Source organism: Botryllus schlosseri, chromosome 2, assembly GCF_051294905.1.
Source record: "Botryllus schlosseri isolate E-star chromosome 2, Bs_hap1, whole genome shotgun sequence".
Lineage (NCBI taxonomy): Eukaryota > Metazoa > Chordata > Ascidiacea > Stolidobranchia > Styelidae > Botryllus > Botryllus schlosseri.
Window position 1 is genome coordinate 21,392,207 of NC_137237.1, and position 144,179 is coordinate 21,536,385.

The following is a 144,179-nucleotide window of genomic DNA, read 5'->3' on the forward strand; positions in this document are numbered from 1 at the left end:
ATATGCTGCGTGCAGCCAATCGAGGTTTCAAAGGCTTGCACAATGTGAAATAGTGTAATGTGCCCTAACTTTCCAGTTGAACGAGGAGTACCTATAGATATAGGTATAGATATAGGTATTGACAGGACCGTAACTGCCGCACCCCAAGCCCCCCAATTAGGGGGAGCGATCTCGAAGGGGGCCCAAAATTATTTAGTGAATTAGCATAAATGATAGAGTATTTTATGAAATTATGAAATTTTATGCAACTTTTTCAAATTTTGTTCGCGCATGGCGCGATTTCAAGTTTCCAAGTGCCTTAATTATTGGGTACTCTTTCACCAATATCTAATACGCAAAATTTATCGAAGTGGTCATATCGGCGCTGGCCATGACCGCGCCACGACGCACGAAGACTTATAAAGTTTTAGGCCATGTAACATGCGACTTCAAGAAGTGTGCCAGAACGATCGACAGCGAGAAAACCTTGGCCGAAAAGGACTGCCCTTACTCGGACCGAACACTACGTTATGTATATACAAAATACATATATGTATTATTGACCATAGGCGCCTAAATGACTGGCGCCGAATGTTCCTGTCTTGGCAATCTGAAGGTCACGAGACAAATAGGCTACCATCCCGCAGGGAAGAATTATATGCCAGTGAAGAAATACCAATTTGAAATCGTGTGCATCTTTTAGTTTAGTAAGTTTGGGCGATTCTACATTTTTTGATATAGCAGACTGGAGGTCATGAAATAACATCATGTAACGAAGTCGTACCAACGGGTCCGCCCGTCCGAATATGTTTAATTATTATTTACGGACCCTACAGTTTCCAAGACACTGCACCCAACTTTACCGATAAATGTGATTACGTGAGCAGAGAGGACAAGTAATTGATAGTAATATATATGCAATTCCCGATGTTATTGATCTATTTTATTTTGAATTATCGAACGTTTTCTCGCTCCACGCCGGCTCACTAAACGCTGATTCTGATTTCGTGGCAGAAGCGAACAACGGGCCGGGGGGTCGGTTTATCAATCTATGGGAGCTCAAGAACTAAGTTTTTTGGGAGCCTGACGAAGTGCTGTTTCGTTCCTGCCAACGGGTATACGCTCGACGATGTCTAATTATTATTGAGTGTTCCTACCTTTTCAAACACAACTCACTCGGCTCAACCTGTCAATCTGCTTACGTGAGCAGAGAGGGGATGAAAATTGATACCAATATATATGCAATTCCCGATTATATTGACCGATTCAATACTGAAATATAAAAAATTCTCGCGCTTGGCGCGATTAGTCGAGCGAAGCTGCCTTGAACGGACACCCAATTCAGATGATAAATAGCGGTTAACTGCCATCTAGCCTGAGGGGAGCCTGGGGGCTTCGAATTTCGGTTTATCACCCTATAGGGGCCCAAGAGCAACTTTTATTCTTTTTTTGGGGGGGGGGGGGGGAGCTGACGAAGTGCTGTTACGGCCCTGGGTATTGATAACTAATTTACGGATAGATGTGCAACAAGTGACTCACGATTGAATACGCCGTGATGCGTACTGCTTAGCCGAAAAAAGGCAACATAGTTGGTAGTCCTATAGCTCGCGACCCAAGCGTCCGAATAATTTGATATGTCGGTGTTTATAGAAAGCAAGTGTCGCACTGATTCCAAAAATACGAATTGAAATCTCGCCAGGGCAATAAAACTACTCCGAAATAGGCAGCAAAGGTTGATTCTTCTGAAAAACGGGAGCGCGGCAACACAATGGCCAACGGCGTCAAGCGAATGATCGGACTAATACAAATTTTCATATTTTGGTGACTATTTTGGGCTCCTTTCATTGCCCTTGTATTCGTGCGGCCCAGACCGTGCTCTGAAATTCTAAATTTGGCCCTGCCGCCGAAAAAGGTTGGGAACCACTGATCTAAAGCTACCGCTATTCCGCTCGTGGTTCTGGAAATTCCTAAAATCGACCTCGAATGTTGCATTGTAACGGAGTTTAGTATTGTGACGCAACATTGCCATCTGAGCAGCTCAGGAGCAGGTGCGCACGAGAGTGAGAGTGTGAATGCTCAATCGGTTGCGCAACAATGGCCAATACGCTTTCGGTTTGCGCTGCTCCTCTCCTGCGTAATTCTGAAAGCTCTAGTACCGGCTAAGAAAACTGGTTGATTTGAAAATTTTTCTTCCAGAACTTCTGTGTTGACTAAAAAAAGTCTCGACTCCCAAGAAACCCGCCAACCCGCCAGTGTTGACTAAAAATGGTCGTCATTTTGATCGACTCCCGCATTACCCACTTTTCTCCAATTCTGCTTACCAATTCTGCCTGGAAGTCGACTTTTACATGCCATTTTAATACTTCTTCTGAAAAAAGAGGATAAATTCTCAAAAACGGGGACATTTAGGCGTCCTTCCTCCGAGGACACTTTCAATTTTGTGAAAAAAGAGGACAAATTCTCTTGACCCGACCCTCCACTCGTACACTACATGCGTACAACCAATCAAGGTTTCAAAGGCTTGTAGTGTTGTTCTCTGTGGTATTATCATGGTGTTTGTCGACTACTATAAGGTCATTTACACCAGGCCTGAGGCCGATATTCCTTATTTTTGATTCCACGTCTGCATGGCCCACATCTAGTTTTTTTGTAAGACACCGCTTACGCGGATAAGAGGGCGAGCAGGAGCCTAGATAAATCTCCAACACTATAGAAATTATGGAGTCGACCTCGGTCGGCCTGGAACCCACAACCCATTGGTGTTGTAGCTGTGGATTATACCACCACTACGCTATTTCGCCACAGTGTAAAATAGTGTCGAAACTATAATTTTAGTTGACAAATTCTAGTACCTGTAATAAGCGTTTCATTTCAGTGCTGTACTCGAAAAAATCATCTTTCACTACTCGGCTTGAATCACTAGAACCAATGCTCAATTCGATTTGAGTAGGCACTCGATTCATGGTGCCAAGTCCTAAACGTGACTTTCATCGCTCTTACATACTTGTTGGTCAGAAAATAGGGGGGGGGCAGAACACAAGTTGGAGCAGCGTATAATAAACTGGCGAGCTCTCCTCTGCCCACTCTTTTTGATGGTTCTGAACCTGAAAGCTTATTTTCGCAAGCTCTCAGGCAGAAGCATAAAACTAAGATATGGATTTTGTAACACTTCGATGAACATGACGCCTCCGGGACCTTTGTGTCATAGCCTAACTCTTAAACACGATTTATGCTAGCAAGCATTTTTCACCAGCGGAAAGGTGCTTTATATTTTGTATAGATCTTTCGGTATAACAGTTTTCGGTTGGTTCGTGCGGATGAAATATTATTTGAAAAAAAGTGCGGATGGTTCCTAAAAATGGTTGAATAGCACTACTGTCTCATGTGAACAAAGTAGCTTAAACGAACACAACTTGTGTTGGCGCGTACTCAGGGCATGTGCCTTATCATGGTTAAGTCATAAGAATATATACAACCATAATGACGTGATTTTATTCCACGCCTGCGTGCTCAAGTGCTCATGTGTCGCACACTTCTTGAAATCTTTACGGCAGTTGAAAGCCGGTGCTCATTTAATTCGTTTTCTGGTGATACTAAAAATCGTCTCGGGCAGCGCAAGGGAAAACTCCCAAGTTCAATAAACCTGTCCTGAAAATTCTCTTAATACTATTCTAGAAAACTTTTATTGGCTCCATAATAAACAATATCTTGCCATATTTGTCATAGTTACACAACTACACCAATATATCACAGACCTGATGCAGTCGTGTTCTGGGCCTGTATTGCAAGGCGAAATTCTGCGTACCATCGAAGAATCACAAACTCGAAACGATTCTGAACGAAATTGGGTCAGTTGCTATTGAAAGAGACAGGCTAGTATGCCCTATATTACCAATACCGTGTCTTCTCTCTAACAAATTCATTTGAACTGCGGGTTGTGTAGCAACGAACCCGTACTTACGCGCGATACGAGTACGCGGATGGAATCTCAACATGATTTTAGATGATTATAGGATCCCCGAATCCCAATTTTTGAGGCACCGCGAGCCCTCACCGTATGCGAAATAGGAATTAAGATCATTGAATTTGATCACATTCGGGTCGCGCGTATAACGCCCGAAAACTTACTGATCTTGCATGACGTCGCAATCAATTTGAAAATGAAATGTCATGAAGAGGTTGCGCAAGCGCGACAATGCCATGTCATGAAATGAACGAAAACGTACATGGCGAAAGAAATCACTAAATAGATGCATTAGGCCTGCTTCATGGAAATTATTCATTCGAAATACATTCAGTTTGTTTCTAAGCTACGAAGAGCGGCAGCAGATGCGTGAAATAGTCGTATACGGCTTGTGAGTCACGGGTTGCCGACTCCGAGTCTAGACGAATTGACATTGCACGACGTCCGATTACGATAATTATACTGCATAGTACTGAAGTAACAGTGACAAAACAATAACACATAGCTCTTCAGTTTTCAATGATGAATTAGGTATTGTATAGCCTACCTATATTCTGTAGCGATCTCGCTTTGCGATGATTCATTTGCCATAACTGAGAGTCTGTCAACAAGTGTGAGACCAAAAGTCCATAAATATAATGATCTCCATTTTCCACTCGGGATAATTTCTTCATTCTTTCACACAATTAGTCTTTCGCACATGGCTGAATATGAGCCTGCACATGGGGCATCTCCTAGTCCGACTCTCCCTCCTTTAGTCTGAAGCCAAACCATGCAACCCTCCCTTAATCCCATGTTCGGCTCTCCACTCACCCAGGCTGCGATATCATTCGTATCTATCACTACGGAATCCTGGAAGATCCACGAGTTTTCGATGATGGCGTCTGACGCACCGACGTAGTAAACCGTACCGTCAGGAATCTTCATAGCAGATTTGTCGAAACTGACAGATTGAAGACGAGTGTCAGGCAGAGGTGATCAAAGTAGTCAAGAAGTAGAAGTAGCGACGAAAAAATCTACTCAAGTACGAGTAGAAGTACGTCTCACATAAGCATCCTAAATCTATTTGAAGTAAAAGTAGAATTGACTGACTGTAAATCTACTCAAGTAAGTACGTAAGTAGTTGTGAAAACGATCGTAATTCGTTCGCATGGACTGTCAAAAGCTGCAAATGGAGCTATACGAACGGTGTAGAGAGCTTGATTCATATTGATGCATCCCAGGAGGTGTTAATTTGTGACAGAATAAGCAGTTGTCCTCATCATGGGATGTAATTGATAGTATTGATTGGAGAATACGATTTTTTGTTGATAATTCTCGGATTATCCTTGATCCGGGGATTATCAACGAAAAACTCAAAAAGTTCCGCTTCTACAAGTCGGAATTGACTCAAATTTGTTTTGCATCGTCTTTGAAGACAGTGCAATTTTTTGGAATTAAAAACATAAAACCTACTTTTGAAAATTGCTGAATAAAACCATAAGCTGGATAAACTGAGCTGGAACGGAAATTGATTTACTTTGAAACCTGCTCAATAATATATCAGGATTACATAGCCTACGTCCCTCCCAAGCTTGTATGCGTAATGTAGATTTAAAATCAAGTCAACAATTTCATGGGGTTGACAGAAAAATTTGGGAATTTTTATTTTTTTATTTTTAATATTAATTTAAAAATTTCAATTCAAGATTGCACGGCCGTTACTGGTTGGAATTGAGTCAACTTTGGTGTGCATCGTTTTCTTAGACAACCTGACGATTTAGTCATTAGGCGAGTCAGATTTGGAAAAAAAAAGTTTTTTTGAACAACTCTACTGAACAATGAACACTCGGGAACAAGGAAGAGATATTATACCAGGTTAGTGATAGCACAGACGTCTGATTTTCAAATGCCACTGCTCATTATTACGTCAGAAGTATTTGCTTTGCTCGTCATTGCGTAAGAAGTATCCACCCACCCCACACGCATTGAATATATATTTGATGTAGGCCTACATTGTAGTGTGATTGTACGAAGGCCTGCCATGCTGTACATCCGGTTATCAATACACTCCAGACGCCACTACCTGGCAGCAGGATAATATAATCACCGCACTCTGCCTAGTTTCAAATAGTAACTTATGTGTTTCTGTTTAGTTTTACTTAGTTAAAATTAGTTTGACCGTTGCTGCTTGGCGAGCAGTAGGCCTATGTACGTACGGAGTACACCAGACAAGAATTTGAAATTTTGTATTCGTAAACGAAACATTACGATTTCCACAACGAAGGATTATAAATCAACATCCGCTGATATATATCACAACCAAGCCGTTCTTTGCCGTTTCTCTTAACGGCAGCTTGCGGTACCTGTATTAAGTGAAAAGCAGAATTTTATGTTCACTTTATCTTATCCTCATATGGCTCTACTTGAAACGGGGGCCAATCGCAGTTCGTCACTCGACATTTGGACCTTCTGCCAGACCCACACCATGTTAGCGAGGGTTGTAGCCAGAATCGGGACCAAAACAGAATTTCATTCCCCATTTCAAACGTTGGTCTTGGGCCCCCATATCGCTGTCGTTTTTCAAGTTGATGACTGAATTTCGTCAATAGTATTGATAATTGCATTATATTGCTATTCATGTTTGATCCTCTCCGAGCCCGGATGGTCAGATTCACCAGTAGAGCTGGGGGCACGTAATTCATAATTAAAATATCTGGTATGTTAATTGTTATAATTACTTTATTGTATGTTGTTAATTCGTGACCACCAGTCTGTTATATAATCAAAAATATGGTAGTCGTCCAAACCAGAGATGGAAGTCGGGCCGGGCTTTTCGGGTTCGGGCCGGGTTCGGGCCGGGTTCGGGCCGGGTTCGGGCCCAAAGTTATAAAAATTATCGGGCTTGAATCGGGCCGAATAGTCACTACGAAAAGCATTGACTTCATATACAAATTTGATTTGCAATTTTGTTCGAAAGTGGCACAACTACATATAAGATACACCAATACCGTATCACGTAAGTATGGCAATATCTGTGAATAAACTTTATACGAAGTACGAACCCAGATAAACTTCATTATAAGACGGCCCGAAGACTATGATTGTAATGAAACAATGTCAGCTAAATAGTAAACAAGCGTCCCAAATACGCCAGACATTGATCGTTGTTCAGGCAACATTGTGACGAAAACATGAATTACGGATGGATGGATAACCATGCTGGAGCCTGGATTACTACCAATTTAGTTTTATTTTCGATGAGGCATGCTGAACTGAACAGCTAGAAGCAGGTGATGAGACGACGGCTTCCGTTGTGGCACAGCAGGATTGATCGATAGATGTGTTAAGGCGGTGTTAATATTTATTAAAAAAGCTTTTAGATGCGCCATAGTCAGGGGCGTAGCCAGCCGAGATAAAAAGGGGGTAGAACTGAATAAAGGGGGCAGAATGAGCCTCTATGCGTCATACCTTTAGCGATAGCGACTTCTGTATTCCGTACGCTTTTGAAAGCGTAACTAATTGGCGGATCTAATTACTGAAAGCGAGTTAGCAATCAACAGCTTGCACGGGATCGTGTTAGCAATCAACAACTTGCACGGGGATCATGTTACGATGCGCATGCGCTCATCCCGTGACAGTGCAGGAGATCTTATGGGTCAAGTGTAGAATACGGCCACCTCGAGAAAGTGATCCCCATGACCATCACCGATTAGTGTTGCACATGAACGTGTCGGAATTCATAGTGCTTCACGTAATTACCGACTGTGCTCCCCACAAAACCCTATAAATCAGGGGTTCTCAACCCGCGGGCCGCATGCGGCCCGCGACATCTTTCAATATAATCACAAAACCCTATAAATCGAGTCGGGGTTCCATATTATATCATATTATTGCCTCTTATAAACAACTCATCTTGAATTCACAGATACACATGCCGGTGATGAGCAAGATTACATTTTACATCGCTCGCTCGCATGCCAGATGAAGAACTTGTACAAGAAAACGAAGGAAAAGGGCAAGGAAGCGACTTACTCCGATCTCTTCACCACATTATGTATTGTGTATCGCATTTTATCGAAAATTTAAAAAATACAACGCTCTTAGCGCCCACAACACTCATGTACAGACACTGACATAATAGGGTGTGATAATAGGTGCGGGGGAGATAACGTAATGGTAACGATAAGCGCCCACTAATTTGGCGGACCCGGTTCGATTCTCGTCGGACGTTTATCCCCCGCTGTTGCCATTCTTGCAGTGACAAAAAAGCCCAGAAAATACCATGAAAAGAACTGGACATCAGGCACTCTAGGCGGCCAAGATACTCATGAAGGTACTCTCCAATAATAGGGCATGATACCAAGTGTACTTTGCGGCCAAGATACTCATGTAGGTACTCTCTCACAATAGAGCATGATACCAAGTGTACTTTGCGGCCAAGATACTCATGTAGGTACTCTCTCACAATAGGGCATGATACCAAGTGTACTTTTCAGCCACCAAAGTTATGTACAGACACTCGCGTAGTCGGGTATGATACCAAGTGTACTTTTCAGCCACAAGACTTATGTGAAGACACTCGCATAGTCGGGTATGATACCAAGTGTACTTTTCAGCCACCATAGGTATGTACAGACACTCGCGTAGTCGGGTATGATACCAAGTGTACTTTGCGGCCAAGATACTCATGTAGGTAGCCTACTCTCTCACAATAGGGCATGATACCAAGTGTACTTTTCAGCCACCATAGTTATGTACAGACACTCGCGTAGTCGGGTATGATACCAAGTGTACTTTTCAGCCACAAGACTTATGTGAAGACACTCGCATAGTCGGGTATGATACCAAGTGTACTTTTCAGCCACCATAGGTATGTACAGACACTCGCGTAGTCGGGTATGATACCAAGTGTACTTTTCAGCCACCATAGGTATGTACAGACACTCGCATAGTCGGGTATGATATGAAGTGTACTTTTTGTAATATGTTTCAATGTATTTAAAAACGTACCAGTAAAAACCGCACAACCAGTCCTCTCGCCCTCGAGCCCGTTCTGTCTATCGCGTGACAGGAGCGTCGGGAGCACACACATAATAATTACGTTAATCACAATCACACTTCTTCTTGATCTAAAGATTACAAAGGAACCAAACACATAACGCAACGATGTAACTTCAAACGTGAAATCAAGTAAACAATTCTAAAAGTGTATATATGAAACGGCAAACTTCCCCTTGGTCTGAAGATCGCACGGGAAGCCAAGTCAACGTGGTAAGTGTGGAACGAAAACACTAATACGTACTGTACACATATCGATAGGCTACATCACACTGCAAGAAAATTTGACATATATGGTTGTGATTTATTGACGGGGAAGGGGAATCGTTTATTGGTCTATCATTTATTGGTCTTCCTACCCCAGTGATCAATTGATCACTTAACCAAATTCAAAGCTTTCGAGTGTAACCCCACAGTGTATCGTATATAAGACTGTCTGGGCTAATTGTGAATAAATAGCACGAGTCGATTGATATTAGAAGCACACAAAGTGAAGCCCAAAACTAAAACATACTGGCGTACAATAAAACAAACAACTGCGGTGTAGGTGTGACTCAAACGATGCACGAAAGCGATGATGACTGGAATTTGCCGCATACAGAATTCGCACTTGAAGGCTAAAACTTGTAAGGTACATGGAATCACCACAAGGCATGCCTTACATAAGCATTACGCACGAACAAAACAAATGTAAAAGATCACTACAGATAATATAACCAAAATCTAGCCTACATAAAAATCAGCCAGCTATTGTGGCGGCGCTCGATCCCGATTTGGTCGCGATTCATCCCGTCAACCTCGACCACCACGTCGGCAACAACTCTATTCCATGTAGTAGTACATCGAACATTTGGTGGCTTCACGAACACTACATCGCCGACTTGGTATGGATTGGAACGATTTTGTCGGTCCCATCTCTTTCGGCTTGCGCGGATCATTGAAGATGGCAAACCAGATTCATAGCGGAACACCTTATCCGCAGGTACAATATCTTCTGAATTCGGGGTGTGATTGTACCAATACACCATTCGTTCAACACTACCTCCAGATCTCGCAGCCATTCTTTTGATAGTTCTGTGATTCCGCTCCACAATACCATTTCCAGAATACCGGTACGCGCAACTGAACACATGTTCCACCCCACAACTGTTCAGAAACTGGCACATTTTCTGGCTAGTTTTTTTTCGGGCTGTTTTCTCACAAATGATTTGACCGCAACCGAAGCAATCGAAGTTTACGTTGTCGTAAACTAGTATAGTAAAGTAATTGAATAGCAAAATGTATATTACTGTTCTCTGTTCTTACCCTAACCAAACCTATTGTTTTATTGGAATTGAATTCAAATAAATAGTTTATTATAGTCTTGAAACATTGGCGCAGGCTGGAATTGTATCATATCAATTTGTAAATGGATAATGTATTGCATCTTATCAATTTGTTTCTCTTTTCTCTATTTTGGCTGGTAACTATAAACTAGGCTTACCATATTTTGGAAATCAAAAATGAGGACACTTTTTCAGAAATTTGCAACTTGCAAAACCGGAGTAAAATTCTGAAAAACCGGTTAATTCTTCCCACTTTGTGATCGGTTGACTCAAAAAAAAAAAGGTCATCACTTCCGCTCAGAGCTGAGAATATCTCCCCTTTGCCAGGTGGATGACTAAAAAAAAGGGCATCTTTTCGCTCAGAGCTAAAATCACCGTTTTTCACGCCGAAATCCCCGCCGGAGCTTCACTTCTGTGCTAATATGCGGCATATCACTCGCAATTTGCTCTAAATCTGCCTAAACTTTCAAAAAAGAGGACAAAATCTCAAAAAAGAGGACAAAAGGGCGTCCTCCGAGGACACTTTCAAAAAAGTCAAAAAAGAGGACAAATCCTCTTAAAAGAGGACGTATGGTAAGCCTACTATAAACTGAGGCTATGCAATTACTCACGTAGATTAGCAATTCTACGTATATGTGAGCGATACAGCGCATTCTTGCGCGTATATTTAACTCTATATTCGTTCATCGGCTCAAAATCAATGACCATTCAATTTGTATATCAGACACCTATCAAAATACAATGAAGTAATCATGCCTCATACTTCCAAAAGACAACTTGACTTGAATTGTGACTTGACTCGTGACTTGACTTGACTCGACTCGACTTGACTCGAGTCATCTCCAAAAATCTAGTGACTTGACTTGACTCGAGTCACTTTCGAAAATCGATTGACTTGACTTGACTCGAGTCAAAATGTGCAATGACTCGAAATGACTCGTGACTCGAAGGTAGTGACTTGATCCCAACACTGGTGTCTTCACATAAGTCTTGTGGCTGAAAAGTACACTTCATATCATACCCGACTATACGCGAGTGTCTGTACATACCTATGGTGGCTGAAAAGTACACTTGGTATCATACCCGACTATGCGAGTGTCTTCACATAAGTATTGTGGCTTGAAAGTACACTTGATAACATACCCGACTACGCGAGTGTCTGTACATACCTATGGCGGCTGAAAAGTACACTTGGTTAACATACCCGACTATGCGAGTGTCTTCACATAAGTCTTGTAGCTGAAAAGTACACTTGGTATCATACCCGACTACGCGAGTGTCTGTACATACCTATGGTGGCTGAAAAGTACACTTGGTATCATACCCGACTATGCGAGTGTCTTCACATAAGTCTTGTGGCTGAAAAGTACACTTGGTATCATACCCGACTATGCGAGTGTCTTCACATAAGTATTGTGGCTGGAAAGTACACTTCATATCATACCCGACTATGCGAGTGTCTGTGCATAACTATTGTGGCTGTAAAGTACACTTGGTATGATATGATACGCGACTATGCGAGTGTCTTCACATAAGTCTTATGGCCGAAAAGTACACTTATTATCATACCCGACTATGCGAGTGTCTTCACATAAGTCTTGTGGCTGAAAAGTACACTTGGTATCATACCCGACTACGCGAGTGTCTGTACATACCTATGGTGGCTGAAAAGTACACTTGGTATCATGCCCTATTGTGAGAGAGTACCTACATGAGTATTTTGGCCGCAAAGTACACTTGGTATCATGCCCTATTATTGGAGAGTACCTACATGAGTATCTTGGCCGCAAAGTACACTTGGTATCATGCCCTATTGTGAGAGAGTACCTACATGAGTATCTTGGCTGCAAAGTACACTTGGTATCATGCCCTATTCTTGGAGAGTACCTACATGAGTATCTTGGCCGCAAAGTACACTTGGTATCATGCCCTATTATTGGAGAGTACCTACATGAGTATCTTGGCCGCCTGGAGTGCCTGATGTCCAGTTCTTTTCATGGTATTTTCCGGGCTTTTTTTGTCACTGCAAGAATGGCAACAGCGGGGGATAAACGTCCGACGAGAATCGAATTGGGTTCGCCAAATTTGTGGGCGCTTATCGTTACCATTACGTTATCTCCCCCTCACCTATTATCACACCCTATTATGTCAGTGTCTGTACATGAGTGTAGTGGGCGCTAAGTACGTTGTATTTTTTAAATTTTCGATAAAATGCGATACACAATACATAATGTGGTGAAGAGATCGGAGTAAGTCGCTTCCTTGCCCTTTTCCTTCGTTTTCTTGTACAAGTTCTTCATCTGGCATGCGAGCGAGCGATGTAAAATGTAATCTTGCTCATCACCGGCATGTGTATCTGTGAATTCAAGATGAGTTGTTTATAAGAGGCAATAATATGATATAATATGGAACCCCGACTTGATTTATAGGGTTTTGTGATTATATGGAAAGATGTCGCGGGCCGCATGCGGCCCGCGGGTTGAGAACCTCTGATTTATAGGGTTTTGTGGGGAGCACAGTCGGTAATTACGTGAAGCACTATGAATTCCGACACGTTCATGTGCAACACTAACCGGTGATGGTCATGGGGATCACTTTCTCGAGGTGGCCGTATTCTACACTTGACCCGATCTTATTTGTATTCAAATAAGTAATCGACCTTGAAACAATACCAGAACAACATTTCACGACGAACAATCTATACAGCGCAGAATCTGTTATATCTTCATGAATTTTGACATGACCCAATTCGCGTGTAAGAGTAACGTCTTCTCGGCGTTTTGATTCCATTCATTTCGAACATGGCGCATATACTAATTGTACCGGCGTGTGAATAATGACTTATTCGCAAAGCGAGGGAATCTCAAACAAGTTTCGGCGCGGCTATTGAAGGCTGAATGCGTCCTGGTGGGATACCGATCACGAAAGGCATAATCTAGTATGACGTATACATGGTCATTGAGGTCAAGACAAGGCACAACAATGGCGTCAAAAATATAATGCGAATCGAATGTATTGTGTCTTCACGCTGTTTTGGGGAACAGGCTTGAGTTCGGCAAAGCACGAATCAGATGCGATTGCTTCAAAACATGATTTCATTCAGTTATAAGTTGTTATTTTCATGTTATCAATGTTCGTTATCGTTTACAATTTTTCATCGTGCGGTCTGACCTTGTCCCAGAGACGAACCCGACTGTCTCCAGTAACTGTTGAGGCTATTGAAATAATCAATTCTTCGTATAACGTGTGAATGCAACGCCCTTTGTATGGATGAAAGTTGAATTGTATTTTGAACACACTATTTTTTCTCATCTTGGCCAATTTCATTCCTTTATTTCTTTAATTTAGTTTGGTATTGAACCATTTAACCCCTTTGAAGTCTGCGTCTATAAATAGACATGGATCTCAAGCCCAAGCGTCGGTAGCAAATTTCTCCGTGTGTATACGTGCTAGTTGGCCAAGGTTAGTTTTTATTGAAAGTCAGCAGTCTTCTGATTTAATTATCATAATATTTCCAATGCGTAGAGGCCGGCCAATTTATGTTGTTTTCAGTATAAACAATGGCCGCAAGTAGCTTATAGATAGAGAGTGCCATTAGAGTGGATGTTGTTTTGTCTGACAATGGTCTCACAATGTCTAACAATGCTTTCTGTTCTATCACCAAAAAGTCTAATTTGATTCTTGACTTGAACACGAATCCTGTTGTTATGAACATTTCATATTGTGAGCGTCATGTATGTACATAGTTTTTAGGCAATTCATTCAAATTTTGTTCATATCTGTTATATGATTTGTGTCCAATGACTGTATCGTTGCAGGCAAGGTAGCTACAAGCCGTCGACATTGCGTAGGCATCGCGTAATCACTATTTCAAGAAGTGTTCACTCAGCCGTGATTACTCGGCATCGCATCGAGATATCAGGCCTACCGAAATTCTGTAAACCGAGGTCATAATTCCACACACTATTTCGAGACGAATAACGGTAAAGAAATCATTGATGTTTTGTTGAGAAGAGAAGATCATTATCTTTTCAAATAGCAACATGTTTGATGCCGCAGAACAGTTTATCAGGGTTCATCAGCAGTTATAAAAACAGAATTGTTGAGGAAAACTTAATATTTTCGCTTTCAACAGCCAATAGCCCTATGATACACCTTGCGGATAGCTTTTTCGATGGCATAATACTGTAGAGGGCGATCTCCTTGTTTCTATGATACCAAAGACGCCACGATCGAGCATGCAGATGCGACTAAATCTCAATTATAGTGAACCGACTAAAATTCAGGGTAAAGTTGCAGACTAAGTTAACAGTGGGGCTGTTTTCAGCGTATTCTCATTCAGATATATTAAGCTCTCTTGCCATATGCAAGATTGCTATCGCAAGAAAACAAAGTTAGAGCATTGAAAGCGTTGAAATGCTCGAAATTTGAATCGTATATCAGCTTATTTGCTCGCAACAGTTGAAAATTGCTATTTGAACTTGGTTTCGGGCCGAAACGGGCACAAAACTCAACCGTCGGGTTCGGGCCGGGTTCGGGCTGAACTTGTCGGGTTCGGGCCGGGTTCGGGTCCGGCTCACCCGGCCCGCTTCCATCTCTGGTCCAAACGTAGCAGACTAAAAGAGAAACTTTCGTGAGACGCACACACACATTGTCATGTATTGCTTTCACAACTATACATTCATTGCAGTAAAGAATTTATTACCTCGAAGACTTTTCGTGTGCCCCTTATCGAGAGTTAACGGCACAATAATAAGCATACAGAGAGAGATTCAAACGAAAACCAAATTCATTTCTCTGTGGGTGCCCCGGGTGACATTTGTATTGTGGAGCTCATATTGGAAGGAGAGGACTATTCGCTATAGCTCGCTCCCAACTAGGGTTGCATTTGAAATAAAAATCAATTTAAAACAAACATGTTTAAATCGAGGCCCGTCTTTAAAACATGTTTTTTAAAGCCATGCCGTCACGAATATTCAATTGTGACGCCATAGTGGATTGACATTGACAATTGAAAATATAGGGTAAATATAGCTCCTTTGACAAAATATGCGTACTATTGCTGTTAAACCGACTACTTTGATGGTTCCAACCATCCCATATCGATATACGTTGGCTATATCGGGTGCTAATTGTCCGTAGGCTCATACAACATGATTTTTTGAAAGTATTTACACAATTATGGCATAATTTTACAACTAAAAAAAAACAATTTTCTAAAGGCCTTCGTTTAAAACACTGTTTAAAACATGTTTGTTTTAAATACAGCCATACTGCCAACCCTATTGGTGAGTTTAGGTGCGGTAGTTCCGGACCTGGCAAGAGTGTAAGCCGTTGGGTGCGATAAATCGTCCCCTATAAAGTTGGGAAATGGATATATTATGACGTAACAAGAAAAAGACCTATCATTTATAAAGAAAGATGTTATCTCATTGGGCCTTTTCATCTCAATCCTTACATTGTTTTCCCATATATCTTCTAAGATTAGTTATGAGAGGCAAAATAAGTGTAAATGTGAGTAATCGTGATTACTTTTCCAATCTAATCGTAATCATAATTGCAATCGACTATTTTCTGATTTGGCTGTAATCGTAATCACGTGATTCAGAAGTAATCGTAATCGCAATCGATTACATTCATGAAGTAATTACCCCATGTCTGTTATTACCTGCGATCTCGAAGAGTAGAGTAAGACGATATGATTGACCAGATCAGTCCGTAGTTCACCGGTACCTGATCGTATCTTTCGAGAATATAGCGTAATCTACTTGGTTCGGTCTAGATATAGTATGTGCTAGGTTTTTTGGAATGGTATGCATATAAAGGTGATTGTCGAAGTATCACGTCTCAGAAAATGAGCTTACTTCAACCTGGGAGGTTTTATCGATCCCCATATGGGGTCCAAGACCAACGTTAGGGAGGTATAGGGGTGAGTGGGGGGGCGCTGACCAAGAGCTATTTCAGTCCTGCCCATACAAATGTTACTGGGATTGATTGTATATAGGTTACCACCATCGCTGTCCGCCGGAAACGAAAATATGTATCGAACTTTGTTGGTTTTGTGGTTCTTAGGGTGTTTTTCCAATAGCTTGTGGTCCGACAGTGTTGACGTGAAACTACCTTCTTGGTTTATCGTTAATTGGTCTACTTTATGAGCTCTGTTGTGGGCAACTCGAAAGAATTTTCTAAATGTGCACATTTAAGCTGATGAAAATGTAAAAAATTATTTGAATCCAGCGTTACGCTACCTTGGAAAATCTATTTAGAAATGATACGGATGATGATGCTCACGAATTGCGACGACAAACGCTGTCGTACGAGTATTTTATGCCTGAATACGGCCCCACCCTGTTTGGGGCGTTATGCCAACACACTTAAAAACTTCAGTGCGAAAAATATTTTAAAAGAAGACAGTGATGGTACAGACTCCACAAGGGCTCTCTGCGATGAGAAGTCTCCAGTAGCCATTTTAACATGTATACTTCGCGCCTGGATAGTCCGCTGGGATACAGCCGTACGCTATGAGTAATTGAAATTCAGTCGTGAATAGCAAAAAGGTTGGCCACCTCTTATATATATATCGAGTTTCCTAGAATGAGGTTTGAAGTCATAAACTGCCTTGCAACGAAACTAGTAAATGCATACCAAAAACAACCATGAGAGACAACGTCAGCCTACCCTTATAGCAGCAGGGTTGAATCCAATTCACGGAAGATTACCATATTTTGGAAATAAGAATAGAGGACACTTTTTCAAAATTCGCAGACTTGCAAAACCGGAGGAAAATCCTGTGAAAATGGTAAATTATTTTCATTTCGTGGTCGGTTGACTAAAAAAATATTACTTTTTCCTTTCATATTATCAGTTGGTTGACTGAAAAAAGGTCAACTTTTCAACTTTGCGGCCCAGCTCCCGAAATACCGGCAGGAGCGTTCCTTCAGTGCTGATTTAATGTATCACAGTCAAATTTTGCTCTATATTTAACCAAAATTCTCAAAAAAAGAGGACATTTGGGCGTCCTCCGAGGACACTTTCAAAAAGTCAAAAAAGAGGACAAATCCTTTTAAAGAAGTCGTATGGTAACCCCAAAGTCACAAGGATCCGAGTCAAAAGTCAATCTCACTTTCATAGTTTTGACTCGAGTCAGGTCGAGTCATTTTCAATTCACCGCCGAGTCAAGTCCGAGTCCAAGTCAGCGAGCAGAGGGTCGAGTCCGAGTCATGGTAGTATGACTCGAGTTCGAGTCCAAGTCCTTGTGGTGACCAGAGTTGGATCAAGTGTAATTTGTAATTGAGCTGAATGTAAAAAATTACATTTTTCAATGTAATTGTAATGTAATTGTAATTGAAGCATTTTTATTTTGTGTATTTGTAATTGTAATTGTAATTTGACAAAAATTTTGCTCAATTACAATTTCAATTACATCAAATTGCTATTGAGGCCTGACAAGCACAACATAAAATAATTGACTTATAATGCATTCTCTTTAAATGTCGACAAGGAATTTGGTGGATCCATTCGCGAAAACCCTTGCTGCGCCCTTGCTGGCGAAGTTTTTTTTATTTTTACCGCTATGCTGGCCTCGGCTGCCATTGTATACAATTTTTTGATTACTACCCAACGGATGGATTCGCAACACGTGACTCGCGATTGAATACGCCGAGAAGCGAACTGCTGACCCGTCTAAAAGCAGCAGAATTGATAGTCCCATAGCTGGCGATCCAAGTGTCGAAATTTGATATATATGGTCCTAATCGAAAGCTAGTGTCGCACTGATTCCGCAATAAAAGTATATTTCCAGGCAATGGTACTATCCCAGAATAGTCGTGAAAGTCTGGGAATCGGAATTGTTCTGAACAATCGCTGGGCGTAATTGGCCATTGTTGTGGTCATGCTGCTGCGGCGGTCTCACTATTCAGAACAGTCGGCCTTAAACGGCTATTTTGGAGCAGTTACATTGCCCTGACGAGATATTGATTTGTATTTTCGGAATTAGTGCATCAATAGCTTACGATAAAGACCAGATGCATCAAATTTGGACGCTTGGATCGCCAGCACTAGGACTGCAAAGTTTGCTGCTTTTAGCCGGCTCTGCAGTACGTTTGTCGGTGCATTCATCCGTGACTCACATCTTGCGCATCTATCCGTAGGGTGGCTATCTACAATACGATTTCAGATCACGATGCTGCATCGTTATTTCGTCTGGCTAGAACTAACCAGACCACTGGATATTATATAACGTCTTATCTGACAAAGCACGCTTTTGTTTTTACTCCTCATCCTAATTCCCACGTCCCTCGATTAAAATAATATTATTTCTTTATTTATATACTATATACGCAAATCCAACACGTGCATATATTATAATACTTTTTTCAACGACATGCTGCACCCTATCCTTAATCCTAACCCATAGGAAATTACGGAAATAACATTTTACATTTCCAATTACGTGAGACATAATTACCGAGCATACAAAACACGCTTATATTACGTCGCAATGACATCTTACTATGTACGCACATAAACGCATTTATTACTACACAATCTGAACTAGACTTGAATTGTTGTTAAATACGACGCTACGGTTGTCAAGGAGCACGGTTGAATTTATGATTATTCAATGACATGTTCAACAGCAGCAATTGTAATTGTAATTGTAATGTAATTGAAGCATGCCAGGAGTAATTGTAATTGTAATTTGATATTTTTAGCATGGAGTAATTGTAATTGTAATGTAATTGAAACATTCATGAAAGTAATTGTAATTGTAATTGTAATTGAACTAAGATAATGTAATTGATGCAACTCTGGTGCTGATGGCTCAGTTTCGAGTTAAAGTCTCGTTAAACCCAGTTTTTATAACTATGTTTGGTGATATTGAGTGGTTCGCATTTATAATATACTAATTTTCCTCACTTTTAGCAGTTTCTGGTCGCATTTTCAAGTACCAGTACCAACAGACGAAATCCCACTAGTGTGGTTACTTTACTATTCTTAGAAATTACAATGAAATGTCAGTCTTGGTCGTCTGAGTCTCTAGTCATATGACTTGGTTCGAGTCATGCGCAATGACTCGAGTCCAAGTCGAGTCAATACACAGATTGACTCGACTTGAGTCGAGTCATTTCCGTATTTTGAGAAAATGACTCGAGTCTGTCAAGTCGAGTCATCAGAAAATCGTGACACGAGTCGAGTGAGTCATTACAACCCTGTAGCAGGGTTAGAAATCGGTCCGAATTTACTGAGGAAATCCCTCAAGTCAACAGTATTGAAACGGACTTGACTTGAGCCAAGCACGGGCCGTGTTATTTTTGGCATTTCGACAACCAAATGCCAAAACTGCCAACGATAAGAAAAAAGCTAAAAACAAGGCTTTTTGAAAATATCGATTTTTATAATCGTTTTAGACAGTGGCGGCTCGTGACAATATCGGGTAGTGGGCAATGTTCCCTCTAATTTTTCGCGAGAGTAGTAGTATAGATCGGTCAACCGGTGGCAGGGGTTCTTATGGGCGGGGTGGTGAGCGGCTGGGAAACCGGGGGTGGTGAGCGGCTCTTATTTCTTATGGCGGGGGTGGTGAGCGGCTATTGCGTCTTATGGCGGGGGGTGGTGAGCGGCTCTTATTTCTTATGGTGGGGGTCGTGAGCGGCTAGAAAACCGGGGGTGGTGAGCGGCTTTTATGTCTTATGGCGGGGGTCGTGAGCGGCTATTGTGTCTTGTGGTCGAACGGTAACCCTTTTCAGTATAGGGATAGCTCGCACGCGGCTTCGTTGTTAGCATGTCGTACTTCGTGTTGAATATGTATCAAGTAAATAGTCATGTGATTGGTCCTTAGGTAACGTGTATATTCCAAATTACGGCGAGTACGACATTGATATATCGTTATTCTTATGGATGCGGCGATGATTCGTACTTTCAGGCATCTCGCGACCGGTAACCCTTTTCGGTATATGAATCGCTCAACCGGTGCTAGTATAGCCATCTCTCGACCGGTAACCCTTTTCGGTATATGAATCGCTCAACCGGTGTCGCGGTGGTAATTCATACTTTCGGGTATATGCATCTCTCGACCGGTGTTGAATATGTATCAAGTAAATAGTCACGTGAATGAATCTTTGTTAATGTGTATATCGTGAAAACTCGCGGTCGTGACTCGCCTTTTTTGCTATAGGTGATCGCCGTTGTTTCTTATGGGTGCGCTCGCATGTCGCACTTTCAGGTATAGGCATCTCTCGCACATCGCAGACTCGCCATGTGTTCTTATGGGTGCCGCCGTGAATCGCCCTTTCGGTATAGACATCTCTCGCACGTCGTACTTTCGGGTATAGGCATCACTAAACAGGAAATTCACTAATCCGCAGTGCATTGTGCGATTTTGAAAACCAGACGTTGGCGGTTGTATTTTGGACCTGTGTGACCCACTAAATACGTCCGTTTTGGAAATTCGGAGCGCGCACTATCGTATCGATTATTCCACTAATCCAGTCGGTGCTATTACGTTCGGCAGTATTCAGTATTCAGCAGCGTCACGAAAAGCGAGCAACAAATAACCGCGCTCGTAAATTGACACTTCAAAAAGTGTAAAATAGATTGCAAATCCCGCGATCACTAACAAGATAATGTCTCGAACATAACCATTTTTAGTGACTTGGTGTTAAAGACATACCGATCGCTCACAAGGTAATATTTCCGCAATAAGTTTGTCACAGAGCCGGCGCAGACGGTGATTCGTAAACCAACAATTTGACACTTTCTGGTGGTCGCTATATGTTTTGACACTTCGAACAGTGGCTGACTTTAGTTGCGCGATAAGAATTATGAGAATATTCAATCAATGTATCAATTTGCCAACTCGAAATGAAACTTACTACACAGCTCAAGTTGATTCGTATCTGAATGTGTTAATTCGGTACAATTCTAATTATTTCGAGAAATCTTTTCGTGATCTTTTGATTCGACCGTAACTCGAATATTACTGACACCGACTTTCAGCCACATTGAATTATTCGCACACCAGCGCCGCTGTTTTCACAACTATAACTCTACAAGAATCAAGAATCACAAGTATGTGCATTATACAGTTATTGTCTTTATCAACACGAAATCAAACTCTTAACAAAAACACGCATCTTATCACTCGTCAACTCTATCATGAAAATCCTCGAGTCCTTATCATCAAAAATGTTATAGCGCGGCGTCGGAATCCATTCGTGGGATGTACTAAAGGTAAATCCAAATAATCCAGAATGAAATATTTGGACTTTGACATTGTGTGAATTGAAATATGTTTGACAAACATGACTACCAACTTTCACCCAGTCACATTTCGAGATTATACGCACATTGATTTGAAACAAGTAATGAAACATTACAACTCTATTCGCGACCTGTCTTTACGTTTGTCAAAGAGAGTTTCAGAAATATTATCACTATGACATCTCAACATTTTAACATCTTGCCACCAACAAAAGAGTAAAATACAAAAAACCTTGTCAAGTCAATCCGTTTGTAACTCACCGAACCAAAGCAAAAAGTGTCCACACGAAAAGTAGACAAGACTACGCAAGTAATCACTACAACCCACAAACATATCAAGTTCGGTTTTAGGTATATACCACCAACTCGTCTTTTTTGTTCAACTGTAAAAGTCGTTACTATACCGCAAGACTAAGAAATTACTATGCGGTATATTTTGTAAGACAAAAGTAATTAGTTCTCGGTGTCGGCGACTTGAGGTTAACATAATATATTTGAGTATACGACATTTGAAAGTATGACCATCGTAGTTTCTTACAATCGAACGCAGGTGTTATATCGAAAATTATCGTGATGTAAACATAAGGATTGTCACATCGATTTAACATATGAGATTTTGTAATGGTCTATCATGACTTGATTATTAAATTATTCGCGTTAATTAGACCCGGCGTTGTGGTAAAGGTTATTAGGACAGCAACAAACTTTTCAGTACCGTTGTTCTTAACATATTGAGTTGTAAAACTATGCGTGTCTGAAATGTTCTTGAATGGAAAATTATTCCACCTTGGTACATATCACCCTGCGTATCGCAGATATCACTAACCAAGACTAAAGATGAAACAACAATTTCCTTTGTTAAACAATAACCGGTACAATACTTTATCATCGTAATCAGCAGTGAGAATTGAAACACTTTCGCACATTATCCGGCGTCAAGATATCACACTAGGTGAATTGACATATCGCCGCTTGAATAATACCTAATCCGTTCGAACCATTTCACATACTTTGATCATTACAAAAGTAAATTGTGATATGTTTGTTAGATGCATCCAATTCAGTTAGAAGTGTCTAGTGCCCAACACTCGTAATATCAAAAAAGTACTTGCTACACTGTTATTTGCTAAACGTGTTTTGCATTGTTGTTCATTTGTAGTATTGATTGAAATTGTTCTTGAACCCTCAAATAATAATTCCCGACATGAAACCAAGCCGCTGAAAGTCGTTACCATCACGAAGATACAATGTGCACGATGTTTGTCAAATGTGTCCTACCTGGCCAACAGAAAACAATTTTCACTCACTCGAAATGAAACCAATGTGATGGTCTCCATTCGATATTTTGTTTGTGTCAAATACTTTGCATTGAACACATTTGCGTGGTTGAGCTTTACATCATCAAGCTGTTATTTGTAAATCAAGATTTCGGTAAACTTGTAAATGTATCGTTTAACTAACCGACATTTAGTGATTGGGAAACATACCAGACGATACACATCCATCTCCGAAATACTGCATTGATCTTAATTTCCATCATCGTGATAATCGAAGTACATTTCTTCCGAATTCGTAACAACCGACTATGACATGATAAATTTTTGACAAGTTATGCTTAAAAGATTGGTTGCATATCGCGAAAAAATAATATACCACTCATATTGATACTGTTACTCCATTGATCGATATTTTCAAACGAGTAAAATTTATTACTTGAGTTTCCCCGCTTAATGTAAATGAAAACTCAGCCGTCTTTTAACATCACAAAGACATTGATAAAAAGTAGGCAATCAAACACACTCTACGTGGTTAACATTCTCGTCGATTCTATTGTGATTAATGTATACTTCATGTGATCTGGATTCATTTCGATATGGTTAAACATTCAACCTCGACGGATACGAATTGTCACACACTCAAGTAATATCATACCAAATAGTTATTTACAACAACCGAGACACAGAAAATTTGTTTTGGCCATTTCGATTTTATTACTGGAGATACTCATCACTTTGCTTAATACAATCTAGATTTAAACTCCATCGAACCTTTGGTGCCTATCGTTTTGTTGGATACGAATTATGCTAGTCTAAGAGTACACAATTTTCACTATCTTGGGTTATGAACTCAGTGTGTTAGCGAGCATTCAATATTTTGTAGTATCAACTAGTTACTTCGTAATATACGAATGATCATCCTCACAACTCTTACAAAAGTACGAAGGATATTTACATCACACAAAGTAATCGACTTTACTCAATATCCTCACACTACGAAACTGAATGGTTTGTTTGACTCTACAAACTGTTCTGATGTCACAAGAACTTTTTCATACGCATGGTTACGTATCTAAATATTCAAATAATCCAACACACAACTATAGTACTTACAGAAATATCATAGTTCTTGTAACAAAGTTGTATAAGTATAATGTTTATCGTAAGTCCTACATAGCCATGATATCCGTCCGAGTTTGACTTTTAGAAAACATTATACCGACATCGCGACATCTTTCAAAATTAAAACCACAGTGACTGCTTCAGAGACCTACCAATGATATCACAGTAATACAGTTACTTCCACAAAAGAGTATGTATTCGACTTACTTACCACAAATCTAACGCACAAAACAATTTACTTTGCTAACGAGAAGCGCCGAGCCTCACATCAAAACAACTAGAGGGTGGAACTATATTAAAAAACGTCGCTAACCTTTGTGCACCAGCTGTAAATCACACAAGCAACATGTTTCAAGATTCTGGTTATTGAAAAACGTTAAAGTGTTTCTCCTGCGCCAAGTCGTTATGTTGACAAAAGCATATATTGTAATATCATGATCGATTTGCATTCGTTGGTCCCAAACTGTCACTACTCCAAATAATTATTTTTCACCCAAACACAAAAGCATACTTGTCACCATTCGTTTTCATCAAGCACGAGTTCAAGAAACTTACTTACTACGACATGAATTTTTATTTTTATGTTGTGTAAATAGGTAATAATTAATTCAAGTAACACTATATCAACATCATCGAGTTGTGCTAATAGATTTACATGTGGTCTTGTGGTTTTCGTCGGGACATACAGCACGAACTAACTGTAGACTACTCTCTGTTGTACAGCTACTCGGTAATCGAAATGCATTAACATGTAAACAACGATCTTGTATCGTCACACCAAAAATATGTTCACTGTCGCGATACTCCGCACAAGACGTGCATAGCCTTTTCACACTCGTAATAGTATACCAACGTCAAGCGATAACGTTTAACAAGACCAACGACACTGAACCCACGACGTTTACCTATGTAAAATTACCACTTTCACTTGCCAGTCCATCGTTTACCTGACTAAACATATTATTTTCCTTTGGAGATCTGACGTTTACCCAGAGTAAGAAACCATTTTCACTTGTAAATATTTTTTTTCCTCGGCTAACAAACCTTTTTTCACTTGGAAATATATTTTTTCTCTGGGTAACAAACCTTTTTCACTTGGAAATATATTTTTTCTCTGGTCAACAAACCTTTTTCACTTGGAAATATATTTTTTCTCTGGTTAACAAACCTTTTTCACTTGGAAATATATTTTTTCTCTGGGTAACAAACCTTTTTCACTTGGAAATATATTTTTTCCCCGGATAACAAACCTTTTTCCCTGAGCAACAAACCATTTTCACTTGGTGGTCCGTCGTTTACCCGAGTAAAAATATCATTTGCCTTTGGAGATCCGGCGTTTACCCAGTGTAACAATACATTTTCACTTGGAAAAATACTTTTACCTAGAGTAACTAATCATTTTCTTCTGGGTAACAAACCCTTTTCGTCTGGAAACTATCATTTAACTGAGTACCAACACCGTTTTCACTTGGAAATACATTTTCTCCCGGGTAACAAACCCTTTTCGTCTGGAAACTATCATTTAACTGAGTACCAACACCGTTTTCACTTGGAAATACATTTTTTCCCTGGGTAACAATACCATTTTCGTTTTGAAAACTGACAACCACACCGGCCAATTTGATATTTTTGTATATTGTTACAACGGACAGCGACAAAATATACACCAACAACGACTCCGATACATTTGTGTAATCGCATACTCACTTGCTCTGGCGCATCCCATCAAAATCGACGGTTAGCCACACACACACACACACACAAACACAATAACAATGCGCTATTTCGATATGACTGCGATGTCCGGGTTCGTGCTTTAGATTTTCCAGAACCAATCCGTCTAAAGTTGTAATCCCCCACCTTTGTTAACTGGTTGATACACGGATAACAATCTTCGGAAAATGTAGGAACGCATACTACCCATCGTGCTAACGATTCCGGGTTACTTGTGATTAATTTCCTTGCTCACCCTATACAGATTATACGTACAGCGATATGTAGCGGTAATCGGTTTGGTCAATACACATTGCCCCATTCAGTATGGAATTACAAACCCAATACAGGTCACTTCATAACCGGATCCGGATATTCAATGCAAAGCGATAAAGCAGAACCAATGACCAAATGTAATTAAACATGTAGATTTACAACCCTTGATTTTTTTTTCGTGAAAAATGACAATACATATCGAATATATATTTTACGATGGTTCAACCCTACCAAGTATTCACGTAAATGTGGTTTATGACATTACATACAATGTATCAGTGTATCAATGTTGGGTGTTTATGCACACATCGGTATGACCCATAGACAACATCATCATACCCTCCAGGACTTCGTTATTGCATCGTGAGGTCAATAAAATCAATCGGTGGTATAGACGACAGAAGGCTTGGAGATCCAATGTAAAATTGAGACAAACAAACGGATATATTTGTCCATCTTGGTTATTCACTCAACTACCATTGGTGCTCTCGATACAGCGAACGGTACAGTATGCAACGCATATCATTAGAGTGATATATCCACAGGTAAATATGGGACCTGCCCACAATAATTGTATCGAGATTTAACCCAGATTACTATCCGTTCACTGATTCACTCGATGGTTTTAGCAACTTGTAACAACACAAGATAGATACGACTGGAATTACTAATATTCATAATGTTTATGATAAGTGTCGTTACCGATCGTTCACTAAGTCGATATGAATATTCGAAAAATCGGATATCACTACTCTCAACACCAGTGATTCGGTTTAAGTTTAAAATCGATTTGATAATGTAATCCAAGGTGTGTTTCTGTGGGATCTGCTAACCTTTACGAGAGACTGCTGTCTCTTCGATACAGGAAACAATTATTATCAACCACACCTTGCGTGCATCGATTTGTCGGCGTCGTACAATTATTGTGGGCAGGCCCCATATTTACCTGTGGATATATCACTCTAATGATATGCATTGCATACTGTACCGTTCGCTGTATCGAGAGCACCAATGGTAGTTGAGTGAATAACCAAGATGGACAAATATATCCGTTTGTTTGTCTCAATTTTACATTGGATCTCCAAGCCTTCTGTCGTCTATACCACCGATTGATTTTATTGACCTCACGATGCAATAACGAAGTCCTGGAGGGTATGATGATGTTGTCTATGGGTCATACCGATGTGTGCATAAACACTTAACATTGATACACTGATACATTGTATGTAATGTCATAAACCACATTTACGTGAATACTTGGTAGGGTTGAACCATCGTAAAATATATATTCGATATGTATTGTCATTTTTCACGAAAAAAAAATCAAGGGTTGTAAATCTACATGTTTAATTACATTTGGTCATTGGTTCTGCTTTATCGCTTTGCATTGAATATCCGGATCCGGTTATGAAGTGACCTGTATTGGGTTTGTAATTCCATACTGAATGGGGCAATGTGTATTGACCAAACCGATTACCGCTACATATCGCTGTACGTATAATCTGTATAGGGTGAGCAAGGAAATTAATCACAAGTAACCCGGAATCGTTAGCACGATGGGTAGTATGCGTTCCTACATTTTCCGAAGATTGTTATCCGTGTATCAACCAGTTAACAAAGGTGGGGGATTACAACTTTAGACGGATTGGTTCTGGAAAATCTAAAGCACGAACCCGGACATCGCAGTCATATCGAAATAGCGCATTGTTATTGTGTTTGTGTGTGTGTGTGTGTGTGGCTAACCGTCGATTTTGATGGGATGCGCCAGAGCAAGTGAGTATGCGATTACACAAATGTATCGGAGTCGTTGTTGGTGTATATTTTGTCGCTGTCCGTTGTAACAATATACAAAAATATCAAATTGGCCGGTGTGGTTGTCAGTTTTCAAAACGAAAATGGTATTGTTACCCAGGGAAAAAATGTATTTCCAAGTGAAAACGGTGTTGGTACTCAGTTAAATGATAGTTTCCAGACGAAAAGGGTTTGTTACCCGGGAGAAAATGTATTTCCAAGTGAAAACGGTGTTGGTACTCAGTTAAATGATAGTTTCCAGACGAAAAGGGTTTGTTACCCAGAAGAAAATGATTAGTTACTCTAGGTAAAAGTATTTTTCCAAGTGAAAATGTATTGTTACACTGGGTAAACGCCGGATCTCCAAAGGCAAATGATATTTTTACTCGGGTAAACGACGGACCACCAAGTGAAAATGGTTTGTTGCTCAGGGAAAAAGGTTTGTTATCCGGGGAAAAAATATATTTCCAAGTGAAAAAGGTTTGTTACCCAGAGAAAAAATATATTTCCAAGTGAAAAAGGTTTGTTAACCAGAGAAAAAATATATTTCCAAGTGAAAAAGGTTTGTTGACCAGAGAAAAAATATATTTCCAAGTGAAAAAGGTTTGTTACCCAGAGAAAAAATATATTTCCAAGTGAAAAAAGGTTTGTTAGCCGAGGAAAAAAAATATTTACAAGTGAAAATGGTTTCTTACTCTGGGTAAACGTCAGATCTCCAAAGGAAAATAATATGTTTAGTCAGGTAAACGATGGACTGGCAAGTGAAAGTGGTAATTTTACATAGGTAAACGTCGTGGGTTCAGTGTCGTTGGTCTTGTTAAACGTTATCGCTTGACGTTGGTATACTATTACGAGTGTGAAAAGGCTATGCACGTCTTGTGCGGAGTATCGCGACAGTGAACATATTTTTGGTGTGACGATACAAGATCGTTGTTTACATGTTAATGCATTTCGATTACCGAGTAGCTGTACAACAGAGAGTAGTCTACAGTTAGTTCGTGCTGTATGTCCCGACGAAAACCACAAGACCACATGTAAATCTATTAGCACAACTCGATGATGTTGATATAGTGTTACTTGAATTAATTATTACCTATTTACACAACATAAAAATAAAAATTCATGTCGTAGTAAGTAAGTTTCTTGAACTCGTGCTTGATGAAAACGAATGGTGACAAGTATGCTTTTGTGTTTGGGTGAAAAATAATTATTTGGAGTAGTGACAGTTTGGGACCAACGAATGCAAATCGATCATGATATTACAATATATGCTTTTGTCAACATAACGACTTGGCGCAGGAGAAACACTTTAACGTTTTTCAATAACCAGAATCTTGAAACATGTTGCTTGTGTGATTTACAGCTGGTGCACAAAGGTTAGCGACGTTTTTTAATATAGTTCCACCCTCTAGTTGTTTTGATGTGAGGCTCGGCGCTTCTCGTTAGCAAAGTAAATTGTTTTGTGCGTTAGATTTGTGGTAAGTAAGTCGAATACATACTCTTTTGTGGAAGTAACTGTATTACTGTGATATCATTGGTAGGTCTCTGAAGCAGTCACTGTGGTTTTAATTTTGAAAGATGTCGCGATGTCGGTATAATGTTTTCTAAAAGTCAAACTCGGACGGATATCATGGCTATGTAGGACTTACGATAAACATTATACTTATACAACTTTGTTACAAGAACTATGATATTTCTGTAAGTACTATAGTTGTGTGTTGGATTATTTGAATATTTAGATACGTAACCATGCGTATGAAAAAGTTCTTGTGACATCAGAACAGTTTGTAGAGTCAAACAAACCATTCAGTTTCGTAGTGTGAGGATATTGAGTAAAGTCGATTACTTTGTGTGATGTAAATATCCTTCGTACTTTTGTAAGAGTTGTGAGGATGATCATTCGTATATTACGAAGTAACTAGTTGATACTACAAAATATTGAATGCTCGCTAACACACTGAGTTCATAACCCAAGATAGTGAAAATTGTGTACTCTTAGACTAGCATAATTCGTATCCAACAAAACGATAGGCACCAAAGGTTCGATGGAGTTTAAATCTAGATTGTATTAAGCAAAGTGATGAGTATCTCCAGTAATAAAATCGAAATGGCCAAAACAAATTTTCTGTGTCTCGGTTGTTGTAAATAACTATTTGGTATGATATTACTTGAGTGTGTGACAATTCGTATCCGTCGAGGTTGAATGTTTAACCATATCGAAATGAATCCAGATCACATGAAGTATACATTAATCACAATAGAATCGACGAGAATGTTAACCACGTAGAGTGTGTTTGATTGCCTACTTTTTATCAATGTCTTTGTGATGTTAAAAGACGGCTGAGTTTTCATTTACATTAAGCGGGGAAACTCAAGTAATAAATTTTACTCGTTTGAAAATATCGATCAATGGAGTAACAGTATCAATATGAGTGGTATATTATTTTTTCGCGATATGCAACCAATCTTTTAAGCATAACTTGTCAAAAATTTATCATGTCATAGTCGGTTGTTACGAATTCGGAAGAAATGTACTTCGATTATCACGATGATGGAAATTAAGATCAATGCAGTATTTCGGAGATGGATGTGTATCGTCTGGTATGTTTCCCAATCACTAAATGTCGGTTAGTTAAACGATACATTTACAAGTTTACCGAAATCTTGATTTACAAATAACAGCTTGATGATGTAAAGCTCAACCACGCAAATGTGTTCAATGCAAAGTATTTGACACAAACAAAATATCGAATGGAGACCATCACATTGGTTTCATTTCGAGTGAGTGAAAATTGTTTTCTGTTGGCCAGGTAGGACACATTTGACAAACATCGTGCACATTGTATCTTCGTGATGGTAACGACTTTCAGCGGCTTGGTTTCATGTCGGGAATTATTATTTGAGGGTTCAAGAACAATTTCAATCAATACTACAAATGAACAACAATGCAAAACACGTTTAGCAAATAACAGTGTAGCAAGTACTTTTTTGATATTACGAGTGTTGGGCACTAGACACTTCTAACTGAATTGGATGCATCTAACAAACATATCACAATTTACTTTTGTAATGATCAAAGTATGTGAAATGGTTCGAACGGATTAGGTATTATTCAAGCGGCGATATGTCAATTCACCTAGTGTGATATCTTGACGCCGGATAATGTGCGAAAGTGTTTCAATTCTCACTGCTGATTACGATGATAAAGTATTGTACCGGTTATTGTTTAACAAAGGAAATTGTTGTTTCATCTTTAGTCTTGGTTAGTGATATCTGCGATACGCAGGGTGATATGTACCAAGGTGGAATAATTTTCCATTCAAGAACATTTCAGACACGCATAGTTTTACAACTCAATATGTTAAGAACAACGGTACTGAAAAGTTTGTTGCTGTCCTAATAACCTTTACCACAACGCCGGGTCTAATTAACGCGAATAATTTAATAATCAAGTCATGATAGACCATTACAAAATCTCATATGTTAAATCGATGTGACAATCCTTATGTTTACATCACGATAATTTTCGATATAACACCTGCGTTCGATTGTAAGAAACTACGATGGTCATACTTTCAAATGTCGTATACTCAAATATATTATGTTAACCTCAAGTCGCCGACACCGAGAACTAATTACTTTTGTCTTACAAAATATACCGCATAGTAATTTCTTAGTCTTGCGGTATAGTAACGACTTTTACAGTTGAACAAAAAAGACGAGTTGGTGGTATATACCTAAAACCGAACTTGATATGTTTGTGGGTTGTAGTGATTACTTGCGTAGTCTTGTCTACTTTTCGTGTGGACACTTTTTGCTTTGGTTCGGTGAGTTACAAACGGATTGACTTGACAAGGTTTTTTGTATTTTACTCTTTTGTTGGTGGCAAGATGTTAAAATGTTGAGATGTCATAGTGATAATATTTCTGAAACTCTCTTTGACAAACGTAAAGACAGGTCGCGAATAGAGTTGTAATGTTTCATTACTTGTTTCAAATCAATGTGCGTATAATCTCGAAATGTGACTGGGTGAAAGTTGGTAGTCATGTTTGTCAAACATATTTCAATTCACACAATGTCAAAGTCCAAATATTTCATTCTGGATTATTTGGATTTACCTTTAGTACATCCCACGAATGGATTCCGACGCCGCGCTATAACATTTTTGATGATAAGGACTCGAGGATTTTCATGATAGAGTTGACGAGTGATAAGATGCGTGTTTTTGTTAAGAGTTTGATTTCGTGTTGATAAAGACAATAACTGTATAATGCACATACTTGTGATTCTTGATTCTTGTAGAGTTATAGTTGTGAAAACAGCGGCGCTGGTGTGCGAATAATTCAATGTGGCTGAAAGTCGGTGTCAGTAATATTCGAGTTACGGTCGAATCAAAAGATCACGAAAAGATTTCTCGAAATAATTAGAATTGTACCGAATTAACACATTCAGATACGAATCAACTTGAGCTGTGTAGTAAGTTTCATTTCGAGTTGGCAAATTGATACATTGATTGAATATTCTCATAATTCTTATCGCGCAACTAAAGTCAGCCACTGTTCGAAGTGTCAAAACATATAGCGACCACCAGAAAGTGTCAAATTGTTGGTTTACGAATCACCGTCTGCGCCGGCTCTGTGACAAACTTATTGCGGAAATATTACCTTGTGAGCGATCGGTATGTCTTTAACACCAAGTCACTAAAAATGGTTATGTTCGAGACATTATCTTGTTAGTGATCGCGGGATTTGCAATCTATTTTACACTTTTTGAAGTGTCAATTTACGAGCGCGGTTATTTGTTGCTCGCTTTTCGTGACGCTGCTGAATACTGAATACTGCCGAACGTAATAGCACCGACTGGATTAGTGGAATAATCGATACGATAGTGCGCGCTCCGAATTTCCAAAACGGACGTATTTAGTGGGTCACACAGGTCCAAAATACAACCGCCAACGTCTGGTTTTCAAAATCGCACAATGCACTGCGGATTAGTGAATTTCCTGTTTAGTGATGCCTATACCCGAAAGTACGACGTGCGAGAGATGTCTATACCGAAAGGGCGATTCACGGCGGCACCCATAAGAACACATGGCGAGTCTGCGATGTGCGAGAGATGCCTATACCTGAAAGTGCGACATGCGAGCGCACCCATAAGAAACAACGGCGATCACCTATAGCAAAAAAGGCGAGTCACGACCGCGAGTTTTCACGATATACACATTAACAAAGATTCATTCACGTGACTATTTACTTGATACATATTCAACACCGGTCGAGAGATGCATATACCCGAAAGTATGAATTACCACCGCGACACCGGTTGAGCGATTCATATACCGAAAAGGGTTACCGGTCGAGAGATGGCTATACTAGCACCGGTTGAGCGATTCATATACCGAAAAGGGTTACCGGTCGCGAGATGCCTGAAAGTACGAATCATCGCCGCATCCATAAGAATAACGATATATCAATGTCGTACTCGCCGTAATTTGGAATATACACGTTACCTAAGGACCAATCACATGACTATTTACTTGATACATATTCAACACGAAGTACGACATGCTAACAACGAAGCCGCGTGCGAGCTATCCCTATACTGAAAAGGGTTACCGTTCGACCACAAGACACAATAGCCGCTCACGACCCCCGCCATAAGACATAAAAGCCGCTCACCACCCCCGGTTTTCTAGCCGCTCACGACCCCCACCATAAGAAATAAGAGCCGCTCACCACCCCCCGCCATAAGACGCAATAGCCGCTCACCACCCCCGCCATAAGAAATAAGAGCCGCTCACCACCCCCGGTTTCCCAGCCGCTCACCACCCCGCCCATAAGAACCCCTGCCACCGGTTGACCGATCTATATAACTACTCGCGAGTCTGCGCAAACATGCCAACTCACTGCGCAGGCCCTTGGACAACAGTGCGCAACCAGGCCCCCCATATTGTGATAAGCAAAACCCCAGACCCCCTGTTGTATGTTTGGTGTCTAATTGGTGCCGACTTCAGTTTTGTTGTGATTACCTTTCTGTGTTAAAGATCATTCGTCGTAATGTACTGGCGTGGACTGTAATGATTGCAGACTGTCTGCCTGTTTCGCGTACTGAGAACCGTTCTTCATTTATGTTGCTGTTGTCTTAACTGTTGGTATTGCGAGTATCGTAGTCAAGGTATTAGTTCATTTAAGCCGAAGTAATAAACTGCTTACGAATATTGTTTCGTGCTCACAACAATTAAATTAACTAAAGTTCTTGACGATACAATGTCTGAAGCACTGAAGCCGTTGAAACCGAAGGTATTGGAAATTGAACCCAATAGCCCGGCGTCAGAGAAAGAGTGGAAGCATTGGCGAAGAATTTTCGAGAATTATCTTGCGGCCTTCGAGACAGGAAGTGCCAGAATAGAAAAACTCAAGATTCTTACAAACTTCTTATCGTATGTCCTTTTCGAGTATATCGATGAAGCTGAGACATATGAAACCGCAATTGCAACGTTAGACAACCTATTTGTCAAAGCACCTAACGAGGTGTTTGCACGTCATGTGCTGGCGACAACGAAACAAAAGCACGGACAAAGCTTGGATGAATATTTGCAAGAACTACGCAGATTGAGCAAGGATTGTAACTTTCTTGCAGTCTCCAAAACTGAACACCGAGACGGATTTATTCGAGACTCCTTCATCAACGGCATTCTTTCGCATGCCATACGGCAGCGGTTGTTGGAGGAAACCGAATTGACAATTGACAGTGCCTTTAGGAAGGCCCGAACCTTGGACATTGCACAAACGAATTCGTCCTCGTACATGTCTTCTGGCGGTGCCGAGATTCCAATAGCAACCGTCCAATCTGAAGCAGCATCCGACAAAGAACGTGAAAACGCTGCAGCAGCTGTGCATCGTGGCGAGTGGAAATGTTATTTTTGTGGTGACAAAATTCAACATGCCCGTAAAAATTGTCCAGCACGCTCATCCACCTGTTACAAATGTGGGATGACGGGGCACTACTCGAAAGTTTGCAAAAGTGTAGCGGATGCATCCACTCGAAAAACACCATCCACGAAACATAGTTCGTCCTCGTCCTGCGCTATACAAGAAGCACCAAGATGTTTGCGTTACGCAATCATAGATACATTCCTAAAAGACGAGCGAATGTCAACGTTGGTGGATCCTGGAAGTGGCTTAAGCTACATCAATCCAAGGACAGTTGAAGCGATGAAATTGAAGGTGTTGCCCTATACAGATTGCGTAACGATGGCGGCAAAGTCTCTGAAAGAATCCATCTCTGGTCAATGCATCGTAGAGTTGGTGTTGAACGGGAAGGTTTACAGAAATGTCACGCTAGGCGTCATGAAACATCTCTGTTGCGATATAATACTTGGTCAAGACTTTCAGAAACGACATAAACGCGTGGTGTTCACGTATAATGGCAAAGACCCGGAACTCGTTATATCATCTCAGGACCGTAGAACCTGTGCTGTTCTAGCATCTAACACGAAATGTCCACAACTCTTCAAGTCCGTTACGTCAGATTTCAAGCCAGTGTGCGTGCCATCAAGGCGTTATAGCGCTGCAGATACAGCCTTCATCGAATCTGAAGTTGACAAGCTGTCGAAAGACGGAATTATAAGACCAAGTAGTTCACCATGGCGCGCTCAGCCATTGGTCGTAACCAATCAAGAATCCGGTAAAAAGCGAATGTGCATAGATTATTCGCAAACTGTGAACCGCTTTACGGTACTCGATGCCTACCCTTTGCCTCGCATAGAATACATCGTACAAAAACTGGCAAAATACAAAGTATTTTCAACTTTTGATTTGAAGAGCGCGTATCACCAATTGGAGCTACGAGAGTCCGATAAAGCGCCTACCGCTTTTGAAGCCGTCGGTCGATTGTGGGAGTTCAATCGGTTGCCGTTCGGGGTCACGAACGGTGTACCCGCATTTCAACGAACTATGGACGCGATTGTCGATTCGGACAAACTGGCAGATACGTTTCCATACCTTGATAATGTCACTGTCGGAGGCCAGTCACAGTCGGAACACGATAAAAGTGTTGAGCGCTTGCTGAATGCGTTGAGTGCAAGAAACATGATTCTCAACCACAATAAGACCATTTCATCGGTCGCAGAGGTGGATATATTAGGATACCGTGTTGGTCGTGGTGTCATAAAACCTGATCCGGAGCGATTGAAACCATTGCGTGAATTGCCTCCACCTACAAACAAGAAAGCTCTGAAGAGGGCGTTGGGATTATTTGCCTATTACGCAAAGTGGATACCGGCGTTCTCAGACAAAATTGCAAGTTTGATCAACTGTGTCGATTTTCCAATCAACGCGAAGTGCTTGAATGATTTCAATGCATTGAAAAAGGGCGTGGAGGACGCCGCTTTACAAGCGATCGATGACGACGAGCCCTTTGTGGTGGAGTGTAATGCCTCCGATGTCGCAGTGTCGGCGACGTTGAATCAGGGTGGCCGACCTATTGCTTTCATGTCCCGCACGCTCAACAATAGCGAAAAGCACTACCCTGCCGTCGAGAAAGAGGCGACTGCTATTATCGAAGCAGTGAGGAAATGGCAGCACTTTTTGGCAGGACGAAGATTTACATTGATCACGGATCAGGAAGCTGTTTCGTTCATGTTCGATATGCGAAAGCGGTCGAAAATCAAGAACAATAAGATTCAGTGTTGGCGCCTAGAGTTGGCGCAGTTCACGTACGATATTCGATATCGGCCAGGAGAATTGAATTGTGCACCCGACGCCCTGACCCGAGCCCATTGTTCGTCCATTTCGACGTGTAATCTCGAAGAACTGCATCGAGAGCTATGTCACCCGGGAGTAACCCGGCTTCTTCATGTTGTTCGTTCGCAGAACTTGCCCTACTCAACTTCCGATGTGAAAAGAGTATGCTCGACATGTCAAGTGTGTGCTGAAATCAAGCCTCGGTTTTATCGCCGAGAACAGGGAGTCCTGATCAAGTCTACAAAACCGTTCGAGCGTTCAAACATGGATTTCAAAGGCCCCTTGCCATCGAACACTGGTAACAGATATATACTAGTAGTGGTTGACGAGTTTTCACGCTTTCCATTTTGCTTCGCTTGTCCAAATATGTGGTCATCCACTGTTATCAAATGTCTAGATGAGCTATTTGCTCTTTGTGGTACGCCTAATTACATTCATTCAGATCGTGGTAGTTCGTTCATGTCTCGCGAAATCAAAGATTACCTGCTCTGTAAGGGCGTTGCAAGCAGTCATTCTACCGCTTATCATCCGACCGGAAATGCTCAAGTCGAACGCTATAATGGGATTTTGTGGGAAACGATCCGATTATACCTTCGATCATACGAGTTACCCGTCGAATCCTGGGAGCTAGCTTTACCTCATGTATTACGAGCGACTCGCTCCCTGCTTTGTACTAGTACAAATTCTACTCCGCATGAACTGTTTTTTGGTTTCAATCGCAGGCTACCCAGCGGAAAGACCCTGCCGACTTGGTTATCCCAACCTGGTCCTGTGTTCCTGAAACGTCACGTCCGTTCGAATAAAAACGACGATTTGGTGGAGGAAGTGGAATTGTTGAACGCCAACCCGATGTATGCGAACGTTCGCCACGTCGATGGAAGAGAAAGAAACGTTGCAATAACCGATATTGCCCCGTGTCCTCGTACGCAAGTTCCGGAAGAAAGTCCGGTTGTTCCGGAGCTCCCCGATGCCATCGAGGGTTGCAAGCTCGTTACCCAGAAGGATGAAGAACCGCCAAACGTAGCGGATAATTCTCCTTTCCGTTCAAACGAAATGCAAGTTGTACCTCGTCGCTCCTCTAGAACAACACGAGGCGTCCCACCGAATAGATACGGACAACCAGTGCCTCATTAAAATAAGGAGGGGTGAATGTTGTATGTTTGGTGTCTAATTGGTACCGACTTCAGTTTTGTTGTGATTACCTTTCTGTGTTAAAGATCATTCGTCATAATGTACTGGCGTGGACTGTAATGATTGCAGACTGTCTGCCTGTTTCGCGTACTGAGAACCGTTCTTCATTTATGTTGCTGTTGTCTTAACTGTTGGTATTGCGAGTATCGTAGTCAAGGTATTAGTTCATTTAAGCCGAAGTAATAAACTGCTTACGAATATTGTTTCGTGCTCACAACACCCCCCTCAGGCTATACGCTGTTTCCCGTTACTTATCCGCTTCATTATGTCTGCGTTTACGGAGTCACCTTTTCTCGCCTGAACGCGCGAAGCGCGAGAAATATTTACAGTTCATGACTGAATCGGTCAATATGATCGGGAATTGCGTATATGTTCCTATCAATTTTTATCCTCTCTCTGCTCACGTAATCTGATTTACCGGTAGAGCTGAGGGATGTGTTTTTGAAAAGGTAGGACCCCTCCATAATAATTTAACATCTCCCGGTGTATATACCCGTTGGCAGGAACGAAACAGCCCCCCCTCCCATCCCCAAAAACTTGAGTCTTGGGCTCCCATAGGGTGATAAACTGTCCCACCCCCCAGTACATTGTTCGCTTTTGCCACGAAATTATAGTTGTACTGTTTAGTGAGCCAGCGCCAAGCGCGAAAATTTTCGATAATTCATGATAAAATCGGTCAATAAAATCGGGAAATGCATATTTTTTGCTATCAATTCCTTGTCCTCTCTGCTCACGTATAATCAGATTTACTGGTAGAGCTGAGTGAGGGGTCTTTGAAACTGCAGAGCCCGTAAACAATAATTGGACATCTTCGGGCGGGCGGACCCGTTGGTATGACTTCGTTATATGATGTTATTTCGTGACCTCCTGTCTGTTATATTAAAAAATATGGAACCGCCCAGACGTCCTAAACTGAAATATCACGCGATTTCGGATTGGTCGCATGTTACATGGCCTAAAACTTTATATGTCTTAGTGCGTCGTGGCGCGGTAATGGCCAACGCCGATATGCCCATTTCTATAAATCTAGCGTATTTTTATTGGGGGAAGATTACCCAATAATCAAGATAATTGGCGACTTGAAATCGCACGCAGTGCGAAAAATTTTTGAAAAAGTTGCATAAATTTTGAAACATACCCTGTAATTTATGCTAATTCACGAAATAATTATGGGCCCCCTTCGAGCTCGCCCCCCCCCCCGGGTGCGGCAGTTACGGCCCTGCGACTTCGAAGTGGGAACAATGTACCATTTTCAGTATTTTCCTCCGGTATTGCAGAAGTGTCCTCTTTTCAGATTTCCAAAATGTGGTAATCCTAGATATTACCTTATCGACAGAAAACTCCCGTTCAAACGAATTGAATAATATCAAATTTTTAAGCTGATGTAATTCAACGCCCTACAGTGCACAGTTGCCAGTTGATCAACGTTTGCAAGGGGATGGATTTTTCAACTATGTTGGTGCTTGTACTTGCATATTCTGCATATTATCCTATCTCACCATACGTGATCAGATTTGCTTGATTGAAGTGATGACTTCGAAAATTCACGGCATGTAATTGTACGGTAAATCTTACGCAATGTTCATGCCACACGAAGAACACTATTCGTTAGTTTCTCGCAGATTAACTTCACGCTAGCCCATTGTTATTTAGTTAAACCATGTTATTTCGCCATTCCCAGAAAAGATTGTGCTACTGAAATGATATCAGTATGGCTCACGCGTACGAGACCATACTAAAAGAAAAATCTCTATCGTGGGGCGCACGTCATTGCAAATTATCATTTCTTCACAGAGCGCAATATTTACCTTTACTGGCCGCACTTGTACCTCGGTTTCAGACTTCACCGATAACACTATTGGCCCCTGGCAATGTTCCCTCTGATTTTTCACGACTCACGAGTCTGCGCGCTTGCACGGTCACTTGGAGAACAACAAGAAAAACAAGAAAAAAAAGTCATCCCTACGGATTTTTTGTGCGCAGCCAAGATTTTCTGTGCGCAGAGACCGGTTCAGCACTGCGCATTTGCGCACGTGCGCAGCTTAGAGGGAACATTGGTAGTGGGGCAAGGGCTGTAAGCCACTTTTTATTAAGATGACGTCACAATGGCATTTTCCAACGTAAACAAGTAACTTAATGATGGTACGGTAACATGAATTGCCGGCAACAGTGATTTTAACGTATGTGCCACGAGAGGTCCGCCGGTGAGCTGTGACTTGAAGTGTGGTAACTGCGTAAACGTCGTACGGAACAAAGATTCAACACGGTTCATGTTCGCACTAGACCTGGAAATGACTATAACTCGAGAGATAGCGTAAGCCTAACTGGAAAGGTCAACGAGTTCGGACAGATACGCAATTGTTATCTCATAGATTGGGCCTGTCATATTGAATCCAAAACATCATTCTGAAGAACTAAGAATAGCAGCCTCAGAAATTCGGTCTTGGTACAGCATAGGAGATTTTGACCTTGAAACTGGAGACTGTAACATGACACATACGGCTTTATTACTGTCTATAGGTCTGCTACGAAATCGCCTTTGGAAAATATACTACCGAATAAATACGTGGACGAAAGCTTTAAACTTAGTACACTGTTACATGACATCACCGAGAAGTGGTCCCATGGCCCTTTTCGGTATGGTACACTGTCAAAATTAATGCGAACAGACCAACACCGAATTTTGCGTAAAATTTACTGAGGAATAGGCTGATAAAGTGATCAGCTGTTAGCTGCCATCGAAAACGAAACAGCTATCGCGCTTGACAGCAGGGGGTTGTGAGCAAATGGCTTGAAGGCCACAATTTCACGGTGAAATTGACATTGGAGAATATAATATCAAAGTAAATATTTGAATGCAAACTGAGAATGATATCATCATCTCAATTAACGTTACCGAAGATACACCGGCTTTTGCGTGAAATCGGCAATGCGTTGTATGCTAAAGTGTCAGATCGAAGCACATCTCTACCATACTCGACCTTGATAACGAAATTACTGCCCTGATCACTGAGTATCAACCTTGAGACTTGGCACAGCGTTCGATACTAAAACCAAGACATACCATGCAAAAGTTTATGACGGATCTAGGTAAGGAGCATCGTTAAAATCAATAGATACCAATACCGGCTTTAATAATAATAATAATATAATAATTTATAGAGCGCCGAATATAACAATATGTCATTACTACACTAGGGCGCTGTACATAAAAGGCAATAAAATATAAAAGTAAACGATATGTATAAAAGACGAAGTGCATAGTTGTAGGGCGGAATGAACACTACTCTAGTTCGAACGCTCGTGTGAATAAAACGGTCTTGATTTTGCGTTTGAAAACATATAGCGAGTCACATAGTCTGATAGAAATTGGAAGATTGTTCCACAGAATGGCGGCCGAGGAAGAAAAGGTTCTCACGCCGTAGGTCGATGTTCTGACTCTTGGAACTGACAAGAGCATTTGTGACTGAGAACGTAGCGCGTATAATCTGTTAGCGATAAATGAAGCGTCAGCTCTCACTCGAATTAGGAAACGAAATTACCGCTAACCCAGTTCAGTGACAAACTTGAAACTTGGTACAGCGTTCGATACTAACATCAAGACTTACCGTGCCAACTTTCATAACCGATCTCAGTATTGAACATCGTCACAATCAATGGATACCAATACCGGCTTTTGAGTAAAATCTGTTTGCGATACCTGACGGATCAACACACACTCAACTTCGGAAACGGAATTACTACCCTAAACTTCAAGTAGAAACCGTGAAATTTGGGGCAGTGTTAAATACCACCATCACGACATGACATACCAAGTTTCAAGAGTTTTCATGGTGTGAAACACCATCAAAATCGACCTATACCAGCAAAGGTCGACTAAACGCGTATTACAGTAATCGAGTTCAGATATGGAGACGATTGCTACATCACACCTTAGGGGCGACCAGGCATATTTGCCCCGCTTGCTCGGCCATTTTACGAATAGGAGAGAGTAAATCACCGTTTCTTTATTGTGCGCGGCTTTGAGAGAATCGATCGTGAAAGCTTGTTATGAACGCTACCGGGGCATGCCCCGGCTAGGCATTCGCAAAGTGAAAACACGGATGAGAATTCGATTTTCGCAGATATTTCGCTATATATATCGTTATATATAGATTGGTGTGCGTTAGGGTTGTTCAGAATTGACCGACTTTCAAAAAGTCCAGGTTTTCAGTCCGATTCCCATGCCTTATACCTTAAAAACATATTCCGGCTACTTTTTTTTGTAACTCGTCCCCTGCATCCGTGTGCACATTGAGCTGGAAGAATAGCAGCTGAAAATAGGGGATTCCCCTAAAATCTGAGTGTCACGATTTTACCTAGCCTAGTTAAAGTGACATATAACATCGATTTATGCAGCTGTTGCGGTTTGGAGTGCTACAAAACCCCACTATATAAGGCATTGCTGGTTCAGGATATCATTTCCATGTCCCACACTGCCTTAGAACTGCTCAAAACTACCTAAAACTGATAGTCATTTTGTTGGATCACATATGCTACACCCCTCAAACCTACCCGGCACTGTTCATCAATTTCCTGGATCCCCATGTGCAAGAATACAACTGTAAATGTAACATCCACTCACAGCCACATTATAAACATCACAGGAAACGAAAAAATAAGGCAAAGAAAGGGATCAACATGGCAAAATATTACATAAATCAGGTAGATGAAATGGTTGCTTTCGAGTTACAAAAGGTTGCTAGAATATTCAGCTTTCCTTTTGTGAATATTAATAGTGACTCTCTGCTGTGAGCTTGACCAGCTATGACCAGAGGTGGTCAAAGTAGTCAAAAAAGCTACTCAAGTATAAGTAGAAGTAGTGACGGAAAAATCTACTCAAGTACGAGTAGAAGTACTTCTTCTATAAGAAACCTAAAACTACTTGAAGTAGGAGTAGAATTTACTGACTTTAAAAGTACTCAAGTAAGTGAGTAGTTGTGAAAACGATCCTAATTCGTTCACATGGATTGTAAAAAGGTGCAATTGAGGTATGCGACAGGTGACGAGCTTGATTCATATTGATACATACCAGCAGGTATCCAATTCTCGATAGCAATAGCAATAAGCAGTCGTCCACATCATGTGATGAAAATGATAGTATTGATATGGAAATGCGATGCTAATCCTCTGTTTTCTCGAACAGCACGTTTTAGAAAATAGCATGGTATGGCGCCATCGCCATACTATAAGGCCCGCAGTTTAGTCAAAGAGCAACACGGAGAAGTTGTATAGGATACGGTGCAAACACTTTGCGCGATTAGTAAACGTTAATAAAAAATATGGTGGACCGTAAAAATGCCATATTGTGTAGCTTTAGTTTAAGAAATTAAAGGCATTACTACACTTGCTTTCATACTTCAACAGGTATGTTATCCAGACTAAAGAACTGGTATTAATTATGACTCAAAGTATATGATACTGGGAATTGAAAGTGAAATATAAATACTACTTCTAAAAGCAGAACATGTATTTCATGGTTTAAATCCAGAAAGTTTCAAAGGTGGTCTGCTAAAACAGCCCTAAAACTAAAAAAAGTCAGAGTCCACTTTTCCAGATTAGGACACGCCATGGACATGCTAGATAACGATATTGGAAGTAAATGCTAGTGTTATGTCGTGCATTTACGTTTTAGTGTCGTACAACTCTTTCGTTCTATTGGATTAGTAATTACAGCCAATCATTATTTCCTCGTGTGTCGTGCTTGTATTTATACCCTGTGTTCTGTTGTCTCGTCGTCTTTCATTTAACTGAACTCTGGATCGTGTCGCTGCCGTTAAGTTATTCTGCTGTTAATATATACTGATTTCATATTGCAACCTCGTCGTATTGAGTTATTGTTCAAACAAGATCAAGAACATAACAATTGGTATCAGAAGTCGGATTCATAGTTATTTCTGCGACGAATACTGTATATATCATGGAAGCAAGTATATTAAAGCTTCTAGAGAAGCAACAGGAAATGATGGCGGAACAGCGAGCACAGCACAAAGAAGAGCTGGCACAGCACAAAGAAGACATGAAGCAACAAAATGCTCAGCACAAAGAAGAAATGGCGCAATTAACGCAGAGGTTGAATCCCGGTGCATCAACATCTGAAGCTACCGCTCCCAAGTTTGATTCATTTGTAAAATCAAAGGAGAAATGGGACCAATATCTTCAGCGATTCAACCATCACCTAGCAATATACGGCATTTCCAACATGGAGAAGAAAAGAGCGTGTCTACTCTCATGGGTTGGACCTGAAACGTACTCGCTCCTACGTAATTTGTTTGGTGCTGCTGATGTCAGTGCGCAATCCTTCGACGCGTTGACTGAGAAGTTGTCTACACACTTCAAGGACTCAATTCATGTGCAAGCAGCCAGGTACGAATTTTACAATTGCAAAATGCAGCCGGGACAATCGTACGCCGATTGGATCGCTACTCTACGCGGAATCTCCAAGGATTGCAACTTCATATGCTCAAGAGATGGCTGTGATCAGAGCTACGTTGATGAGCTAATGCGCGATCTCATCATTAAAGAAACGCCGCACGCGGATGTGAGACGGCATTGTCTAACACAAACCAATCCATCCCTTGACGACGTTCTCAAAGTAGCCGCAACATACGTGAGAACGCTGGAAACCGATAGGGTTATCCAGGGCGAGAGTAACGGTAAAGATACTTCCATCGTCAATAAAATGACGGGAAGTTATCAGAAGGGGAAAAAACCTTCCAAATCCAACCAAGGCAACTACCCGGAAAGACTGAAATCCTGCAGCCGCTGTTTCATCGATCACCAGAGAAAAGATTGTCAATATCGACATGCAGTATGTCAGAAATGTGGTCGTAAAGGTCATATCAAACCTGTGTGCATGTCTACCAAACCTAGTATCACGCAACAGGTCACATCCGTCAATTTCTGCTCAGTGCCTCTCCTCTCCTTCGACATCGATCAACTATATCGACGCGTAGGAAACCAGCTCTGGATCAACTCCAGCATCAACGGCATTCCGTTGCCGACACAGTGGGACACTGGTGCACCCTCCGCCATGGTGGGATTGACTGGGTACAAAACTTTGGGCTCTCCGAAACTCTCTGCATACCATTGTTCTTTCGTAGCGTACGGCGACAAGCCATTGAAAGTGAAAGGTATTTGTACTGTAACCGTGGAGGTGGGTTCTGAAGTTCGAATCGGCTTAAAATTGGTGGTTCTCGACGAACACCGTGGGCAAAACATTTTTGGTCTTGATTGGAGCGATGCTTTCTCCATGACCGCTAAGGGAACGTCTGCTTTGGATGCAATTTCTTCGCAGATGGTCAAATCGCAATCATGTAATACTATTGACATTTCTGATTCGAACGACAAATTGGCATCTTTTCAGTCCAAATTTCCCTCTGTTTTCTCTAATGTATTAGGACGATGCACCAAGACAAAGATGACAATTCACTTGAAACCTAATGCCAAGCCCGTATTCAACAAGCCACGTCCTTTGCCTTTCGCAAGGCAAATCGCTGTTCAAACCGAATTGGATAGATTAGTCAATCAAGGTATCCTCGAACCAATCAATTACAGTGATTGGGCAGCACCAATTGTTGCCGTCACTAAATCAAATGGATCAGTACGCATTTGTGGTGACTTTAAAGCATTGAATCAACAAATTCAGATAGATCAACATCCCCTGCCCTCCTTGGATGAAATTCTTCACAAGTTACAGGGTGGTTGTATTTTCACGAAAATTGATCTTGCCGATGCTTATTTTCAGCTAGAATTAGATGATGATGCGAAGAATTTGTGTGTCATCAACACGCAATTCGGTCTATTCCGTTATCGACGCATGTGTTTCGGAGTCGCATCTATAGTCCCGCAAATTTTCAACGCTGTATTGATGCCATGATCGCCGGCTTACCCGGTGTTGCTAGTTTTATCGATGACATAATCGTTACTGGCATTGATGAACGCGATCATTTTCGCAACTTATCGCTACTCTTTGAGCGCCTCACCGAGTACGGTTTCACCGTCAACTTCGCGAAATGTGAATTTTTCAAAAGTAGTATCGAGTACCTTGGTCACATAATCGACAAGGACGGCAAACGCCCGTCTCACAAATCCGTCGAAGCAATCAAACAGTTGCCTAAACCTCGGGATGTTCGCCAGCTACAGGCATTCCTGGGCAAAGTCAATTATTATCGCGCGTTTATTCCTAATTTCACGAATAAAGCCGCTGCCTTGTACCGCCTTCTTCAAAAAGACGCGAAATTCATTTGGAATACGGACTGTGACGCAGCTTTTCGCATTCTCAAAAACGACGTAATCGACGCTACGCAGTTAGCTCATTATGATGTAAACAAGCAGCTCATTTTGTCAACTGATGCTTCTCAATTCGGAATTGGCGCTGTCCTCTCAATCGAGCACAATGGCGAAGAGAGACCGATCGCGCACGCATCCAAAACACTTTCCGATTCGCAAAAATCCTACTCTCAAATCGAGAAGGAAGCTCTGTCAATCATTTACGGAGTCACTAAATTTCGTCAATTCTTGTATGGTAGAAAATTTACGCTCGTAACGGACCACAAACCGCTTTTAGCTATTTTCTCGCCAGACAAGAAAATTCCCGTGATTACAGCGCAACGCTTACAGCGATGGGCACTAACGCTCATGGCTTATCAATACGATATTCGCTATAAACCGACTAATCAGCACGGAAACGCCGACGGTTTATCTCGCCTACCAAAGGGCCCAGACCCTGAGTTTGACGAACTGGAAATTCGTGAAAACGCGGAGATCGTTCACGCTATTATTATGGCATTCGATGGCTTACCGTTAACTCGCAATGAAATTCGCGACGCGACGCTGAAGGACAAAACCATGAAACTAGTGAAATTATCTGTCACTCATGGTAATTGGAATCCAAAGACGCACATTGATGATTTTTCTTGGTTTTCGACTCGCAAACATTCGCTTTCTCTGCACGAAGACATAGTCATGCTTAATATTGATGGTTTTCAGCGCGTAGTAATTCCGCAGTCACTTCGCTGGCGAGTCCTATCTCATTGTTGCACGAAGGGCATTGGGGTATCGCGAAAATGAAGCAGATGGCTCGACGTTACATCGCATGGCCTTCCATTAATCGCGACATTGAAAATCTCGTTAAGAGTTGCGACGCTTGCCGTAAGGTAATGAAAGCGCCTGATCGTCAGTATCGCGAATGGCCTAAAACTTCTGAAAGCTTTGAACGAATTCACTTGGATTTCGCAGGTCCAATAAACAATAAGATGTTTCTTGTCATCGTCGATGCGCATTCGAAATATCCTTTCGTTAAAGTAATGAATGTCGGTTCTACCACAGCCTTGTGTGTGGTCAACGCTTTGAGGGAAGTCTTCTCTATCGAAGGCTTGCCCATAACAATTGTCACGGATGGCAGGCCGCAATTCACATCGAATGAATTCGATACGTTTTGTTCTAATTTGGCAATCAGCCATATCGTATCACCGTCTTTTCACCCTGCCTCGAACGGGGAAGCGGAGCGTTTCGTCCAGACTTTGAAAGCTGGATTAATAAAAAATTGCGACGGGGGAAAAGATCTCAACTTCGCGCTCCAAACACTTCTCGCTACGTACCGATGTGCACCGCACCCGGGCATAGACTGGAAAACGCCTGCCGAGATTTTACATGGTCGACAGCCGCGCAATTTGTTAAGTTTGTGCTCGCCCTTCGACAAATCGAAACCCGTTACGCCTGGACAATCAGTCACTCATTTCGAGATTGGTTCCGCGGTTTACGCTCGCAGTTACCGAAGCGGACCAAAGTGGGTTGCTGGCGTGGTGACGGAAATACTGGGGCGTGTTGTGTACATTATAAGAACAGATCATGGGTATTGGAGAAGGCATAAAAACCAACTCCAACCACGCTTGATTTCCACAAGTAATGATACAGCCACACAGGAAGTTGCTCAGCCACAACAGTCCCAAGCTGAGCAACCATTGGTCAGGAATAGGGCACAACGCCCTGCAGCTAGTTCTGCCCGTACGTCGGGTAGACGTTATCCTCTCAGGAACAGAAAGCAAACCGATTTCTACAGACCCACGTAAATGTGGGCAACCCTCTTAACTTATAGGGGAGGACTGTTATGTTCGTGCATTTACGTTTTAGTGTCGTACAACTCTTTCGTTCTATTGGATTAGTAATTACAGCCAATCATTATTTCCTCGTGTGTCGTGCTTGTATTTATACCCTGTGTTCTGTTGTCTCGTCGTCTTTCATTTAACTAAACTCTGGATCGTGTCGCTGCCGTTAAGTTATTCTGCTGTTAATATATACTGATTTCATATTGCAACCTCGTCGTATTGAGTTATTGTTCAAACAAGATCAAGAACATAACAGCTAGATTGCGAAACATCAGTTTCAAACGTTATGATGAGCCCTATATACTGTGATTAAATATTTCATATGGGTGAACGGCGACAATGTGGTGTGAACGGAACCACAGCAACCCTCTACCTAAATTATATTCACCCAAACTTTCGTGAAATCACACTGGTCACTCCGTATCCACTGCGCGCGAAGCACGACGAAAATTCTTGACTTTACTAAACTTTTATGAAAATAAAATGTTGATACTCCGTAAAAACAGCCCTGAAATTCCTCAGGCTATCTTCCTGATTGGAAGATTGAACTACTTCTACTTGACAAAACTGAAAATAGCGAAAAGAACTGAAAATAGCGAAAAGTAAGTAAGTAGATCACAAAATATTACGAAGTAGAAGTAGAAGTAGCGAAAATCAGATCTACCTGAGTAAGTACCAGAAGTAGAGGAAAACTACTTGAGTACTTCGAAAAAGTAGAAGTACTTCGTTACTGACCACCTCTGGCTATGACGCAACATCAATAACGAAATACACTACATGTAGGTAGTCCGCGAATGATGCTCATTCAACCAATCAATGAAATTGATATAACGAATACATCTTTGTCAAATGTAGAGAATGTTGCAGGCCTACGGGATAAGTCTTGATTTGATTTGTTTATTGTATCATAAAAACCAAATCAGTGCGATTGGGGTGGCGGCTAACTTGTTTATGGGGCAATATCGGTAGGAAGTATATCAATGTAGCAATGTCAGTGCAGCAAAAGTCATAACGTTAAGACGTAAGCTTATGTTCGAATATTCCCTTGCAATTCATCATCGAAATTGATGCCAAAGTGACGGAAGATGTTGATTTTATAGGATTATTATAGGATTTGTTTGCTCCAGTTGATACATTTGTTGACGTTTAAAAAGTCAGCACTCAACATGTACTTCAGCATTGTGGCACAATGTGGGTTGAATCGTCGCTACGTATCGTACAACTGAAATGTACGGTTGGAAATAGCAATATGTAGTCACGTGACGTCATAGGTTCACGTTCGCGTTCACACAGAACCTTTCAAAAAGGTTTGGGTTGTATGAGAAGCGCAACTAAAGATTCAGAAATTTGATGAATTGGTAGAAGTAAAAATTGCAACGGTAATTCAGGAATATATAAAATTACAGCTCTACTGTTGGCTACTACCATATCTTCCAATGTGATCTACTACACCATCTATACTGCTACGACATTGCTCTTTGGCGCCCTTAGCGTCCCAGCCCCCACATCACCCCCTGAGGGCATCCGCCTCTTCAAAATCTAAATCACCCCCTGGTAGTCGCTGGCGGCCAGGTTAAGAACCGCTGTTATAGATCATACTGTAACTAAAACAGTGCTTCTCAACTTGTTTCAGTTCGCGAACCACTTTTCATCCAAATTTCATTGCGCCACCCACCATACTCCCTTTCAAGGCTAACGTTTTAACCATTGCATGTGGGGTCTAGTTGTCATGTTGTCAGTGTGTTTCAGTTATTTGGTCGCCCTAGCGTGAACATATTCCGGAATTCATGATTGAATTCGGTCAATGATATTGGGAAATGCAAATATTACTACAAATTTTAGTTCTCTCTTAGCCCAGGTGATCAGATTTACTAGTAGATCTGAGGGGGGAGGTGGTGTATTTGAGAATCTCGGCCACATAAATAATTATTAATAATTGGATTTTCGGACGGGTCCGTTGTTAGTAGGCCTAATTACTTGATTCCAACTTCTTGTGTCTTGGTGTGTCGTGTCGCGGTAATGGCCTACACCAGTGGTTCTCAACCTTTTTGTCTTCGCGGACCCCTTTTGGACCGACACGGACCCCCTGAAGTTTTCGTTCAAAATTAGCTCAATTATCGTGCAAACGTCATCTGTCGTGTGCAAGTAATAATTATAGGCTACTGATAAAGAGCCACGGAGTGACTTTTCTTGAAAATGGTACAACACTTAAGTAGAAATTGGGTTGACATTTATTATTTCGAAGCGAATTTTGCAGCGTCTTCGATTTGATATGAACGAGTGCCGAAAATCCATTTCCACAAATATAGGTGGTGGCGAATGTAATATTAACGCGTAACGATTCCGACGACAGCTTTTGGTGTGAGTTTTCGATGAACATACCACGTCCAGCATAGTCATTTCACTCATCTTGCAGATATTTAGTTATAGTTGGTTATATCACAGGAAAAAATGGATTTCGTATGACGAATTTTCAATTCCTTCATTGGGACAGATTAGGAAACAAATTCAGGAATTTCTATTTCTAACGACCTTTTACTATTTGGTGAGGCGAGATAGCGTATTGGTATAATCCAGGGCTACATTATTATTATATTCTTTATTCACAGTAAAACTGGTACAACACAGTGGCGCTTATCGCTTTTTCAAGCTATGTGCTGCCACGACATGAATTGTGATTATGTTCATAGTGTCTTTGTCTTCCGTAATCTTGGGGACGGCTTTCATTCTCTTCTCCTAGTCAATCCTCAGTCACCCTCACTAGCACGCGCCCCCAGCGTTGTCTCAGCTGCCGACTTGTAGCACGGCTCACTTTCGGTCTGGGCTTTTCAACGCACTACCGTAGTAGTGGGATCGGCGATGAGGAGCCCAGAGAAGAATCCAGGGCTACATCACCAATGTGTGTGGGTTCGAGTCCGACCGCGGTCGACTCCAGAATTCCTACCTAAGTGTTGGAGGTTTATCTAGGCTCCTCCACGTCATCTCATCCGCGTAAGCGGTGTCTTACAAAAAGCCTAGAAGTGGGCCGTGCTATAAGTCAGCAGATACGGAATCACAAATAAGAGTATCGGGCTGGTATAAATGACCATAGCAGTCGACAAACACCATGACTACCACAAACAAACTAATTTGCTGAGATTGACAACTCCAAATCCAAAATATTTTGCAAACATTTCGTAGTCAGCCTGTTAGACCTTGCTATCTCCAACATTTCATTTTTCCACAAACCCCAACAAAACATATCTCAATAGAAATGTGTTTGCATTGACAGGCTATTGGCAATATGACAATTAAAATGAGTTTGAACAGTCGGATATTTCATCTCAGGCGACTATTTTTATGATGTGAGTCCAATACGTTTAGCAATTATGGAACGAAACTGTCTCATGCGTTCTCTGATTACAAAAAATACAAATTAGATTTTCAATCATTTTACAACTTTAGAGGCTTCGCAGACCCCCTGAAAATGCTTCGCGGACCCCCGGTTGCGAACCGCTGGCCTACACCGAAATGCCTATTTCTATGGCTTATCCATCTTTTTTATTAGAGGGAGATGTAACCATATTGAATTCAAGACATCTAACGGTGTTAAATCGCGCAAGGCGAGAAGAAAATTTGCATAAAGTTGAGTAAATCTCAAAAAAAAAATATACTCCATAATTGAAGTTGATTGATGAGATCATTTTGGCCCCGCATTCGATCCCCTTAAAATTGAGGGTTTTGGGTGCGATGGTTACGGCTCTGCATGTAACAAATGATTACTAACGAGGAGGGTCATCCGAATTGCGTAAGCGGTGTTTCAAAAAAGCCTGGGAGTGGGCCATGCTCCAAATCGGCAGATGCGAAATCATAATAAAGAATAAATATCGGCCTCGCGTAACTGACCATGACCATTGTAGCCGAAAAATATCATGGATAATGCAAACACCAACAATAGAGAAAGCGCGTATCCAATCAGTAATTTGACTTTTATTGGAACACAAAGTGGTTGTGAGTAGCTTGCCCAACGGCAAATCGGGCTGGATGGCTGCATTTCCCTATCAACCTTCGCAAAGCCTTTGACGAAATTAAAGAATTCCAATTCTGAAGCATTCACAATAACGCACTGTCCGATTTCACGTTCCCACCAAAATGACTGTCACGAAAACCTGCCTTATGAAATATTGTAAGCACGAAAACGTGGCTTGTGGCGCTTATGGACGCACAAATAATATAATTTGAGGCAGAGAACGTGTATTTGCCCGTGTAATCTTGATAAGATAAGGTGTTTGAAATATTTGGCAAAATTAGTTCGATACTTTAACATTTCGATATTCTTGGCGACTCACCTGAAATAGCTTCGCGACACACTGGTTGGGAAGTATTGAACTAGTAATAGAAGACACGGGTCGAAATAACTAGCTGCTAAAGTCACAGATGAAAAATATGAAACTTGGATATACATCGAAGCACCTGCTAATCATATCAGGGGTGGCCAATCTGCGGCCGTAGAAGGAAAACTGTGCAGTATCTTCATGTAATTCACTTAGTATGCGTTGGCGGCCGCCAACATGCAATTTACATTTACGAATTGTGGCATTATGTGGCCCGAGTCGTCGCTATGTATCGTGTCGTGTGCATTAATATATATCACTTCACTGAAATGTAGGGTTGGAATTTATACTTAATGACGTCACGTTGCGCCATGAGGTTCACGTCCGCGTTCACACAGAACCTTTCAAAAATGTTCGCGTTCACACGAATCTGATCCTTTCAGAGGTTCGCACCATCCCTAATAAATTCATCTTTTTCATAGCAGTATTCACAACGTCATGCTCACGTTCGTGGTTGTCGTGCAAACCGCGATATTTCAGAGGTTCGCGTTCACAAACGAACCTTGTAAGGTTCTACATCAGAGGTCTCAAACTCAAATGTGCTCGCGGGCCAATTTCTTAGTTGTTGATGAGCCGCGGGCCGCATGATCAATAATAGGGGTATTCAATGTAAAATTTCCAAGATGGCCTTATTTGATGGGACCTTGCAGACAGGCATTCCACAAACAACGTGGAAATAAAATTTAATAAAGTATTATTCACGCTTGACACGGAAAAAATCACATTTTCACATTTTCAAATATTTGAATGAAATTGATTTTGTGCCGGGCATAATTTTTTAATCATGACATCGTAAAACTCTCGGGTTATAATATTGCAGCTTGTGCTTCCAATGAGATTTCCCTTAGCCCCTGGCCATTTTCAACACAATTTCTGATGGTACCTATATTAAAACCAGAAAGCCCATTCACATAAAATCGCGCGTATCGCGAGGACTATTTTCCAGTTGAATAAATTGGTCAAGAAAATATTCCACAGCATATAGGCCTAATTCCACAATGCATCTCGTACACTCTGATGTGGTGCTTCGTAACCCGATAGGGTCTACGGACCCTGGTTATAAGAGCCGCTGGAATAGAAATGTCCGATTGGCAAAGAATTCATTTGTGTTACAGCTGTAGAACGTACTGCTACCTTACTCGCCACCGATAATAACATGAATAAAGAGAACAAACAACACCCAGCATGTAACCAACTATACGACACGGCTCACGGGGGTCACAGAATGCCAATGATAGCCATACTGACCTGATTAGACAGCTATGTACCCTATGCAGCGCAAGCTACGACCTTTTGATAAATTACTCTATTTCCCATTACAGTTTCATAGATTGTTGCGTCCTAGGGATAACCAAGTCACCGTTGAGTCGCAAGTCCTCTTATTTAAACGTTTGACCCGACTCAACTCGAGTCATTTTTATTTAATCACCAAGTCAATCCGAAATCGAATAATTTTACGAGAAGGTCACACCAAACCAAATCAAAATTTTCAGTCGCGAATCATCAACGGGCAGAGGTGGTCAGTAACGAAGTACTTGTACTTTTTGAATTACTTGAAGTAGATTTTGCCTACTCACACTGCTTTTTAAGTAGTTATGATTTGAGACTACTTTTACTTCTACCTGACAGTTTTCAGTTTTGTAGGCAAAAATAAGCGTAGAATACCTACTTACTTGTGAACCACCGCTCCTACTTCTACTTGAGTATAAATTCCGGCATTACTTCTACTTCTACTTGAGTAGCGACGGTGACTACTTTGACCACTTCTGTCAACGGGTCATGTTTTATCATCATGAACTAGGAATGTGACGTAATAGCTGATCTTCTACCGCATGGTAGCTTTTAAAAGGGATGAGATGGTGAAGTTTGTTGAGATTTCAGTGATTTTTTATAGTAGTTTTAAGATGAACTTCAAGTTCTTATATCTAAAAAGATATATGGCACTTGAATATATTGTTGAATACTTGAAATTCTAAAATGCCGTTGCGGGCTGCACAAAATGACCATGACCAAGAAAAAACTAACTAGCATTAGCCTAACATTTGATGGCATGCCTACGTCATCGTTGAGTGCTTGGCCCGTTGGTCTAAAATGAAATAATGAGTTTTACCCGCGCACTGAGTAAGGTTATTCATTATTGATGAAACTACAAATGACAGTCAAGTTCCGCGCTGCCAAATTGTTCTTGGGCTGAAAATATTCCTTGGAAATCCCTACAATATTGGGCGCGGTGAAGTGGCCTTTGGAGGGAGAGAACTAACCCTGAATTTCAATAAAATTTACCGACAAGTTCTTATAAAATAATGATAGGCCATTTCGCTCCAGTCACACCGTCGTGAGTGCCATCTTTCGAATGATACCAAGCGCACTCTAATTACTGAAGGAGGATTAGTAGGCCTACTCAGGCGATATCTTTTACAGACAGGTAAATTAGGTTTACCATATTTTTGTGGCTCAAATTCCGGACACTCTTTAGCGTCCACTAGCGGGGTTTACGATGAGGTATGAACACATTGTCAGTCAGTATGACGTCACACTAGTAAAGCTTCGCCTATCTACTGTATACTAGTATACAGGAGTGGAGAGGACCATAGGTTATAAATTGAGCCATCTCTATAGTGAGCTCTGGTGTTTGCTTGGTTCTGCAACAGATTTCTTCACGGACAGGATGAAATCGTCTGGTGGACCTTATCCGGTCCGCCGATCGTGTGTTTGACAGTCTTGATATATTGTCAGGTCGCCACTGTTATCTGCTTGTGTGTTGTAACCAGGTCCGGAACAAAATTTTTTCATCCCCCTTCCGCCCAAAAATGCACTGACCTTGAGCCCACAATAGGGTAATCGATGCAGCTTACTGTATGCATTTGATTGTGAAATTTTGTGAATTAATTCTGTCAATAATATTGGTTCTTCCATATATTACTATAAAAAGCATCGGAAGGTTGCACATCCGGGGATATCCAAATTGTTATGGTCGCGACCTCATTTCCAAATTGAAAACGTTCCGTGGTCCAGCTCAAAAATTGATAGGCTGATTACTAAGAAAGGTCAGCTTACTCAGAATCACTCGCGGCCTATTTTGGAAGCTGATAATGTTCAACATCTTCGCGATCCCCAGGCTAAAGGCAAACAACCCCCAGGTTTAGAACAACTGTCTTTGAATAAACACTAAGCATCCAAACCGCCTTAACCAACTCAATGAATATACCGTTATCTTAAAATTGCGATTACAATTATAGACTTATTTCAGTAAACGATTGTTATTTTTATTAATTTTGATTGCATTTTCTGCGAGGGCGGTGCGCGGTCCCTGCATTAATATGAATATAAGTTGCACTAAATGAACATTTCAAATATCATATATTTGCTTTAAAATACTATTGTTTATGTCCATTTACGAAAAATATTTGAGCCTACTTCAAGCCTTCAAAATTCCGGACATTTCGGCATATTTTAAATTTCCTCCCGGACGCAGTTTTTACAGTTGAATTTTGGACATGTCCGGGAAATTCCGGACGTATGGCAAGAGCAACCCTAATAGGGTTAACATATTTAGGAAATCTGAAAAGACGACACTTTTTAAAATTTACAGACTTGCAAAACCGGAGGAACATCCTGAAAAAATGGTACATTTTTCCCACTTCGTGGTCGGTTGACTAAAACAAAAAAATCAACTTTCCGTCCATGCTCCCAAAATACCCGCCGGAGCGTTACTTCAGTGCTGATTTACTGTATGTAAGTATATTTTGCCATATATTTAACCAAAATTATCGAAAAAGAGGGCATTTGGGCGTCCTCCAAGGACACTTTCAAAAAAAGTTAAAAAAAAAAGTGGACAAATCCTCTTAAAAGAGGACGTATGGTAACCCTGCCATACAACATCCGACACATAGACGCTAGTCCGAATCCGGATTCGAGCCTCTGTCATTGGTGTCGTGCCGCTGGTGCTTAATCAACTGCGCCACTTGCTTTCCCACAACTACGCACTAGGGCTGGGCACAATGATTCGAGTGCTCGAATCTGAATCGAGTATCAATTTTAATGATTCGAGTCGAGTAGTAAAATACGATTTTTTCGAGTACTGATATTATACGCTCCTCGTCACTGAAGTAGAAGTAGAAGTAACGACGAAAATAATCTACTCAAGTATGAGTAGAAGTACTTCTTCAACAAGCCGACTAAAACTAGTTTTTCGAGTACTGATATTATACGCTTCTCGTCACTGAACGTTAATTTATTAACGAGGATTATAGTTTCCATACCATTTCCCACTGCAGAAACCTTGAAGCCTTGATTAGTCGTGTTGCAGCATGCGAAACATATAGTTCAAAGCTACGAACGTTGCTGGAAATGATACATTTCTGAATTACTGATCATCCCCCAACATTGTCACAAAGTGCAATGAAGTCGGTACGGTCGAAAAATTACCAAAGTATCTTTAAAATGATCGATAACAGACGTTATATTCTGAAAATGTCATAAAAGGTACATATTTGAACTTTTACATATTGCATTCTGTTATGACATCATAATGAGTGGTACTCGAATACTCGACTCGACGCTAAATACGCGATTCAGAACCGAATCACTCAGTTATTCGATTTTGCCCAGCCCTATAGGCACGTACTAGCTCAGCAAAGCTCTAGGTGGTCAAAGTAGTCAAGGAACCTACTCAAGTAGAAGTAGAAGTAGCGACGAAAAAAATTACTCAGGAACGAGTAGAAGTACTTCTTCAACAAGCCAACTAAAACTACTTGAAGTAGAAGTAGAATTGACTGACTTTAAATCTACTCAAGTAAGTAAGTAGTTTTGAAAACAGTCTTAATTAGTTCACATGGACTGTCAAAAGCTGCGAATTGAGCTATGCGGAAGGTGCAGAGAGCTTGATTCGTATTGATGCATCCTAGGAGGTATCAATTTTCGACAGAATAAGCATTCTTTCGCATCATTGGATGCAAGTTATAGTATTGATATGAAAATGCGATACTAACCCAATGTTTCCTAGAAAGCGCCGTTTTAGAGAATATCATGGCATGGAGCCCTACCCCATATTATAAGGCCCCAAGTTTAGGCGAAGAGCAATACGTAGAAGTTGTATCGAATACGGTTTCATCACTTTGCGTGACGTTAATGACAGATATTGTAGATCATAACAGTTATAATTAGTGTAGCTTTGTTTTCAGAAAATAGAGGCATTAATACTACACTTGCATTTATGCTTCAACATGTATGTTCTGGAGACAAAAGAACTGAAAGTAATTAGAACTCAAAGTATGGTACTCGCAATAGAAAGTGAAATACAAATACCACTTCTAAGAAGCGGAAAATATATCTCATGACTTTTGTCCATAAAGCTTCAAGGTGATCTGCTAAAACAGATGTAACGTTCAAAAAGGCTGGATTTTCCAGATTAGTAAGACACGTGATGGGCCGCTAGATTACGATATGATAGGTAATTGCAAGATCGCAAAACGGTAGTTTCAAACGTTATGGTGGGCCTTATTTACTGTGATGAAATATTTGATTTGGGCGACAATGCGGTGTGAGCGGAACCAAGCAATCCGGTACCGGGGCCTACGATAAGTTGTCAAAAAACCCTGAAATTCCTCAGGCTATCTTTCTTATTGGGAGAATAGACTACTTCTACTTGACAAACTGAAAATAGCGAAAAGTAAGTAAGTAGATCACAAAATATTACGAAGTAGAAGTAGAAGTAGAGAAAATCAGATCTACTTGAGTAAGTACCATGAGTAGAGGAAAACTACTTGAGTACTTCCAAAAAGTAGAAGTACTTCGTTACTGACCCCCTCTTGGTATACATAATGCAGTGATAAATGGTATTTATGTTAGTTACCTTCAATATGAACCGCATTGACTTTCACGAAAAGAACTTTGCATTATTGCATTTGATATCACATTTTTCGCAACGGATATGATGCATCGATTAGCAATGCCAAGTCGATGGTCATCAATTTTGATAAGAAATATTGCTACAGCATTTGGTTGCTTTTTGAGCAGGTTCGAAGTGAATAAATAATAATCTTTCCAACGTTCATTTTTTGTGCATGCGATTTTCCAAATTTCCAAGGTGCGCATACCAAGTAGGACAACGAACTATGGTTTCGCACAGTCCGTACATGTAACCGACCTGGATAGATCGCCATTTCTTGCTGCCACCGTGGCGAGACGCGCAGTTGAGTCCATACTTGAGCAGGAGGACGTTGCAGCGGTGTATGATGTTTTAGTGCTCAAGTATCTGTATTCATATCCATTCGTATGACGATACCATCCATCACTAGTGAACCCAACTGAAAAAAAGCACAATAACGCTGAAGTAACGATTTAGACCTAACTGGGGGGGGGGGGGAGGGGGGAGGCATCTGAAGGGGCGCGAAGAAGCGGTCAACTGAAAAATATGTTCGCGCTCTGCGCGATTTACGTCCAATTCAAGCGTGTTTCTCTAAAAATAGACCGAATTTCATATTTTTGAATTCTCTCATCAACAGTCATAACCTTCCATGCCATCAAACAATCTGTTCGGGTTGCTAGCATCCCGGTTGGATTTTGTGATATGACGATAAGGGCGGCGCGAAAATTTTCAGTATCATAAAGGGGGGCGTGTTTAAAAAGAGGTTGAAAACCACTGTTCTAGGAGGTACAGAACTTCATTATTTTACATTTATTTACATTTTACATTCAGCGTATCGCATTCTTTATTAATCAAGTACTCAAATCACTGCAGTAGGAAAATCACAGATATCACACTCCCGTTGTTCTCAATATGTTCGTTGCTTTTTGCGGCTGTATCGTGCAGTGATTTCCTTCGAAGCTTAAAGGGCGAGCCCAAGAACAATATTCCTTCGAAACAATATCATTTTTCCACTAAATCTACATGTTACGTTATCGCGATATGAATGTGTTCGCATTTCGAACGCACAATAGAATGAAACTGCACTTGAATCGTAGCATCAATGTTGCGAATAGGATCTTTGGTTAGTTTTCTGACAACATTCGAGAAGATGCTTCACCGTAGAAAGGCATTTTAGCCGATGGGATGGTACGGTGGGCGTTAAAAACAGGAATGCAATGCTATGCAAACCCACACAATCCGAGTCATAGATAACGGTTATTTATGGATAGGCTTTGGCTTCATTCACTTCTTATCTATGCAATACACAAATCAACAAATCTTTCAAGAACAACGTGCAGTATCCTCGTGGTTGCAAAGCCAACACTTCCACCTTCCTGAATAATTATTACTTACATACACAAGATTCACGATTAACACACAGTTATATCGGCCAGGATTGCCAACTGCGGGATGGCTCTTAGGGGTATCGCAGAATATTGACAAACTGACTGACAAGATATGTATGATTTGGAAATAAGATACTAATGGTGGTGGACTTGCATCATGATTGAGGATTATTTGCGTTCCATCATACCTGCAGATTTCTCAGTTCATAGACCCAAATCATGCAAACAAAACCACTTCGGAAATTTTTTGAAGTGTTTCCATCCTTTTATGATCTATCCTTTTTGTTAGCATGTTTGTAAGTCCAATAAGGAATTATGTGGATTATTACAGGGCAATTTTGAGTAAAACGAGAAGTCATAAAAAGTGACATTTCTCACAGACTAGACTTCAGATTTTTTTTGTATTTTAGTGATTGGTTTGAAACAGCAAAAAACAATACCTAAAAATTTTACTTCACTAAAATTTTGCAAAATTTTGTTACATGGTGATATTTTTCGTTCATAAAAGAGAAGATTTCTCATTTCACAGACGCACGTCACGAAAACAAAACCACTTCTAACCATTTTTAAAGTGTTGCATTGTTACTTGATGCATGAGTAAGCTATATTTGTTCATATTCTTCTTTTCATTAGCGTTTTCCTACGTCAAATAAATAATTATTGTGATTAATACCGAGAAATAATGAGTAAAATAAAAACACAATAAATAAACAATTTTGGCCAACTAAAACTTTTGAAGTTACATGGTGATATTACAGAGTTTGTAGTAGGCTACAAACGAAGGCGGTACGAATACGAAGTAGGCAAATTTTTCCTATGGATCAGCAAGTCTAGTGGCCTCACCAGGTAATGAAATATATGCCTATGCCTCAACGATCTAGACTCGACCTGAGATCATCAGTCCAAGAACAAGAAAGCGTGTCTAAGCCTTAATGGTGTAGTTTGCATTACAAGCAGGCTATTTCAATGGTCAGTAGTAGTATATAAACTGCTCAGTTACTTAATAATTCGATGTAATGCAATATACAGATTCATCGGACGTAAGACATCAATGTGCTTACTCTAATTTTATTTTTAACAACCTCTAATACTTGATTAGATACACGAGTAAGCAACACCTGTAACAAATCTCATTCACTAATTGTTATAGTTGAAGAAAGTCGCAAGCAAGTGCCAACGTGATAAACGCAAAATTCAGGTGCCAACCAACATGAATAGCCTATGTGCCAAAATTCCAATACTTTGCATTCAAACATGCCAAATGCAGGACCTAAACAGCATTTCGACAGCCACCCCAAAAAAGTGTTGGTCTTGGGCCCCAATAGGGTACTAAACCGAACCTCTGGGGGCTTAGCCCCTCCAGACCCCCATCAGGTTGTTCGTTTTTGCCGCAACTCGGAGATTTGTTGTACAGTTCAGTGAGTCGTCTTATTTCGTCGCGTGAAGCGCGGATATTCCTAATAATTCATGATTGCTCGGACAATATGATCGAGAATTGCATGTATATTAGGGTTGTTCAGAATTGACCGACTTTCAAAAAGTCCAGGTTTTCAGTCCGATTCCCATGCCTTATACCTTAAAAACATATTCTGGCTACTTTTTTTCGTAACTCGTCCCCTGCATCCGTGTGCACATTGAGCTGGAAGAATAGCAGCAGAAAATAGGGGATTCCCCTAAAATCTGAGTGTCACGATTTTACCTAGCCTAGTTAAAGTGACATATAACATGGATTTATGCAGCTGTTGCGGTTTGGAGTGCTACAAAACCCCACTATATAAGGCATTGCTAGTTCAAGATATCATTTCCATGTCCCACACTGCCTTAGAACTGCTCAAAACTACCTAAAACTGATAGTCATTTTGTTGGATCACATATCCTACACCCCTCAAACCTACCCGGCACTGTTCATCAATTTCCTGGATCCCCATGTGCAAGAATACAACTGTAAATGTAACATCCACTCACAGCCACATTATAAACATCACAGGAAACGAAAAAATAAGGCAAAGACAGAGATCAACTTGGCAAAATATTACATAAATCAGGTGGATGAAATGGTTGCTTTCGAGAAATCTGCATATCTGTTCCGGTGATCTTCCACAGCTTGTAGGAGGCTCGCTCGCTGTTTTTTGTCATCTGTTATGAACGCAGCATAGTCGGTATTCAATTTTACCACACGCTCTGCTGCATCATTAACTACTTCAACAGTATTCACATATTCTTGAGCAGTCACGAAATCCGGATCAGTATGCCATTCCGAAACTGGAAGACTCAACCAATCATGTTCCACATGTATAGCATCAAATAGAAACCACGATTCTGGCCCAATCAAATCGACCATACTCATTGACTCAGAGACAGAGTCAGAGATCAGACTGAGAGGCATACCTCTGCGAAATTTTTCAGGGATTGGCATTTTCAGCAATTTAGCAGCCATCGCTGCCTTCAGTTTGTCAAGAATCTTTGGATTAGCTGAGAACATGGTAAATACCACCATTTCCTCAGTTAGATACCAATGATGTTTTCGCAATTTCTTGTATGCCACATCAGCAACAGTGAGATCGCATAATGAAAAGTTTTTCATGTCATGAATGAATTTGAGATCATTCCAAGGTGTGTCACATGCAATACCAGTTTTCAACCAAGCTGGAACATAAAACAAAGCAATGAATGTATTGATTTGTTCCAACTTTTCAATGAACTCTTCAGAATAGTCCATTTGCTCACTCCACATGAACATTTTTTGACAGTACAGGACTTGACTCGTCCATCTAGCGCTATGAGTAGCACCAGGCTTGCGAAAACGATGCTCAACATATTTGTCATCCAAAATCGCCAAGGTCCCTGTTGCATATTCTCTGTAGTCATCTCTTATCAAGACTTCTTTCTTCTTTCCATCATTGGGTTTCATCAGTGGAATTATTTCTTGCTTTACTTCATCAGCTTTCATCGCCAACCAGCTGCCTTCAATAAACTTCTGCGTTTTATAGTATCTTGATTTATCAATATGTTTCCACTTCTTCTTGAAGGTATTCAAATCCTGTTTTCATGGCCTGTGGTTGTCGATCCAAACAAACACTTCCAAACCTCTCGAATGACCAGTTCATAAATATGATGGCGACAGGCATTGTAGAAAACTTTCCTGTTAATCAATTCTTCAAGTAACGGAACCGCACCTTTGTTTTTACCAGTGTTTGAGGATGTTGTGTCAAACACAAGAGCTCTAACAGATTTTGTTAAATTCCAAAGTTCCAGCAGTTCAAATGATGCATCAGCCTGTGCTTTTCCTGTAGCACTTTCCGACTATGCTGCGTTCATAACGGATGACAAAAAACAGCGAGCGAGCCTCCTACAAGCTGTGGAAGATCACCGGAACAGATATGCAGATTTCTCGAAAGCAACCATTTCATCCACCTGATTTATGTAATATTTTGCCAAGTTGATCTCTTTCTTTGCCTTATTTTTTCGTTTCCTGTGATGTTTATTATGTGGCTGTGAGTGTATGTTACATTTACAGTTATATTCTTGCACCTGGGGATCCAGGAAATTGATGAACAGTGCCGGGTAGGTTTGAGGGGTGTAGGATATGTGATCCAACAAAATGCTATCAGTTTTAGGTAGTTTTGAGCAGTTCTAAGGCAGTGTGGGAAATGGAAATGATATCCTGAACTAGGAATGCCTTATATAGTGGGGTTTTGTAGCACTCCAAACCGCAACAGCTGCATAAATCCATGTTATATGTCACTTTAACTAGGCTAGGTAAAATCGTGACACTCAGATTTTAGGGGAATCCCCTATTTTCAGCTGCTATTCTTCCAGCTCAATGTGCACACGGATGCAGGGGACGAGTGACAAAAAAAAGTAGCCAGAATATGTTTTTAAGGTATAAGGCATGGGAATCGGACTGAAAACCTGGACTTTTTGAAAGTCGGTCAATTCTGAACAACCCTAATGTATATTGCTATCAATTTTTTATCCCTTCTGCTCATGTAATCTGATTTACCGGTAGAGATGAGGGAGGTGTCTTGGCAACTGTAGGGTCCGTAAATAATAATTAAACATATTCGGGCCAGCGGACCGGTGGTATAATGACTTCGTTAGGTGATGTTATTTCGTGACCTTCTGTCTACTTTGTCAAAATATATTGACATCGCCCATACGTACTAAATCTAACGACGCTCACGATTTCAAATTGGTTATTTCTTCACAGGCAAATTGTTTTTCCATGCATGATGACATTTGTCTTGTGGGATTCAGATTTGCAGGACAGGAACATTCGACGCCAACCATTTAGTCGTGAAGGTCTTCTCGCTTCGATCGTTCTGGCACACTTCTGACAGTCGCATGTTATTAGGGTTACCATATTTTGGAATGGGGAAAGGAGGACACTTTTTCAAAATTATGAGACTTCCCATAGTGGAGTAAAATCCGGAAAAATGGTAAATTTATCACGAAATTGTGGTTCGACGTATGGTAACCCTAATGTTACATGGCCTTAAACTTTATATGTTTCGGTGCGTCGTGACGCAGTAATAACCGACGTCGAAATGCCCATTTCTATAAATCATGCCCATTTTTTCTTGATGAATAGCACCCAATAATCAAGATATTTGTCTACCTTAATTCGCACACAGCGCGAAAAAATTTGAAAAACTATCCTAAATTTAAAAAAATCTACAATTTATGCTAATTCACGAAATTCACGACCCTATTCGAGCTCCGACCCCCATTTGAGGGGGTTGGGGTGCGGCAGGTGCGGTCCTGGCCAAATGCCAACACTGGCATCGGCTGCTATTACGTAAAAGGTCCGCACACGGTGGATGTTTCCGAGCAACTCATACCGATTCCAATATTTCTTTTTTTTCTAGGCAGTGACACGCAATCCTATCGCGCAGAAAAACTATTTCAAACTTTGCAGTATAAACGCCTCAGGAACGCTCCTCACTTGTGAACTAGAAAATCACAGATACCAAGAATTGCGTCCAAACGACAAAAGTTACGGGCTCACTGTACTTGATATGCTATTATAGGTTTATTGGAATTATTCCATGCCAGAAAAAATGAGAAATGGACAATTTTCAGTCGCATCCGAATTTTAATTGGCTTCATTCGCACCACGATTGTCCTTCACCCCTAATTTTTTTTCATTCGCACAAGTGCGAACCGTCACACAGGTTGAAAAGCACTGAACTAGACTACATCATTTCTGTTGAACTGCACCTATGTTTACAATCATTCAATGAATAAGTCTTTACATCTAAATGATGAGCTAGCACTCACGCAATTGAATATCGATCATATAGAGTGCGTCAATATTAGGGCGGGACACAATGGTTCTAGTGCTCGAATACGAATCGAGTATTGATTGTAATAATTCGAATCGAGATATGAGACGCGAATATTTCTAGTACTGGAAATTATACACCTCCGTCTCGCTGCGCGGTATGTTGCTATCCACGGGAATTATAGTTTTGACACTTTATTCCTGTCGTCATAGCCTTGAAACCACGACTATAGTCGTATCAAGTACAAATATACGGACGTTAGTAAAAATGACATTTCTTCGAAGTAATGACCAGCCTGCAGCATTTTCACAAATATAATGAAATAGCTGCGGTCGAAAAAAATCTAAAACAAAATTATAATATCTTCAATGCTATATATAGTAGCAAGTAGCCTACTGGCATTACTTTCTGTGTGGTCTCACTTCGCACACAAGGAACATTTTAGCTGGTGCCCTCCAACCGGTTGTATCGTGCACCCGAGGGCCTTGGGGTGTCATTTTTAACGGGTGTACCACTTTGATGGGGTGTACTAGCGTGCACCAGATACCGCATCAACTGTATTCAATACCTTTAGTAATATTTAAAGTCAGACAATGTTACTGTCTGGATACGTGTGACTATTCAGGAACATTAACGAGACAACCGAAAGGATAGTTTTACCTTTAGTGCAATTCCCCTGCTCGATTTTCAATCCAGTAGGACACAGTCGATTGCGATATCTGACGTTCTGCATGGAACACTCCGCCCAATTTCCCCAACTGACAGTACAAGCGGCATCTGATGTTGGAAGTTATATCATTACGTATGCTAGTTAATAACTACCGCAATGAAGATTGTAAGATCACACTATGGTATAATACTGATAATAATCCCACGAGCGAAAGAAATGACAGCCAATCAATTTGTTTTTGGTAATTAGGACCGCATGGGCATAAGGACGAATGATATACGATTTTGTGGTGATGGAGGTATTGTGATCTAATATTAAAGACGCAAGAACTATGTGGTATAGGCTAGGGCTCTTCAACCGCGTTTATCGTACCCCCAAGCTAGGGTGTACCGAAATATTAAAAGGGTGTACCACTTAGATGGGGTATACTGGGGTGTACCATATACTCATTAAAACGGACCAATGACTATAGCTATCACAGTTTATGTATCAGAACATGTTGACCGAGTATGCAATATCGTACAATGTTCAAATCAACTGTACGCAACTTGTAAATATCATTCCTTTTGTGACATAAGTAAGCGAATGCTTCTTCTCATCGTTTGAACGTTGGTAATGGACTTATTGGGAATTTGTGAAGTAGAACACGATGGAGTTGACATGTGTTCAGCTTGCGATATCTGTCTATAATGATTCTTGAGGAATCCGCCACGAGAGTTCGGACATTTTGAATTGGTTCTTCCTGCGATATGCTTATGAATAGCGCAGTGTACATAATTGCAGGGCTCCGTAGACATATATGAGCAATGGGCATGCGAGATTATAGCATGCGACACTTGGGCATGCGACAATTGGGCATGCGATAGGGCAGTGTTGGGATGACTCGAGTCACCTTTTTTGCATGACTTGACTTGACTCGAGTCACTTTGCTAAAATGACTTGACTTGACTTGACTTGACTCGGTGTATCAGAAATGTGGATTGACTCGTGACTTGGAGCAAAATTCACGAGTCAATTTCAAGCCATCAATTAATCGGAGTCGATAAAAATCACTGTATCTTGCATATGTTCGGATTGTTCGCGAAATGCTGGTGTAACCCGTGAGAACGACCAATCATTCAATGACCGTACATTTACGGGGCCTCCATTGTTCTCTCACAAATAAATTGACCACAAACGAAGTGATCGAAGCTTACAGCTCACCTCGTAGTAAACTAGTAGTAAAGTAATACAATAGAAAATTGTATATTTCTGTTCTCTGTTCTTACCTTAACCAAACCTCTTGTTTTATTGATTTTGAATTTGAATATAGTTTATAAACTCCTCAATCATTGACGCAGGCTCAAATTGTTTCATATCACCATGTAAATGGGTAAAGGGTAATGTATTGCATCTTATTAATTCATCTTATCAATTCGGGATACAGCGCCTTCTTGGGTGTATATTCAACTCTATATTCGTTCATCGGTTCAAAAGCAATGACCACTCAACCTGTATTACAAACAGCTAGGAAAATGTAATGACGTAATCATCCCTCATACTACGAAATAGCAACTCGACTTGAATTTTGACTTGACTCGTGACTTGACTTGACTTGACTCGACTTGACTCGAGTCACCTCCAAAAATCGAGTGACTTGACTTGACTCGAGTCATCTTCGAAAACCGATTGACTTGACTTGACTCGAGTCAAAATGTGCAATGACTCTTGACTCGAAGGTAGTGACTTGATCCCAACACTGGAGGGTAAGTCTAGGAGTAAGGGTATATATAGCATCTAATTTCGGGGTTATATTTCGGGTTAGGGTTAGTTTTGGGGTTACAAGGTCACATGCTGAAATGACGCATGCTAAAGTGTTCCATGCTCAACTATCGTTTTCCATTGTGTCGCATGGTCATATGTCGGGCAACTAATTGCAGGGGGTAGCCAGGGGTCTCGGCGGAGGGGGTCGATTTCGAGAACCAATGTGTTAGATTATGGTCCGATAACCTCGAGCCCTGATTATTATTCAGCATTCTCAACATTTTGCAGCCTTGTTCATCCTTATTTCAACAGGCCAAAGGTGGCCAACTTGCCGACGAAAGGTCGCCTGCAGCCATTTCACAATAATTGTGCGGTCCTCTACACCAGGGGTCGCCAACTCAAAACGGGTCGCGGGCCACTTTTCAAAATAAGTCAAGGCCGCGGGCCGCATGACTTCAATATCAAGATAGAAATAGGCAACGGAGTTTAACAGCCACGTTTTTATAACTCCACGTCAGTACAGCGCTGTCCTCTCTAACACGGGAGACGGGCATAGTTACCACAAAGGAAATAATATTTTATTGAAGAAATACAACAACAACAAAAAAATCATGATCATCACTTTCATTCTATTTTGTACTATGAGCTGCACACGGTACCTGACAACACTCTTCAGTAACTAAAGAAGATGTGAATATGTGGCCAACCTTTTTGCTATTCACGGCCGCATTTGATTAGCCTACTTATGTTGGCTACGGCTGCATTCCAGTGCATAGTCGTAATGAACTAATTGCAGTCCGAATCCCCACGTTAAACTGTCAATGTCCAATGCCGATGAACTCCAGACCAATCTATTTACTCCTATCGGTTTACTCTGCGCACCGACATCGTGATGAGCACTCCTGTTATAAATACCCCCAGGGGTGGCCTTGTTGGTCGCGCGAAGCGCGGAAATTTTTTCACATTCTCGAGTGAACTTCGTTAGTTTCACATACACTATCATATATTTATCTTTACTCAGCCCATGTGATCAAGTTTGCCGATAGTTGATGCAGGAGGTGTCTTCGAAAATTTAGGGAAGCCATTAATGCTGTGCTGCATCTATGGGCGGTCCAATTGGTGTTAGACCCCTCTGTTGCATAATGTTATTTCTTGACATCCCATCAGGATGGATGGAAAGATGTTGGATTTGCCCAAATGTAGACCTACCAGAAACAAATTTCATTCGTGATGAGGAGAACACGATTAAAAATTGGTATTCGTTTATGGGGCGCATCATTTTCCTGTGCTGTTCGCATCTGTACTGTGGGGCTCAGATTACAAAATACATTACTAAATTAAAATCGAAAATCAACTCGCATGGAACCGCACGTGGCGAGAAGAAAATTTCAAGAATTCTTCAAACCTCTCATTAATTAGGAAGTCAATTCGTATATTCAATTTGCGTATTGATGTCCGCCAACACATCCTAATTGAAATAAGTGTTGACGGTAACATAATTTTCCTTCTACTGCCGCAGATTTGGCCACCCCTGAACTAAAGAATCGATATTGGGATTAGCTGGACCAGGGGTTCTCAAAGGGTGGGCCACAGAGCATTTTGAGGTGGGCCACAGAGCCATTTGGAAAATTTCAGAACTAAGGTAACTTTAGTTATATTTCTTATGTTATTCGCCAAAAATATATTCGTATTATCTAATTATAAGTAGGCTATAAAAAGCTTTTCATCCGACTTTGATTAGACGTAGTGGCACGTATGAAGTCAGCATGTACAAATCGAAAACGTTAGGAAGAAACGGTGGCTTTTTCTACTGGCTATGACAACCTACGGCTAACAGCAACGAAAATAATTTCAAATGTATAAAAACTGGAAGATAATGCTGAAGTAACCAAGTATTCCGGCAGGGTCATGTCGTATTTCGTTGAAAGGGGTATGCAATGAACTCGCAATGAAGTGCAATTGATGTACTGATTTACTGTACTTAGGCAGGCCGTATTATTGCAATCTAAACATAGCCATAGTTGCAAATTATTAGCAACTTCTGACCGAGGTATACTGCACCACCGCAACAACGAATCTTAATGGATCGAGGATTTATCGGAGCGCATTAATCTTTGAAGTCGGTTTAAAATGTCCGGCCTGGAAATCCCTGTACTTACTGAAAGAGTGACAGGAATTGATTGTATCATTGGATTGAATATTCTGACATCGCAACTTCAGTTGTTTTGGTACAAGACACGCAAAGTACATCATGCATATTGAAAAATCTGTCTCCATTTCCCTGTAGTACCCCATTCACCAATGAATTGTTCGATGCTGGCCCAGAATGAATATAATATTCCCCACAATAGTATCACTAAAGTCCCAATCACACAGTGCGGAGATCTGATCATTGTGTTTCGCGACGGAAATGGAGCAGCGGACGAAAATAATATACTTAGAAGTTTTAGCTTATGGTCTACCAGGGCCGTAACTGCCGCACCCAGATCCCCAATTGGGGGAGCTAGAAGGGGCCCAAGGTTACTTCGTTGGTCGTTTGTTGGAGGATATTTATTAAACTTGAATTTAGTTTCGCGCTTCGCGCGATTTCTTATTCCGGGAGATCGAGATTTAAATGTCATCAGTTAGAGAAAAATGCGCATCTTTTAGAGAAATAGGCATTCGGCGATGTCCGTGACCACGAATTAAACAGGATTATGACTCAAAGATGTCAGGTGGGCCACAGCATATTTTTAAATCGGAAAATGGGCCACGGCCAAGAAAGGGCTGAGAACCCCTGAGCTGGACACAGTAGGCCTACTTGCTGGAGAACGACCTCCTCGTAAAGCTTGATCTTTTGCGGAGCCTGAAGTCATTTTATAAGCGTCTCGGACGTGGCATTATTGGGCCATTGTACGTCAAGGAAGTATGCCCATTCATATCAGCAAATCATTCATCCGTGGAATGATATTACCATCGCCGAAGCCGCATCAGCGAGTGTGGAATAGTGATATTGAGCACAGGAGAATACCACACTTTGAACAACAACAACATTGAATTTAAACTGAAATCAATCTCAGCATTTCAAAATGCTTTACTAAGTGGTCTTCCGAAATTTCAAATCAGGTCGCGGGCCGCAAAATATGACCTCGCGGGCCGCATGCGGCCCGCGGGCCGCGTGTTGGTGACCCCTGCTCTACACATTATTAAATTTACATGTGTTGGCGGCCGTTAATGCGCAATTTGAATTACCGAATTGGTTTCTAAATATTGGAGAGATTTAAATTAAAGTTTAAATCTTATTCATGCTTTGCGGGATTCAGGATGACTTGGATGTTTGGTTTTAATTATAATAGTGTAATCTTTGCCTCCCTGTACAATCGCCAATCGCAGAGGCAAACGCAAATCGCAGAGGAAAATGATGCACCCCGTAAAGAAATATCAAGTCGGAATCGTGTGCGTCTCGCGCATGAACGTTTTTCTGGTACGTTTTGGCGATGCCAATATATATTTTCACTATGCCTACAACCTTGATGGGACGTCAAAAATGACAACATGCAACAATTTTAATAATAAAACCGGGAAATGCATCATCATTAATTGTGTGTCCAAAATTTTCGAAGACACCTCCTGCATCAGCAGCTCTACAGGTTGTTCTGATCACATGGGCTATGGATCAATGTTTTACAGTAATATATGGAACAAGCAATAGTATCGACGAAATTCATTTTCCAGGCTGAAAATTTTTTCAGAGGAATCCAGATTACATTTTCCAATTTAACTTGAGTATATGACGTAGAGATGGGTCATGGCGATTCCCCGTCGGAATGCGACCGAATGCCATATATATCTAATCGAAATACAACCATGAATAGCAGAAAGGTTGATCGCCCCCGTATTAGGCTTACTACGAAATAAACGTATTGTGTGGTCAGGGGCGTACGAATTTCGAGTAAACGTTAAAAGGGTGTACCATGACGATAAAGGCTGAAGAGCACTGGTATAGGCTACCTGTCGCAGTGGTACAGATGATATTCGTGATAGTTTAAACTCATCAGTTTATTAGTGATCGATCAATTCTGATAGTTCGGTATATAGTCATCACTGCCAGTATAAATTTTGGGGTTGATACAATCTCCTGAAAGCTAATCAATTGTCATCGGATGAGTGAATGTATAATAATAGGAGTTCTTTTTTAGACGGAACCGGATTGGAGCCGGATTCATACTTCGTTTCTGACACAACCGGAGCTAGGGAATTTTTTGACTTGGCCCGTACTGGTTGAGACCATCATCTAACTTAGGGGTTGTTGTTGTTGATGTGACTGGTAATCATGGTGTTTCATTTACAGCAGGGCGATTTTATTTTCTATTTTTCATTCCGGATCTGCCGACTTGTAGCACGGCCTACTAACTCAAGGGCAGGGGACACCAAATCAAAACGGGTCGCGGGCCACTTTTCAAATCTCATCGAAACAAAATTGGGCACATAGTTCAGCAACTTAACCACGTTTTTAAAACGTTACGTCTATGTTCTCTAACTTGGGCGAAGGGAATAGTTACCGCAAAAGAATAATTTTATTAGGAAATACGAAACAGCAAAATATCATGACACCAATTTCCTTTCATTTTGAACTATGAGTAAACGCATGATACCTGACAACGCTTTTCAGCCACTAAGTGTTATGAGCACGAAGCAATATTCGTGAGCAGTTTATTACTTCGGCTTAAATGAACTAATACCTTGACTACGATACTGGCAATACCAACATTTACCACAACAGCAACATAAATGAAGATCGGTTCAAGTACGCGAAGCAGGTAAACAGTCTGCACTCATTATGGTCCACGCCAGTACATTACGACGAATGATCATTAACACAGAAAGGTAATCACAGCAGAACTGAAGTCGGTACCAATTTAACAACAAACATACAACACTAAGGAATCAATATTGGGTCTAGCAAGACGCGGTACTAGCCGACAGACTATCTCCTCCTAAGGTTCCCCCGGACGCTGTTTGAGCTACGTCCCTCATCCTAACTTTTACTGAAAAATGATCAATAATTGTATAGTCTATAATATTATTATTATATGCTTATTTGCGAACGTAGGTAAATGGTCACTGGTTTACTGAGCACTTCCCTTACCAAATGAACAATATTCTTGTCCGGTCTCCAACCCATTCTGGCATTGACGATTACGATATCTAACATCGTTCGTGGTACATTCCGTCCAACTTCCCCATGTCACGTTGCAAGCGGTATCTGACGATAGAATGCAGATTCTAACTTAATTTAGTAATCAACTGTTGGGCGCAGACCGTAACTAATTCAACGAGCGACACGCATCCGACTCCGCGAGCACATATGAGTTTGAGATCCGGCCCGCGGGGTATATGTTGCCCGCTCCTGCAGTAGAGGGTGAATTTGTAGGACATCAAATCAGAACACTCACCAAAAACTTCTATTTCTTATTAGGACGGAGGATTTGGAAAAAATACATGACTCTCTTTCATTGAAGTTGCATCTAAATTTCTTGGAAATACTAAGGATCTTGATTATTTGGAGGGTTTAGTTTAAGTTTAAGATAATAAAACCTCAAATCCAATAAAGTAAGTTTAAAGCTTTGTAAGATGTGTTCGTATCATATACGGACCTAAACGGGCATAAGCGCCCTGAATTCAGCCGTTTTTGAGTAAAATTTTTATTCGAATTTTGCGAAAAATTGTGACGTGATGAGTGAATTCTGACAGCAAATTCGAAATCAGCATCTTCAAATTCGATAAACTCAATTAATCATTCTGAAAAAAAAAGTTGAAAAATGTCGACCAGTGTTATAAAAAATCTTGACGTGATAGAAAAAAAAGCGATTTCATATTCGTAATCAGCATGGGAAAATTGACTTGATAGTCATCATTTTGGCCAGAAAGTAAAAATCATGACGACCAGTGTAATTATGGTCAAAGGCTACCAGGGTTGTAACCAAGTCACATGGTTCCGAGTCACGAGTCAATCTTACTTTTGTGGTTTTGATTCGAGTCAAGTCGAGTCATTTTCAATTCATCACCGAGTCGAGTCCGAGTCCAAGTCACCGTTTAAAGGGTCAAGTCCGAGTCATAGTGTTATGACTCGAGTCCGAGTCCAAGTCACAGTATTGATGTCATGTTCAACCCATGTTTTCAATCCTGCTTGGGTGATATCGATTGCCTTGCTTGCCAAACATGTTTATTTTGTCCCTATCAGAGTCTTCGCACATGTTTATTTAGGCAGATTACGGATAGTTCCTAGCCTCATTTACCGATGCTACAGATAAACGAGACAGGCCGCCAATATGATAACTTTACAAATCTTAGAACTTAAAAATAAAATATCTGTCTTGTCAGTCCGATACATCACAAATACAAGCATTTAGTTTTTATTACAAGCACATCGACGACAGCTCACAAATAGCTGATTGAGAACCAACGAATTCAAGTCTACATACTATCTGATGGAGAACCTACGAATTCACGTCAATCAGGTGATAGAGAATCAACAGATGCATGTTTATGTAGAGGTATTTTCACCAGGCCAGCATGCTGTAAAAGCGTGCATGCAGCTATGTGCACTGTGCAGTGACAAAAGAACAGATACCTTTTGATATTACTAAAGTTTTTCTCAATTGCATTACGGACTACATCGCAGTTACAGCATTGGAGAAATAATTGTACAATGGGGATGCTAAAAAACATTTTTTCAAAGTTACCGGCTACTTCTTAAAATTGTTAGATTGCCTAAAAACCAAATTTGTCTCAATTCCAACCGGTAGAAAGCACTGCTATGAGAGAAAATTTTGGATTGATTACGAATAGCGATTTTCGAATTTTACCGGCTACCTCGTGAAATTGTTAGATTGTGTGAAAATATGATTCATAGCAAATTTGGCTCGAATCCAACTAGAAGAAGCGAAGTTATTAGACTAAGATATTTTTGATATGAAAAAATAGTCGGCTCACTACTAGTATGTAATTATATTATATGAAAGAATTTCTCACTAAAAATACTCTATTAATTTTGAAAACCAAAAATTTCTCCTCTGATATCGTTGATTCAACTTTTTAAGATTTAGCCAGATTCAGTGTTCTTTTAATGCAACATAACAATTTTATCAAGTAGCCACCCAGTAAAATTAAAAAGAAGTTATTTCTGAACAGCCCGATTGTACAAACATCGCACAACATTAGCCATTCATTATTACTCACGTGCACAATGCACATACCTAACAAAACGTCAAATGGACGGAGGGTATTGTGTGTCTTCACAGACGGTAGATCAAATCAATGATGAATTACAGTTCGATAATACCAAAGTGGAAAGGAGATCCTCAGATATATTAAAGCGGCATGGCCTTAGAATAAATCCACATCTACTGAATATACGTTCCAATGGTGCACTAGATGCAGGAATTGAGAAGCATGTTTGAACCTCCCTGAAAAGCATTGAATCCCATTCTTTCTAGTCGCCCAAAAATGCATAGATTCATCGCCTTCGAATCTACACATGAGCTTATCAGTCTCCTCAAAGTACTTGACCATTTGAGTCATTGCATTGGCTCTAATTGAACTTTGCTTCGATTGTTGCTTGTATAATCGAAAAGTCTTGAGTACTTTGATTGCGGAGGATCTATTACCTCTTCATCACTGGATGATTTTGTACAATGCATTGCCATGTATACCTTGTCTGTTGTTTTTACGGCAGCATATCTGATATCAGACGAGTGCAACGAAAGCAGTGGTGACAAATAGCGTTGTCAGCAGAATTCGTCAGATGCTTTGATCTAGCCATTACGATTCGCAAATTTCTTCGTCTTCAAGTCATATAAAATGAGCCAAGTCAATGACTTGGGTCGAGTCACGCGTAATGACTCGAGTACAAGTCGAGTCAATCCAAATATTGACTCGAGTCGAGTCGAGTCATTTTCCCATTTCAAGGAAATGACTCGAGTCAAGTCGAGTCACAAAAAATTCGTGACTCGAGTCTGACTCGAGTCATTACAACCCTGAAGGCTACACAGTAAATGACGTAGTTAAGCAGTTCTATAGGTATGCGTGAGCGATACAATCCCTTTTTAAATCTATATTTAACTCTGCATTCCTTACTCGATTCAGAATAACTCTTTATTCCATCTGCGTTCAAGCAACTAAATAAATGCATTTGAATCATGCTACCTCGTTTCGAAAATTCAGATAAATTTTCAAAGTGATGCGATTCACATCAAATTATCTCAAATATTCCGATTTCGAGTTAATTTCAAGTCGACAAATATTTTCAGTTTGGTTTGTTATTACAATGAGCGCAATGTACAATGAGCAATGAGCATTATATACGCATTATTGAGGTCCCGAATATGGGTATCCCAGTTGATCTTTTAAATATCATATTGCAAGAGCATTCCTTCTGAATTCAGGTATCGTATTGATCAGGTAGACTCATATATCTTATATCTTATATATCGGATTATGATCGGATAGTTTTCTGAGAGGAGCTATTTAGAAATGACTCTTATATCACGATGACTAGAATATGAATCTTACAAAGAACATTTACGATCAAAGACTTTTACACACTTTCCTCATTCGCATCTGTCAACTGCAGCATTGTGTCATTTAATTTCCGTATTGCAATATCAACTCCAGCAAAATCTAAAATAGATGGAGAAAAAACAGGTTAAAGACAACGATGACACAAGGTCTTGCAAGCCGGGCATAGCAAGATAGGGATATGTTATGGAACAGGGGTTCTTAAACAGGGCCCCACGGAACCCATGTGAGTAGAAAGCACCGAAGAAGTGGACACGGAATGCAGTGACATTTTACGCTATTGAAGGCCGAAAACTGTTTCTCAAATCAACATTAAGTAGATATTTCAGGGCGGATTTATTCTACTAGAAAATTTTATACGGGCGCAATTTCGTGACAAGTGATTCATTGCTTTCAATTTGGTCACCATCCCTTTCAACGAAATAATAGTAAGATAATAATAAAAAATAAAACAAGAGTTGCAGAATTGATTCTAGCCTTCTTCCCATCTCCCAGCATGCACCTGTGAATATTATCATGCGGGGTGAAGGAGAATTAAAAATAATTATGATATAAATGCAATTTGGGCCGGGAGCGGCGCAATGAGCCAAAAACACATTTTTGTTTTAAATTTATTTCGAATCCAGAAATACCAATGAACTTTAGCAAAACGACGGATGAAAGTAAAACGCATATAGTTCCAAAGAAAAATGATTTGAAAATTCGAATAAGCACCGCCACTAGAAACGTACCCACAATTAGACTGGCGATGAGGGAAAATGCGACAGTATGAATAAATTTAACACCGCGCCAGTTAGCAAGTAACTGAGAACTTTTGAAGAAAAGGGTGGATCAGCAAGTGTCGAAGACCAGTTCACATCCCGAAGGTTGAAATCGTAATGAAACTTGCATGAAGATCGCTGCCGACTCGTCGGCCCAACTTGATTATAAGGAATGAAATAAAACCTTGATATCCTCCCATTATTGCCTGGTACTTCAAAAGATGTTTTAGGGAGTGTTGGTGACGATCTTGCTTCTGCGCACTCTTCTGTTTATTTTTATAAATTTTGTGAAATATGCTTTTGGATATCAGCGGACCAATGTGCCCCATCTAAATTGTCCTAATGCGCCTCGATTGCCCACTTCTCCAAAGCAAAAATATCTCTAAAACTTTAAAATCGCAATCCTACGCCTAGAATAGCATACTGGGCGACTAATAACTGCTCCAATTAAGCTTTGTACTTATTTCAAGCACTAAGAACGAGATATACACAGACACACCTAAAACACGATCGAAAGGTAGCGATGTAAATTTACTCAGGTCAGCCAAATTAAGAATGTTGTCATCTTCTCAAAAAGACAGCGACCTTGGCGAAATGAAACCGCATCAGGATTACGGCTGATAAGACACTACAAAATCATCGAAGCGAATACGTTTCCTCTCCGATTTCAAAATTATTTACGATGTACCACTGTGCCCCATCTTCTCCTATCATTATTATTGACAAAATATCCATTACCCTTAAAATATTTTCACGACGCGTGCGACAATGAAGGTGTGATAGGTGGATAGAAATATATATAGATAAGTCTTGCATGCCTTCGTGAAATGCATGATTCCAGTCCATATTGGCTACCAAGAGAGAGCTTTTTAACCGTGTGTAGCACCGGTGTACAGTGATAAATGACCCGTATTAGATAATGGGCTTTGGACGGTTAAAAATTGTGCTGAAAATCCTAGGTTTGCCAAGACCAGCGTTTGAGGCGAGCTGACAAAGTGCTGTCTCTATCCTAGACAGGAGGGGTGCGAAATACTTTCATGAGAGCTCAAGGGGTACAGGCGATCAAAAGGTTGAGAAATACCGTTTCAGAACAGAATTTAGGTGCGTGTGGTATTATGTGTTAGCAGAATACATATACAATGATAGATACAGTCACACAAGTAGTGTAGTAGATCGGTCGCGAACTAACGTTTTTTGCATGGGGCTCTTATGGGCCCGCTGGTGACTCGTATTGAAAACTCGTGTTGGTGACTCGTACTTTCAGACCCCCCTCTCGCTCGTGATTCGTAATGGGTTCTTATGGATGCGGCGGTGACTCGTACTTTCGGGTATAGGCTGCGGCGATGACTCGTATTGAAAACTCGTGTTGGTGACTCGTACTTTCAGGTATGGGCTGCGGCGGTGACTCGTACTTTCGGGTATAGGCCGCGGTCGTGATTCGCCGTGAAAACTCGTGGTCGTGACTCGCCTTTTTTGCTATAGGCGGTGGCGGTGATTCGCCTGTCATGTATTCTTACGGGATCTGTGGTGACTCGCTACGTATTCTTATGGGTGCGGTCGCATGCTAACGAGAAACCGGGGGTGGCATGCTAACGTTTTCGGGTATAGGCTCCGGTCGCATGATAGCGTTACAGAGATAGGGATCGGTCGCATGCTAACGTTTTCGGGTATAGGCTCCGGTCGCATGATAGCGTTACAGAGATAGGGATCGGTCGCATGCTAACGTTTTCGGGTATAGGCGGCGGTCGCATGCTAACGTGAAAACTCGTGGTGGCATGCTAATGTTTTTTGGTATACGTGCGGTGACATGCTAACGTTCCAGTTATAGGGTGATGAAGTGGTGTTTCGACCCCTCCCGGTGGCACGATAGCGTTACGGAGATAGGGATCGGTCGCATGCTAACGTTGTGTCTTGTGGTCGCACGGTAACCCTTTTCAGTATTGGGATCGGTCGCATGCGGCTTCGTTGTTGGTATGTCGTACTTTGTGTTGAATATGTATCAAGTAAATAGTCAAGTGATTTTTCCTTAGTTAGTATCATGAATTATTATATACGACCAATTTGAAGTAATCCGAACGTTTACGGCGAGCGCGACTTCGATATATCGTTATTCTTATGGACGCGGCGATGATTCGTACTTTCGGGTATAGACTGCGGGCGGTATGTCGTGCTTTTAGCAAAAAAGGGTGTGAAATAGTTTGCTAAATCTAGGAATCACTTGCTTGGTAATATTTTGGTAATTAGTTTGCCACAGAACCGGCGTAGACGGCGATTCAAATACAAACAATAGCCGCGTTCACATACTAACACTTCAATAAGGTGTGAAATATTTGTAAAATCCTACGATCGCCAACAAGATAACACCTCAGACATAGTCATCTTTCACGACTTGGTGTCATAGCCATACTGATCGCTCACACGGTGAAATTTTAGTAATCAGTTTGTCACAGAACTTGATTTCGCTGGTAAGATTTAATAAGTAACGAATAACAGACCGTCAGTGTCGGTAACTTGAATAGCGACAAATTGTCACTTATTTCCGCTCTAACCCTAATCCTTTGTGAAGTGAACGCTTATTCAAAAGGGTGTGATATAATTTTAAAATCCAACGACCACTCACCGGATAATGCTTCAGACATAGCAATCCCTCATGCCCGCTCACAAGGTAATATTTCGGTAATTAGTTTGTCACAGAACCGTCGCAGACGGTGATTCGAAAACCAACAATTTGTCACTTGCCCGCGACCGCTATATGTTTCACGCCTCCGGAATAGTGGCTGACTTTAGTTGCGTGATAAGATCTATGAAAATATTCAATCAATGCGTTAGTTTGTCAACTTGAAATGAAACTCACTACACAAATCAAGTTGAATCGTATTTGAATGTATTGATTCGATCCAACTCAAATCCTTTGACAAATCCTATTAACGCGATCTGTTGAATCGAACGTAACCTGAATATTACTGATGCCAACATTCACCCGCATCGGATTATTCACACATTCCGCACCGCTGTTTTCACACCTATAGAATCAATACCAACTAGCTCAATGAGAATCAGGAATAACAAGTATACAATAATTGTATTTAATACTGAGAAATCAAACGCTTAACAAAAACACGCAACTAATCATTTGCCAACTCTAGCATTACCAAAAAAATTCAGGCATTGTTGATTGAAAATCCTTGAGTCCATATCAAAAATGTTATAGTGCAGTGTCGGAATCCATTCGCGAGATGTACTAAAGGTAAATTCAGATAATCCAAAATGAAATATTTGGACTTTGACATAGTCTGAATTGAAATAAATTGACAAACATGACTACCAACTTTCAATCCAGTCATATTTAGAATTAGATTTGAAACAAGTAATGAAACCTTACAACTCTATTCACGACTGAGTTTTCCGTTTGTCAAATAGAGTTTCAGTAATTACTATCGCGATATTTTAATGTGTTACTACACACAATCAAGTCAGTCAATGAAATACCACCTGTTGTGAATATTTCTAACTTGACAACCACTTGTGCATGCCACGATCTAGTTGCGACGCGATGAGTTAAATCGGAATATTTCAATCTATTTGTCGAAACCTTGAACAAGCTGTCTGGTTATTTTTTTTGTTGCAATTGAGATAACGGAAATAGTATTACGTCTCGACATTTTAACATCTTACCATACTCCAAAGAGTCAACAAGGAAAAACCTTGTCACGTAAATCCGATTGTAACTCACCCAATCAACTCAACAGTATCCGTATGGAAAGTAGTCGAGATTACGCAAGTACATACAATCGCTACAATCTAAAATCCATAGCAAGTTCGGTTGTAGTCATATACCGCCAACTCGTCTTTTTTGTTCAACTGTGAAAGTAATTACTACTCGGTATACCGTGTAACATAAAGTAATTACTACTCGGTGCACGCAACTTGAGATTGGTATATGTTGAGAATATACGACATTTGAAAGTCTGACCAACGTAGTTAAGAATTCATTTCTCACGATCAAACGCAGGTGTTATATTGAAAATTATCATGATGTAAACATATGGATTGACACAGTGATTTGACATATGTAATAGTTGATCAAGACTTGATTATTAAATTATTCACGGTAATTAGACCCGATGCTGTGGTAAAGGTTATTATGACAGCAACAAACTTTTCAGTACCATTGTTATTAACATATTGAGTTGCAAAACTATGCGTGTCTGAATTGTTCTTGATTGGAAAATTATTCCACCTTGGTACAAATTACCCTGCGTATCGCGGATATCAGAAAATATTTTACAAATGTAATTGTTTCCAGTTACCGAGACTAAAGATGAAACAACAATTTCGTTTACTGATTAACAACCGGCGCAATACTTCATTGTCGGAATCTGCGACGAAGAACTGAAACACATACCCGCATTACCCCAGTGTCAAGATGTGTGAATTGACATACCGCCGCTTGATTAATGCTTAATCCGTTCGCACCATTTCCCACACACTTTGATCATTACAAAAAACAAATTGGAATATGTTTTCTAGACACCTCCTATTCAACTAGGTTTGAGTAATACAGAAAACTCTTGACATTAATAAAATCGAAACATATGCTTCACTGAATACTACAAAATGTGGTTGCATTGATGTTCAATGTTTTATAGTAGTGATCATAAATTATCATTTGAATCTTATAAAATTGTAATCATAAAACCAAACCACAGGAAGTCATCAAAAGCATATGGCAGGATGTTTGCTCAATGCATCCTAGTTTGGTAAACTGGAATTATTTGTAGAACGCACACCATCAAAGAAAAACACGCAACCACTAACACGATTCCTAGTTGAGATTGAACTCCTAGTCATTTTCTACGCGTGCACAACTATAGGGTCGTTTTTCTGGACACAAGACCTAAAATTTTTGAGTTGTCAAAACGACACACATATTTGTAATTATCACTTACTTGGTTAAAGCTAATGCATCGACGGTAACAACCGACACGGATCATTACTATTTATTTCATAATCATTTCAACAAAATTACACACACTGTACATTGTTGCTTTTTGCGTGACACGAGAATAAATCAGATCACAACGAACTTAATGTGTATTTTACTCACTCGTCGCATTATGGATATTGACCAACATCGTTTCAACGTCGTGCATCGTTTTGCCGAATACGAAATATGTTAGTGTAGCAAATGTTTTAGCGTAACAGAAAACTATTTTCACTTTCTTGACTTTTGAAAACAATACACGCGCATTTTGTTTGTGTCAACTATAGTTACTTGTAAGATACGACTGATAATCCCCGCGACTCATACAAAAGTATGAAATATATTTACATCACGCAAAGTACTCAACCTTGCACGATATTTTTTGGTACTACGAAACTCAAGAATGATTGCCTACGCTTTCAAAGTAAACAATGCTTAGTTAGACTCCACAAACTGTTTTGACGTCGCAAGTGTTTTTGACATGAATGATCCAACGTAGCTTATTATTCACATAGCTCGATACAGCACTAGTACTTACAAAAATATCAGAGTTGTTTACACAAAAGTTTGTATATGTACAATATGTGAATACCATGCGTAAGTCCTGCACAACCGCGGTATCTGTCCTAGTTTAGTCAACACACATTTATTACACCGGATCGCGTAAACTTTCGTAGAAGATAAGCATAGTCACTACTCGAGGGTTCTGGCAATGTCATAGCAATAAACCAGTTACTCCAACAACAGAGTAGAGTACCTATGTTTTCTAGTCACCATCCTTAAATCTTACACACAAAACAACCAACTTTGCAAACGAAAAGTGCTGAGTCATCACATGATTGCCGGCACAACAAAACGACTAGTAGATGGAGCCGTAATAAAAATGTTCCTAACCCTTAGCACACCAGTGACAAATCGTGCAATGGATATGTTTTGTCGAGTTGTTGTTGAGCGTCAAGTCTTCGTGTTGAACCGAACATTTGAACAGCACAACCACGATCCAATTGTAACCACGAATCTATTTTCATTTTGACACAAACTATCGCGTACAGAAAAATAAATTTTCTTTCCTCAACACATACTTGTATCCAATCACTTTCGTCAAACACACAACTCAATAAAATTGTTACTTTCTACAACATCAAAAGCCCGATTTAGTTGTACATGTAGTTGAGAAATATTTTTATTAATCAAAATCATCGATTTCTGTTCACGGTGTTAGTGTGTGCATGTCATACCTGTGGGCCCCTCCGTATTAAAATGGACACGACACGACTGAATGTAAGGGGATAGAAGTCTATCGCATCGATTTACATGTGGTCTTCGCTACGGTTTCATAAAACGAATCATCTATTTTTCATTGGTCGAGACCGAGCGAGTCAGTTACATGTATTCGCAGTAATGATTTTGCTTGCCATATGCGAATGATAGGTTTGCTACTCCGACAAATCAAATCAACATACAACAATCTTCTGACGATCATAATAGCAATTTCATTTTCCGCCCCTTCGTAATTGTATACGCACGAAAAGTATATTGTACAACTCGGCAACTACGTTTAACAAGAGCAATCACACTACCAGCGTTGAACACAAGATACCTACCCAAGTCAAAAATATCATACTGGTTTGGACAACTGACGTTTACCTGTGTAAAATTATCATTTTCACTTAGTGATCTATCCTTTCCTAGAGTAACAAACCCTTGTCGTTTACAAATCTATTTTTTTCCTACAGCAAAAAACTATTTTCACTTGGAAAAATACTTTTACCTAGATGTGGCTTATTGGTATGACATTGTTATCGGGTGTGATGACATTCGATCTGCATCAAAATTACCGGCTATGATAATGTCTGTGGATCGAAGACTTACTCCCCGATGTTTGTATACCAACACATTGCATGCAATGTCACACACCTCCATTTACGCGTATACTGGTGTGGGCAAACAAGCGCGACGTATGTCTGGATGGTATTTTTTCGTGGAAACACAGGGTGTAACATGTTTACTTTGAATATTGTTAATTGGTTATCGATTCAGAGTTGATATCCGGATCCGGTTACATACTTTATCAGGGTTTCCGATTTCAAACTGAATGTCGAGACATACATTGACCAATAAACACACAATTTAGTAAACATGCGGGGGAAAACTCGACCTGGAATTGCTATCGCGATGGGTGACATAAATCCAACCGTTTTCCGAATCCCGTTATCCACATACCAACCATCGTCGAAGAGGTGTTTTATTCAGACATTTTGACTCTGGAAAATCCAAAGCACGAACCCAGACATCACAGAGCTATCGAAGTCTATTGTCCAATTTTCCAAAACATGCATTTCGGCGTACAAGAGCATATTGTATGTGGTTAACCGATGATATTGATGTGATACGACTGATGGGGGGTATACTCTGAAACCGGTAGTCCGTGTATATTTCCGTCACTGTTCGTTGTAATCTATTTCAAACTATCGTCAATACAACAAATACCAAATTGTCAGGTGTGTTTGTCAGATTTCAAAATGAAAATGGTTTTGTGACTCTAGGAAAAGCTAGATGACTAAGAGAAAATGTATTGTTACACTGGGTAAACGCCAGATCTCCAAAGGAAAATGATATTTTTACTCAGGTAAACGACGACCCGCCAAGTGAAAATGGTTTGTTGCTCAGGGAAAAAATATATTTCCAAGTGAAAATGGTTTGTTGCTGATGGAAAAAATATATTTCCAAGTGAAAAAAATTTGTTACCCAGAGAAAAAATATATTTTACAAGTGAAAAAGGTTTGTTACCCAGGGAAAAATAGATTTCCGAGTGAAAACGGTATTGGTACTCAGGTAAATGATATTTTTCCAAACGAAAAGGGTTTGTTACCCCGGGAGAAAATATATTTTCAAAAGAAAATGATTAGTTACTCTAGGTAAAAGTATTTTTCCAAGTGAAAATAGTTTTTTGCTGTAGGAAAAAAATAGATTTGTAAACGACAAGGGTTTGTTACTCTAGGAAAGGATAGATCACCAAGTGAAAATGATAATTTTACACAGGTAAACGTCAGTTGTCCAACCCAGTATGATATTTTTGACTTGGGTAGGTATCTTGTGTTCAACGCTGGTAGTGTGATTGCTCTTGTTAAACGTAGTTGCCGAGTTGTACAATATACTTTTCGTGCGTATACAATTACGAAGGGGCGGAAAATGAAATTGCTATTATGATCGTCAGAAGATTGTTGTATGTTGATTTGATTTGTCGGAGTAGCAAACCTATCATTCGCATATGGCAAGCAAAATCATTACTGCGAATACATGTAACTGACTCGCTCGGTCTCGACCAATGAAAAATAGATGATTCGTTTTATGAAACCGTAGCGAAGACCACATGTAAATCGATGCGATAGACTTCTATCCCCTTACATTCAGTCGTGTCGTGTCCATTTTAATACGGAGGGGCCCACAGGTATGACATGCACACACTAACACCGTGAACAGAAATCGATGATTTTGATTAATAAAAATATTTCTCAACTACATGTACAACTAAATCGGGCTTTTGATGTTGTAGAAAGTAACAATTTTATTGAGTTGTGTGTTTGACGAAAGTGATTGGATACAAGTATGTGTTGAGGAAAGAAAATTTATTTTTCTGTACGCGATAGTTTGTGTCAAAATGAAAATAGATTCGTGGTTACAATTGGATCGTGGTTGTGCTGTTCAAATGTTCGGTTCAACACGAAGACTTGACGCTCAACAACAACTCGACAAAACATATCCATTGCACGATTTGTCACTGGTGTGCTAAGGGTTAGGAACATTTTTATTACGGCTCCATCTACTAGTCGTTTTGTTGTGCCGGCAATCATGTGATGACTCAGCACTTTTCGTTTGCAAAGTTGGTTGTTTTGTGTGTAAGATTTAAGGATGGTGACTAGAAAACATAGGTACTCTACTCTGTTGTTGGAGTAACTGGTTTATTGCTATGACATTGCCAGAACCCTCGAGTAGTGACTACGCTTATCTTCTACGAAAGTTTACGCGATCCGGTGTAATAAATGTGTGTTGACTAAACTAGGACAGATACCGCGGTTGTGCAGGACTTACGCATGGTATTCACATATTGTACATATACAAACTTTTGTGTAAACAACTCTGATATTTTTGTAAGTACTAGTGCTGTATCGAGCTATGTGAATAATAAGCTACGTTGGATCATTCATGTCAAAAACACTTGCGACGTCAAAACAGTTTGTGGAGTCTAACTAAGCATTGTTTACTTTGAAAGCGTAGGCAATCATTCTTGAGTTTCGTAGTACCAAAAAATATCGTGTAAGGTTGAGTACTTTGCGTGATGTAAATATATTTCATACTTTTGTATGAGTCGCGGGGATTATCAGTCGTATCTTACAAGTAACTATAGTTGACACAAACAAAATGCGCGTGTATTGTTTTCAAAAGTCAAGAAAGTGAAAATAGTTTTCTGTTACGCTAAAACATTTGCTACACTAACATATTTCGTATTCGGCAAAACGATGCACGACGTTGAAACGATGTTGGTCAATATCCATAATGCGACGAGTGAGTAAAATACACATTAAGTTCGTTGTGATCTGATTTATTCTCGTGTCACGCAAAAAGCAACAATGTACAGTGTGTGTAATTTTGTTGAAATGATTATGAAATAAATAGTAATGATCCGTGTCGGTTGTTACCGTCGATGCATTAGCTTTAACCAAGTAAGTGATAATTACAAATATGTGTGTCGTTTTGACAACTCAAAAATTTTAGGTCTTGTGTCCAGAAAAACGACCCTATAATTGTGCACGCGTAGAATATGACTAGGAGTTCAATCTCAACTAGGAATCGTGTTAGTGGTTGCGTGTTTTTCTTTGATGGTGTGCGTTCTACAAATAATTCCAGTTTACCAAACTAGGATGCATTGAGCAAACATCCTGCCATATGCTTTTGATGACTTCCTGTGGTTTGGTTTTATGATTACAATTTTATAAGATTCAAATGATAATTTATGATCACTACTATAAAACATTGAACATCAATGCAACCACATTTTGTAGTATTCAGTGAAGCATATGTTTCGATTTTATTAATGTCAAGAGTTTTCTGTATTACTCAAACCTAGTTGAATAGGAGGTGTCTAGAAAACATATTCCAATTTGTTTTTTGTAATGATCAAAGTGTGTGGGAAATGGTGCGAACGGATTAAGCATTAATCAAGCGGCGGTATGTCAATTCACACATCTTGACACTGGGGTAATGCGGGTATGTGTTTCAGTTCTTCGTCGCAGATTCCGACAATGAAGTATTGCGCCGGTTGTTAATCAGTAAACGAAATTGTTGTTTCATCTTTAGTCTCGGTAACTGGAAACAATTACATTTGTAAAATATTTTCTGATATCCGCGATACGCAGGGTAATTTGTACCAAGGTGGAATAATTTTCCAATCAAGAACAATTCAGACACGCATAGTTTTGCAACTCAATATGTTAATAACAATGGTACTGAAAAGTTTGTTGCTGTCATAATAACCTTTACCACAGCATCGGGTCTAATTACCGTGAATAATTTAATAATCAAGTCTTGATCAACTATTACATATGTCAAATCACTGTGTCAATCCATATGTTTACATCATGATAATTTTCAATATAACACCTGCGTTTGATCGTGAGAAATGAATTCTTAACTACGTTGGTCAGACTTTCAAATGTCGTATATTCTCAACATATACCAATCTCAAGTTGCGTGCACCGAGTAGTAATTACTTTATGTTACACGGTATACCGAGTAGTAATTACTTTCACAGTTGAACAAAAAAGACGAGTTGGCGGTATATGACTACAACCGAACTTGCTATGGATTTTAGATTGTAGCGATTGTATGTACTTGCGTAATCTCGACTACTTTCCATACGGATACTGTTGAGTTGATTGGGTGAGTTACAATCGGATTTACGTGACAAGGTTTTTCCTTGTTGACTCTTTGGAGTATGGTAAGATGTTAAAATGTCGAGACGTAATACTATTTCCGTTATCTCAATTGCAACAAAAAAAATAACCAGACAGCTTGTTCAAGGTTTCGACAAATAGATTGAAATATTCCGATTTAACTCATCGCGTCGCAACTAGATCGTGGCATGCACAAGTGGTTGTCAAGTTAGAAATATTCACAACAGGTGGTATTTCATTGACTGACTTGATTGTGTGTAGTAACACATTAAAATATCGCGATAGTAATTACTGAAACTCTATTTGACAAACGGAAAACTCAGTCGTGAATAGAGTTGTAAGGTTTCATTACTTGTTTCAAATCTAATTCTAAATATGACTGGATTGAAAGTTGGTAGTCATGTTTGTCAATTTATTTCAATTCAGACTATGTCAAAGTCCAAATATTTCATTTTGGATTATCTGAATTTACCTTTAGTACATCTCGCGAATGGATTCCGACACTGCACTATAACATTTTTGATATGGACTCAAGGATTTTCAATCAACAATGCCTGAATTTTTTTGGTAATGCTAGAGTTGGCAAATGATTAGTTGCGTGTTTTTGTTAAGCGTTTGATTTCTCAGTATTAAATACAATTATTGTATACTTGTTATTCCTGATTCTCATTGAGCTAGTTGGTATTGATTCTATAGGTGTGAAAACAGCGGTGCGGAATGTGTGAATAATCCGATGCGGGTGAATGTTGGCATCAGTAATATTCAGGTTACGTTCGATTCAACAGATCGCGTTAATAGGATTTGTCAAAGGATTTGAGTTGGATCGAATCAATACATTCAAATACGATTCAACTTGATTTGTGTAGTGAGTTTCATTTCAAGTTGACAAACTAACGCATTGATTGAATATTTTCATAGATCTTATCACGCAACTAAAGTCAGCCACTATTCCGGAGGCGTGAAACATATAGCGGTCGCGGGCAAGTGACAAATTGTTGGTTTTCGAATCACCGTCTGCGACGGTTCTGTGACAAACTAATTACCGAAATATTACCTTGTGAGCGGGCATGAGGGATTGCTATGTCTGAAGCATTATCCGGTGAGTGGTCGTTGGATTTTAAAATTATATCACACCCTTTTGAATAAGCGTTCACTTCACAAAGGATTAGGGTTAGAGCGGAAATAAGTGACAATTTGTCGCTATTCAAGTTACCGACACTGACGGTCTGTTATTCGTTACTTATTAAATCTTACCAGCGAAATCAAGTTCTGTGACAAACTGATTACTAAAATTTCACCGTGTGAGCGATCAGTATGGCTATGACACCAAGTCGTGAAAGATGACTATGTCTGAGGTGTTATCTTGTTGGCGATCGTAGGATTTTACAAATATTTCACACCTTATTGAAGTGTTAGTATGTGAACGCGGCTATTGTTTGTATTTGAATCGCCGTCTACGCCGGTTCTGTGGCAAACTAATTACCAAAATATTACCAAGCAAGTGATTCCTAGATTTAGCAAACTATTTCACACCCTTTTTTGCTAAAAGCACGACATACCGCCCGCAGTCTATACCCGAAAGTACGAATCATCGCCGCGTCCATAAGAATAACGATATATCGAAGTCGCGCTCGCCGTAAACGTTCGGATTACTTCAAATTGGTCGTATATAATAATTCATGATACTAACTAAGGAAAAATCACTTGACTATTTACTTGATACATATTCAACACAAAGTACGACATACCAACAACGAAGCCGCATGCGACCGATCCCAATACTGAAAAGGGTTACCGTGCGACCACAAGACACAACGTTAGCATGCGACCGATCCCTATCTCCGTAACGCTATCGTGCCACCGGGAGGGGTCGAAACACCACTTCATCACCCTATAACTGGAACGTTAGCATGTCACCGCACGTATACCAAAAAACATTAGCATGCCACCACGAGTTTTCACGTTAGCATGCGACCGCCGCCTATACCCGAAAACGTTAGCATGCGACCGATCCCTATCTCTGTAACGCTATCATGCGACCGGAGCCTATACCCGAAAACGTTAGCATGCGACCGATCCCTATCTCTGTAACGCTATCATGCGACCGGAGCCTATACCCGAAAACGTTAGCATGCCACCCCCGGTTTCTCGTTAGCATGCGACCGCACCCATAAGAATACGTAGCGAGTCACCACAGATCCCGTAAGAATACATGACAGGCGAATCACCGCCACCGCCTATAGCAAAAAAGGCGAGTCACGACCACGAGTTTTCACGGCGAATCACGACCGCGGCCTATACCCGAAAGTACGAGTCACCGCCGCAGCCCATACCTGAAAGTACGAGTCACCAACACGAGTTTTCAATACGAGTCATCGCCGCAGCCTATACCCGAAAGTACGAGTCACCGCCGCATCCATAAGAACCCATTACGAATCACGAGCGAGAGGGGGGTCTGAAAGTACGAGTCACCAACACGAGTTTTCAATACGAGTCACCAGCGGGCCCATAAGAGCCCCATGCAAAAAACGTTAGTTCGCGACCGATCTACTACACTACTCACACACATACGTCCGGGGCGGTGAATAATTTATAGATCGTTATCTGTATTTCCCGTGACGCAGAATATCACGTAGTAGGCTAGTACTTGACTATACTTCGATTAGATATAGATAGAAATCGTGCAAATTCCAAAATGAACATACTGGCATTATCCGATTTGATTATGTCACAGTGGACATGTGATATGTGTAGATATTATGACTATTTATCTAAATGAAATATTTAATCGATTATATGCAATTGTCGGCAACCGCTGTAGTCCACGAGGATCGCGTCACTAGTCCGCGACAAATTCATATACTTTTGTAGGTTGGAAGGTTCAAAATTATAGCGGTGAAGATCATTGATAGAAATTAAATAAAATTCCACATGCCCGTTTCATGATCGAATACCCCACTTTTTCGAATGCAAATTTCTAGCATCAATATATCTTTGCATAAGAGCTCATTCGTAAATAGATGCACGTTGAACTTTTCCACTGAATAATGCGGCTATGCTATTTTTCTTCGATTTTTCTCTTGTGGTCGAATTTTTTCAACCATATCTATATTTCATTGTACTTTGGGGCAACGCTGTGGGTTGATCATGAATTCAAAAATATGTTATATTTCCAGTATAGATGTGCGATATTAGATAGGAGTCACTAACCTGGACTCACCTTGAGAATTTTTCTCCATGAGCCGTTGAATTTTTTCTTCAAGATTCCCGTATTCTAGAATAGGATGGCGGATAGCGCATTAAAACATATCCATCAAGGTTATCGTTTACTTGCATATGAAGTTGGTTGCACCAGATGAATAACAAGTTGGCTGCAGCGTAATTCTTTCACATCAGACTTGGACAACTAGATAATTCTAGTTTTTAATTTCACTAAATTAGAGCGAAATGCAAGTAATCTAATTCTAATCTAATTTGTGAAGTGTTCCTACGCGATAATTTTAATTCTAATCTAATTTATTGTTTTCCTGAATATGCCTCGTAGTAGTTAATGTGACGAATATTAGCCATGCTGGCATAGTCAACTACACCAAGAAAAAGAGGATGATTGCTTCAGATCTAACCAAAGAAAATATATTAGAGGATGAAGAGGGAAATGTTTCGCATCAGAGAGTGAGAGCATGGACTGTGATGTTTTGAGTTACTGAAAAAGTGAAAATCGTTTTCCTCATCTCAAGGCTGCTGCTCGAGAACTCGTAGGCCTGACTGCAACATCGGCTCCAGCCATGCTGGAAAACTGTATTGTGCAGGGGTCGCCAACTCAAAACAGGTCGCGAGTCACTTCCCGGCCGTGGGCCGTGGGCCGCAAGAATGCAATATCGAGACCAATATAGTTGAGTAACCACGTTTTTAAAACTTTATGTTAGTAGCCTACAACACCTTGCTCACTAATATGTCTGATGGTCATGGTTATCACAAAAGAAGGAATATTTTAATAAAGAAGTACAAATATGACAAGAAATATCATTTATCATAAACTTCATTTAATTTTGAACTATGAGCTTCGCACGATAGCTGACACCGATTTCGAGAGACTAATGAAGAATCCATACTGGGCTTAGCTAGACATGCTACTAGCCGTAAAACTATCTCATCCGAAAAGTTGATCTTGTGGGGACGTTCTATACCGTTTTCTAAGCGCCTCGGTCTTGGCAGTGCCAGGGCCATTGCACGTCAAGCCAATATGCTTATAAGTTTCGGCGGATTCAGTAATTCTAAATCTAGTCTAATTTGGAAAAAATGCGTTGCTCTAATTATAACTCTAATATACGAGGCGAGATAGCGTAGTGGTATATTCCACAGCGGCAACACCAATGGTTGCGGGTTCGAGTCCGACCGAGGTCGACTCTAGAATTCCAATCTACGTGTTGGAAGTTTGTCTATTTGGCTTCTCGTCGCCACGTGATCCGTGTCAGTGCTGTCTTATAAAAAGCCTAGAAGTCGGCCGTGCTACAAGTCGGTAAATACGGAATTAAAGTATATCGGCCTGGTGTAAAATGACCCATGCAGTCGAACACCATGAATATAAAAAAATCTAATCTAATTTGGAAAATGACTGTGTACCTCTAATTCTAATTCTAATCTAATTCGGAAAAGCTGAAAATTGTCTAGTTTTCAAAGTCTGTTTCACAAATGAAGCCATTTCCGTGAGGCGTCAGCAGAAATCATTATATTTTGCAAAACAGTTGTAGAATATTCACAATAAAATGAACCGCGAAGGGTTCAAATATGCCCATACCCTATTCTACTAACCTCGATACCAAGTGCCTTGAAATTGAAAATGAAGAGTGAAGATTGCCGCGAATACAGCGATTGCTGCTGAAAGTAGTAAGATTGCAGCCACTCCCTTCACAAACTTTTGGCTCATTCGACTATCTGCCTTACCCGATTGTTGATAGTCACCTAAATGGAAAGAGTTTTGTGACATATAGAGCCTGCGTGACCTACCTTTTCGGATAAGGGCCACATGAGATTCACGAACCATTGCGCGGGTTACTTGAATGCTGATGAAATTTTATTGGTCGTTTGATTCGATCGAACTGGATTAGGTAACGGTGAAAACAGGACTTATCTTACTACGCATCAAAATCGATAACAATTATGTCATGAAAACTCAGCGTGCATGAAAGTCCTAGCCCCAGCGCGAAAATTTCGCAAAGATAATGAATGAATTAGGTCAATAATATTGTTGCTTGCATATATTCCGGGTTTACTCTGTATACCGCTGGGCTCATTTGGCAAGGGCAGGGGCTCATTTTGTGCCAAAGTTTCATCGCCAACGATCTCTCCGTGAGTGTACACTGTACAGGCACACGCGAAGTCGCATTGAACAACGCGTTCTTTCATAATCGCGAATATAGTTAGACTAAACTCTGGAGAGGTTACCAAACCAATACTAAAAGCCAGAAATCGAGTGACAATCAATGGCGTGAAGTCAAATATATCCGCCGCAAAATATTCTACTTCATGGGCACTTGGGCATATACGAAGAAATAAGAAAATATGGCTGACCCCTGGCTACGCTAATGCGTTGTAGCTGATATTGTAGCCATCAACATCCCAAATCCCAACCCTATCTTTCAATGAAGCGATAGCCTATATTAATGTACACGATACCTAGCGACCCACTCGGGCCACATAATGCAACAGTGCTGAAGTACATATTGGCGTTTTAAACGTCGCTGAATGTATCTACTGAGGCAACCAAAGGACATAATACTCCCATAAAATCATTATCTTCCGTCGCTTTAACAACAATTTCGACGAGGACTTACCAGGGAATATATGCTTACCCTTTAACCGGACAATGTATTCGGCGTCTGAGTATTGCTACATTGATATTGAGCACAGTGTAAAATGGGTTTCTATACTTGCTACCTATCCCCATTGAGAAGTTATACAGCAGTAGCCAACACCTCAATCGAACGGATTTGGTTTTAATGATGCAGTAAAGATATGAAGTCAAGATTGAACCCGTACGCCTTCTCGATTTTTTACATCAGAAAACGATATCAATCTTATTGATTGGTCGAATAAGCATCATTCGCTGACTACGTATTTCCCTTATGATGTTCTGTGATTGTGGGCCAAGCTCACAGCAGAGAGTCACTAATTGTTTACAAACGGAAAGCTGGATATTTCGAGCAAACCCTTGTAACAAAGCAAGCAAAACTTCTGAGATTGTCAAGGTACATGCTCGTTTAGTGTCGATTTTTAATGCTGCTAGCGCCATGCATAGAGTGGCCCGCAGTTGAAATGCAATAAGTTTGAACCAAAGATGTTATAATGAAGTGACAATTGTTGTGAACGCGAACCTCTAAATCTCCGTGGCTCACTCACAGGATGCGGAAGCGAACCTCACGTTCACACCATCCCTACTGACCACCTTTGTTAATGATCACATGTCCACAAAATTCCCACAGGAAGTTACAAAATTCGAATAAAATGACCCACCGGTCGGGGAGCGCTGCGGTAGCGTATATTTATTTACGTAAACATTTTCACCAGTTACAGATACGACGCCGTCTTGATTTGTCTGTCGATTCTCCGTTTCATCAGTCACATTGTACTTCATGGATTGCATATCGGTACCGTTCTGGATTCAATTCACGTAGGTAGAATTATACCTTGTTAGAATAACAAGCTGCACCTAATGCAATGAATAGTTGTTGATGAATAACGAATGAAAAGAATGAATAACGAATAAGAATGAGTGTATGCAATTAAGAGGTCCGTCTCTCTTATCGGATAAATTATGTATAGCTGGAATTGAAAGTTCAGCAACCGCAATGGTTGTTCCAGCCGTACATGTGTAATGAAGACTGATGTACAGTTTGCACACTCTCAGTGATTTGATTTGTTTCCGGTGGCACGCGTTTGTTGATAGTTAGTTTTTAACACCTCGCGTTTACATCGAGCCATAATCTATTCCTTAGTAGGACGCCTAAATATTTATAGCCTATAGATCAGTGGTCGGGAACCTTTGTCAGCTGAAGAACCATGTTAGCCCTATATTTTCCATTTAAACTCGCAAAGACCCATACATGCCAATCAATTGTTACGTCACAATTTAAAATTCGTGACGTCATGGCAGTACTGATTCGAACTCATTACATGGGATTTGTCGTGGGCGCCATATTTTCTCAGTAAAACTCATATCAATATTTTCATCATTCCAAAACACCACAAAACTGCGATACAATGAAAAGATACAGGAAGATGTCGAAACAACTTGTCTTTGAAATCGTATGCTACCAATCATCCTGTGATAGCGCAATTCATCGTAAATAGCTCAGAATTTATAATAACTTATATAAATCTATAGCACTGATTCCAAAATAAATAGCCTACTGATCGACTTCTCAATTCGGCGGTAACATAAACGTTGCGCTACACGCCTACATTTAAAGGGCATGCAGTAATAGAAAGCTACTTATCAATTTGGAGGTGAATAGCGAAGTGTTGTTTGTAATTTAGATTTGTAATTGGAATGTCACTTCCAAGGCAGTTCATTTCTCGGCGTAGATCAGGCAGACAAAATGTATTTCAAAACTAGATTGTCATACAGGCATCCCCGTGTCTGCTATTCTCTTGATCAGTGACTCCCGACCGGTGAGGAACTCAATGAATTCTGGTGGGGAATAGAAGCATTTGTAAAACGGTATATACATGTTTATGGAGACTCACGCGCGATTACCGTTGCCAGTTAACGGCTCAGGAAAGTATGTTTCGAAAATTATAAATTGGAAGTGTCCTCGGAGGATGCCTAAATGTCCTATTTTTTTGAATTTGTCCGCTTTTTCTATGAAAAAGATTTAAATGCCACGAAAAATGCGAATCCAACGCGGCGAACGACAGAGTTTCGTAAAAAATCGGGAGCCGAATGAAAGTGATGATGACCTTTTATTTAGTCAACACAATACTACCGGTCGAAAAATTTTCAAAATCACCAGCTTTCTTGTAGCTTTCAGAATTTATAAAAGTGTCTTCTTTTTAGGTTCTAAAAATCTGGTAAACCTATTTTAAAGGATACATAGGAGTTTTGGGTAGTGGGGAATGAAGACTGGGAATAAATCTGACGTGGGGAATGAAGACAAAAAGGTTGGGAACCATTGCTCTTGATCAGCCAACGTATGGTACAATCCAAGATTACGCAACGCGCAATGCCGGTGCATCGAATTCGCGAGGGATATTGGTCGCTAGCGCTACAGCAACTTAAATTTGAGCATTTTGTAACCCTGGGTACGCCACGCACCTCTCAAATGCATGTTTATGCTGCTACGAGAATAATTATTCTGGCCGTTAAGAAGATTTACTATAACAAATTGCTGCAATATCGATAAAATTAGGTACAGAATCAAAAATATGTGAAAGAGCCATATCTTATACCCAAAATAGCCATATATGGCTCGCGAGCCATGGGTCTCCGACCACTGCTATAGATGTATGCGAATACCACCTCATAAGATTTAGTAGATAGTCGGATGCTTCTGGCGAAATGAATCTAATGCAAACGTAGATCTTACAAGGTGGTATTCGAATACATATATATGAACGGAGTAATAGGGTTACCTAATCAGAGTTATGTCTTCGCGTTTGCGGCATTGACGGATTCGCTCATGGAATCTACTTATGTCAGCAGCTTATTAAAACAGGGATTGCAACATACTAACGTCCTCATGTTAGCGCTAACTGTCTCTACGTTTTCTTTTCTGGTCACCAGCACGATGAGCATCTGCAATCAAGGCCTAGATTTCGTTCATTACTCTGTTGCAATATAGCCTACTCAACATCTCCGGATGTTTGCCTACACGAATGTAGATTGTAAGACATTATTTACAAAAGAATAACCCTGCGGTTGTTATTGGTAATTGTGGCCTGCTTTAGGAAAGGTGATTGGTTTCGCATTAAAAGAATCGATAACACTGGTCAACACATATTTTTAGGCATTCAAATTGGCTCTATTTTGGGAGATTATCCATGGGGCTATTTTCACTAAAATCTCATATTTTCGCTGCATGGGCTGGATAGAAAATCGGATCAGTCGTACTATAAAGTTCAGAAATTCAATGTACATGTTATTTTGACACGCCGAAGACTGTTTTAAATCAAAATACGTCAAGAGAATTGTATTTCAGGGTATTAGATTTATCATAATTGGAGACTTTCACGGATATCATGTACATAAATAAACTTCAATCGTGTGAATAATCATTTACCTAAATATTCTAATAACATAGCATTATTTGAATCAGTTTTATGTCAACCACCTATTTTAAATTCAAAATAATCAGTTGGAATATAATATTAATAACTTAGCTTGAAGTAAAATTCCAGCAGTTCCAGCATTAGTCTGCCATAAAATGTTCGTCGCATCTGCAATGATATCTTTCTTTTGTTGTTTTGATTTATTGGGGAACCTTTCCCCTTTCTGTTCCCTCTAATCTACAATATTATCAGAAAATATACCAAGATGAACAGGAAGTGAATGCTCATGTTTTCTCCAAGGTTTCCATATGCATATGCCAATTCTCGGATCAACTGTTTGTAGTAGGGTTCCATGCAGTGAGCTCCTTTCTTACTATGAAATTGTAATCCTTGGTCTGTATTCGAATCTCAGATCAGTCAAAGACTCCAGATTTAAGCTTCTCATTTGATATAGATACTAGGTATACCCACTTTGTTGGCTTTACGGAAAATTATCCATTTACAAGTGAAAAAAGAAATAAGAGGAAGAAAAAGACGCATATGAGTATTTTAGTTAAGCTTTCCAGGGACAAACATGATAGCTTTATACTCCTCTTTCATCTTGGTAGAATGACTAATTGGAGAGAAGAATATAAATTTCCATTGTGAAAAAGTACAATTTTTAGGCTTGACAAACTGCTTTTTTAGCAAGCAAATTTATCGCGCCAGGTCATGTCAATATTGATGGAATAATTGAGAACGACATGAGTGTTCATCATAGTCAATCATCTATTTATGCGCTGTATAAAAGTAGACAAATCTAAGATTTACTTCCCACCAAGTGAAATATTCGAGGGTAAATGCAGTGATTTTAAGCATGTTTAGGGGTATAAATATCTTCTTTTCTAGAGCCGATCTGACAAAACTAATGTGATATTCGTAATCAGCAACCTCGAAAACCCCAGAAACGGCTCTCAGATGTTCTGCCAATATTTTTATTTTCAATTTGTTGACAAGTGTAATGGATAAAATAGGATTTAAGTATTATTATTCCTATTCAATCAATGGCAGATGGATATAGCCGTCCTTGGTTATTTGTTCTCTTGTCTCTGTTGACTTTATTGCATTTAATTGCATTAATTCCCTGTATATATCATTATACTGTTGGAACTATGGCGGTTAGGGTTTACCAATGTATGTAAAACTCGATCTAGATGGCCCGCCGGATTCGATTCTTCTGATCGCTTGCAAGTCAGATCAGTAAAATGACGCCACACTGTAAATCCATGCCTTTGTGGGATGCTTCGTTATCATGTCTACATATAATATATCATAATAGGGTTCGTAGGGGTTCTATTCTCGCAACATCAACATTAGGAACCAATGGAAATGTCAAACGCTAAAAATACAATGATTGAATAAAGTTCTAATCCACTTCCCTGCGTATATGTTGTTACAAATAAAAGAGATTTAACTGTAAACTTAGGCTCATCGAATTCTTATTCGTGATTAATAAATCCCCTTTCGGGTTTTCTTGGAACGATATCGAGTCACAACATAAAAACGATTGTGAATCCACTGCATTGGAGTAACTCACCATACTACAGAAAGCGGGAGATTAAAGAAAATATTTTTACCAAAATTAACATACGTTGAATAGGCACGTTTGATCGATGGAAATGACAAAATGTAAGGCCGGGGATCTTTTGTGTGAGAAGTTATTTAGCATTGCGACCACAGATCTATTGATAATAGTCTTTGAGCACTATGTAACGCGCATCCAACGGTTCTGCCTACACTGTGTAGATACACGCATGAAATTGCACAACTCACTGCACATGGCCCACAACATTTTTTCCGAGCAACGGCAACTTATGGGAATATCTGGAGTGGATTCCCGAGCGCGAAATCTGATAACATTCGCACGAATCAAAAGCTACTGCGATACTGATCGCAAAGATACGGAATTTATCCTGCTGCCTATACATCAACGTAGAATACTATGGTTCTCATTGGCGTTCCTGCCTGTGTGTAAAACTACCTTTTGATTCATTTTAGAGAGAGGTATGAACTGAGGGTACACTTTTATATCTTCTGGTCCACTAACGGCGACTAGAGTGGAAATGCAACAATTGCGTCAGACTGTGCTGTGTACATAGTCCGACTGTTCAAAACGTACTTTTACTTGAGGTACGGGGTTGCGGGTTCGAGTCAGACAGAGGTCGACTACAGAATTCCTATCTAAGTGTTGCAGGTTTACCTAGGCTCCTCCTCGCCACGTGATCCGCATAAGCGGTGTCTTATAAAAAGCCAACAAGTGGGCCTTGATACAAGTCGGTAAATACGCAATCAAAAATAAATCATATCGGCCCGGAGTAGAATGACCAATGTAGTCGAAACAGCATGAATATCAAAACAAACAGACGTGAGTTACGAGTAGTCGAGTATACCGATTGTGGTGACTGGTGATTAATCTCCTTTTCGCCACTAGAGGGTGTTTTGTGCTGATTGCTTTCTGATTACGTTCACATCTTGACTATTCATTTCATTCTGTTGTACTAGTTGGATGCGACATCGTTTTTGTTCGCAGTACCGGCTTTAACTCTATTTCATTGTCTTATAACTTATTGTATTCGAATGCAATAGCTTACTTCCATGTTAATAAAAGCGTTAGAACCGACCGTATTGAGTTCTATCAAAGGGTACAACACCAACTATATTGCTGATGAAATAATATAAAATTAGCAGGCCACAACTTTAGTAGAGAAGGTTCGCATAGATGTGGTTTTGAATTACGGCAAATCAGGTTAAGGATATAAATGCACTATGTTGTCGATTACTGTAAAGGAAGACCACCTACTATTCCAAGAGTGGGCTCCAAGTACCAGCAACATCCGCTCGTTTTTGCAAATCATCTTAAATCAACAATATGAGCATATAGGCTGATAGAACAATTGAGTGACGCATAGGGATGGTGCGAACCACAGAGAGGTTTTGATTCGTGTGAATATGATGTTTGATGAATGTTTCGCTGTGAACTCGAATGTATGACTTCCTGTTACATCACAATGTTAATTTAGAACACTGTGTTTCTGTTCGGATAGCTGTGCAGGTCGGACTACATGTACAATACTTGAGCGAGAAAGTATACACTAGTTCTCCAAAACGAATTAAAAACAGATTGCCATCATTTGACTTCATCCGAAATCTGGATAGTCACCCTTGAGTTCATTAACTCCCCTGACTACCTTCATGGATGTACAAATAGACGTGGGCCTACAACTTACCTTACTATGTGTATTTTTATCAAGTTTATCATACTTGAACTATTCAGCATTTATACTATTTTATTCGTCTTTTCCGAAAAGAGAGGCAATGGTTATTGCCTTTTGCCTTCATTTACTCTCCCCTACCGGTAAATATTTTATCAGTGACAGACAGTAACGCGAAACAATAAACTTCATATTGCTAATTTATTCGCTAAAAGCTTTTCGACTGACTCTCATCAGTAGCGAACGTCAGGTAGGGTTACCATATACGTCCTCCTTTAGGAGGATTTGTCCTCCGTCTTCGGGTTTTTGAAAATGTCCTCCGCGGACGCATAAATGTCCTACTTCTTGAGATTTTGTCCTCATTTTTAGAATTTGAGTTGAAATCCGACCGAGATACCATAACATTGCATTGAATTAACGCTCAGGCGGGTATTTCAGGAGTCGAAGGAAAGTTGACCTTTTTTTAGTCAACCACCTGACGAAGTGAAGGAAAAAACAGTATTTTGGTCGCTGAGCGAGAAAGTTTAACCTTCTTTCAGTCAGCCGACTACGAAGCAGAGGTGGCCAGTAACGAAGTACTTCTACTTTTTCGAAGTAATCAAGTAGTTTTCCTCTACTTCTAGTACTTACTCAAGTAGATCTGAATTTCACTACTTCTACTTCTACTTCATAATTTTTTTGTGATCTATTTACTTACTTTTCGCTATTTTCATTCTGTCAAGTAGAAATAGTTTAATCCTCCAATCAGGAAGATAGCTGGAGTAATTTGGGGGCTGTTTTCACGGAGTATCGACATTTAATTTTCATAAAAGTTGAGTTAAGCCTAGAATTTCGGTCGCGCTTCGCGCGCAGTGAATGCAGAGTATCCAGTATTATTTCACGAAAGTATCGTTGAATATAATTTATGTAGCGGGTGGGCGTGGTTCCGTTCACACCGCATTGTCACCCTTCGCCATATCAAATATTTCATCACGGTATATATGGCTTATCATAATGTTTGAAACTGATGTTTCGCAATCTAGCATTTACTTATCATACCGTAATCTAGCTGTCCATGGCGTGTCCTAATCTGGAAAAGTGGACTCTGACTTTTCTTTAGTTTTGGAGCTGTTTCAGCATACTAACCTTTGAAACTTTCTGGACTAAAGACATTAAATACATGTTCCGTTATTAGATTTAGATTTCACTTGCAATTCCCAGTACCATATATTTTGATTTCTAATCAATATCAGTTCTTTTGTATGGATAACATACATGTTGAAGCATAAAAGCAAGTGTGGTAATGCCTTCAATTTCCAGAAATAAAGCTTGCAGCAAACAATACGTTCATACTGCCAAATTTATTCCACTGCAAGCTTTTCGACTTGCTCTCTTCAGCAGTGAACGCCAGTAAATGAGGTTAACCAAGTTCGAAATATAGAAAGAATTCTGTCGTTGTGACATAATAATGACAAGTCCCATAGGCGCCGACTTACGAGGTTACCAGGTGGCGCAGTCACCTCGTGACCACATTTACGAGGTGGCGGCCACCTCGTACAAAATGCTCAAACGCTCAAGTGATTTGTGATCAGTAATTAGTAATAAGGCGAATCGATGCGACCTCGTTAGAGACGTCTTCGATTTTGATACGCGCACGTGCCAGGCGCGTAGCCACGGGGGTTTCGGGGGTCGAACTTCCCTATTTGAAACGCGAAACCCCGTCTTTTTGAAATGATCATTCTAACTCTAATATTCAGTTGCACTTCAATAATTGTGTAATCAGTGTTCCGCGCGGCGGATTTGAAAGAAACGTGTTGTCAATTAGCAAGAAGAATCTGTGATGATCTCCCGCTGAGATGGTCGCGAAATTAGGTCATTCATTCCCATGCGCATGGCAATCGTCGCTAGCCTGATTTATCGCGTCTCGATCAAGCCTGGTTCCGCAGGCTTCAACAATCGCATCTGCAAATCGCCCAGTTCACACTATATCATCGCTTAACTGCGCAATCGAATCTGCATTGGCGGCTTCGGCCTGGTGTGCACGATATCATCGCTGGCTCACACAATAGCATCTGCAATAGACCTGGAGTGAAAGAGATCATTGCTGGCCTATGGCCGAACTATATCGCGTCTCGGGCCTAGCATGCTTTGGCTCCTATCTCTCGCTGGTTTCGAGACAATGCGGTCGAGTTTACGCTAATTAGTGATTGTTTTATGTCATATTGAATAAAAAGTGACATCGCGAAACTGAATAACATCAAATCGCTGCAAATAGACTTTAACGTGCGAAATTGATTCCCGCTAATACTTAAACGTAACGACCAGAAGATGTGTATCATCTCTCGAGTTATGAAATACGACTAAGGTTTGAGATCGGTGCAATCAAGTTCGAACATTTTGATTTGCGAAAACTGTAGCCGAGACTGCGTAACACGCGCGGCCCGCGCGCGTATTTAATTGTTCACCAGTGACTCTCTAATTGACAGCACTCCCGGACTCTTAGGCAAGCTTATCATACGCCTAAAATATACGAAGAGATTATATGATCGCCATTTTCCCATTTACACATGTACCTGACCCTAATTGAATTGATGCTATATTGGTAAATAAGAAAAAAGAATCCAATCCCCCTAATTTTTCGACTGGCCACACGCCTAGCGTGTGCTGAGAAGCACCATCCTAGATCTCCTCAGCCGACCAGACATGGGGTAATCGCGATTAGTAATCGTAATCGATTACGACGATTACAGCATTTTGAAGTAATCGTAATCGCAATCGATTACATTCGAAAAAAATCCGAAGTAATCGTAATCGTAATCGACTACTTCCCATATCTAATCGATTTTTTTGTGAAAGAACGATTACTTTTTGTTTGTACAAGGACTATGACATAAACTGAATATTCGTGAACAAGAATGAGATAATATACCACGTTAGCGATAGCACAAACGTCTGTTTTCAAACGCCACTACTCATTATTACGTCAGAAGTATTAGCTCCGCTCGTCATTGCGTAAGAAGTATCCACATTCCACACATAGTAAACAGACATGCGATGGACATTGTAGTGTGATTGTAAGAACACCTCCGTGGTGTATATCAGGTTATCAATACACTGCAGAAGCCCCTAGCTCGCAGCAGGATATTGATCACCACACTGCCTATAGTTTCAAATAGTAACTTATGTATTGATGTTTGGTTGTGCTTAGTTAAACGCAGTTTACCGTTGCTGCTTGGCGAGCAGGAGGCCTACGTACGCACGTCGCACGTGCACCTGACGAAGATTCGGAATTTTGTACTCGTCGAATAAAACATTGCAGTTTCCACAACGAAGCATTACAAATAAACAGCTGCTGATATATATCATAACTGAGCCGTGCTTAGCCGTTTCTCGTAACAGCAGCTCGCAGTATATGTATTAAGTTGAAGGCAGAATTTTTATGTTCACTATATCTTATTCTCATATAACTACTTGAAACGGGCGTCAATCGTTATTTCACAGTTCGTTACTCAGCATTTGGACCTGCCGCCATAACCATCCGCTTATATAGCCTGACATGTTAGCGTGGGTTGTAGCTAGAATCAGAACCAAAACAGCAATTCGTCCCCCAGTCCGACCGTTGGTCAATTTTCAAAACTGAATTTCGTCAATAATATTGGTAATTGCATTATATTACTATTCATTTATAACCTCTCTCAGCCCCGAATGTCAGATTTACCTGTAGATCTGGGGCACGTAATTCATAATTATAGCATCTGGTATGTTGTTATAATTACTTTATTGTATGTTGTTAATTCGCGACCTCCAGTCTGTTGTGTAATCAGAGGATATTGTACTCGCCCAAACGTAGCAGACTAAAAGAATATCTTTCGTGAGACGCACACACAAATTGTCATGGCTTTATTCCTTTGTGGATGCGCCGGGTGGCATTTGCATTGTGGGCCCAGATTGGAAGGACAGGAGTTATTAGTCACGCCCACCCAGCGCGGCTATTGACAATGGACGAATACCCTAAGTTTCGGCCAAGGTATTTCTTTGGTATCGCATCCCGTGGAGTTGCGTGTTGGCCGAAACTGCATATGTATTTTGGTGTGTTGTGGGATCGTGTCGCGGTAATGACCGGCTCCGAAATGCCTGTTCCCATAAAATAGCCTGTGCATGTTTTTTCTTGGGGGGGAGAGGTATGCATTTCAAACCCAGCTATCTACTGGAGCAGGGGTCACCAACCGTTTTGAAACAAAAAGCTACTTCCTGTGTAGTGTGTACTGAATATTGCGACGACCGACGGGTTACCACTTACTCCCGCCGTTTATCCCTGTTCAATTGGATCTCTTCACTTAGAGTTCAACTAGGCCGGGTTTCCGCCCCTTACCAAGAACAAAAAACGCTCACTCGCCGGGACTCACACCAGCTCCTCCGGGCTCAGTTGCGTTGCTGCAGTGCGCGCCGAAACGCCAATCTCCGCGTCGAGACTCGGGAATATTAACTATAGATTCCCGTTGAGCCGCCGCGTGGGCGAAGACGAGCAATGCCCCGAGCGACTGCGTTCGTATGTTCCTTGGGGTCGGCCGACCCGTGTTCAACTGCTGCTCATATGAAACCAGCTTCAACTTTCAAATCTCTCATTTGGATATTTGCTACAGCGACCGCGGGCGACTCATTTGGTCCGCGTTAGTGACCCCTGTACTAGAGACATTTGAATCGCAAAGCTCGAAGAACATATTCAAGAATTAATTAAATTCTCGAAAATACTCTATAATTTATGTTGGATTACGAAATACTTTTGAGTCCCCTTCGAGCACGCTCCCCACCCTATTAAGGAATTTGGGGAGCGGCAGGTAAAGACCTGGCAATAATCCAAATCGTTGGGTGCGATAAATCATCCCCTATAAAGTTGGGCAATTGGTATATTATGACGTAATAAGCAAATGACGCATGATGTATGAAGAGAGTTGGTATCTCATTAAGCCTTTTCATCGTAATCCTTGTATTGCCTTCCAATATCATTTAAGATTATAGTCCTAAGAAGCAAAACAAATGTAATCGTGAGTAATCGTGATTACTTTTCCAATGTAATCGTAATCGTAATCGACTACTTCCTGATTTTGCTGTAATCGTAATCGTAATCGTAATCGCGTGATTCTGAAGTAATCGTAATCGCAATCGATTACATTCATGAAGTAATCACCCCATGTCTGCAGCCGACCAGGCGCCCAGATATACGTTCTGCTTTTCTGAAATCTAAATTATGTGCACCCATATTCGTTTACAAAACCATTCATGAGCTAGCTAGCTTCGTGATAGGTAATCGGAGCGCGGAATTGGAGGGTGTGTGCCTGCAAATTGGAATTCATTTCTGCGCAGATTCGTTTCTCTAACAAGGCTTTACCAGCGACATTAATCGGGGAATGCAGCAATACAGCTTAAACACCGATATAATGAGAAAACAATTGTCGCGACGAAAGCTACTCAATATGGTGTCAGACTCAAAACCGACTCGTGGCGATACTGATTAGATTACACGCTACTTGATACATTCGTACTCCGAAATTGTCACACGAAGTCATTTCTCAGTCTTCCTATCATTATTAACGGGATGCGTCACAAGATTATGGGTGGCACAAATTCTGATTTTATTCGATTCGTTCGAACCTTCTACATTCCGATAAACTTGATTGCTGGATGTACTCGGATCGAGAACAACATTACCGAAAATTAAACTATTAGGCATTAGATAGACAGTGGATTTCTATTGGTACGATCGCGGCATGCGTCCGGAAGTGGAATTAATTCTAGCCCCCCAAGGGTGGCCAACCCACGGCCGTAGAACGAAATTTGTGCGGCCGTCAACACGTAATTTAATTAGCATGCGTTGGCGGCCGTCGACATGCAGATTGAATTTACGAATTGACCAATGTACTCTCGAAATGCTTCACGAACTTAAATTGGGAAATGCACCAATGTTTTAATCATCAAACCATTGCCGCGATGCGAGTTGGTCAACGCGAAGCAAGAAACCGCAAGAGACAATTACTGATTGGCTGCGCGATTTCGCGTTTGTAATCATCATTATTGTCTGCTTGAAGTATTCGAGAGTTGCCGCGTGTTACTTGCAAGGCCAGTGCGTAGTGTATTTATCGTTAGTACATCTGGGCATTGCGTGTGAATAACATTGATGCAACTGCAGATTCCATCGGACGGACTGGTAGCGCAGGCCGCAGTTACACTTCAAATGATCGTACCGTTTTAAGATTCCATTTAATAACTCGACTGCATGGTTTGATATTAATGAGTGCAGGGCCGATATTAAAACGTCACGCGAATGCATGCAGTAAAGTGCGTTTTCGTGCGACGATGAAGTCATCGATATGGAACAATTATGACGTCACAAGAATTCGCCACCTCGTAAAAAAATAGAAGTCGGCGCCTATGACAAGTACACAGAGTCGCGAACGGCAGTAATCACTAGCAGAGATGAGCGGATTTGAAATTTCTATGTCCTAATCCAATCCAAATCCGAACCTTCAAATCCAAATCCAAATCCTAGTCCATAACTTTTTCTTATTCAAGTCCATGTCCAATCCTAATCCGATTCCAACTGGAAATTCAGAAAAAATACTAATTTATGCAATGGAGGGATTCGAAAATTTTCTTTCACAACCAACAATTCATTTGATTCAAGATAACTTAGTAACCATAAGTACAATAATAACTGATCTGAATAAAGTTTGTCGCCATTCGCCACACAACATTTCAATCTCCCAGAAAATAGGTAAATCCAATCCAAATCCTAATCCGTTCTGAAAAAATGTCTAATCCAAATCCAATCCAAATCCGACAAAATTTCACAAATCCTGTTTTTTCAAAACCTAATCCTAATCCATGCTCATCTCTGATCACTAGGGATGGTGTAAACGTGAGGTTCACGTTCGCGTGCTGTATGTGAACCTCGGAAATTTAGAGGTTCACGTTTACAACAGAACCTTGGTAGGTTCTGCACTGTGAACCTTTTTCATATATTACAATTTTCACTTCATTATGACATCTTCCGTTCAAATTTATTGCATTTCTACTGCGGGCTACTCTATTCATGGCGCTGGCAGTATAAAAATCTACAGTAAACGAGCATGCACCTTGACAATCTCAAAAGTTTTACTTGCTTTGTTACAAAAGTTTGCTCGAAATATCCAGCTTAATTACTGTTTGTGACTTTCTGCTGTGAGCTTGACCCGTAATCACACAACATCACGAGCGAAATACGTAGTCAGCAATGATGATTACTCGAACAATCAATGAGATTGATATCGTTTTCTGATGTAAAAATCCAGCAGGTGTTCGGGGTCGATCTTGACTTCATAGGTTCACTGTATCATTAAAACCAAATCCGTACGATTGAGGTGTTGGCTTCTGCTGTATAACTTGTTAATGGAGTAAAATCAGTAGCAAGTATAGAAACCCGTTTTACACTCTGCCTAATATCAATGTAGCAATACTCAGACGCCGAATACATTGTCCGGTCTGGGCTAGACCGTTAAGTCGTAAGCTTTTATTCCCTGGTAAGTCGTCATCGAAATTGTTGGCTAAGCGACGGAAAATATTGATTTTATGGAATTATTATATCATTTGATTGCCCCATTTGATACATTTAGCGACGTTTAAAACGCCAATATGTACCTCAGCATTATGTGGCCCGAGTCGTCGTTAGGTATCGTGTACAGTCAGAACCGTAACTACCGCACCCCAAACCCCCAATTGAGGGGGGCAAGCCCAAAGGGAGCCAACAATTATTTCGTGAATTATCATAAACTATAGAGTATTTTTTTAAAGTTATGCATCTTTTCAAAAATTTTTTGAAGGGGGGGGGGGCTGACGAAGTGCTGTTTCGTTCCTGGCAACGGGTATACACCTGGAGATGTTTAATTATTATTGAGGGTTCCTACCTTTTCAAACACACCTCACTCAGCTCTACCGGTAAATCCGATTACGAAAGCAGAGAGAGGGTAAAAACTAATAGCAATATATGTGCATTCCCGATCATATTGGCCGATTCAGTCATCGAATTATCCAAATTCTCACGCATCGCGCTTGTAGGCGAGAAAAGCTGACATATTGAATGGACAGCCAATGTAGACAAGGTAGGACAAGTAGCGGGAAACAGCGCACAGGCTGAGGGTGGTCTGGGGGGCGTAGCCGGGGGGCGTAGCCGGGGGGCGTAGCCGGGGGGCGTAGTTTACTAATCGCACAATGTGTTTGCACCGTATCCAACACGCCATCTCCGTATTGCTCTTCGACTAAACTACAGGCCTTATAGTATGGGGAGTGCGCAATACCATGATATTTTCTAAAACGTGCTGTTTGAGTAAACAGAGGATTAGTATCGCATTTCAATATCAATACTATCATTTTCATCCCATGATGTGGACGAATGCTTATACTTATGATATCGAAAATTGGATACCTACTTGTATGCATCAATATGAATCAAGCTCATCACCTTTCGCATAGCTCAATTTGCACCTTTTTACAATCCATGTGAACGAATTAGGATCGTTTGACAACTACTTACTTACTTGAGTACTGTTAAAGTCAGTCAATTCTACTTCTACTTAAAGTAGTTTTAGGTTGCTCATGGAAGAAGTACTTCTACTTGTACTTGAGAAGATTTTTTCGTCGCTACTTCTACTTCTACTTGAGTAGTTTTCTTGACTACTTTGACCACCTCTGCTACGAAGTGGAAAAAAATTACCATTTTTTCAAGATTTTCCTTTGGTATTCTAAGTTTGAAAATTTTGCAAAAGTGCCCTCCTTTCCCGATTCCAAAATATGGTAACCCTAACGCCAGGGAACTTCCTAAATACCAAGAAAATATGTAGTATGATGTTTTAAGCTGTTTGGAAGAATTTTATATGGCAGCTCTTTGCAACTTTTTCTATTTTTTCGTGCGACTTTTTAGTGCAACATTATCAAGTATTGCCCAAAATGTGAAGGAGTAATTTAAAACAAACATGCTATTAAACTATTTCTATAGGGTTCTCTCTTTGATTTGCTTAGCAAAGAGCAATGTGATGGATTAGCTGTATCTAATTGTCCCATATGACGCAGTGGCGTGTAGTTTAGAAGTTCAACGACCTCAGCCAATCACGGACGCCCATTTCGCGCCCATTTTCACATTTTCACTGGGTCACCTTTTCGGGCTATTGATTTTGTTAAATTCGCCAACACTGAGTTTTGGTGCAATGCCTTGGGTCAAGTTTGCAGATCTAGAGAGTTCGGGGTACCTAGGGTATTTGACTTGTTTTATGGAATATCGCTTTGCTGTTTGACTTTTGTGGAAAATTATTTTCTTGCTGCGTACGGGTAGGTCTAGCCAGGCCGTCAGTGAAATGGGGAAGTACCCAATTTGACTGCTTTGCAGGGGTTGGCAGCGGAACGCTGTCACGTAGCTGTCAAATCTAAAGAACAGAAGTGTATGGATGATCGATTGAAAAGCGAAGAAAGTAAAGAAACAAGCAGACATCGTGCAAATCTTGGACTGTTGTGTTACACAACGGAACCTTTGGAGCATCTCATACCCTAATAATTTCTAACGATTTTAGTGCGACAGAAATCTACCCTACTAATCATGTCTTTGGTCTGACCCGGCCGGGGATTGAATCAACCACCGACCAACCGATCAAGAAGCCGTACGCTTCATCATTACGCAATCTTCTCAGTATAACAAAAACTGCTTTAAGGTTGTGGAACTGCTATGAACTTTCAAGTTGGATTAAGCTAAAGAGCCAAACACGCGGTATTGTGACTTCCTGTGCTGTTTTCATTTACTCGCGGGACAGAAAATGGGAAATTGAAAAATGAAACAGAACACAAGTTGGAGCAGATTATCATAAGTAGGGCTGAGCAAAATCGAATAGGCCTACCTGAGTGATTCTATTTTGAATCGAGTATTTCCCTTGAAGCCGTGTCGAGTATTCGAGTACCACTCATTATGATGTCATGTGATATGAATGACGTGAAAATTACAAATATGCTTATTCTATGCGGCCTCGAAGAACATAACAAGCCAGTTGTGTGACATTACAGATGATTTGGTGTTTTTCTACTATACCTGTTCATTGCAATTTGTGACAATTATGTGAGTTGATCACAACTTCACACATATGTCATTTCCACTAACGTGCGTAGCTTTTTACTACATGTTTCGTATATGCTGCGTGCAACCAATCGAGGTTTCAAAGGCCTGCACAATGTAAAATAGTGTCGAAATTATTATTTTAGTTGAAAATTCATCTTTTACTACTCGGTTCGAATCACTAGAATCATTACTCGATTCACATTCGAGCACTCGAATCAGGGTGCCTAACCCTAATCATAAGGTATCGAGCTCTAATGTGCCTACTCTGCTTTATAGTTTTGGAGCTTATTTTCCCAGCCATCAGATGTATCAAAACAAACATGTGGGTTTTGCACCCCTTCGACGAACTGGAGCCTCCGGGAATTTTGTGTCATACTCTTAAAACCGATTTCTGCTAGCGAGCATTTTTTACTCGCGAAAAATACGCAGTATTTTCGATAGGAGTGCTGGATGGTTCTTATAAAGACCTGGTCGTCCAACATTATACGTTATTGTCCAAAACACATCAACTTATTTGCCCGAAAAGGGTTTTAGTGCGCTATAGTTAGGGTTACCATATTTTGTAATCGGGAAAGGACGACACATTTTCAAAATTCTCAAACCCAGAATTCCGGAGAAAATCTAGAAAAAAAAGGCCAACTTCCTCGACCAGCGCCCAAAATACAGTTTTTTCCTTCACGTTTACAGGTGGTTGCCTAAAAAAAGGTCATTTTTTCTGGTTCGGCTCCCAAATTGCCCACCAGAGCTTTACTTCGGTGCTGATTTACGGTATCTCACTCCAATTCCACAGTAGATTTGACCAAAATTCTCCAAAAAGAGGACAAAATCTCAAAAAGGAGGCCATTTAGGCGTCCGCGGCGGACATTTTCAAAAACCTGAAAAAGGAGGACAAATCTTCCTAAAGGAGGACGTATGGTAACCCTAGCTATAGTTGAAATCATAACGAGAAAGGATAGTTGTCTTTTTAATGAGACACTTGATGGCCGAAACCAGTAGCCTATTTGTTGCTTAAATATCTTCATTTTATTTTTGTATAACAATTTTAGGTTGGCTTGTGCGGATGAAATGTTTTTTTGCGGAAAAGGCGCGGATAGTGCTCAAAAAGGTTGAAAAGCACTGTTCTATGCTATGGCAGGTCCCTGATACGACCTACTACGGCTTTAACAGAAGCTTCGTATAGTCGGTTCTCAATCTCCAATTCTCCCTTAGCGATTACCACCTACAACTCCAGACTGTTTTATACTGTAAGATAACTCGAAACATCGATTGACAAAATATATCACGACATCAGACAATCTAAGAAACGTAGATGGACTGCAACCAAGATCCACGCAAACGGAATGTATATGGTCTCACGCACACTCCCCGCAGCTTGCAATTTACAGGCGAATCAGGGTTCTTTGCCGCGATCTATCACTCCCAAGCGATCTTCAGTGATCTCTCCATGCTACTTCTACACTCGTGGCTGCAATTTCTAGTATCATTCCCTACTTCCCTATTACTTCACATTTCTACTTCCACCCACACTACGACAAATTTCTAACACCGAAACACACACACACACGCACGCACTCAAGCACACACACACACACACACACACACACACACACACACACACACACACACACACACACACACACACACACACACACACACACACACACATATATATGTATGTATATATATTAGGGATGGTGTGAACGTGAGGTTCACGTTCGCGTTCTGTGTGTGAACTGTGAACCTCGGAAATTTAGAGGTTCGCGTTCACAACAGAACCTTGGTAGGTTCTGCACTGTGAACCTTTTTCATATATTATAATTTTCACTTCATTATAACATCTTTGGTTCATATTAATTGCATTTCAACTGCGGGCCACTCTATGCATGGCGCTGGCAGCATTAAAAATTAACACTATAAACGAGCATGCACCTTGACAATCTCAAAAGTTTTAGTTGCTTTGTAACAAATGTTTGCTCGAAATATTCAGGGATATCTAGACCCTGGAAATATTCAGCTTTCCGTTTGTGAATATTTAGTGTCTCTCTGCTGTGAGTTTGACCTGCGATCACACAACATCACGAGCGAAATAGCCTACGTAGTCAGCGAATGATGCTTATATTCAACCAATCAATGAGATTGATATCGTTTTCTGATGCAAAAAAGCTAGCAGGGGTACGGGGCAATCTTGACTCCATATCTTTACTGCATCACGAGAACCAAATCCCTGTGATTGAGGTGTTGTCTACTGCTGTAAAACTTGTTAATGGGGTAATATCGGTAGCAAGTATAGAAACCAGTTTTACTCTCAGCTCAATATCAATGTAGCGATAGGCTACTCAGACGCCGAATACATTGTCCGGTCTGGCCTAGGCCGTTAAGGCGTAAGCTTATATTCCCTGGTAAGTCCTCGTCGAAATTGTTGGCAAAGCGACGGAAGATATTGATTTTATAGGAGTATTATATCCTTTGATTGCCTCAGTTGAAACATTTAGTGACGTTTAAAACGCCAACATGTACTTCTGCATTGTGACATGATGTGGCCCGAGTCGTCGCTAGATAGCCTATCGTGTACGCTAATATAGGCTATCACTTCATTGAAAGATAGGGTTGGAATTAGCAATATGACGTCACGTGACGTCATGAGGTTCACGTTCGTGTTCACACAGAACCTTTCAAAAAGGTTCGCGTTCACACGAACCTGAACCTTTCAGAGGTTCACACCATCCCTAATATATATATAACCATCTTTAGCAACACAAAATGTCTCAACATTCCAGCCGTAACCACCAGAGATGAGCGGATTTGAAATTTCTATGTCCTAATCCAATCCAAATCCGAACCTTCAAATCCAAATCCAAATCCTAATCCATAACATTTTTATATTCAAGTCCATGTCCAATCCTAATCCGATTCCAACTGGAAATTCAGAAAAAATACTAATTTATGCAATGAAGGGATTCGAAAATTTTCTTTCACAACCAACGATTCACTTGATTCAAGATAACTTAGTAACCATAAGTACATTAATAACTGATCTGAATAAAGTCTGTCGCCATTCGCCACATGACATTTCAATCTCCCAGAAAATAGTTCAATCCAATCCAAATCCTAATCCGTTCTGAAAAAAATGTCTAATCCAAATCCAATCCAAATCCGACAAAATTTCACAAATCCTGTTTTTTCAAAACCTAATCCTAATCCATGCTCATCTCTGATAACCACACCAAGCGCAGCATAAATTCCAAACGGCAATATAAGCATCAACATTCTCGGAATCGCGTATGTAAGGTAAGGAGTCCGAGGATTTATGAGGAGCACACTTCTGTTTTGCCATTCTTTGAGATCCCGTCCGATTTTGAAGGTGCCATGTTTTAGCTCCAAACGTTTTTCAACATCACCGTCATGGTTAAGATCCCTAAGAGGTTGCTGGCTTGGACCGCTGTCGAGGAACCGGTTGTGGTGCTTGTCGCGGATGTCGGACGCAACCTGGTACTTCCCGTCGTAGTGTTATCATCGCTCTGCCTTGTGATATTATTGGTGTCTGTGGCGGTAGTTTCAACTCGTGGTCCCTGATGTCGTCGGTCTTCCTTTCCTTCCTTGGACTTAGAAGACTCGCGTATGGTTGAGACTGGGGTGGTGGCTAGTTTAATTTGCGCGTTACACAGGTTGGCCGAGCACGCATTATAAACGCAGGATCTGCAAATCGCAATACAGGTACATTTATGAGACCTGTCAGTCTATGTTTTTATTGATAAATTAAAATTTGACTTTCATGTTAAATGCTAGTTTGGCGGTGATAAATATGTGTTCACTTCTAACTAAGGTTGTATTCAAAGTAAAGCGCGTTTTAAATATTTTAATGTTTTTAAAAAAAGCTGTGTAAAAACATAATTGTCTTTTTTGAGCCTGGAGAACTATTTCAAAATTGTCTAAATCATTTTGATAGACAATTTAGCGAGACCACGAGGTCGACTTGCACTAAAAATAACTGATGCATATGATCTGGAACATAGACGCTCTCCCCAAATCGGCAGTTGCATCACGCAGGTTATGCATCACGCAGGTTATGCATCAGTTAATCCAGGAGGCTAGCTTTCGTTACCGTTACATGATTTACTGTCTGTCAACGCATCGCCGTTGACAGCTTGATATTTCTTTTTGATTAATACGATATATTATGACACCATGAAAGCGTACCAAACTATAATCTACAAACTCTACTTACTGTGGGGAGAATCGCCTTCGTAATTCGTCCATGAATGTCCCTAGCTTCGACGTAATTCTCGCTACCGTTTGATTGAGAGCCCACACCATGCTCTCGAAGTACCTCCCGTCGGAAAAACTACCACCAGCTTGGTAATTCCATTCATAATAGCCAATGTAAAGCTGTTTGATATCTTCTCGATCAAGGACTTGCATCAGTCGAATATAGAATGAGAAATCAGGGAAGGCCTCCAAGATATTCTAAATAAAAGTAATCAATATTATGTAAGGTTGCGGATAAAGCCTTTTCACTAATTACTTTACATGACTTGTCGATAGCAAGGACGGGCAAGAGGTTTATGGGATCTAATTCGACCGAGGTGTCATAATCAAATCAAAGACATCAATTGCTTTTGTTGGGCCCTTAAAACAGTGATGGAAAACCTTTTTGCATGGATATCTGGAATGTTTTGAAGTACAAAGAGTACAACATAGAAATACACCTGGACATCCATGCTATTGCCCAATATGCTATTATAAATTAGGGTTACCATATTTTGGAAACGGGAAAGGAGGACACTTTTTCAAAATTTTCAAACTTAGAGTATCGATGAAAAATACTGAAAATATGGTCAATTTATTCCACTTCGTAGTCGGTTGACTAAAAAAGAGGGGATATTTCTCGCTCAGCGACCAAAATACTGTTTTTTCATTCACTTTATCAGGTGGTTGACTGAAAAAAAAGAAGTCAACTTTTTACTCAGCTCCCCAGATACCCGTCGGAGCGTCACTTCGGTGCTGATTTGCGGCATCTCAGTCGCATTTTGTTAGGAATTTGACCAAAATTCCTCAAAAAGAGGACAAAATCTCAAAAATGAGGACATTTACGCGTCCCCGGAGGACATTTTCAAAAACCCGAAAAAGGAGGACAAATCCTTCTAAAGGAGGACGTATGGTAATCCTATTATAAGTGATATATGCTGATTGGTGATATCCCTCGCGACTTGGTGGCCAGCCAATGTAGATTGCAATGGTATAATTTCACGAATTGATCAATTTGGTCGGTGACAAGAGAAATGATGATACAGGCTATGTGAACACAAATGGAATGGCGTTACAAACTCTTGTGGGCAATTTTATAAACGCAGGTTATAGGCCTATATGCAGAGGTGGTCAGTAACGAAGTACTTCTACTTTTTCGAAGTACTCAAGTAATTTTCCTCTACTTCTGGTACTTACTCCTGTATATCTGATTTTCGCTACTTCTACTTCTACTTCGTAATATTTTGTGATCTACTTACTTACTTTTCGCTATTTGCAGTTTGTCAAGTAGAAGTAATTTAATCCTCGAATCGGGAAAATAGCCTGAGGAAATTCGGGGTTGTTTTCACGGATCATCAACATTTAATTCATAAAATTAGAGTAAAGCCCAGAATTTCCGTCGCGCTTCGCGCGCAGTGGCTACGGAGTAACCAGTATGATTTCACGATTGTATCGATGAATATCATTTAGGTGGCGGGTTGGCGTGGTTCCGTTCACATGGCATTGTCGCCCTTCGTCATATCAAATATTTCGTCACAGTATATGATATTATGGCTCATCATAACGTTTGAAACTGATGTTTCGTAATCTAGCATTTACTTATCATATCGTAATCTAGCAGTCCATGGCGTGTCCTAATCTGCAAAAGTGGACTCTGACTTTTTTATTAGATTTAGAGCTGTTTTAGAATACCAACCATCGAAACTTTCTCGACTAAAGACATGAAATACATGTTCCGCTTTTAGAACTAGTATTAATATTTCACTTTCATTTCCCAGTAGCATAGACTTTCAGTTCTATTAATTGATACCAATTCTTTTGTGTGGATGGTTGCCGGTGAACTCAGCCTTACAAACTCGGCCCTCGGTGAACTCGGACCTCGGGAAATTTTGTAATAAAGTGTATTAAAACAAGTATTAATATGAATTATTAAACTAATAATGTTATTATCAAGTGATTTGTCAATATTGTAAGGAGGTCAGGGCATGCGTAGATCACGCAGTCACGGCGTGATCATATCACGTGATCACGGACTGCGCAAGCGCCAAGCGCGGGAAAGAACGCGACGTTCACATATCGACCACGCGTGGTCGGCTCAGTGTTGAATTGACTTGGCGAGGGGCGGATGTGCGACGTTCGACATCCTCGTATCTGTTCATGACATCGTATTGGGTCTTATCGCATTGTACATTGTGTGTGACTTGTTCAGATTAAAAATATATCCCAACGATTGTTATTGCTCACATATCAACCACGCGTTGTCTGCTCGTTGTTGCAACTGTAGGTTGAGGTGGGGTGTTAGGGTTGGGTAGGGTAGGGGGGGAGGAAGACATTAGGGTTAGGGGAGTGGAACATTAGGGTTGGAGAAGGGGGACATTAGGTTAGGGGGAAGGAAATATTAGAGTTGGGGAAGGGGGACATTAGGATTGGAGGAGGGCGATATTGGGGGTGGGGGATATTAGGGTTGGTGGTGGGTTAGGGTTCCAGTTTGGGTTAAGGTATCCCAAAATTAGGGTTAGGGGAGGAGGGACATTAGGGTTGGGGGAGGGCGATATTGGGGGTGGGGGATATTAGGGTTGGTGGTGGGTTAGGGTTCAAGTTGGGGTTAAGGTATCCCAAGATTAGGGTTAGGGGAGGAGGGACATTAGGGTTGGGGTTGGGGGACATTAGGGTTGGAGTAGGATATTAGGGTTGGGGAAGGGGGGATATTAGGGTTGGAGGAGGGGATAGTCGGGTTGGTGGTGGGTTAGGGTATCCCAAGATTAGGGTGCCCTGACATGAATATCCCCCAGTCGTATTATCTAGGGTTACCATATTTTGGAAGTCTGAAAAGAGGACCACATTTTCATTTATAGTTTCGGAATTAGTGCGACTGTAGCTTTTGATCAAGACCAAATTCAGTAAATTCTGTTTTAATACAAAATTCACCGAGGGCCGAGTTCACCGAGGGCTGAGTTTGTAAGGCTGAGTTCATTGGTAATCGTGTGGATAACATACATATTGAAGTATAAAAGCAAGTGTGGTAATGTTTTTAATTTCCGGATATAAAGCTACACAGTATGACATTTTTACGATTCATCATATTTTTTATTATCGTTTACTAATCGCGTAAAGTGTTTACACCGTATCCTTTACATCTTCTCCGTATTGCTCTTCGACTAAACTACAGGCATTATAATATGGGGGAGGGCGCCATACCATGATATTCACTAAAACGTGCTGTTCGAGTAAACAGAGGATTAGTATCGCATTTCCATATCAATACTATCATTTTTATCCCATGATGCGGACGAATGCCCAATTGCCCATGCTGTCGAAAATTGGATGCCTCCTGGTATGAATCAATATGAATCAAGCTCGGCAACTTTCGCATAGCTCAATTTACACCTTTTGACAATCCATGTGAACGGATTACGATCGTTTTCACAACTACTAACTTACTTGAGTAGATTTAAAGTCAACCAATTCTACTTCTACTTCAAGTAGTTTTAGGTTGCTTATTGAGGAAGTACTTCTACTCGTACTTAAGTAGATTTTTTCGTCGCTACTTCTACTTCTACTTAAGTAGCTTTCTTGACTACTTTGACCACCTCTGCCTATATGTACCGCGTCACTCGTTCTCTGTATCGTAAATACGCAGCTTTACACGGAACGCGGCCAGTCCTATACCCGCATATGAATTCAAGAGTGTTTACACAATATTGAGGACTCACTTTGTAAATCATTTGATCCTTGGTGAAAACTTCATTGATGAGAGCGTATTGAAGATCGACATTGATGCTCAAGGCCATAACGTTGAGCTTTCTATCATGTTCCCGAAAAGCAATGTAGCGCTCATTCTGGCACGCTTCTACTTCAGTCCAGTTGATCTTCTGATCATCTTCGAACTGGCTTTCAAAACAGTCTTGATGCTGAGGTATGTCGTAAGTTTGGTTGTAATACTCAACAAATTTTGTTGCAATACTCGGGAATTCCGACTTGGGATATAACTCTTCATATTCCTGAATAATTTTTTGTGCTACTTTCAAATATGTGTCTCGACTCTCCATATTCACGTATGGCATGATTAGACTTTGTAGGTTTACCAACAGCGGATCCAGCGGCTTTGGAATGTGGTATCCCAAATTTACGAGAACTCTCTTCAGGATATCTCCTAGGTTGAAAACTGGCCACTCCGCGAATCCCTCCAGCAGTGTCGTGAATATAATATCCATTTCATCTTTTCGGCTGTCCAAAAGTGTGTACGTAACGCGCGATAGATTGATAACAATTAGATTGACCTTTTGATGAAGCGTACTTGCTTCTGGATGTGCTAATACCGTTTTGAGCAGCAGGAAGTTTACGAATTCGCTCATATTAGATTTTTTCAAAGTGATGTTGGGCTTGTCGAAGTCGATTAATTCTATTCCTTCCGCAATTGTGTTGTAGATATTATCGATATCGGTTTTATTGCCGGGGAAAAGGTTGTAGTAAATCCCTGGCAACCATGTAACCAGCAAATTCATATCACCCGACAGTGGTTGTTGAAAGAACGAAACGTAAAGCCTGGTCAAAGCTGATGACAATCTCTTCGTCGCCGGCGTCAGCGTGCTCTCTTGGGATAAAAGCTTGGCGGACCAATGAAACGGATAGTAATAGTTGCCGCTAGCCATATTCTCCACCAAATCAGGCGTGCTGTCCATAATTGGATTCAGATATCCTGAGTATTCTTCTGGAATTTTCATATTCTTCTTCATCGTGCTCATAACCCTCATCGTGGATTGCCTGGGCTTGTTAATGTTAACGTCTCCGAGTAGTTCGAAAAACACACCGTACCATTTGTCGACTTGTAAGTATTTCGGCAGAATGGACTTGATTAGTCCCGGCAAATTATTCACCAGCGACGAAAAAACCGACTCGTGAAATTCCTGTATGTCTTCGGGTCCCATGAAATTACCCAGAAAGGAGTAAATCTGAGATGAAATCTTCGCCTCTTTGGTGTCGAGCTGTCCCAAAGCTCCCGTAATGTCCGCTATCACCGCATCCAGCTGCTTAATCCAGTCTGTTATATAGTAAGGGCCGGGTGAGGGAAGTGTGAGATTCACCAACTTCACAAATCCAGGCTGAAGCGGCAACGCTTTCTCCATGTTAAAACCTAAATTTCCCAAAAGGGTGTAGCATCCGGATATAAAGGATTCGGTTCCAGTTCCGTTCGACAAGAGAATCCGGAATCTTTCCGTTAAATTCTCTCTGAATTCGTCCATTATGTACTGAATTTTATCATCTAGATCGGGAAGCATGTTGAATACGATAGATGGGTCGAGATCGCTGCCCTCGCCAAACAATTTCTCGCAAGTAAGCAGCGGAGAGTACTCTCTCGAAATACACTCGCCGTATTGCATTCCCACTAAAACAAAAAACCTCCGTAAACTTTTAACAAATGTCTCGCTTTTACATCGTGGTGGTTAGTGGTCCACGTATTGTATATGAACGCATAATTGAATACGTACCTTCTAAGTCGGTCGAAGGGATTTGTAACATGATTTTCTGAGCGAAACAGTCACTGTGCTCTTTGCAACTTCTCCGACTCCAGTGGTACAGCGGTAGGCCCATGATCGACGCATTGAACCCTTCATGACATTGTAACCCTATAACATCGTCGGCGCATAACCACCCCGTAAGCGCAACCAGCCAATATATTTTCATTTTGGATTGGTCGTACTGTGCACAACACTGCGCCGTATTTGTCGAGTATTGCTTGCTGTGTTTTAAGCCTAAAACCAAATTCTAAATACGAATGGTAAGGTTACCACGACTGACCGAAGAGGCCTATTTATAATATCGAATAGGATATTACAATTGTAACAATTATATACCGTTACAAAACTAAATATACCATTACCAGCACGACGTTTTTATCACATTCTATTGTGAAGCGGATGATTGAATTGGTGATATAACACAAATTTAAACTCTGACTTATCAACAGAAATAATATTTTCAGGAATGGGACACAACCGCTGGGAGGCTTGAGTCTAAGTAAACGCGAATTTTTTGGAAAGTTCCGCCGTGAACGCGAATCCACGACGTGATTCGAAATAACAGCCTCAGGCCTACGTTATATAGCAAGGGTCGGCAACCTACGGCCCGCGGGCCGGATCCGGCCCGCCAAGCGAAATCGTCCGGCCCGCGACATAATAATTAGTTTTCACAAGAATGCGGCCCGTCGTTTCACAATGAGTTTCAATCAGCAGTGCAGCACTGCTTGGAAAGAATTCGGCATTGATACGATATAAGTTGCCTAAACGCCACAAAACGAAGGCGGTTGAAGTAGGAGATCGAGATTGTCTAGAGTAGACTAGATCAGTGCTTATCAATCGGGTGTATCTCGCAACCGAAGGTGTACCATATACTTTTTGAAGGGTTTACCGATGGGGTGTGACAATAAAGGTGTCCTTCCTCTGCTTCAAAAGCGCTTGGAACATCTCAGACGCAATGACAAAATCTCAAACTTAAACTGTTTAATTACAGATAACTAGCCTCCGTAGGCTAGTTATTCATGGTTTAATTCACCAGAAGGCATTGTGCGCCAATACTACAAACCTGAAGTGTTTCGGCCGCAATGATTAAAACTGTAAATATCATTTTGTCTCACAAACTGAATCACCAACATTGTTACGACAGATAACTAGAAGCATAGAATCAATATGGCGATGTAATGTATATCTGCCATGTTCGCGCATCAAGTCGAACAGCTATGCTTGCACGAGTCTATGAACTGAGAAATGAAATAGCATCTTTCCCCGAAAATACAAATATCGCTGACTCATAATCTTGTAATCGAAAATGGGTATCTAATCTTGCTCTCCTGGTAGGCTACATTACGCCTACCAGGACGTCACATCTGTACAAATTGAATTCGCAACTTCGGGGGGGGGGGGGATAACTGAATACATGAGATGTTGAGCCGCACCAACACTATATTTGTAACTGTGATAAGAAATTTAATTACTGAATATTCACCCGCTTTTCCGACATTCCTTCTGTACAAAATAAACTCTGACTATTCAGTACTCCATTTAATGTGGACGCCAATACCATTGTCTCAAAATTTCAAATGGGCCTTTTTGAATTGCGATGCAGTTGGATTGAATGACAAATTTCATACAAAGAGCATATCGCTGCATGACTTCGACAAAGAGTACGTTCTTGAAATTGATCTTTATCCCAGCTTATCAAACGATGCAGAAGACAATAGTTTTGAACAATGAAATTCACGAATATAGAAAGCCAAGATCACGTATCTCGGACGCCCATTTCGAATGTGGTCTGATTTTTGCTTCATCTGACTGTTACTAGAAGTTGAAAACCTTTCACAAAGCAAGCTGCGTCAATTGTCATATTTATTCTGCGTTGTTGAAGTGTAAATACTTGTGTTTTATGATTGGTATGATTGAGATTGCAGCAATGTAGGATAATATACCGAAGTGAGCGGAAAATATAGTACTAGGAAAAATTCCGGCCCGCCAAAAAGTTGTACACTCGAAATTTGGCCCGTGACTAGCAAAAGGTTGCCGACCCCTGTTATATAGATTTCAACTGTTTAGCCGACGGCAATCTAAACAACGGGCTGTACGTCAAAAATTGTCCTAATACAATATGTCTCATGTTACGAGCAATCACTGACTAATACAATGTTTCCAGATAAAAGGTCACGATGACTCCTGCCCAGAGTCATCCTACGGACTGAAAATAACATTTCTGATATTGCACATTTATCCCCTCACTCGTAATCCCGGTGGCAGCATACGACGGTGACGAAAACACTGATTGGACAAGCCCAAATTTAAATCCTGTTCCGGATTTTAGACTAGAATTGAAGTTCAAACCGGTAGTCGCGGTAGCAGCTTAACTTATTCAACTCCGATCAAATCATGATTGTCCAAGCTCTTCGCTGCAGCACCCCAGTCAAGTATGAATGAAAAAATCGTAATCGCATAGCTGATATACGACGACTATATTGAAAGCACCATTATTATTGGGGATATCAAAACACAATAACGATAATTTACAATCCCGCATCTACCATATCCATTCCTCTTACCACTTACGACATTCGCTGTTGTTAAATAAGGTATATTCTCATTATCAATCACTAACTCGACTCGACTAGGTTAACGATCTCTTCCTGTTATACGGAAAAAAATCACTTCGATTTCGAAGGAAAATCATCGAATATCGCGTTTGCATCCGTAATGACGTGAGATCTCGTGACTGTTCAGGATTTAAAAATTTCTTGCCTCGAGCACATACAGAAATTGTAGGACTGAAAATACGCGTGAAAGTGCACGAACAACAAAATTGAAATGCTTACTCTCTTCGAACACTTATATATCCTTATCTACGTAAAACATGTCATGGACATAGGAACAATGTTAGGGGAAGTTGGTGGGCCAAATGGTGGCCAATGGGCCAAAACTCACATTGTCATAAACATATTCGCAAACCCAGAAATACCAATGATCTTTAGCCAAACGATGGATTACTCTGGTCAACACAGTTTTTGTTGACTTTGATTAGGCAATTGATTTTGACTAACTTTTGGGCGCTGAATTCAAAAATGACTTCCGTTTTTCTATATCAAGTCAAGTTTTTGGGTTAGGCACCCCCCACATTGCCTCAAAACCCACATAATAGCACTACTTTTAATATTTTTTGTGCATTGTATAAAAAGCGTTTCCAAAACTACAACCAGTTGAAAGTAAATCATTAGACTTCAATTAAACATTTGCAATGCTTTATTTGGTTGATTTAAACTGATATTGCTTGTACAGGACAAATAAAGTGCAAGTTTCAGCCTTCAGGGTCCAAATTCACGCTAATAACCCATAATTCTGTAGGTTGTCTAGTTTGATACTCAAGCAATAGTCAGCTAACATATATAAGCTCCAATCTACTCTGGTATCTTATCCCCATGATCTTCAGAGGCTTGGTGACATTTTCTCCTTGGCCATCTCTGATTATGTCAAGGTTTTCAGGGAAATTATTAGGATATTTTAGTTTATTTTTAAAATGTCTGCTGTCCGACATAAACATATGGCAGTGGCACATGTGTATCAGGGTTGCATGTGCTGTGCATCCTTATTGTCTGGAAAACAAAGAAAACACAATATTTCAAAGCTGACACATACGATCCAATCGTGCTCGTGATATTGCAACAATTCTATGCTTCTGTATTGTTCTCAATGTTTCTGTATTATTCACGAAGACTAACTGAGTGCGCAATTGTTACTGCACCCACGTTGCCATTTTGGAGAATGCCACACTTTAGGATCTTTTTTGAGCTACTTGTAGGCATTTGTCATTCACTTGAGTTCTAAATGGGAATTTCTAACTCCTCCAGTAATCCATGGTGACAGTATCATGCCAATACCAGTATCACGGCAATACAAAAAGCTACCGAAAGTAGGCCGACGAAGGAAAGGCTGATTCTCCTGATCGAGAGTGAGATACCTTCTCTACCTTGCCAAGTAATCTTTTCTCACTTCGTAAGGATGTTAAAAGTTCTGAAAATCTATATTCCAAGCCCCAAAGCCTATGTCAGATCAATAACTTGTGTTGATGGACTACTCTACATTTTGAATCATCTTCAATTTCAAAATCTACATCATTAGGCCTACTATCCCTAAGATCTTCATCTTGATCCAAATTATCGAGCATATATCAGTTTTAAGTTACACTGGATAAGCTGAATGGGGCATTGGACCTATAGCTGATAGCAAATGTAATGTTTATTTTTCTTGCCATATCCTGCAGTTTGCATCAAATATGTGTGTGAAATATCCTCGGATGGTTGCATCCTCTAACCAAAAATGGGAGAAAGCATCGACCTATAGATCGATACCACTACCTTTATTCTTAATAATTCAATTGAACCCTTGGCTAGATAACTTATTATATGGTAAAAGTGTGGATTTCTGTATGGTATAGAAAAGTAATATGGCTAAATTCGTGAAAATTTGCATGTTTTGGGCATCTGTCGTAGAGCAAAAACTTGATGTGATGGAAGAAAACCAGGGGCATTTCTGGAATCAGCACGCCAAAATTAGCCTAAATCAAGTGCAAAATCGAAATCAACAAACTTTTTGTTCAAAATTGTTGCCCAGTATTATGGTTTCAATGCCTTTTTTAAAAATATTGTGTTTAACTTGAAAAGTTGTAGTATTATGCCACAATTGTATATATACTTTCCAAAAACATGTGGTATGAGCCGACGGACGATTTGCACTCGATAGTCGACGTACACGTTATGGCATGGTCAGAACCGTCATGGCCTACTAAAAACATGGCCATGGAACCCTCGAAATTGTCACCGGTTCAACAGTTATAGCACGTAGATATAGATGATTGGTACGGAGTGGATGTTCCGATAATGATAACCGCCGACCGTAAAAATGCTGCATGACGATATAGTCCTGGTTAAAGATATTTTGGTCCGTTTATACCTGGGGCCTAGTTCGTCAAAAGAACCATATTTACCCTACATCTTCCACTGTCAATGGCAATCCACTATGACGTCACAGTTTAATATTCATGACGTCATGACCAAAAAACAAACAATAAAATCTCGTTTTAAACAAGGGCCATGTTTTAAACATGTTTGTTTTAAATTGATTTTTGTTTTAAATGCAACCCCAAGACGGATGAGCATAAAACGCATACTTCCAAAGAAAAATGATTTTAAAATACGAAGAAATAGTGAAAGCAGAGCCCCTTGAAAAACATACCCTTTTTGGTCAGGTGGGGGAAATTAAAACAGTATAAATATTCAACACCACATCAGTTAGCAAGAAACTGAGAATTGTTAAGAAAAGGATGGTTCAGCAGGTGTCCAAGAACAGTTTTAGTTTACATCCCTAATTGGGACATTGTAATGAAACTTGCATGAAGTGTTAGCTTCGCAGAAACGTATAAATGGGTGTCCTGCTTAAGTGATTTTCTAGGCTCAATACTCTGATATTCATTTCCTTCGGCCTCATGCTCTTAGCACGACGTGTGTAGTATAGTGATTTGTCAGGCTTAAATTGGTTGTATCTAGACCTTTATATAGTTAGTATATGATTGATTGTTTGCTTCTTTCTGCATTATGTTATAGTGTAGCGACATTTGGTGTACCACTTAAATTTGATGCTTTTTTCATGTAAGGCTGAGGTCATACACAATAAACGGTTACCCTAGAACAGGGGGAGGGCAAATATTTGTCTCCACTGGCCAAATGATTAACAGAAAATATGTTGACGGGCCGAGTCAAAATGTTTAGCTATATTCTCCAGCGTATTAATTTTATTTCTAAATTGAAATCAGTAAACTGCATTGTTAATAAATGCTGCTCAGTGGATGCGATGATATTAGATACTGAGAAAACGATGGTTAATTAACAAAAAGCAATATTCTATTTGCTTTCCGTCATAATTCGAAACAATGGTAAACATGATACATTTTGAATTCTGTTTAATCCACGTTTTCATGTGGTAGCCTATTTGGGTTAGCCTACTACAAAGTTTATTGTCTTGATCGCTACCTTCCAAACAGTTTCGGCTTAGCGAAATCGATATAGATCGGTATATATCGAATTAGATTGACCGAAATGTTTATGAAAACATATTGGTCACTCCATGATATTGATCTCTTTCAGTCTGCACTTCGTTACTGACCACCTCTGTTAAGAACTAGGGGAGATGTGGTACCGATGGATCACTGGGACCGAAAATACTTGAAAAATTCTCCATGATAATTCGATGATTACACTCCGTGAATTTGTCGACAGTTACATGCTGCCAGAATCTTTCCCCACATGCAAAAAAATTAGACCTGCGTGAGTTATGGGGTCTGTGACGAATGATTTACGTTTTAGGGGGTGTAAAGTAAATTTGGATCGACATTTGCATTTTTCTATATCACCTTTCAGACTAACAAACCCGCCATTATTTTTGATGTGAAGTATAGGGCTTGTATCAGGGTATATAATGGCACATATTTTTTTAATCAATACCATCCTCGAGTGAACTATTTTCAATTCAATTACAATATTTATGGGGTGGGGGACCTATGGTACCATAGCCAAATCAAGCAAAATAGATGGACCAACTAATCACTTAACAACAGAAACTCGCCTACATATATATAGGCTGTAAATCATAGTTACCTATGGTGTTTTGTCGCTATTACGGGTTATTTGAAAGTAAAAATGTCGATTTGCGGGTAATATGTATGTGGCATTAATTTTGTTAATTTGGGCGTAAATCAAAACATTATTATATGCCAACATTTGAGTTGATATAATCTATTTTATTCTTGAAGGTCGTGACGAAACATTCTTCATTGACTTGCTGTAGCTTAGCTTATGGTACACAACAAAACAAGTTAACAAATTTGAGTTTTTGAGCGTATGTCTCATAGGTCCCATGGTCGTGTGCCTTCGGACCCACCGGGTGGGGACCGATGACACGTTCGAGCAATAAATTTTAAACGTGCATAAATATTTTTTGAAAGGGCGGATATCCATGTTAATGTCCGCGATAGGTAGATCTTGTATCGAAGTGTTGAGATAGCAAAAGATCTGCTATTCTCGGCTGAAGATTTGAGGGCCAGAGATCATTTTGCAATTTTTGATCCATCGGTACCACATCTCCCCTACTTCATCAACGATCCCTGATACTCATACGCTTGCATAGACATCGTTAAGATTTTCGTAACTTCAACCATTCAAGTCAAGTATGGTGATCTCAAGTCAGACGCAATATAGCTGCCATATTTTATAGCTAACCCGTGTCTTGATACTTCAGTTTCACTGCCTGTAGCAATAAATTTTGGAAATTCCGCGTCAACTTGCGAATGAGAAAAGCACCAGCAGGCGAATCAACTATATAATGTGCCGTGAAATGTCAATCGGAAACTTGCTTTCATATCACAACTGAACCTACAGCAAATGTGTGATTACGTCGCTTAAATTTCGTCCTTGAGGTGAAGTTGTGTCAGAGTTTCGAACCTTAACAGAGTCGCAGAATGTTGGGCTCTACGGCCAGATTCTTCGAGGTGGAATAACTTCACCTTAAGAACCAGAGGTGGTCAAAGTAGTCAATTAGGCTACTGAAGTAGAAGTAGAAGTAGCCGCGCAGAATTCTAGTCAAATGCGAGTGGAAGCAATGCTTTTCGAAACAGTCTAAAACTACTACAAGTAGAAGTAGAACTGGCTGTCTTCAAAAACTACTCAAGTACGTTTGAAGTTCTGAAAATCTCAAATACGATCTCATGGTCCGTCAAAAGCTGAAAACTGACACATGCTAACGGTGTTGACAACTGGTTTCGCGTTGCTACATCCAATGTAGGGAGAGGAGGCAAAGATGAGACAAGGGGCAAGATGAGACATGCAATTTTTTCATCAAACAATTTTCTAATGAACAGATTCCTTCGACTATGTTGTTCCCATAATGTAATTCTATAGCCCTACCATATTAACAAGGCAAACAGACTTGAGGTCGTGCAGAAAAATACCAACACATATATTTCTATAGTCTCTGTAAGTTATGTGGATTCATGTTTGTAATGTAAGGGCATACCGATAATAATATTTCATAACATAAAACGACATTACTGGAGCTGGTACAGTACGATATTATCAGTGTAATCATGCGCTCACCTCTGAAAAGTAATAGACATGAAATTTTTTATTGAAGTTTACACAATACTTGAGCTGTGGGGGTAAGATGAGACAAAGCCATGGGGGTAAGTTGAGACATGGGTATCGGAGTACTTTTCCATTGAAAGCCTCGCAATATTCCAAATTTATTGTTCACAGCACACATATTAGATTACACTGGTCAACAAAATGAAAAAAAAATTGGCAGAACATCTGAGAGCCGTTTCTGGGGTTTTCGAGGATGCTGATTACGAATATCACATTAGTTTTGCCAGATTGGCTCTTGTTCATAAGATACTTATACCCATAAAAAAAGCCCAAAATTACTGTATTTAAACTTGAATATTTCACTTGGTAGGAAGAAAATCGTAGTTTTTTCTAATTTTATACTGCGCATAAATAGATAATTGACAATAAAGAACCCTCTTGACGTTCTCAGTCATTCTATCAATATTAACATGACCTGATTCGAAATATTTGTTTGTGAAAAAAGCAGGCCTAAAATTGTACTTTAGCACAACGGAAATACATATTCTCCTGCATTAATTGGTCATTCTACCAAGATTAAAGAGGAGTATAAAGCTATAAAATTTGTCCTTGAAAAGCTTAACTACAATACGCATATGCATCTCATTTCTTTTGACTTGCAAATGGATAATTTTCCGCTGAGCTAACAAACCTAGTATCCCTATCAAACGAGAAGCTTAAATCTGGTATCCTTGATAGATTTTAGATTCGAATACGGATGAAAGATTCCAATTTCATAATAGGAAGGAGTTCACTAAATGGAATTTCTTCTAATTTGTAGTAAATAAAACGCTTACAAAGCACCCAACTACAAACAGTTGATCCGAAAATTCGTATCTGAATATGGAAAACTTGGAACAAAAATGAACATGATCATCAAGGTTCACTTTCTGTTCAGTCATCGTGATATATTTGCCGATCATCTTATTGATTAGCAATGAGAGAGTGTCCACCAAGACATCGAAAAAACAACAAAAAAGATATCAGGGCAGACGAGATGAACATATTATGGCAGACCATTGCTGGGACCTTTCGAGAAACTGCACTAAACTGCTTACAGTCGAAAATCGTACAAAAACAATTGTGCTTTAAAATAAACGAATAATATTATATTCCAACTGATTATTTCAAATTTACAATAGGTGGTGGACGTAAATCTGATTGAATTAATGCCACGTTATTTGAGTATATAAGTAAATACTTATATACATGACTGTAGTTCATTTATGTACATGATATCCCTGAATGTCTATAACTATGTTAAATCTAATACTGTACCCCTAAATATAGTGCTGTTGCTGGATTTTGATTTAAAAGAGTCTTCTGTGTGTAAAAATAAGAAGTAGATTGAATTTTTAAACTTTATAGCACGGCTGAGCTGATTTTCTATACAGCCATTACAGCGAAAACGGGAGATTTGTCGAATGCGGACCGCACTAAACTTTGGTAAAGTACAGTTAAATTTGACCGGTCATGTAGCCGCTGATGAAAAATAAATGAACAAGTCCGCTTGCTCTGAACTTGAATTGAATCGATGAATTTGGTATGTTTTTCACGTTAGCTTATATGTTGGCTTAAAAAGTTGAACAACTTCACTAGCTGGCTTCTTGCTGAATTCGGCTTGACGTTTTCCTGGTTAGTAATAATTTGGTCGAGAGGCTGTTGCGTGCCAAACGAAATCGTGTCACGAGCCTCCATTTATCAGGGGGTGTAATATATCTACGGAAGGCATTTAAACATACACCTAGCTTGAAATCCGCCAAAGAAACATACAATTCTTAAGAACTAATTTCTACTTAACAGTTCTATACCATCTAAAAACCTTGTAAACCCAGTGTATCTTCCGATACAATGCCAAAGCCAGATTCCCCCTAAAAAAATTAAGCCAGATTCCCCCCTAAAAAATTTCAAAATTCCCCCCAATGGGGGAATTCCCCCCGGTTGGGAGCCACTGTATTAGGGTTACCATATTTGTGTGAAACAAATTCCGGACACTCTTTAGCGCCAACTAGCGGATTCAGAAATGAGCAGTGACACGTTGTCTGTCAATATGACGTCACACTAGCAAAGCATTGCCCATCGACTGTATGCGAATGGAGTGGAAAATAGGTCATGAATTGGGTCATCTGTAATGTGAGCTCTGGTGATTGCTACTTGCTAGGGTCTGCAATATATTTCTCCACGGGCCGAATGAAATCGTCTGGCGGGCCTTGTCTGGCCTGTCGAGATTGTGTTTGACAGCCCTGCTATACGGTTAGGTCGGTGCGGCTATCTGGTTGTTTGTGTTAATCAGGTCCGAAACAACATTTTTTTCTGCCCCCTTCCGCCACTCAAAAAAACACTGATGTTGGGCCCAACATTGGGTAATCGATGTACCGTCTTGCGAACTTACTATATGCATTTGGCTGTTAAAATTTATGAATGAATTCTGTCAATAATATTGATTTTTCCATATATTAGGCTACTATAAAATGCACCAGCAGGTTGCACATCCGGTGATTTCCAACTTTTTATGGTCGCGGCCTCATTTCCAACTTGAAAATGTTCCGTGGCTCAGCTCAAAACTTGATAAGCTGAAGCTGATTACTAAAAAATTTCAACTTGCCCAAACTTATTCACGGACTAGGAAGCTGACTACCTCCAACATCATCGCGATTCCTAGATGAAGGCAAACGACCCCAAGATTTGGAACCACTGTCTGTGACTGAAGCATCCAATCGGCCTTAACCAACTCTAGGAATATACCGTTAGCTTTTCATTGTGATTACAATCGGACTTATTTCAGTACATGATGGTTATTTATATTGATTATGATTGCATTTTTGGCGAGGGTGATGCCTGGTGCCCATACTAATCTCAATATACGCTGCATTAACTCGCGCGCGACACGATGAAGAATTTTTAATAGCATAAATCTGCTTGAAAATAATATCGTTTATGTTGAGTTACGAAAAAAATTTGAGCCCACTTCAAGCGTTCAAAATTCCAGACATTTAGGCATATTTTAGAAATTCCTCCCGGACGCAGATTTTTCAGTGAAATTCCGGACATGTCCGGGAAATTCCGGACGTATGGCAACCCTAAAATATATTAATATTTATTCTTGAAGCTTTTCGGCAGACACTCACCGGGGAATACCGTTAGCAATAATGCGAGTGTATATATATATATATATATATATAAATAATTTTCTGAGTAGAATTTCAGGAATGTTGGAGTCGGATTTGAGTTGGAGTTCCGTAAAACAGTATTAGAAGTCGGAGTTGGATACAGTGGCAAAGTGATCCGGCTGCTGTTAACCCAGACTTGTACAAACTAACCATTTAGTTAGTTGGCGGTCAACTAACTAACGGTTTTGGGGTCGAAATCTCCACCATTTCAAACTTGAAATCCCATCCTTTTGAATTGTCGATTCTATGTGTGATATTTCCTACAAAATTATATTTTTGTGTTGTCTAGGAGAATGCAATAAAGTTCAGTACAGTTCTTGACATTAAATGAATTGGGATTTGAGAACCACTACGCCAGAGGTTGACAACAATCTTTCGAAGAATGAGAAGTAGGACATACGTTAGCGGGTTCAGTCAAAAGTTTACATTAAATTCTGCGGTTCATTGATTTCCAATCATTTTTGAATTAAAAGCACTGAATTACGTTGGTAAAACAAGCTTCTGAGTGGATGTGTTACTAGTAGGCAATCAGAAAGTTAGAGTCAATATGCAAAAATATTATTTATCCCACGTAATTATTCAAAGCAATTGTAAATAAGCAACCTTGTTAACTCTTTTTATCACACCAACCCCCAGACACGTCATTCTACAAAATGTATGGGGTATTAAAGCTTGGTTGCTACATCCCTAGCGATGTGTAGCTTGGTCAAATAGCCTTGTTGTGTTGGTAGTTTAGCGGGCAGGTTTTTCCAAATTCGCCTCCTCGCAACCTCAGCCGAGTAACTGCATGTTTATGTCATAATTCTGACTTAAATTAATCCATGTTATATCGACTTTATTTTGAATCCAGACTAGCCTACGCATACGACGCCCGCAGGCTCCTTAACCACGGTGCATAGATAAGTACTAAATACTAAACAGCCTTCACAGTGTTGGGATGACTCGAGTCAGACTCGAGTCAACTTTCTCGTATGACTTGACTTGACTCGAGTAACTTTGTAAAAATGACCTGACTTGACTTGACTCGAAGCTTCAGAAATGTGCATTGACTCGTGACTCGGAGCAAATTTTACGAGTCAATTTCAAGTCACCAAGTTAACGGTGTCGATTAAATTACTGTATCTTGTATATGTTCGAATTGTTCGATATACGCCGGTGTCATTCGTGAGAGCCACTAATCATACACTGATCGTACGTTACACTGATTCTCCATTGTTATCACAAATAAATTGACCGCAAAACGATCACATATCTTACGACTTACGTTGTCGTAGTAGTAGTAGATTAATCTAATAGCTATGTGTCTCTGTTTTTTAGACAGCTCAATGCTTACGTTGGGCAGTGCTCACTGCTCATGCTCACCTTTACCAACCCTCTTGTATGATTTAAATCCAACAAATATAATTTGTGCGTTCATATTCTCACGGACGTGTATAGATGGGTAGTGTAGGCTATTCTACCATTTCAATTTGTTTCAACTTCTCGAGACTTCGTATTCGGTTCTATATTTTGGCTGATAATAACTGACTGTAGCATTTAGCTGTACAGTTACTCACGTGTTTTATTAGCAATTCTACGTGTGCGCGAGTGATACAAATTCTTCTTGCATGTATATTTAACTGTATATTCGCTATTTGATTCGAGATAAATGGCCAATTAATCGGTCTTTCAGGCAGCTAGTAAAATGTAATGACTTTGAACCATCACTCATACTTCAAAAATCAATTTGACTTGAAATGTGACTTGACTCGTGACTTGACTTGACTCGAGTCACCTCCAAAAAACGAGTGACTTGACTTGACTCGAGTCACCTTTGAAAATCGATTGACTTGACTTGACTCGAGTCAAAATGGGCAATGACTCGAGATGACTCGTGGCTCGAAGGTAGTGACTTGATCCCAACACTGAGCCTTCAAAGTAAACGCATTTCCAGTTCAATTTATACAGCCCATGGTTTCAGTACGCATTCAAATGTATAGTTTAAAATTCCAAGCAACTTTTAGCGGTCCGGATATGGCCATAAAATGTCCTAGTGTGCCCTACAAGCCTTCGTGGAACCCCTAATTTTCAGGGAGTCACAAAAACGAAAATCTACCACATTATACATCTTACTGCACATTTAATACATTTCTTACATTGTCCGCCCGGAATCACTGGTCAAGAACCACTGTTTTAGTTAGTTGTATTTTAGTTGGTTGTTGATTTTTGAAGTTCGTTAGTTCTTGGTCAAGTTGTGGATTTTGAGAAGTGAGTAGTTCTAGTTCTAGTTCTAGTTGCGAGTTTTAAAAAATAGAGTAATTCTAGTTTTAGTTGTAGTAGCGCTCTTTGAAAATCCAATAGTACGTACCAGTCTGTGTTAACCCTGTTTCGGGGATAGTATAATTTTGCGCCATGGTGGTATAGTCCACCGATGGGTGGGACCCAAGAAGTTGCTCACTTGGCATCGATAATAATTGGCGAAAAGGAATATAATTATATCGAAGTTGCACTGAGATTTCTCTGCAGCTTGCTTGGAGAAAACGTATATACGAGTGACAAACATCGCGCCGAAGTATATCAGTAGCGGCTGATTTTGTAGGACTCGAATTGAATCCATATATTACCTTATGTCAAAACCGTAGACAATAAAACCCATAAAACCGTAAAGCATGAGAAATTATTTTTAGACGATCCACGATCCATTCCGGAAAGTAGTCTAATTGAGTTTAATCGTTTGGAGAGCTTCTCTGTAGCATGAGCAATGTGATGCCTGCATGATGTTAACCAAAGTTACTAGATATTCAAATGATTCCACAGATGAGATATCTTTACCACCTATAGAGGGAAGCAGCAAAGAGCCATAGACCACCCCGGTTTGCACGTACGCATAAGATTATGGTGGCTACCAGCTGATCACAGTTTCATTTGTCGTTCATCAATGAGATATTGTTGAGCGTGTGAAGACCTCGCCAGCTTGCGACGCCTAGCCATCCGACATAGATCGCATTTCGCCCGAGACTTTTACTGTGTATTTGTATTCCGACTCAGCGACGACCAGAAGTTTTAACTTTTGGTTTGGCCGTGTTGGCGGCATTTAAGCGGAAAGATAAGAGAGACCAGTTGCCCGGAGAAAGTCGTTTTGAAATCTTTACGAAAACACTGCCTTAATTACGAAATGATCTATAGCAGGGCCGGCCAACCTTTTCAGCCAAAGGGCCACATTCGATTGACGAAATACTGCGCGGGCCACTTACCGCGCCAAGCGCGAAAAAAATTTGAAGTTCATAGGTCAATAATATTGTCACTTGACTATATTGCGGGCCTGCCGTATATCGCTAGGCTAAGTTTGCGAGGGCTATTCGGCGCATGGACAATTGGACATATCGATATCGAAAACTGCGACCAACATGCGTCAATCTTTCCGTGCCTAGGTTTCATAGTCAACGATCTTACTGCGAGCGCAAACGCAAAGTCGCGTATGTTGAACGACACTTTGTCCGGTAATCGCGAATATAGTTAGACTCAATCTGATACATCAGGCGTTCTTCCATTTTCACAAAAAGGGCAACAACATTAAAAACAAGGAATCGAGTGACAACATGTAGCGCCAAGCTTGCAGAAAATTTTTACTTTTGATAAATCTATCGCAAATTATTCTGCTTTATTGTAGTGTACGAAGATATACCAATATGTCACTGGCTGATGGATCTGTCACTGCGTCGGAACTGATATTTTAGTCATCACATCTCAAGTGTTGCGGCCAAACTGATCAAATTTTTGGTTGGCCTTGCAAGTTCACAATCTGTGCAATCCATTTTTGATATTAGAAATTTCGGAAATGACCTCGCGGGCCGCTCAAAACCTTCTCGCGGGCCACGGGTTGGCCGGCCCTGATCTATACAGTCACGCTCCCCGACTATTTCTGAAGCACTGTAGTCTACCTTTCGGCTACCTTGAACAACTTTTAACTTGCCTATCCATCGTATAGCTTGCATCGCTTAAACTTTGTTTCTGATTGGAGTAGTTATTTTAATATTTCACATAAATCATGCATAAAGTTCCAAATCCAAGTTCAATACTTTAAAACATTTATTTTGGAGGAGAGTAAATAGTCAAGTTTACAGTGAATAAATTAGCTAGCAAAACGTGCATCATTATATAGCCTTGAGGTCATTTCCAAACCCTGAACGGTTTCCATAAAATGCTGAATGCGTGGCATATCGAACAAGGTTGCTATTTTCATACGGTGACACGCTAATCCTATGACATACTGAACTCCGTATGAACTAGTGTCACCGTACGGAGTGTCATACGGAGTTTTGTATGTCATAGGATTGCAACGCTCAACTGATTGCTAGCGGGACATTTTGTTACGGGCACGTGCAGGCCACCAGTAACATTGAAATGTTGCCATAATATTCCACGGCGGTGACGCAAGGACGTTTTCATCATTATACGCCATACACTGTCGAACTTTGAGTAGGACATATGTTTCATTTTTTCTTCCAACCCAGGCAAGCGCAATCCAGTCCTGTTTGTTCAGGATCATCATATAAATTTAAACATGATTGTCATCACCGCAACATTTAGGAAGTAGCTTGCTTGTGCCCTTGCAGAATAACTAGTCGTAGTGCTTGGTACAGCTGTCGTAGCAACGCCCGTGACATTTGCAGCTTCTCCTAATTTACGATCAAATGACAAATGTTCTTCCTTCTCTTCCTTTGACTTGGTGGAATCACGTGCATTCTGCATTTGAACCATGCTTGATATCTTCCTGTGTGTGTTGCACAAGCTTGATGAGCACGCATTGTAAACGCAGGATCTGCAAATAAGTAGGACTTCTGATAATAGCTCGTTGTGTAAATTGGTGTCCATAATAATAAACTGAAAAGTGTTGATCAGAAGTGGAAGTAGTCCTATGTCTTAATAGCCTGAGGAAGTACTGCAAGTAGGCAAACCTACATGATTACTGCGAAAAAGTAGAGTTACTTCGTTACTGACCACCCCTGCGTACTGCAGTGTTGGGATGACTCGAGTCATGACTTGACTCGAGTCAGACTCGAGTCGACTTTTTCGTATGACTTGACTTGACTCGAGTCACTTTGCAAAAATGACTTGACTTGACTTGACTCGACGCTTCAAAAATGTGGATTGACTCGTGACTCGGAGCAAAATTTACGAGTCAATTTCAAGTCATCAATAAGCTAACTGTGTCGACTAAATCATTGTGAACGTTCGGATTATTCGCGATACGGCGCTGACACTTGTGAGAGCAACTAGTCATTCACTTATTGTACATTTCACTGGTCCTCCATTGTTACATCACAAATAAATTGACCGCAAACGAAATGATCACGGCTTACGTTGTCGTAGGCCAGGGGTGGGCAAACTACGGCCCGCGGGCCGCATGCGGCCCGCCACGCCGTTTTGTGCGGCCCGCGAGAGTCTAAAGAAACTTTTTTTAAATTTTGATAAAATGCGTACTAAAAATCGAATTAATGCAAGGACTTGATTAACTTTTTCTTATTATATTTCACCATGATAATTCTAAGACAGTGGTTTTCAAACTCGTGGGCGCGCCCCCCTTGGGGGCGTGAAAGCATCTGAAAGGGGCGCGAAGCTGAGCTCGACTGAAAAAAGTTTTCGCGCTCCGCGCGATTTTCATGGAATTCATAGTTATTGCTATGTATTTAGTCTGAATTACATATTTAAAAATCTCTCATCCACAGTCGTAACCTTCCACGCCATCAAACTACCCGTTAGGTTTGCTAGCATCCTGGTTGCGTTTTGTGATATGACGATAAGGGTGCGCGAAATCTTTGACCATCATAAGGGGGCGGGGCGTGTCTTAAAAAGTTTGAGAACCACTGATGTAAGGTAAATACTTGATATCACAGCGGGATAGCTGCAACGAGATTGACATAATTTGGATCACCAGTGAGATTTCAGATTGCCCACTTCATTTTTAATTATTTGAGTGATGTGCTTATAAAAAACCGATTCGGGCGTGTCTTAGGTACATTCGTTGTCTGTATGCGTGGATTGGGGGTATTTATATTTTATCTACACATAGTAGAAGCGTGTTTGAAGCTATGGTTATGATGCTGTCAGCATTGTGTGTCCTGGAACTGAGCCAAAAGTGGAATTACTAAATCTATGAACAGATCATTGCTCACAGATTTATATTTCAATCCTATTCTAAGAATCGGGCCAACCGCCTTTTATCTCTATAGTTTTGACAAATTGGTTATTGAGGTCCGCCTGCCTATGAAATCTCGCCACTATATGTTTCTGACGCGTGTACGATATCATCAAAGCAATATTTGGCTTGCTTTAAATAAGCACATATATTGTCTCCATGTCCTCACTATATAATCATATATCAATATTGCGTTTTGGTTTATGATCCCAATTTTATATAGTGCGGCCCGCGAATGAATTCAGATGTTGAATGCGGCCCGCGAGCTCAAAAGTTTGCCCACCCCTGTCGTAGGCAGTAGTAGTAGTAGAGTGATAGAAACGTATCTCTGTTTCTTAGTCGACTCAGCGCTTACATTGAGCAGTGCTCACCTTTACCAACCCTCCTCTATGATTTAAATCGAATGATATAGTTAATGCGTTTATATTCTCACGGATGTGTGTAGATAGATGGGTAATGTATTGTACCATATCAATTTGTTTAAACTTCTCGAAGCTTCGTATTCGATCCTCTATTTTGGCTGATAATAACAGACTGTAGCATGTAACTAGTTAATCACGTATTTTATTAGCAGTTCTACGTGTGCGTGTGCGATACACCGCCTGTTTTCTTGTATATTTAACTTTATATTCGTTATTTGATTCAAGCTAAATGGCCAATTAATCTGTTTTTCACGCAGCTGGCAAAATGTTATGACTTTGAATCATGACTCATATGTCGAAAATTCAATTTGACTTGAATTATGACTTGACTCGTGACTTGACTTGACTTGACTCGACTTGACTCGAGTCACCTTCGAGAATCGATTGACTTGACTTGACTCGAGTCACCTTTGGAAATCGATTGACTTGACTTGACTCGAGTCAAAATCTGCAATGACTCGAGATGACTCGTGACCAATGTTCCCTCTAAGCTGCGCACGTGCGCAAATGCGCAGTGCTGAGACGGTCTCTGAGCACAGAAAATCTAGGTTGCGCACAAAAAATCTGAAGTGATGACTTTTTTTTTTAGTCGCTGTGCACTGTTCTTTAAGGGACCGCGCAAGCGCGCAGACTCGTAAAAAATTAGAGGGAACATTGCCAGGGGCAAATAGTGTTATCGCTGAAGTCTGAAACCGAGGTACAAGCGTGGCTCGTAAAGGTAAATATTGCGCTCTGTGAAGAAATGATAATTTGCAATGACGTGCGCCTCACGAAAGAAATTTTTCTTTTAGTATATGGTCTCGTACGCGTGAGCGATACTGATATCATTTCAATAGCGCAATCTTAACTAGGAATGGCGAAATAACATGGTTTAACAAAGTTATAAATAACAACGGGCTAGCTCGAAGTTAATCATCGAGAAACTAGCGAATAGTATTCTCCCCGTGGCATAAACATTGCACAAGATTTGCTGTACAATTGCATGCCGTGAATTTTCGAAGTCATCACTTACATATGGCAAATCTGATCACGCATGGTGACATAGGATCCATCCCCTTGCAAACGTTGATCGGGAAATGCTTCAACTGCACACTGTAGGGCGTTGAATTACATCAGCTTCTCAGCAGCACAAATTTTGATTTTATTCTATTCGTTTGAACGGGAAGCTTCCGTCGATAAGGTCATACGCTAATATTGTTCTTGCGTCAGTCATACTTGAATATTCGTATCACAGTGGTGGGATGACTCGAGTCAACTTTTTCGTATGACTTGACTTGACTCGAGTCACTTTGCAAAAATTACTTGACTTGACTTGACTCAGCGCTTCAGAATTGCGGATTGAATCATGACTCGGAGCAAAATTTTTGAGTCAATTTCAAGTCATCAATAAGTAAACGGTGTCGACCAAATCCCTGTATCATGTGTATATTCGGATTATTAGCGATACGCCCGTGACACTTGTGAGAGCAACCAGTCAGTCACATACTGTACGTTTCACTGGTCCTCCATTATTACATCACAAATATATTGGCCGCAAAGGAAATGATCACAGCTTAGGTTGCCGTAGTAGTTAGTAGATTAATTTAATAGCAACGTATCTCTGTTTCTTAGACGGCTCAGTGCTTACATTGCGCAGTGCTCACCTTTACCAACCATCTTGTATGATTTAAATAGAATGAATATAGTTCATGCATTTATATTCTCATGGATGTATAGCTGGGTAGTGTATCGTACCATATCATATCAATTTGTTTGAACTTCTCGAGGCTTCGTATTCGAATTTCTATTTCGGCTGATAATAACATTAATAACAGACTGTAGCATGTAACTATACAGTTACTCACGTATTTTATTAGTAGTTCTACGTGTGCGTGTGCGATACAATGCAATTTTGCATGTATATTTAACTTTATATTCGTTATTTGATTCAAGATAAATGGCTAATTAATCTGTCTTTCACACAGCTGGCAAAATGTTATGACTTTGAATCGTCACTCTTACTTCGAAAATTCAATTTGACTTGAATTGTGACTTGACTCGTGACTTGACTCGAGTCAACTCTAAAAATCGAGTGACTTGACTTGACTCGAGTCACCTTCGAGAATCGATTGACTTGACTTGACTCGAGTCAAAATCTGCAATGACTCGATTTGACTCGTGACTCGAAGGTTGTGACTTGATCCCAACACATGACTGTTTGTCTTGATAGTAATGAGTGCATTGCCGGTATTAAGACATCACATCAGTGTTATATTTCGGTAGGCCTACATCGATCGCCTGTAAAGTATTGATTTGAAGTGCGTTCTCGTGCGTGTATGTCTACTAGTAATCTATATGTCACCACATGTACGGATTTTTGTGACATCATAGATGGTTGCACAAAATTACGAATCGCCGTCTTTGCGGTTACAAGCGTCCATTTGTGTCACTACAAGTGTTTGGCTAGCTGCTTGCCTGTGTGGTCAACGTTGAGTGAATACTTGCTAATTATGCTTCTCACTGTTTATAATGATCGCTATTAATGATGGCAAAACGAATGGGTAGTTTCTCATGCTCATCCCCTCACCAAGTCAAATTAACAAATAAGTGCGATCCGTTTAACATGGAATGGTTGTCGGAGCATGTAAAAACGGAAGACAAAGCTAGGTAAGCCCGAAGACGTTCAACTATTATTTAGGGGTCCTACCTTTTGCAACACACCTGACTCGATCAGCTCTACCGGTAAATCTGATTACGTGAGCAGAGGAAGCATAAAAATTGATAGCAATATAGGCTACCTACTCAATCGTGTATTATATAAAAAATGTTCGCGCTTCGCGCGATCATGCTCTACACCTACCGAACGGATAGCGTATTTAGATGATTAGCAGCGGCAAAAATCGCATAGACCGAGGGGGGTCTGGGGGGCGAAGCGCTCTCTGGGAGCCTATTATAGCACTGTTGTCCAAGGGCCTGCGCAGTGAGTTGGCGTGTTTGCGCAGACTGGCGAAAAATTAGAGGGAACACTGCTCGTGACTCGAAGGTAGTGACTTGATCCCAACACTGCTGCGTAGTACTCACCGTGGAGTGAAGCGTTCTCGCAATTCCGCAATGGAAGATCCTAGTTTGGTTGTAATTTTCGATACAGTCCCATTGAAGGCCCAGGCGAGACTGTCGAAAAATCCGACGTTTCGCTCGCTCGTCACAATGATCCACTTGAAATAATCTTTGTAAAGCTGTTTGATGTCTTCGCGACCCAGAATTCGCATTAGTCGAATGTAGAATGAGAAATCCGGGAAGGCATTCAATATCTCCTGTATAGAAATAGTTCAATTGGTTTGATGTAGTGTATAGTCAAATGTGGTATCGCTTAACTTTTGTGGGGCAAAATCGTTTCTTGGCAACAGCAAGTTTTCAAAAATGTTCCATGGGGCCTCTATAATTAGTCGTGTGATTATAATTACTTACATGGTAGATAGTTCCATTTATGGTATTAATTTCATTGGCGAGAGCAAATGGAAGGTCCACATTGATGTCTACGACATATGAATAGAGCTGTTTGGAGAAATCCTCATAAGCCTTGTACTGTTTCGCATGGCACTCTTCATACGCATCGTCGTACATGTAATAACAGTTGTAATACTCGGGTCCGTGATATGAGAGATTGAAGTATTGAACGACGCTCATTGCGATTCTAGGGTATTCCGATTTAGGGTACAGTAACTCATATGTTTCGACAACATTTTGAGCTACCTTCAAATGCACACTTGCGTTATTCACGGGCGTCATGATTAAATCCTGCAAGTTATTTAACAACGGTTTCGCCAGCCGCGGAATGGCGTACCCCAGTTTTATTATGACGCGTTCCAAGACGTATCCAAGATCGAAAACAGGCCAATCACTGAATCCATCCTGCAACGTTGTGAAGATGATATCAATTTCGTGTTTACGATCGCTGAATAGCGTATATGTTGCTCGCGATAGATTGATAACCAGTAAGTTGATTCGTGGATAGAGAGGACTGAACTGTGGCTGAACAAGTACCGTTTTCTGCAAGATGAAATGTACGAATTCGCTCATGTTAGATTTCTTCGCAGTAATATTCGGCATGCTGAAGTCAATTGATTCAATTTCTTCCGCAAGCGTGCTGTAGATTTTACCTATTTCCGTTTCCTCGCCAGGAAAAAGCTTGTAGTAAATTCCTGGCAGCCACGTGATAAGCAAATCTATGTCAACAGTCGGGATTTGTCCAAACCACGACACATATAGCTTGTTGAAAGCTCCTGACAGCTTTTCAGTATCTGCGGTTACAGTGCTTTCATGTGATAAAAGCACTGCGGCCCAGTGTATTACGTTGCCATAATTCCCATTTACCAGATTTTCCACTAAATCGGGTGCGCTGTTCAGAATTGGGTTCAGATAATGTGAGTATTCATCAGGGATTTTGACATTGGCTTGAATAGTGCTGGTAATGTTGACAATGGATTGCTTGGGTTGGTGTCTGTTTAGATCTCCAAGAAGTTTATAGGCCATCTCATACCAGTCATCGACGCTCAAATACGTCGGTAGCACGGATTTGATTAAACCTGGCAAATGAGTAGCCAGAGGCAAAAAGTCAGAGTCCTGAAGGTCCTGTATCGTTTGCTGTGTCATGAAATTCCCTAGAAATGAGTAGATTTGAGATGCTACGTCCAGGTCTGAGGTTCCAAGTTCACCTAACGTAGTCATGAACTCTTTTACTGTAGGATCAACATGTGGCACAGCGGGCCAGTTCCTGTCTTCATAAGGCTCTGTGTACCCCGGTGGTTTAAGTGCCAGATTCATCAAGTTCGCGAATTTGTCTTTCAGAGGCAATGCCTTTCCCATGTTGAAACCTAAATTTTCCAAGAATGTGTAGCAACCGGTTATGAATGATTCGGTTCCGGTTCCGTTTGAAAACAGGGTTCGTAGACTTTCGGTAATATTTTCGTTCATGTCTACGCTGAACGCACGTAATTTATCGTCCATGCTGGGAAGCATGTTGAGTAAATCGGTTGGATCGAGGTCACTGGCACCGCCAAACAATTTCTCGCAAGTAAGCGACGGAGAATATGACTTCGTGATACACCCGCCGTAACGCATTCCCACTGAAAAGGAACAGTAAGTGTTAAGTCTGTTTCTATGCAAACTCTATATATCGCGTATCGAAGTATGAGTCCGACTATATAACAGGGACGGGCAACTTACGGCCCGCGGGCCGGATCCGGCCCGGGAAGGGATTTTGATCGACCCGCAGAGAGTTTCTACCCTAAAAGTGAAATTCTATTCTGAAAGTATTGACCAATTTTATGCGTCACAGAATGAATCCATGTTTGCCAACCTGGGTAAGACGGACATGAAACTACTTATTGTTCTGTATGGGCTTGCATACATTTTTGACCATTAACATAAACGAGACAAGGCTGCGTTCCAATATAACTGATGTTCTCGTGCAGTCGTTAATGAGGGTTTCTATTTACGACATGCAGCCAGAGTTCAAACAACTTGTTGATAACTTTGACCGACCACATATATCTGATTGACTGCAACAGCTATTGCTAACAAATTCATTAAATACTGTTTTGGTCTCTATGCTTTACACTTTAAGTTTACATTAAATACGATTTAGTCCTTGGATAGGTGGATAAATACGCGATTAATGTAAATATTCTGTAATCCGGCCTGCCGAGCACTTCATTTTTTCATATCCGGCCCACCGACCGGAGAAGTTGCCCGCCCCTGCTCTATAAGAATACATATTTGCGTACCTTCCAAATCAGTTCGCGGGATTTGAACCATAACCTCTTGCATGAAGCAGTCGCTGTTGTCTTTGCAAGCCTTTTCACTCCAGTGATACAGCGGAATGCCTGACACAGACATGTTGAAACCTTCGTGACATTGTAAGCCGTCGATGCCGCGCGCGCACAGTGTTCCTACCAATAACAGCAATCGGTACAATTTCATTTTAAAGCTATCAGCCTATGCTCAATTAACAATCTGTGGATAGTAATAAATAGCAGAATCTTCACGTTTTTCCAACTCTACACAGGCATCGTTGAGATTTTCGCAACTTCAGCCATTTCAGTCAAATAGTGATCTCAAGTCAAAGCCAATAGTTAGCGTATTTTATAGCTAATCCGTATCTTGATACTTCAGTTTCGCCGCCGGGAGCAATAAATTGTGGACATTCCGCGCTAACTTGCTAACGAGAAAAGCGCCTGCAGGCGAATCAACTATACAATCTTCCGTGAACTGTCAATCGGAAAATTGCTTTCATATCTGATACTGATGCGTGTCGTTCGACATCCTCCTATCTGTTCATGACATCGCATTGTGTCTTATCGCATTGTACATTGTGTGTGACTTGTTCAGATAAAAATTATAACCCAACGATGTTATCACAAATGAACCGGGAGAA

The 144,179-nt window shown here is 40.4% G+C and overlaps 3 protein-coding genes and 1 long non-coding RNA gene across 6 annotated transcripts; 1 reads left to right on the forward strand and 3 right to left on the reverse strand.

The window, feature by feature from the left end:
- Positions 1-3,625: 3,625 nt before the first annotated feature.
- LOC145456493 (uncharacterized) lies at positions 3,626-94,132 on the reverse strand. 3 transcript variants are annotated; one of them, XM_080334619.1, is made up of 8 exons: positions 93,980-94,132; positions 92,228-92,377; positions 90,636-90,689; positions 75,744-75,818; positions 72,286-72,402; positions 65,405-65,521; positions 58,351-58,510; positions 3,626-4,886 (listed from the first exon to the last, which is right to left on the reverse strand). In XM_080334619.1, the coding sequence occupies exons 1-8, from the start codon at positions 94,056-94,058 to the stop codon at positions 4,622-4,624; spliced, it is 1,017 nt and encodes a 338-aa protein (XP_080190745.1). In that variant the 5' UTR covers positions 94,059-94,132; the 3' UTR covers positions 3,626-4,621. The 3 variants fall into 3 exon arrangements, with proteins under 3 accessions (XP_080190745.1, XP_080190738.1, XP_080190754.1); XM_080334612.1 differs by lacking the exon at positions 93,980-94,132 and having other exon boundaries at positions 92,228-93,289; XM_080334628.1 differs by lacking the exons at positions 3,626-4,886; positions 93,980-94,132 and adding an exon at positions 54,058-56,546 and having other exon boundaries at positions 92,228-93,289.
- On the forward strand, positions 12,943-14,326 carry LOC145434112 (uncharacterized). Its single transcript, XR_013913276.1, has 2 exons — positions 12,943-13,410; positions 13,796-14,326. It is a non-coding gene; the product is annotated as an uncharacterized LOC145434112 (long non-coding RNA).
- Positions 94,133-113,202: 19,070 nt separating the features above from the next.
- Positions 113,203-120,075, reverse strand: LOC145434113 (uncharacterized). The gene is made up of 4 exons (XM_080311411.1): positions 119,779-120,075; positions 118,003-119,675; positions 114,270-114,508; positions 113,203-113,740 (listed from the first exon to the last, which is right to left on the reverse strand). The coding sequence occupies exons 1-4, from the start codon at positions 119,972-119,974 to the stop codon at positions 113,416-113,418; spliced, it is 2,433 nt and encodes an 810-aa protein (XP_080167537.1). The 5' UTR covers positions 119,975-120,075; the 3' UTR covers positions 113,203-113,415.
- Positions 120,076-135,483: 15,408 nt separating this feature from the next.
- Positions 135,484-143,803, reverse strand: LOC145434134 (uncharacterized). The gene is made up of 4 exons (XM_080311444.1): positions 143,530-143,803; positions 141,212-142,869; positions 140,825-141,057; positions 135,484-135,965 (listed from the first exon to the last, which is right to left on the reverse strand). The coding sequence occupies exons 1-4, from the start codon at positions 143,723-143,725 to the stop codon at positions 135,692-135,694; spliced, it is 2,361 nt and encodes a 786-aa protein (XP_080167570.1). The 5' UTR covers positions 143,726-143,803; the 3' UTR covers positions 135,484-135,691.
- Between the last annotated feature and the right edge of the window lie 376 nt (positions 143,804-144,179).

What these genes read in the sequence shown, in the direction of transcription:
- LOC145456493 (XM_080334612.1), bottom strand. Translation starts at nt 92,459, where the DNA reads ATGGTTCGTGAATCTCATGTGGCCCTTATCCGAAAAGGTAGGTCACGC. An exon ending in GCAGGGGAATTGCACTAAAG is followed by an intron (nt 58,511 to 65,404) that starts GTAAAACTATCC and finishes GCTTTTTTTCAG; the next exon opens with TTGGGTTCACTAGTGATGGA. An exon ending in AGAAATGGCGATCTATCCAG is followed by an intron (nt 4,887 to 58,350) that starts GTCGGTTACATG and finishes TCAATCTGTCAG; the next exon opens with TTTCGACAAATCTGCTATGA.
- LOC145434113 (XM_080311411.1), bottom strand. Translation starts at nt 119,974, where the DNA reads ATGAAAATATATTGGCTGGTTGCGCTTACGGGGTGGTTATGCGCCGAC. An exon ending in AGGATCAAATGATTTACAAA is followed by an intron (nt 114,509 to 118,002) that starts GTGAGTCCTCAA and finishes ACTTTTATTTAG; the next exon opens with AATATCTTGGAGGCCTTCCC. An exon ending in CGAAGGCGATTCTCCCCACA is followed by an intron (nt 113,741 to 114,269) that starts GTAAGTAGAGTT and finishes TGCGATTTGCAG; the next exon opens with ATCCTGCGTTTATAATGCGT.
- LOC145434134 (XM_080311444.1), bottom strand. Translation starts at nt 143,725, where the DNA reads ATGAAATTGTACCGATTGCTGTTATTGGTAGGAACACTGTGCGCGCGC. An exon ending in CCCGCGAACTGATTTGGAAG is followed by an intron (nt 142,870 to 143,529) that starts GTACGCAAATAT and finishes GTTCCTTTTCAG; the next exon opens with TGGGAATGCGTTACGGCGGG. An exon ending in CGAGAACGCTTCACTCCACG is followed by an intron (nt 135,966 to 140,824) that starts GTGAGTACTACG and finishes ACTTATTTGCAG; the next exon opens with ATCCTGCGTTTACAATGCGT.